General features: G+C 36.8%; 7 protein-coding genes, 1 long non-coding RNA gene and 1 other non-coding gene across 16 annotated transcripts; 5 read left to right on the top strand and 4 right to left on the bottom strand.

Moving 5' to 3' along the window:
* Nucleotides 1-2579: 2579 nt before the first annotated feature.
* LOC140786640 (eukaryotic peptide chain release factor subunit 1-3-like) lies at nucleotides 2580-8064 on the top strand. 6 transcript variants are annotated; one of them, XM_073135224.1, is made up of 4 exons: nucleotides 2668-2808; nucleotides 4305-4606; nucleotides 6195-7652; nucleotides 7753-8064. In XM_073135224.1, exon 3 carries the CDS (start codon nucleotides 6235-6237, stop codon nucleotides 7546-7548), a length of 1314 nt encoding a protein of 437 aa, XP_072991325.1. In that variant the 5' UTR covers nucleotides 2668-2808; nucleotides 4305-4606; nucleotides 6195-6234; the 3' UTR covers nucleotides 7549-7652; nucleotides 7753-8064. The 6 variants fall into 6 exon arrangements, with proteins under 6 accessions (XP_072991323.1, XP_072991327.1, XP_072991328.1 ...); XM_073135222.1 differs by lacking the exon at nucleotides 4305-4606 and having other exon boundaries at nucleotides 2580-2808; XM_073135226.1 differs by lacking the exon at nucleotides 4305-4606 and having other exon boundaries at nucleotides 2652-2808; nucleotides 6195-7611.
* Nucleotides 8065-9779: 1715 nt separating this feature from the next.
* Nucleotides 9780-22303, bottom strand: LOC140786549 (uncharacterized). Of its 2 annotated transcripts, none has more exons than XM_073135050.1 (14): nucleotides 21966-22303; nucleotides 21135-21225; nucleotides 20917-21001; nucleotides 20624-20708; nucleotides 19623-19689; nucleotides 17993-18062; nucleotides 15703-15748; nucleotides 15367-15616; nucleotides 14174-14379; nucleotides 13960-14082; nucleotides 12045-12114; nucleotides 11827-11907; nucleotides 10271-10350; nucleotides 9780-10070 (listed from the first exon to the last, which is right to left on the bottom strand). In XM_073135050.1, exons 1-14 carry the CDS (start codon nucleotides 22097-22099, stop codon nucleotides 9992-9994), a joined length of 1467 nt encoding a protein of 488 aa, XP_072991151.1. In that variant the 5' UTR covers nucleotides 22100-22303; the 3' UTR covers nucleotides 9780-9991. The 2 variants fall into 2 exon arrangements, with proteins under 2 accessions (XP_072991151.1, XP_072991152.1); XM_073135051.1 differs by having other exon boundaries at nucleotides 14008-14082.
* A 5174-nt stretch (nucleotides 22304-27477) lies between these two features.
* On the bottom strand, nucleotides 27478-28435 carry LOC140786890 (phospholipase A2 homolog 3-like). Its single transcript, XM_073135598.1, has 4 exons — nucleotides 28299-28435; nucleotides 28149-28194; nucleotides 27942-28067; nucleotides 27478-27842 (listed from the first exon to the last, which is right to left on the bottom strand). The coding sequence occupies exons 1-4, from the start codon at nucleotides 28416-28418 to the stop codon at nucleotides 27670-27672; spliced, it is 465 nt and encodes a 154-aa protein (XP_072991699.1). The 5' UTR covers nucleotides 28419-28435; the 3' UTR covers nucleotides 27478-27669.
* Nucleotides 27746-28583, top strand: LOC140786891 (uncharacterized). Its single transcript, XR_012108711.1, has 2 exons — nucleotides 27746-27887; nucleotides 27962-28583. It is a non-coding gene; the product is annotated as an uncharacterized lncRNA (long non-coding RNA).
* Nucleotides 28584-42119: 13536 nt separating this feature from the next.
* LOC140786227 (leucoanthocyanidin reductase-like) lies at nucleotides 42120-48079 on the top strand. Its single transcript, XM_073134502.1, has 5 exons — nucleotides 42120-42659; nucleotides 42760-42900; nucleotides 42975-43212; nucleotides 46391-46594; nucleotides 47744-48079. The coding sequence occupies exons 1-5, from the start codon at nucleotides 42450-42452 to the stop codon at nucleotides 47992-47994; spliced, it is 1044 nt and encodes a 347-aa protein (XP_072990603.1). The 5' UTR covers nucleotides 42120-42449; the 3' UTR covers nucleotides 47995-48079.
* A 3230-nt stretch (nucleotides 48080-51309) lies between these two features.
* LOC140786341 (probable serine/threonine protein kinase IREH1) lies at nucleotides 51310-96607 on the bottom strand. Of its 2 annotated transcripts, XR_012108598.1 has the most exons (18): nucleotides 95924-96605; nucleotides 90573-90643; nucleotides 90266-90451; nucleotides 88727-90112; nucleotides 88109-88281; nucleotides 87656-87893; nucleotides 81323-81415; nucleotides 81101-81241; nucleotides 80927-81019; nucleotides 76017-76227; nucleotides 75819-75904; nucleotides 63281-63369; nucleotides 62880-62931; nucleotides 62713-62769; nucleotides 62454-62627; nucleotides 62169-62246; nucleotides 51795-51956; nucleotides 51310-51717 (listed from the first exon to the last, which is right to left on the bottom strand). XR_012108598.1 is itself a non-coding variant. In XM_073134677.1 (17 exons), exons 1-17 carry the CDS (start codon nucleotides 96531-96533, stop codon nucleotides 54099-54101), a joined length of 3759 nt encoding a protein of 1252 aa, XP_072990778.1. In that variant the 5' UTR covers nucleotides 96534-96607; the 3' UTR covers nucleotides 54084-54098. The 2 variants fall into 2 exon arrangements, 1 of the variants encoding a protein (XP_072990778.1); XM_073134677.1 differs by lacking the exons at nucleotides 51310-51717; nucleotides 51795-51956 and adding an exon at nucleotides 54084-54119 and having other exon boundaries at nucleotides 95924-96607.
* LOC140787823 (U6 spliceosomal RNA) lies at nucleotides 82517-82621 on the top strand. Its single transcript, XR_012108896.1, has one exon. It is a non-coding gene; the product is annotated as a U6 spliceosomal RNA (small nuclear RNA).
* Nucleotides 96608-105921: 9314 nt separating the features above from the next.
* Nucleotides 105922-107741, bottom strand: LOC140785767 (transcription factor MYB20-like). The gene is made up of 3 exons (XM_073133753.1): nucleotides 107451-107741; nucleotides 107035-107164; nucleotides 105922-106679 (listed from the first exon to the last, which is right to left on the bottom strand). The coding sequence occupies exons 1-3, from the start codon at nucleotides 107581-107583 to the stop codon at nucleotides 106022-106024; spliced, it is 921 nt and encodes a 306-aa protein (XP_072989854.1). The 5' UTR covers nucleotides 107584-107741; the 3' UTR covers nucleotides 105922-106021.
* An 18367-nt stretch (nucleotides 107742-126108) lies between these two features.
* On the top strand, nucleotides 126109-130454 carry LOC140787453 (glucan endo-1,3-beta-glucosidase 3-like). The gene is made up of 4 exons (XM_073136368.1): nucleotides 126109-126430; nucleotides 127532-128788; nucleotides 129224-129251; nucleotides 130040-130454. Exons 1-4 carry the CDS (start codon nucleotides 126301-126303, stop codon nucleotides 130191-130193), a joined length of 1569 nt encoding a protein of 522 aa, XP_072992469.1. The 5' UTR covers nucleotides 126109-126300; the 3' UTR covers nucleotides 130194-130454.
* Nucleotides 130455-133219: the final 2765 nt, after the last annotated feature.

Genomic DNA, 133219 nt, shown 5'->3' with positions numbered 1-133219 from the left:
GATCAGGGATTAAACCCCAATTAGACTTTCATGCATTAAAAAAAAACGAAAAGACGTACAAAATTAATAATTAATAATGGAATTAAAAGTAACAATGTCAGCTTGCATCTTGATGGATAAATAGCACTCCATATGGCCCATCAATAAGCTTCAGAGTAGGAAGAAGCTCATTGCTTGATTGATAGTAGCAGCTTCCCATTTGAAGACTTCTATTTCTCTCCTTCCCCAATCTGCCAACAAAGCAAAGATACGAGCTATCCCAAAATGTTCTATAACTCGAATTGATATGATTCTTACTCCAATCTTGCCCGTAGTTTTACTGAGATATTGAGAAATAAGATTGATAATTTTTTTAGTAAATATGCATTGCAAAAAATTGTTACAATGATAGGTTCAGGAATAATCAGAGTGCAAAAATCAGCTCAAATTCTTTCTATGGTGGAATTTTTGAGGAGATCTGCAGGAGATCTAACCGTCCAATAGATTTGTAACTTGTTAATAAATTGTTCCTCTCAAAATAAGGTATCTAACTCAACCGAGATCACGTCGATCAGACTTGTAGATCAAAAGTTATGGGAAAAATACTGACCGTGGGTCGGATGGTGGCGTGAGGAACGTGGGTAATGGAATAGGGAAATAATGATTGGGTTTTATGAAATATAGTGGCTATAGTAGTGGGGTAGAGCGTTAAGCTAGACGAAGGGGGAGAGACTGGACTGATCCTTGAGAGGCAAGGGGGCACGGTCATATTGAGGGAGGAAGAAGATGACGTCCAAGATCGGATGTCGTTGGAGGAAAGAGAGAGAGTTGGGAAGGAAACTTCAATATTTCATTAATAATCCTCAATTAGGTTGCCTTCCACATATTTAGAGGTTAACCTATCAACAAATTAATTAAAAGATAACCCTAAGATAATTAAAAGATATCCCTAAGATAATGCAGTTTGCCAATTGCATTCGAATGCCAACCAAACGCGTTCAAACGTGAATTTTGCATTCTCTGTAGTTGCGAACGCATGCAGGTGTTCGAACGGCGCATTCGAAGGCGGTCGAACGCGTTTGAACGCACTAAACACGTTCTCTATTTTTGCGAACGTATGCAGACGTTTGATAGTGGCGTTCGAACGCGACTACAAAAAATCCTCTGGAAATCATATTCTTCCCAAAACAAAAGCTATTTCTAAAATAAAAAATAAACAAAAATCACAACTAGCTGAATCGTAACATATGATCTCCTTTGAATAGGATCAAGTCGATCCGCAATCAATTATGGACATCACTTAAGAGGAATTTGAGAAGATAGTTTTGGACAATCTATCTATTGGATTGTTGTGAGATTCGAATATGTTGTTCCCTTTAAGAGAGGAATCTAATGCATCTAAGATCTTTCTTTATGTTTGAATGGTTAGATTGAGAGTTATGATAAAAAAGTGACCAAATGTTAAAAAACACTAGATGGACGTGGTGTGAATGATTAAGCTATGACTATGGTTAGAGTTGAGATAGATGAAGGGGGAGGAGCGGATTGACTCCTAGGGTCGAGAGAGGGGCGCGGTTGGACGAGGAGGAAGGGTGACGGTGGCGGTGGCTATAGCCGGGGTCGAGCTTGTCTTAAGGAGGGAGGGTGCACAAGAGAGAATGAGAGAGATGGGGTTAGGGTAGAGGTGTAAATGAGTCAAGCCTGAGCAAGCTGACTCCAGCACAGGTTTGACTCGAAATTAATTTGAGCCCTATAATTGTGCTCAGGCTTGCCTCAGCTCAACTTGAGTTGAGCTCGAGCCTAAAATGAGCTTATTATTAAGCCTTATTCAAGTTGAGCCGGATCGTGTTCGAGCCGAGCCACAACCTATTAAGTTGAAGTTTAAAATTTTAACTCGTGTAATTAGAACAAAAGCTAATCAAATTGAGGGTCCCAACGAGAAGGCTTGCTAATGATTAGAGGAGGAGGAGGCCGAGCTTGCCGACGGTGGAGAAGGAGGAGGAGGATGCTTGCCAACAGTTGGAAGAGGAGGAAGAGGAGGCTTGTCGAGCTTGCCAATGGTTGGAGGAGGAGGAGGAGCCGAGCTTGCCGATAGTGGATGAGGAGGATGACGAGGCGGCGATTTGAGGAGAGCGTGACCTCGTGAATTGAGATTTGAGAATTTGGGAGAATTAGGGTTTAGGGATTTACACTTCGAGTTTTATAGCGAGCCTATCGAGTCGAGCCTGAGCGAGCTGGCTCCAGCTCAGGCTCGGCTCGAAATAAATTTGAACCCTAAAATTTAGGCTCAGGCTTGACTCGTCTTAAACATAGTTTTAAGATAATACTACTAAATGATCAAAATAGGCATGGTGCTTTGGTAAGAGACTTTTTGAAATGAATAGATTAAAATAATAAATACTGAATGGTAAAATATATTTAACGTAATAAGATAATTAGGAAAGTTTGGTTCAACTACCACTCTACCAGTCTAACGTAGATTTAGATCTAAAATTTGTCTTCTTTAGGTTCGGATGTCAACTATCCGACCCTAATCAATCGAACCCGATCCGTTTACCGCACCAGCGTTAGGAAATAGCAAGTTGATTCATTGGCAGGCTGGCACGAAAAAGGTATCAGATTCATCTTCCACTTGCTCTACTGTAACTCGAAGAAGCTATTTTCCCTTTTTACCCCCTTGCTCGTCGTCCGTTTCCCGGGGGCATTTTGGGAATTTTAAAGCCCGGTGCGGACTGCGGGAGAAGGGAACGGAAGACTCCTCCTCCAATCCCCTTCCTCTCGGATCACATCCAGAGAAAACGTAGGGCTTCGGCGTCGAGCTTTCTTCTGGTAATCGCTCGCCTTCTGATCTGATAACTTTGGGATCCCACGGTATTATTTGATCTGGAATTTGGTTCGTATGCTATTGTTCTTTGGAGCATTAGGGGTTACGTGGGGTTGTTTCATCGGATTTATAGCTTCCGTGAATTGGGGTTTTCCCGTTAAAGATGCTGGTTTTGTGGCGATTGGTTGTTTAGGGCTTTTGTAAGTGCTTAGTTTGGCTATGGATTTATATTAGTTAGTGCGTCCAGAGTAGGGTTTTTTTTAATCATTTCGGGTGATTACATATGGTTTGATAGGTTGGTTTTGTTTGTGTTCTGGGGATGGGTAGCAGATGTATAGGGAATTTGGATGAGGTTTTTGATGGGTTGCATTCATAGCTTACCTATCTGTTTTTAAGCTATAATTAGTGTTTACTGCGCTTAATGTATGGTGAGTAATTTGATGTTTCTGCTAGATTTTCTTCGTGTTCTTTGTCATTTATAAACAACTAGGTCTAGGTTATCGGAGGCTCTATTATAAATGATTTACATTTTTATATATGCGTTGCGGCATCTGTCAACGGTATCTATATATATTTACAACTTAAGTTCATCATAGTTTTTCCTTTTTCTTTTTGTATACTGTATTGCAGTCTCATTATCTCTCTGTCTAGATTTTCCTCCACTTTGTCATTTGTTTACCTTGTTTTATGTGGTTCTTTGTTTCTGATGTATAGACATTAGCCATATTAGAATTTTGATGTTTCTTGGAAATTTTGTGTTTATCTCTTTGAGCCACTGCTGCTATTTTGCTTCAAACTATTGACTCAGTTTGTTTAGACCTAGCTCGGAAAGAGGCCTATTCAGTTTGGGAATTGCTATGAGTCCCATGGGGCTCTCTACCACAACTAGCCAAATCCAGTGAACTTTTCCTCCAAAATGAGGGCATGGAACCATAAAAAGAAGGGGATCCAAAGTCCAAAAATCTACAGTGGGAATATGCACGCAAAGTTACACTCAATTTGGGAGAGGCTGTCTCTATGACTTGAACTCATGATCTCTTAGTTCTAAAGGGCAAGACATTTTGTCCTCACGTGGAGTCCATGGATTTATCTTTATAAGTATTGTTTAGGCTAGAACATGTTGATGATTATGGAGAGAGAATTATCATGTTGAAGATGTTCATCAATATTGTTTCCTAACTGTATGAGGATTTAAACAAATGAGGGGTGACCAAAACCCTTCATATTTATTCAACGTCAAAGAAGAAAGGGTAAGTGTGGCAAAGATATAGGAAGATCTTGGGTGTCATCCACTCGATAGTAGGGGCATTATGTATAGTTCTTTTCCAAAGTTGTTTCTTGGACAGTACTTTACAAGCATGATATGATGATATCCACTAAAGTAATTGGCTTTAACCAAGTTCAATTTATAATTGTGTACACAAAGAGAACTGTGCTTACAATGGTGAGACATCGGTCAGTAGGGACGATTAATTTTTTATTCTTTTAATGGATTTTGCAGGAAGGAAATGGGGAGGGACCATGAAGAAATAAAACACATTTGATTTGGGAAATTTCTAGAGTGCATGTTGGGTGAAAGTGAAACCGTATTGTGGTGGCAATATTAGTGTGCCCCTGCACCTTGGATCTTAAATTTATTGATGCAACTTTCATATGACTTACAGTACACTGAAATGATGTACTAAGATGAGTTTTGAGATAGCCATTTAACAAATTAACAAAGAATTACTCACAGATAGCAAGGGGGGTTTCCATGTCATCCTATCTAGAATCGACAGTTTAGATTTTCACCTCCCTCATCTTGTAATTCCTCTGTTCTTGCTATATCTTTATCTTTGATGTTGATTCTATTTGGTTTATTGTAGCTTGCTTGTATAAAAACATTTTTTTTCTACATGTCCTCCCTTTTTGGCTTCTAATATTGTCATCATCTTCATAATGTCACAGTTAATTACTAGATTTTGCAATTGTTTACTTCTTAATTACTTGTTTTGACCATGAGCTGCAGCATGAAGTTCCATTAATATCATCTTCGGTTTATTCTTTTGTTGATTATGTTTTATTAATTAGCTAGCATGCTATTAGTAATGACATACAACCAAGGATTTATGTACTGAATAATTCTTCAATCATCTTCATTTCCATTCATTTTATGCTCTGCTCAAGTTGGGTTATTCTTTTTTAAATCGAGATTGGGTTGGGCCGCTGTAGATCTATTCTTTTGTCAATTAACATACACACTAATTAGGAATGCTATACTATCCCTTTTTGTCAATTATTATATATTTGATGATACTGATTAAATGCTCATCAGTAGTGTGCATTATCTTAAACTTGAAATTTCTAAGTTGCTAAAATAGCGGGATCTGTCAGTTGGATGTCTAGTTTTCTTAATCTATATGAGGTCCTTGGTTGAGTGGACATGGCCAGTACGGCAGATGGTTTCATATTAATAGAAGAAACTTAGGAGAAGCTATAAGATTAGAAAGTGCTGCAGACTTGCAGGTACTAGCTGAAGAGATAATGATGTTTTAGATTTGCTGGATGCAGTAGTAGTTTTAATGCACTTTAATCATAAAGGTGTGATATTACAACCTTGGGATTGTGCAGATACTAACATCAAGCGTCTATAGTCTTTACTGATTCTCTTTCAGAATTTTACTTCGCATACTGATACTGACCTGGAACAGAATTATGACCTATAGAGGTTGATTCTGATTGAGATCAAAAGGGTTTGGACAACAATAGATTTCAGGATGCAAGTTAATCAACTGAGGATGATCATGCCCATTTTATTATCAGTGTACATTGTACAGTGTACAGGTTATAAACCTTTCTTCTTGTCTGCTGTATACAATGTAGATTGGTTTTGATAGCTTACTTTAATTATGTATTCATGTCTGGTTCAGAAAATTCATTGCGAGTTTATTATTTTGTTATCATGCTTTTCTATCAAATTGATGATGAAGTTGTGCACTATCTTGAATGTCATAGAAAAGTGCACTTGTGCAGTTGAGGTGTCCAAATATAGTTAGTGCAGTCATCAGTTAATAGTAATACAAAATTGTTGTTTAATTGACTTATTATCATTTTCTACCGTCATGGTACAATAGAAATGGCATTGCTATTCAGCATTCAACAAGTTATTGAAATATGATGCTTCCATCTTCATTTGATTGTGCCTCTCTTAGTATGTCGAAACATAATTCTTGCGTCTTTATTTGCTTGTGCTTTTTTAGTCTATTGAAATATAATGCTTGCCTCCTCTTCATTTGATTGTGCCTCTTGCTTTCACTCATTTTATCCAACTCACTTATTTGTTGGAAATGTTTCACCACATGTTCTTTTTCTGCCCAGTCTCTTAGTTTGTATCTATATTGACCTTTTCCAGGTGAATTAGTGTCTCTCTGCACTATAAAAGTTATTTAGAAATGGCAGATGGTCATGAAACTGACAAGAACATTGAGATATGGAAGATTAAGAAGCTGATAAAGGCTCTGGAATCTGCAAGAGGTAATGGCACTAGCATGATCTCTCTCATAATGCCCCCACGTGATCAAGTTTCTCGAGTCACTAAGATGTTGGGTGATGAATATGGTACTGCTTCAAACATAAAAAGTAGAGTCAATCGACAATCTGTTTTGGCAGCCATAACCTCAGCGCAGCAGAGGTTGAAACTTTATAATAAGGTTCCTCCCAATGGATTGGTTCTGTATACTGGAACTATTGTTACTGACGATGGAAAAGAGAAGAAGGTAACCATCGATTTTGAGCCTTTCAAGCCCATCAATGCGTCACTCTATCTTTGCGACAACAAGTTCCACACAGAGGCTTTGAATGAGCTTTTGGAATCTGATGACAAGTTTGGATTCATAGTTATGGATGGAAATGGAACCCTTTTCGGGACACTGAGTGGCAATACACGTGAGGTGCTTCACAAATTTACTGTTGATCTTCCAAAGAAGCATGGAAGAGGAGGACAATCAGCACTTCGATTTGCTCGGCTTCGTATGGAGAAGCGTCATAACTATGTTCGGAAGACAGCTGAGCTTGCCACCCAGTTCTTCATAAATCCAGCCACAAGCCAGCCTAATGTAGCTGGACTAATTCTTGCTGGTTCTGCTGATTTTAAAACAGAGTTGAGCCAATCAGACATGTTTGATCCTCGCCTTCAGGCCAAAATACTTAATGTAGTTGATGTTTCTTATGGGGGAGAAAATGGTTTCAACCAGGCTATTGAATTGTCAGCTGAGATATTATCAAATGTAAAGTTTATACAAGAAAAGCGATTGATAGGCAAGTATTTTGAGGAAATAAGCCAAGACACAGGGAAATATGTGTTTGGCGTCGATGACACTCTTAAAACTCTTGAAATGGGTGCGGTCGAGACCTTGATTGTATGGGAAAATCTCGATATTAATAGATACGTATTAAAGAACAGTGCCACTGGAGAGATTATAATAAAGCATTTGAACAAGGAACAAGAAGCTGATCAGAGTAACTTCCGTGATCCATCAACCAATGCTGAATTAGAGGTGCAGGATAAAACCTCTCTGCTGGAGTGGTTTGCTAATGAATACAAACGCTTTGGTTGCACTCTTGAGTTTGTTACCAATAAATCCCAAGAAGGATCACAGTTCTGTAGAGGATTTGGTGGCATCGGTGGTATCTTGCGCTATCAGCTTGATATAAGGTCACTTGATGAGCTGTCTGATGATGGAGAAGTGTACGAGGATTCTGATTAGCAATTAGCCAAACAACTGTCAGAGCTGGCCGAAGGAAAGCTTATTACAGCTATGATTGCCCAGGTTCAACCTGTAATGTTAGATTACCTCATAAGCTATTAAGGGTCCGTAGTTATTTTCTTTCTGTGTTACCATCAAGCTCTAGTTACGTGCAACATTTGAGAGAATTGCCTTTTGCCTGACAATGTGGTTTTCTTGTTTCAGGTGCAGAGAATAGTTGGATGAGAGTCAAAACTTTAGCGGCCAGCTTGACGTATGACATGGAAGAGCTTTCATTCATCGTGGCTGAAACAACCTTTGCAGCTTCCGGTATATGCTGCTTAATGTCTTTGCCACCATATCACCGTGATGGGGGGTATCTTGACTTGTCTTTTTTATAAGTCCAAATACTTGCAGTTACTTGAATTTCCTGTGTGCTTTAATATGTTAATCAAGCATGATGCTACTTGAAATTGTGTTGTCTAATTCAGGATGATTTGTTGGCCGATTTGGGAGTTTTATTTATCAGTTTTGGTATGATTTTCTTCTACACTTTTGGGGTTGAGGTCCATGGACCAGTGTTACATGGGACATGACATTCCCATTTCAGTACATCAAGAAAAGCTTACATGTACTGAGGAATTTCTGCGGATACATGAGAGAGTTAATTGTAATGTTTGTGGCATTTTCTGTTTGAAGTTATTTTCTTTTTATTTGAAGAAAAGAGATGAGAGAGTGGGAACATTATGGAAAGGGGCCAAACTCTGACTTTCAAGCTTTGGAATCAGATATCTCGACTACCTGAATATTGAGAGACTTCCACATTTCTCCCAATGTTGTGATTGTGAAATGCGTTATTATTTGGAGGAGGTAGTTTTAACTTCTAAGCATTCAAGTCATCTTTTGAACTAAAAAGATAATACTTGAATTTCTTAGTCACCTTTGGGTTGTAAATTGATCAATTTTTAATAGGTCATGCAGTCCTACTTGTGAACACCAAAAATCTATTCAGAGTATATAGCTGCATATCTTTTCATGGGGAAATTCAATGTCAAACAGGTTTGACTGAGCATTTTTTCTGAGGGAAGTAAGCGTGGCCCAATTTTATGTTCTTATTCAGGTTGACAGAGCAACAACACTTCTTTTTTCTTCTTACACTTGTTTATTGGTGGTTTTCAACTCATTCCTTGGTTTTTCATATGTAATGATTGAGGAGTATTTTAGTCTATAAAAGTTAAAAGAAAGAGTGAGAATCCAACTTGTCAACTATCTTTGAAAATCTCTTCAAAGTAAGACTAGGCAGGAAAAAGAGGGAGTGAACTGCTCCACTATGGAGGGAAAGGTCCTTCCATTGCGCTTCTACCAAAGAAACCACCAAAAGAGTCCTTAGGAGGGAGTTTATTGATGACCTCCTCGAGGAGGATCAATGTTCATCCCCGAAGTGCTTCAGCTTCATGAAGGAGAACACCCAGTAGTAAGAGGTGGTGAAGAGATTCCAACGCATCGTTGCAAAGCAAGCAACACAAGAGCCCTGACGGCCGTATGGATTCTGTTTGAGAGTCTAGCACTAAAGGAAGATTTTAACATTACTAGACTGACTTCTTCCGTAGGGTGTTTCCCCCGCTCCTGGCATCAATCTCTAGCTTTAACTTCTAATGAGCAACTACTGTTGCTTGTATAATTCCTTTTTCTTTTTTTAAATTGTTCAAGAAGTGGAAATCTAGATATAGACCTGTAAAGAACCAACCCTCACAATATAGAGGCACTTAAATTTTATTAAGCTTTAGTTATACTTCATAGTCTAAATTTTAAGCTATATGTATAACTGAACAATTGCTCTGAACTAAATAAAATCTACTCTAAGCCAACCATATCGCCGAACTATTAATCTAGTTAAGCTATTGAGCTAACCCATCAATTCATTAAATAATTTTCTCCACAATAATTGTTTGGAATTAGAATCAATCACATAACCTCCTTGGTATGGGAAAATATACCTACCGAACTCTAATATAATTAGTTGGTGCTTGTATAGCTTTCAAGCAGTAGATTTTACTTTCTTCCGTTCCCTAATTTTAGGAGAAAAAATATTTTACTCCATGTGCAATGGCTTTTGTACCCTTGGGCGGGCGTGAATCTTAGGGAACCCTATGATTCTTTATTCATAAAGGTAGTAGAGGGCATAATCAGATGGACTTCGTCTACCTTAATAACAGAATCGATAAATAAAAAAATACAAAACGTTCAACAAATAAACACAAACTATTCTTCATATTTTTCTCAGAAAAAGGGAGAACAGCTTATACATTTACAGGGAGTGTGTTTGTAATGCTATTACTTCAACTTCCAAATATATTTAATTAAATTTATGTACATGAACAAAACAAAATATTCAAACACAAACACACAAGTTGATGTAAAACCTGTACAATGTTACTATCATTTCTCTGTATGTTAGTGAAGTTTATACATCATAGACAGGCATGCGTTCGTTGATGATGAGACGGCATATGGGGCACTTCTTACACTTCTCAGAGCATGGCCTACATGAAATTGCAAGACAAACTTCAAATAGCAAACCGTAGTCCCACAATGCCAAAAAGGGTAATAAAAGTAAAAGATATCTATCCCTACTCGTGATCATACAGATACAGCAAAAGGAAAGTTATTTGTAACAAATACGCGTGCACACACACACACACATATATATATAGAAGAGGACAGCACAAATATAGAACCATACTTGCAAAGAGTGCGGTGCCGGCAGGGGAGGAGGACCACACTTATCTCTTCCACACAGCAAATCCTACAGAGAACTTTCTCCTGTAATGAAACAATATCATTGAAAGCACCAGAAACTGAGTTCAATATCCAAAGACCTGGATAAATAAGGTTAGCTGCACTAACAAAGACAAGTTGGAGATCTTATGAGATCAAATATGAAAACAAATGCATATACAAAAATATATTTAAAGAGGCAGGACTCAGCTATAATCAGAACTTCAGGACCGGAGAAAGAATGCTTATGGGATGGATTCTACTGTATAGAACAATGAAAAGAGTTATTTAATCCCAGAGTAGCTTATGGGTTTGACTTCCATGGTTCAGGTTCAGGTTCAGATTCATATTGAAGGCTTTTTAAATTTTGCAATTCTAAAACTGAAATCTTAAAAATCCAAAGCACACAACTGGTGGAATTTGACAACTCCAATGAAAACCTATATAAACAAACTCACACTCACTACCTAAAAAGGAAATATTACTATCTAACTCAAGAATAATGCATGGTTTACAAAGAGTAAGAAAAGCAGTGTATGACTCTACTCATTGAATGCTTTGAATGAAGTGCTTCATTATTTTTAAAAAAATGGTTAATGTATGCCACAGCCTATACATAAAAACACAATGCGAGTTTAGAATAGGGATTAATTTACATTTTTGAAATATTTCAAACAATAATACCCAGCCATTTTGAGGTTAATCCCTGAATAGAGATAACCTGAATCTGACTCTGACCTTTTCTAACACTCTACAATTAGACCAAAAGTCAAAGTTAGGTATCAAATGTGTGATGCCCCCATCCTGGGAACTACTATCAAGAAAACTTGGTGTGATATTCTAAATATATAGTCATCAATTTATGACGGATGTTAGAAGGAAATTGACTATGGACCACATTCATAGGATCAGATTATCTCTTACAAAAAGAAAAGCAAACTAATATAAAACTTCAGGTACTGAGCTAAGAAATTCAACAGAGTCCATAAAACTTGGGAAATAAACTTCATATCTCACAGCTGAAATTATAACAGATCTAACTATGGTTTTGAAGTGTTAGCAGAAAGCATTTATTGGCGACTTGCCAGCACGATTAACACCAGCCAGTGTAGTGCCAGAAGCTCAAGACCTGTGTGACCAGCAAACATTGCAACCAGTAAGGGGCATAAAAATGCATGCCCCTGATCTGCAGGTCCTAAACCCTGCTGTCGTGGCTCACAGGTTAGGGGCTTAAGCTGCCAGTAGGATATATGCTTAGACCTGCAGTCTTAAGCACTGCCTAGTGACAGGCACTCGGGCTTAATCCCATGAACTTTTCAAGCTGCATGGGCCATATGCTTCCCTGAAACATAGTTGGCACCATGTGAAACTTACTTCTTCATGCAACAATATAAGTCACGATTAAATATCACACCTTGACCAGGTTTTCCCTGGGGTGTCACATGTCGTGCTGATGACACTTAAACACTATCTTATTTGATTGCTCATTTATATTACTTCAAAGAATAACTTTCACCATACATTTTGAAGCCTCTCGTACTCTTGCTTGGTACACTTTGTAATTTCTGTTTGTTCTCCCAAAGCAGCTTGTAGCCTCCAAACCTGTTGTTACATTATGAAAACTTGAAGATAAAAAGGCAAAAGGTTCTATGTAGATTGTTAATAGCTAAGTCAGATGAAAAACATGCCAAACCTTCTGGCGAACTTAAAGTATAAAGGGAGTAGAAGGTCACATGTACCTCCTCAGCGAGATCTCTCTTAGGCATTTTCTTTACCACCTCAGGTGGATAACCGCAAAAAGTATTATACCTGCCAATTGCATTGAATAATCAATAGACAGTCCCAATCTTCCTATACTTCCATGGCATGAAAAAGAGAGGAAGCTATATAAAAGGACGGAGCATATTAGAAGCAGAAATACAGAAGAAAAGATCAGCTTTTATTGGTCTACAAGGCAAACAGAAACTAGTCAATCCAAAACATCTATAAAAGAGAAAGAAGAGTATAGAAGTGGTTATTAAAAGCAATCCATTTCTAAATGCGAGATGAATAGCTTGGAAGTTCTGGAATATCTAGTCAAAATACAACTTATCTATCAGATATTTACAGAAAAAAGCCCTGAGATTTTAGTAATAATAAAATTGGGCTCTTGAAACTGAATGTGTTCGTTTTTTTTATATTGGATACATACATTTTTAGTATAAAATGCACACAATTTATACAAGAGATGTGCACAAAAGCCCATTTTACTATTTTAAAAATTAATGAATTTTTTTGTGCACAAGGGCCCTTATCTATATCTCACTTCTTAATTTTCTCTCTACGTGCAAGTGTTGGTTCTAAACACTGATTCTGTTGACTGAGCATTGTCTGTGTCGGAACTTGGAACAGAAGTTTGGTAGCTGTGGGACTGCAGTGCAACTTGTGCATTATAATATCTAACTAAACTTTATAGGTTGCTCATGATTTAGAGTTTCAGCTGAAAACCTGAAACTGATCTACTTTGCCACATGCCAACTGGACTAGTCATTCATCATGCTGATTTCCTGAATAATCGGATCCTCCCACGACCAACATGGCAATCCTTGGCTGTCCTAGTTCACAAATTTTAGATCCTAGATGACATGTTTATTATCAAGACTCAAAAGACATTCAAAAGATGGAAAAAAATGAAAAAGTAATTACGATCTTGCTGGAAAACCTAAAATAAAATGAGCAATCAGTCACAAGAATACATCTTCTATAGAGAAGAAAAAGAAAAAAATTTAAATATTCATCATGCTCATGGATGGCAGTGCCGACCGGCACGGGGCGTGCCAGTCGGCACTTGCCATGCCGGCGGCGTACCGACACGTGGCACGAGGGGGTGCCGCACGGCACCCCTCCTAATAAAATTGCCGCTCACCATCGACCTCGTCGCCGATCGCCGTCGCTTCATCGGGTACCCTAGCCCGCCCGAGGGAGAAAAGATATCGAGATCGAGATCGAGCGAGATCGAGATCGAGAGATAGAGAGAGGTTAAAAACTTAAGTTGCGGGTCCGAGTTTGTATCTCTCTTTCTCGATCTCTCTATCTCGATCTCTTTTCTCTCTTGGGCAGGCTAGGGCACTCAATGAAGCGACGGCGAGCAGCGGGCGGCTAGTGATGGCGACTACAAAGACAAAGGTGAGTATCCCTTACCTTTTTTCTCTTATTCTCTTACGGCACGGCCAGCAAGTGCCGCAGCACGTGCCGGCCGGCACAATCCGTGCCTGTGGCATGGCCATTGTTGATCATGCTTACTAGAAACTCAGGAAGGCAAGCTATAAATTGTGAAAGCAATCTTTTGTGAAAGAAATAGTTAACAATCATCGTACATGTTTTGAATTATTAGATACTCTTGTCATAGGCTTCAAGAATCACTAAATCAATTCACTTGGTAATCGCCATTTCTAGAATTACAACATCAAGCAAAGAACCAACTTGTGCAATGTTATTTATTAGAAAACAAAGATTTTTGTTGTTGCCCGTATTTAGTATTATGAATCTCTAGTGGAAGCACAAAACCTGCCCATGTTAGAGAGGTTGGCCTTGAACTTGGAAGATGGAAAATAAGCCAACGTAAATGCAACTCACTGGAAACCATATCCAGATATATAAACCTATTTTTGGTACCCTGGGATATTTATTACTACATGTGGATGTAAATGGAGTGTTGGATACCCAGTGGCTTCAGCATAAAACAGGCGAGCTTGTTCTTCTTTGCTTCCTTCATCAATGGACCACCAACCTAGAAGTCTGCAATACAGAATATGACAGCACAGAAAAGAAACAATCATGATGATTCCACCTGATGAGAACAGATAATTTGGCTTACACGAATTATTACCTTGAACCATGATGTAAGAAGGCAAAGCAATCCTGAGTTTTTGACGAAATCATGAGATATCTACTGCTAATTGGTCCAGTTCGTAGTAAAAGAACAAGCTTCTCCACCAATCTTGAAACAGCAAATAGGATACCAGCACCTTGTAAAAGAAACAACGGCGAAAAAAGGGCCAATATTGGAATAAATTGAGCACTAGGTGGTGTTCCCTGAAAGATAGTATTCAAGAATTAGGTTATATTCCAGTGTGTGAACTACACACATATGCATTAACGATCCGCAGGTTAGCATGTGGGTATAACTTCAAGCAAAATTAGAAATAGAGTAGCAAAGGCAACATGACAAGGTCCATTGAACTTATAGTCACAGAATAATAATTGCGACATCAAATGGGCATCAATATGGCAAAGCATTGTGCAGACTTCTTTATTAATGTATTATTGGTCCTGTAAAGAGTGCACTTAGTTTGAAGATTTAATGCCTTCCTTTGCTAAATGCTGTACTTAAAACTATCATTTTGAGTGCCATGGAATTGGCATTAATTAAAAGTCTACCACTTGGAGATGTCCAAGACAAAAGTTTGCTACATTATACTAAACTGAACTAGGGAATACGTGCAAATAAAGAAACAACTTGGTACTGACTGAAAAATATCCCGTTCATTCCTTCTAAAATAGCAGGAGAACATAAGCATATACTTATTATTGCTAAAATCTTCTAGTAGTGTTAATGTGATATTGATATTAGCATATATTTGAGTCTCAAAGATTATGCAGTTTCATTTATCAAAGTTTTCCATTTTTTTCTCTATCATCTGTAAGCCAGCATTCCTCTTGCCAAAACTTGCTTTGTTAGGAGTCACATATGTTGGCGGCCATAAATTGAGAAATACTGAAATAATCCAATTACAATTGATAATAACTTCAATCTCAAAGATATGCTAAATTTAGTTCAGATATATAATCTTAATATTTCATCAGCTTCTCCGCAAGCCTATCAAATCTCTAGCAAATAATGTTTGATATATGTCATGAACGATGTGCATGGTAAAGAAAGATCATTTCACCACATAAATGAAAAGAAACCCATGTTAACTGATAATCATAATAATGTTCATGTGTCAAAATGCATTTGCCATCTAACATGTTCTGTCTAATACTAAACAAAATAAGACAGCTCTTTACAAGTTTGCATACCTCTAAGCGCATGCAAAGCAAAACCTGGAAAATTATGAACGGAATTTTCATTATATGACCTCCAATGTCCTGCAGGCCACAAACTTTTTCCTGCTCATGATCCTCTAGTGATGAGAGGATCAGACCACTATCCCAGTCACGGTACCTAATTGCAGTAGAGGACGAGCTGGCCTCTCCATGATGAGGCCGCCTATGAATCATTGGATTAAACCACTTCGTACAAACTAGAAAAGCAAAACATTCTGCAATTCTGTATAGTAAATAAAATATGTCAAACAATGTACAATAGATATGATATGCACAAAGTTTATCTATAAGAAAGTAGATGCATGTTACCCAAAATTTAAGAACAAATCCCACCAGCTCAAAGCACTTATATTGCCTGCAGTATGTAGCAATCAGCCATTAGAAAGTTGTTCAAAATTCTAACTTTGTACACTAATATTTTGATATCAGACAGGTAATTATATTATTTCAACAAGCAAATTTCCTTCTTTACTAATAAGTGATAATCATTAATCAAGAATTATAAGCTAACAGCTAATGACATTTCATCAATAGCCACCAATAATATCTTATTGTTATAAACTAATTAATGATGTCATCCAATGTTTGAACCATGGATGGCCGTGCTGACCGGCACGGGGCGTGCCGGTCGGCACTTGCCATGCCGACAGCGTACAGACACATGGCACGAGGGGTACCGCACGGCACCCCTCCTAATAGTTTCGCCCTCACCGTCGACCTCGTTGCCGATCGCCGTCGCCGTCAGGTGCTCTAGCCCGAGGGAGAAGGAGAGACCGAGAGAGAGAGAGAAATTGAGAGAGAGAAAGAGAGATCTAGGGCACCCGACGGCGACGGCGATCAGCAAGCAGCGATGGAGAAAGCGAAGGCAAAGGTGAGTATCTCTTTTTTTTTCTCTACTCTTACGGCACGGCCGGTGGTCGACACGGTCCGTGCCTGTGGCACGACCATCGTTGGTTTGAACTATGAAACAAGAGTGCTTAGTGTGAACATAGATTGCATGGATGTATTTAATAGAATTGTTGTTACCAACATGTGGGATGTGATAGTGCGCCTTTAGCCTCACAATGATTAAATCCCCCAAAGAGGTATCAATTACCCAATTATCAACTAAGGAAATCAATCAGCATCAATCCTTTCAGAATTTCATCTCAGCACTAATGTTTTGATTGCTGAAACTTGGCTTTTCAAACCATATGCTTCTTTCATGATCTCACCTTTCAATTTTTTCTTTAACCAAGGCTGCTCTAGGGATTTCAAACATTAAAAACATTACCTTTCTATCTAAATTTAGATTTATATGCAGAAGAAATTCACAAGAAAATGGCTATAACATTTCAAACAAGAAAAGTTTGAGGATCTGTACAAACGTACCACCATGCTACATCAGTCAACATAGAATACAAGGATATCTTCTTGTACACTGCTGAGCAGATAAATTTCATGACACAAAAGACATGAATTATTGATTACTCAAATAGAGATGGTCATTGACATAAGAACCTAGTGTAGACTGAGTACATCTTAGATAAGTAGATTTAGGTATATATGCCCATTAACAGCTAGATGCAAATCTTCCTACTACATTACATCTTCCATTAATTTGATAGGGAAAATTCTTATTAAAGGTTCCTAAGATCTATCATGGATATAAAATATGATAGACATTCTGTCTAACTCATCTACAGTCTCAAATTAAGATGTAGTGCTCTTTCTATGCAAAATGTTCATTCTTTCCTTCTCGGTCATATTTTCACACATCTAAGAACACTACTTTCTACCAAATTCAGTGTTTGGTGTTGGACACCTTATTGAGTAAATACTATTCTTAGAATCTACCTTTTATTCATATAGATAGAGCTTTTCAATCTTAGTCTTTATAAGCTAGTCAAAGCATCATTAACAAGGAATATAAACATAAAAATGCATTCAAGAACAAGTTCACAAAAGTAAAGGACTATTGCAGAAAAAGGGAGTTAGGTAAGCGTATCAAGAGATAGAATTACTATTCTACCAACACGCTAACATGAGTCTGAACAACCAGTGGTACATGCTGATGTGGGTGCAAGAGCTTACAAACCAATGGTATGTTCTGATTTTCACAATATTAGGTCTATATTAATCTGCTAATGTAACCAGCTAACCACTTAGTTGTTGCACAGAAAGAACACGATTGAGTCTATATTAAGCATCAAATATTTCATCCCAAGTTCATATATGCACCAAAAAGGTTTCAAATATTTAGAATGTCCTAAAATTCTCATCTGTCTCAATACACTCCAAATGGACTTGTGACGAAAAATGCCTGCTTGAAAATAGCTTGTTTTTCTATTTTATTTGAAAATGCAGGACCAAGAAAGTGGTACTGCTAAGAGCATAAGCTCCCGCGAACACCACAGCAGGGGAATCAGTAATTGCATCCCGTTCCATGTTAACTTAATGGAGGATTTGAAAAATGAAAGGCCTTAAGTAAATAACCCTCATTGGAGTAAGATCTTCATAAACATAAGACAAACGGAAAATGATAGTTATGACATCTAAAGAAAAGAAATAATAGCACCTTTGTGTAATATAGCTTCTAAAACTTAGATAGTAAATTTACCGTCCATCTTAAGAACTGTCAATGATGTCGCAGCTATAAGGAACACCATAGAGATCGCAACCCAGAGGTGCTGAGACACAAGTTTTAACAAAGTAGACATAAATTTCAATGATTATAAAAACAGAGAACATAAGCAAGAATTGGATAGCTTTATCATCAAATTCTGTGGTCAGAGAATAAAATTGTCTAGATCCAATAAAACATGCATACTCGTCAAACATATTCATGATTAAACTGATAAAATATTGTTAGCTTGTTTATAATCAGAAAGGCTACCTCACAGAGATATGAAAAGAAGTGTAAATAACTAAATATCACAAGAGGTTTCTGAAATTTAGAATAACAGCAGATAATGAGTAAAACCTTATGATGCACAATTTTGACATGTCAAAGAAGCCTCCAGCAATAAATCTTACATCAATATGACATATTAGCTGGTCATTTGTTTTAGATGCCCTAGAATCTAGATTCAATATCCAGACTATACATATCTTACTTGTATCTGATATCTCGTTGGTTGAGATGAAGAGATGACCCTGAGATTGAAATTATGGAAGAAAACTTAGAGATGACAGCTAACATAAACTAAAAGCATGACTGATGCAAGTAAATGTTACAGATACTATGCATACTTGCACCAGACCAGTTAATAGTTTTTAAATTTATACTTAGATTACTGATATTATCTATAAGTTGCATTGGATAGCTGAACATTTCTCAATTCCATATATACCTTCTAATAATTGGTTAAGTTAGGTTCGGTGAAGCTTATCCAGGACAACAAACCTTCTTCGCCCCATGACTAGCCTTGCTGCTTCATAGATCTTTTTGACTTAATTCTACATAGCTGGGTGATCTATACTTCCTATTCAAACCTATTTCACTGGATGGAAAAGCACACAAATTACCCAAGGAACCTCAGACTCAGCGCAGGTAGCACAGCTGATTCACCACACCTGAATTCTCTATTACAACCCGAAGGTCATCATGTCTTATTATCTTGACATTTTACCATGATACATATAATTTAGTTCTAGAATGATATTCTATTAATTTTTTAAATATTTAGGCTAGAGATATATGGTGGGGTTTTATCCATTAGTTAACAACTTAAATTTGAGAAAAGATGAAAGTATGAAACCTCGTTTCATTTAAAGAAATTGCTGTTTGTTGGAAATCAATACTGCTGATGAGATACTTTTCTGATAAAACCTTGATGAACTTTTAGAGCATTTGCATATCGTGATCATTTACTAGACTAATAAAGGGTGAGCTCATTATTCATATTACATATTGCATGAGGAGAACTATACATGAACCAATAACATGGACCATATATGTTCTTGGATAGAATTACGATGCAGAAAACAAAAAACTGAGCTTTACAAAAGTTTGAAACCAAGGCCATATATACAGTCCAAATTTATTACAAGCAATATTTCATTTTGAATATCACTTCATGAATTATCATTAAAGAACATATATGACCACCCTGATAGAAGTTATTCACAATTATCAAATTTTAGAAAAGATAAAAGTAAATAAGTATAATAGAAACAAACAAATTGAGATTTGAGAGAACATGTGCTCATAGCTAGTAAATCTACAGTAACAACTGAAATAAACTTACAGGAAGTGTTTCCCATATTGCTTCTTCACAACTTTCTTCATCTCCAGGCATCAAAGTCTTACACATTCTGAAAAGTTGAAATAAATTATTTGGAAGTTAGATGGTAACAGTTAAATAGTAAAAACCATGCTAATTGAATTGAAGGGTGTTTTTTCTTCTCTTTCAGTTCAATATTTTGGGGCAGTTGTCCTTTAAAAGGACATTTTCATGGAAAAGAGATGCCATTTAGTACATTATGCCTCTTGAATGATGAAGTAAGAAGATTTATGCCCCAGTTATAGGTTTTACAATTTTATCACCTCCACAATGTAGTGGAAAGTTGAAAACCAAATAGCAAATAGTTGACAATAAAAAGGTGAAAATTATACATATATATAAATATAAATGGTGAATTAACAAGATTTATGCCCTCATTATAGGTTTTCCAATTTTTTCATCTCCACAATGAAGTGGAAAGTTGAAAACCAAATAACAAATATTCATCAATAAAAAGGTGAAAATTATACACACACACACACACAAACACACACATATATATAGTCAACAATAAAAAGGTGAAAATTATACACACACACATATATATATGCTAATTGAAATTCAAATTTAAAGCTTCAGCTGAAAAAGTATTTTGTAAACAGAGTTCTAGCTAAAAATGCAAATATGTAAACCTACCGACTCAGGCCATTTTACTCTTCCTCCTTGAGAAGACTTAAATCAAAATATATGTACAAAAATAATCCATGACATACTAAATATTATTGTTATAAATTAGAAAATAAAGAAACTATAAAACTCATTATTGATCAAACAAAAACCACTTCACCAAGCAAGAATAAGCAAATTGTGTGACATGTTTCAATCTTCTGCTGAGTGATTGAACACAAGTAATAGGCGTAATTTAGCTATTTGTACCACATCTAAGCATGAAAAGAAGAAGAATGTCATAGAATAGTTCTCTGATAAATTAAGAACTAACTTCTTGTGCAGTTAGGATTAAGTACCTGAAATTGTCAACAAGAATGATTATTTCAAAAGCCAACAGCGGAAGGAAAACAATCTTTAAGTTAACTGCAGGGTCATCGCCAACTGCACATGAAAACTTAAAAGAGAATGAGGAATGAGCAAGAAAAACTAAATCCACCCTACTGTGTAGTAAATATATCATTAGATAAACATTGTTTAGTCAAAAGTTCATGTGCAGTACATAAATGATATGGTGGCAAAGAAGTGTAATAAAGAACTAGATGAAATATGAAAATAGTAAACCAACTTGTCCTGCATCTCCATGACTTACCAGTAATACATTGGAGATATATACAAAGAAGCAGCTCAAATGCAACTAGCAACGGTGTCGCAACAACGGCATGACAAGGTGCCCACTGTATGTTGATACAGATGACAAAGGCATAAACAATGAATCCATAATAATTGCAGATGTACAAAATTACAAGAGAAGTAACAATATGGTTCTGAATAATCATGCACTTGGATAGAAGAGTAATCAAATCATACATGACGACCATGAGGTAATGATGGAGCTGGTAGGGAGAATCTTCCTCGCGCAACAACAGCATGAAATAGCCAAAGTGGGACAAAAATTATCCTGCATAGTTAGAAAAGAAGTACATTGGCATTAACAAGTTATTATTTGTTCGCATGTCTACATAGAAAAGAAAAAACAATCAAATAAACTCATGTATTATCAAATCAATTTTTTCTACATTGCCAGTGTGAGAATATAAAAAACTAGATATACTTGTATCAACATTAATTCTGAAGTAACAAATTTATCACATAGATTCATATTCCATTTCAGAAATGCATGACAAGATCTGCACAGCACCACCACCTCCAACGAAATTAACCATGTTACAAAACAAATTCAAAGAAAGCCGTCTGAAATCAGATCAAAAGCATGTCTAACTCACAACCATTGTTGTGCACCAGAGCTAAAAAATTCGGCACATAGGGCCCAACCAGACACTAATGCTCACTGCGCAGTAATTCTACTAAATGATGCTGCTATGTTTCCAACCCAGAATCTCATTCACACCCCCCTAACCGACTGAGCTCAATCCCATTGACAAAGAAACCTTAGCCTCTTGATTATTTAGCAAAGATTTCACCTTTCAGTTCAACAGAACAAAGCATCAAACTGGAAAATTCTCACAATAACAATTCCTAGGTTCACCTCAAGGATCAGTCGAGGTCAATTGCCTTAGAGGTGCTCAATTCATCGAAAAGAAGAGAAAAATCACAGCTTTCCCCAACGAAATTAACCATGTTACAAAACAAATTCAAAGAAAGCCAAGCGAAATCAGATCAAAAGCATGTCTAACTCACCACCAAGAATAAGAAGTGCGGCGGTCGATCTTAAGGGCAAGAAACAAGGTGAAGCAAAACAGCAAGCCGTGCGCCGCCACCGCCTGGGCCGACTTCCCCACCCCCGTCCACGCCATCGCCCGCCGCCGCTGCATTATAATCCCCTTTCCCCACCTTCTATCCCCTTCTATCCCCCCTTTCGCACTTCGGACAACGGCGGATAAGGACGGTAACAAGGGGGCCGGGTCAGGCACCAGAGCACGGAATTTGAAGCGGGGAACGCGACGTTTTATTAGGAGAGCTTTGCTTTCACGCAAAGGGGAGTGCGCTCGAGAGGGGGAGAAATGGTGCGCTCGACCTCGACCTCGACCTCGTAGTGGGGCCCACCAAGAGAGAGGTGGTGTCTGGTCACCGGCGAAGCGCGTTAAAGAGTCGGTGCGTCGCTTCGTGGCGGCGTCGTCGGACGTTCGATGATGGTGTGGCCCCCACGAATGCGCTGATCTTATGCAAAAGAATTAATGCTATGCCTTCAAAACGCTCTTGTTATGCATCATCTTATTACATGGAGATAAACTCTTATTAATAGTTATTAATAAGATGATGCCACATCATCTTGTTTGTAAAATATTTATAAACTACTTGTACGCATAAAACTACTCATGCAAAATATAATTTGATTTTTTTAATAACACAATAACCTAATTAGTACTCAATTATTTGATTATGACTTGAATAATTTATTTATAAACTTGTTTAATAAACGAGTTTTGTTTGTAATTAATATTCGAATACGTTTCATAAATGGCTCATGCTCATGTGGGCTTGAATTTGCAAATCGATGACGAGCATTCACACTATCGTCACTAGGCTTTATAAAGACAATCCTCATCGCTAAGTCTATATCTTCCTATCCTTATACATCCAACTTATTACTGTAATCGGTATGACTCTCATCTAATGACATTATAATTGTTCATCTATGCCGACCGAATAACATGCATAATTATCTAAAATCCTAAGACTATGAACTCAAGAATGTGTTAATGTGATAGAGTCATGATTCCTTTATTAGAGCACAGGAAAATGGAGATCGTTGCATGCCCAAGGATATATATATATATATATATATATAAAGTGTGCATTTAAGCCATGCATAATTGTTGAAGCGGTAATCAATCCAATCCAACCTGCCATGCAAGTAATTAATCAACTAAGCCACAAACGCAATACGTTTCATCTCGCCACCTCGCACCAGTATATACAATTGCACCCTTTATATACAAGAAGAAGAAGAAGAAGAAGAAGAAGATAGAGAGAGAGAGAGAGAGAGAGAGAGAGAGAGAGAGAGAGAGGGGATGAAGGCAGTAGTAGTGGGGTTATTGGTGATGTGCATGGTGGTGGTGAGCAATAGGTGCAGCAAGGGGGTGGAGGCGTGGGAATGGCCGGACTGGCATTGGTGTTTCCCGGAATGCCTCCTCCAGAAGAACTGCTTCTACGTCTCCACCGTCGTCTGTAATCTCAAAGACTCTCACTACGACAACTTCTTTTCCTGCATCAACGTCGCCTTGGACTACTGCAGCTTAGCCAAGGGCTTCTTCCCTGTTAACAAAATCGAGGAAGATGGGTTGAGGTAAGTATATATCTATCTATTGATCCTGCAACTATTCTTTTTATTTATGACTCGGTGTACTTCTCGTAGTGAATTTTGGAAATACGATGTTGCTCATTAAGTCGTAAAGGATGGACTCCTATGGATGGAGAAAGTTGGGGGTGTATGGAGCCTTTCTCGGGAAACATGGAACTACTGGAATAAAAAATATTTCTTTTTAGCATAACGCGAGTCAATTTTAATTTTATAATTTATTACTTTGATCTCAAACAAAATGGTACTTGCTACCGTTAATACTAGCGATTGCAATATCACCATAACTCAGGGATATATATCCACCTTAATTAACCAATCTAGACTTCTTGAGATCAATCTAATTCCAATTCAAACTTATTTGTTAGCAATGTAATTTAATTAATATTCGTCAAATCAAAAATATATACTTAGGATAATTATACTTACATAGCACATAAATCCTTTTATTTATTCTTCATAGAAAATTGAGAAAATTGACTGATATTATTGGACAAAGCTAAGGGATAATTTTATTTTTACCCTTTGAATTATTATTATTTTTCACAATAATTTTCTGAATTTTTTTTTTGCACATAATAACTATCTAAACTATCATAATTACTTTGCTTGACCCTTCTATTAGGGAGTCATTATATACAAAATAAAAGTTCGAAGAGTTATTCTCTATCAAAAAAATTTAGATGATTGTTATATGAAAGATAATAATTTAGGAGATGAAAATAAATTATTCCTAACGCTAACAATAAAGTTGTTCAACTAAAAAGAGAATATCAGAACTCACAGATCGGAATGGGACTTAGATCCTCAACTTGTAATAGCTAACAAAGCCAAGCGTGACTAGGTTTTTGGGTTGAACGATGATGAAAGATTAGCGAATATGATTGTTAAGAGAAAACTCACTCATTAATTTCATTGAGAGTTCTTGTCTTTAAATATAATTTTGCTAACATAATTGCTAACAGTACGAGTAATAGGAGTACAATATCTCTACAGCTATAAGATTTTACAAGTACGGAAAGAAAATAAAGCAAACTAAGGAAACAAACAATGGTGATTTCCTTTGATATATATATATATATATATATATATATATCATGTGATTGATCTGCAGCAATATCTTGTGTCAATAGGTGGAATGTTTGTTGAATTTGGTATGTGACTAATTATTTACAGCATCTCTATTGATTGATATCTCCTGAATCTATCATATCCGCTCTACGCGACCCTAACTCTATTAGTACTTGGCACAAAGATTTTATTCCTCCCCTCGTAAGGAGTTCTCCTCCTTTTATCATAACTAGCGAGGTTTCCCTCTCCCCTCCCCTAGCCACGAGGGAGCATCGCTTCTTTATTATTTTTCACGTTTTCTTCCTCCTTTACATTGTAAGAAGTCTCATTCATGACTACTCTAACCATCATTCCTCCTTCCCCTTGACGTTGTCGCACGCCGTCCGCCATTGCCTCTTCCCTCCTCTCTCACCTCCTCGCCGTTATCACTTAACACCGCGATATGCCCGTTATAACCGATCCTCCTCGCCACGCCCTTGTCCCATAATCCCTCGCTGATGCCACTCCACTTCGCCGCCCCTTATCGCATTTGCCATCCTCCTTTTATGCCTTCCGTCGCTGGATCTGTGCTTAGATGCCGTCCTTCCGCCAAATTTGAGCCTGCAACCTCTCCCCCCGCTTGCTGCTTCTTTCGTCAGTCTCGGCCCGATGTTGCTCCTCTTTGCCGCCCCTCACTGCCTCTGCCATCATCGTTCTACTCACTTCTCTCGCTAGATTTGGGCTTGGATGTCGTCCCTCCACTAGATTCGAACCCACTACCTCCCTCCTTGGCATTGGATTTGCTATCGCTGCTGCTCCCTACCATTACCGCCGCAACAACTATTCTCCTCGTCGGATCCATGTCTATGAAGTTTGGGTGTTGTTTAGTTTTTTTCTTGTTTTATTTGTGTCTTAGGTGGGTGATCTTCCAATTATTCCGCCTCTATAGATTCTCAGGACCGAGTCTTGGATTGCTGGACAGACGGAACTTATAGTTATTAGGCTAACAATGCTGAACGCGAGGCTCTTTGCTCCTAGAAATTCTTAAGTTGTTCTTCACTTTATTATTGTGTTTGTGCCCTTGAGCTTGATCATTTGGATTAAATTATAGTGATGTCTAGCGTAGGCTAAGTGTGAGACTTGTGTCAAAGAACCATCGCTCTATCTCTCCTTCTCTTATCAAGCTTTTGTAATCTTTTAAAGTAAATGAATTATCTCCGCCTATGGACTTTTCCTCAAAAAAAAAAAAAAAAAAAACTCATGAATCTTCTTTCAATTTGTTGAAATCTATTACATGGTAAACAAACTTTTAGCATGGGCCAACTCATGCATATGGGGGCGTGACATATTATTGAATGTGCAATAATTTGTCAATTGAGCATGTGCATCCAATGCCTGTAATTGCGATCGGAATAAAATACAAGCATATGATTTGAGTGGGCGTGATTAGATCGATTATGGTGATGTATACTCTAAATGGGGGCATGCCACCCCTAAATCCTAGTACTTTCTTTAGCCGCCCTAATCAAATTTATGATTCAATTGGATTTTGAACTATAACCTATTTTTATATGGACATTTTATTTAGTTAAAAGAGAACTAATTAAACTAGAGACAAGAAGACCAAAAAATTACAACTTGCTTAGTGTTGATGGCATATTTATGTAAAAATAAAGTGAACTCAGTTAATAATTATCTAATATCTCTCATTCCCTAATAATGTTAATAAAAAATATTTGATAATCATCTTATGTTTAATCTTTCTCTCTTTCTTTCCTTTAGTATAAGGATAAAATATTTTTTAAATATTTAAAATTAATCATTTCATAATGAGAAAATCTAACTGATAACTAGTAACATGAATTAAAGGATAAGTTTCATATGGAAGCAATAAACTATTGTCATAGATTGAAAGCATTGATGGCATATAGGCATGTATCCTATTTAAATACTAGCAAAACAAATTAAAAGATAAGTTTAAAAGTAAACTGCAAGAAATTTGTCATCCAACGATAGAAAAACTTGTTAACCGAAGTCAACTTTTTCGTACAAAATTTTTAATAGTAAAAAACACTATTTGCTTCAGCAAATGCCATCATTAAATCTTAATGGTAAAAATTAATAATTGCTGCTAAATGCTACACATACAGCAGCAAATACAATCACTATTATATATATATATATATATAGCAAATATATCTGCTAATAATAAGTAATCCACCCAATTTGTCATATTAAACAATGCCAAATCTACTCAAAACAATTACCCAAGTAATACTTAATCAACAAACACCAAACTCAATATGTTTCATCCCACCCCCACGAATATCACGCATTATGACATAGACCTTCCCAACTATATAAAGAACCTTGCAAATGCTTATTTAGTTTTGTATTTATTTAATTCCCTTTTATTATAAATTAAATGATTATGTGATTGTTATTTGATCAAATTTGGGCGCTCTAAGAACTATTTATTTTTTATTCTAAAATAAAGATTGATAGAAAAATTAATCACCGGATGGTCATTTAACGGGAGAGACTTTATATAGTTAAAGGAGTCAAAGTATCATAAAAAATAAATAAAAAATATCTGTACAGGAATTGAGAATTAGTTTAATAATTAGCGTGTTTCAGTGGTATTTATGCGGCTTAATATATTAACTAAAACTTAGCCTAAATGTATTTGTGTCGATAGATTAGAAAGTTAATAATCTTTGAGCTCTTGAATGGTAAAAAGAAAACCTTCCTTCAAAGTGTACAATTGGCGATCATTAATTATCAAATTGAAACAGCCAACAACCTGGAAGGATCTACTCGAATAAAAATAGGATCCATTGGTGGAAAGAAACCAACTTGAATATTTTTTATTGCGGTTAAAACCAACTTGAATTTAAGCACCACCCACAACTAGCTCGCATTAAATACAACGAGGAGTCATAAAGATTAACACGTGAAAATGGGGAAAAGATATCAATTTATGATGGAGCCCCCACACCTACTCCTTTCCTTTCCCTCTCCTCCTCTAAAATCCTATGGCTTGTGCAGTACTCTTCCAGCTAACACTGCAGCCTCTATCACCACTGCGATCACATCCACCACCTCCTCCACCATGCATTTGTTCCCTTTGAAGGTTGATCCCCCGTCCCTCACATTGCCCAAGCAGTTGAGCAAGTTTTGGTTGCACTTTGTGTTCAAATAATCATCTGAAACACCCCCTTCCCCACATTAGCAAGCATCAAAAATATTATGTACGTTGGCAAGTAAGTAGAAAGAGATCCACAGAGAAATCTTGAGAGAGTAACCATTGTTGGTTTGGACGCAGGCATCGTGGATCATGCAGCAAGCGTCGAGGGCGTCGCATGGCTCCTCCCCTGGGCATCCAGTGTACATGATGCCGCAGTACTTGCCGTATCTCAACAGCGGCGCCGCTGTACATTAACTTAATCGAATTTGAAAGGAAAAGAAGCTAGAAAAGAAGAAGCGTAAAATTTTCAACTTTGGATACGCACTTGTGCAGTGTTCCGATTCGCACGTCCGGCTGCACTGCTGCTCGATCTGCGAAGGCCAACGAAACTCGAACATTGAATACGAGTAATAAGAAGCAAATTAAAGAAGGCTGGAGAGGAGTTTCTTGCTGCATTTCGTTCCGACGTACGTACCACGGAGTCGTCGCCGGAATATCCAAGGGTGTGAATGCCGACGTTGAGAGCATAGGAAGGAGTAGTAGTGGAGAAGACGACGGCAACAACTGCAAGGAGTAGTAACTTGGCATGGCCCATTTGTTGTTCTTCCCCTGTTTATATGAGTTTTGTTCAACAAGATATAAAAAGAGGAATGAGAACAATGTAGAGTTTGGCAAACTGAAGCCAATGTTCTTCTGTTAAGAAATTGAAGGTTGGTTTTATAGCAGTCTATGGTTGTAGAGGATCTCCACCCGCCACTTATATTATGACCTTTTTCTTTTTCTTTTTCTTCTTCTTTTTCTTCTTGGAGAGGGACTGGATCACCAAACAGTGTAAGAAAAACAACTTTGGTGGGCTTTGAATGGCATTGACAATGACCATGCCAACCGACGAGGCTAATAAAAGGTTATTGAAGCTGGATTAAGGGAAGGCAGTTTGGAGTTCACAGATCATCAGAACTGACATCATAACTGTGCAAGTAAAAATAATAATGAACATTGTATGTATGCACGCAAAGGTTTAAAGGAGTGTTATCTCAACAAAAGAAAAAGAGAGAGAAATAAACAAAAGAAAAGACAAATAGAAAAGAAATGAACTCAAATCGATTCGATTTACAAAACTAGTAAATTCAAAATCTGATTCGGACAAGAATGTTTCTCTCAGTCATTATAAGAGATTTGTCAAGATCTAATCCATCCAAGGATCCATCACCTAAAGGGGATAATGCTTGTCTTATGTTTTGGAGCACATTAGAGGAGCTAAAGGAGAAAAAAGAAGTTTGAACTATCTTCTTCCATTTTTACTTTGATGTCTTGAGGCACTGAGACGTTGGTGATATATATATATATATAACTTATATTAATATTTAAACAACTAAACAATTTACTTACTATCTTCTAATTCTTTTCCTCTCGATTAAGAGCACCTTTTTTCTGATTTATTTGTTGAATAGTTTAGATTTTAATGTGTGGTTATATATGAATTATTGGTCATGATTCTTGTAGAGATAATAACACTTAGTTTCTCTAAGTTATTGCTCATTTTTATATTGATACTCTTTTTATATTTTTATCATCACACATTCACCCCTTTAATTATATACGTAAAACCTACCAAATATCTCCTTCATTAATCATTCGTAAGATTTTTATTTTTGTTAAAAGAATGTCACATGACTATCACTTGACAATTTACATTTACTTTAGAGAAGAAAAAATAATAATTATAAGATGGTTATTTGATGTTCTCACTCACGGAAGCAAGAGATATTAGATACTTGTGGGAGTCAAAATATCACTAAAAATAAATAAAAATGTCTAACATAAGTAGACTTTTTTGGGGGACATATATCCCGTTCAAAATTTCCTTAGTTGCTCTGTCTAATTAGATTCATGTCATAAACGAGTCAATCCTCTAACTTAATTATAAATTAGGCCATATTTGTATATATTACCTCTCAATTTGTTCAACATATTTATGACATGGCAACTCGTTTATAACACAGTTTGCCAACCCATTTATAATATAATAATTCATTTATAATTCGATCAATTCATTTATAACTAAGAAATTATTTATTACTCAAATAACTTATATAAAATTTAAATAACTTATGTCATCTAATAGCTATTACGAACCAGATCTGTATCAATCCGGATGTAAGAAATTATAAAAATTTAGGTGGTAGTAGCCTTAAAAGTTAGGATTCTAATGGCTCTCGTTTTACCTAAATCGGATATTAAAAAGATATAAATAAAATAGTGGAGCAAGGTCAGAACGGGGTAGAATAGTAAATATCCAACGTTGTGGTGGTCGTCGGAGAGTTGTCAAGGCTAGTGGTAGGTAACCATAAGGTAGGGTGGCTGTTAGAGATGATGGTGACTATAAGTTGGAGGTAAAATTAGAGTTCTAAATTAGATCTACTCCTAGGAAAATAAGTGACTATGATTAATTTATTTTTACTCATAAATTATCATACTCTTACTCCTAAAATAGTCTAAGGATAAAATATAATTCTTAATTCTATATATAGATATTAGGTACAATAAGTCCTACTCAGACTTAGTCCTAAAGATTTATACGACTTAAATTAGGGCTTGACTTAGCGGCTTACGTGACTTAATTGAATTTGCTTTAGTGGCTTTATGTGACTTAATTGAACTTGTCTTATTAACTTATATGACTTAACTAGATTTGCCTTGAAGGCTTACATAAGAGATAAAATATGAATCAATTAAAAGATAAATAAACTCGATCCATCAAGCCTAATACCCTTATGATGCGATCCGATCTGACCCAATTCGCATCAATAACTCGTCTATGACCTATGTAATAATTCGCATCGATAAATGATATCTTCATGTTTAAATTTTTTTTTACTCATTTAATAAATAGATTATATTCGTGTTTGTATTATTATGACCCAACCCAAATACGAGCGGACTCAAACCTGGCTAATCCTACCCGATTGATATAGTTGCGTTAATTTTGGATACAATCCACTGTTTATATGATTACAACCTTTAATCTCCACGCTGTTACATAAGCTATTAGTGAATGATATCACTCTTGACTAAATACTTATTAGAATTTTTGCAACTTGGCTAAGCCAAGTCATTATAGTACCAAGCATGTTTAATAAAATGTTATTGAAGCTAGATTAAGGGAAGGCAGTTTAAAGTACTTCACCATATCATCAGAACTGACATCATAACAATGAGAGTCAAAATAATTAATAAGAGTGGAATGTCCTTAATCACTTCTAGATTGCCCTAGAGAAACATATATAATTAATGTAGTCGGATAAGTTCAAGGCCTCAACTACTTTATTTTATTTCTCTCTTAAAATAGGTTCTTAGTCCTTGGGGAAGAAGGCATCAACTTGTTTGAATCTAAAGCGAATTAAAATTACTGGAATCAAATAGAAGATAAGCATCAACATGGATTTAAATGGTTTGATAATTGTCAAAGTCCACAAAGAACTCTTTGATATGCTTAATTTACCAAATAAAATATCACTTATTGCTCTCGAAGATCCATACCACAATTCAATTACTGTCCAAATTGATGAATAGATGAGCTTCTAGATGTGGGTTTTCCTATTGATATTGATGCTTTTGTTTTGCTCTTCAAAATTTCCTGTTGATTTTAGTGTCCTCAATAGCCCAAGCCTTTGAATAATAAAAACACTAATTAGATCATTGTTTTAAATTAAAATGCTAATATGATCATCATTTTTATTGAAAGAAAAAATGCTGAACAATTTAGCGATTTATTAGAAACAGATGATACACATAAAATGCTAAAAATATTAAGTATTTTATTATTAAAAAAGAAAGATACATGTAAAAAATATAAATAAAAAACTTATAACATCATATCTTTGTGCTTAGTTATTCATTACAGTCATAAAATACATTGATGTGAAGATATGAAAATATTTTACACGTTGGAATACATAATTATTTACCACACCAATTGTGCTCGTAATCGCAAAAACGGAGATCGTTTACTTCTTAAGTTTCTTTTTTTTTTCTCTAATAAAACGTTCTAACTCTTCAGTATTTATTAAATCTAAAATCATCGTGTTACCAAGAACTAACCCATTTTGATATTAAAAAGTTCTTTGTTTAGCTAGCTACTATATGAATCTGTGAAGAAGAAAAGACATGGACATGGACATGGACATGGACAAGGACATGGACATAGACAACGCACCAAATTCCCATCTGTCGGTCTGCAGCCTTCACAAAGGCGAGATTCCAAGAAAGATCTCTATTTTGATCAAATTCCCCGAAGCACACACTAAGAAAGAACTTCTCTCTTCCACCAAACCTCTGCGATGTTCAAACGAGCAAGACATGCATGCAAATTTGTTAATCATCTCCCAGTTAGATGGAAAAAGAAAAGAAAAATATATCAACTTTATAATTTCTTTTTTAATATTTTCTGCTAAGTTAATCAGATCTATGATTCACGAGACTTTTTTAAACTGTAGCGGTTTAACTAAATATAATTTTTTTTTTATTTTCTTTCTTAGAAATGATCTCCGTATAGGTTCTAGCCTGGTTCGGTAATTAAACATCATTTTAACACAAATTTTCTAATCGAGTTCGGTCCCAATAAATAAATAATAATATTATTTTAAATTTGCTTATAATCTTATTTTTAATATGACTTAAATCTATCAATTTTATTTTAAAAAAATTATGAAAAAAATATTATAATTTAATTTAATTTACATCACTCCCAACAATTTGCATTTATTAGAAATTTTCATAATCACGTACTCAATTGATTCATAGAAATTTCAAAGTATAAAAACATTTATAATAGGGTAAATTATAAAAACTACCACTATGATTTTAACCCCCTATGATTTAGATTAATAAGTCGTAAAATTTTCTATTGAATAAGTACAAAAAAGAAAAATTATAATTACTAGAGTGAATTTTCCCACCATAATAAATATTAAATTTACATACCGTATCATATTGCTCAGATTCAATATAAAATGCACTTTATATCTTATCTTTTCCTATTTAATATTACAAGACTTAAATTTTAGTATTATCTAACTATCACAATTTACCTTTCTTTAAACATGTGATTATGGAATGACAATTTTTAATATCTTAGAACTATAGCTAGGTAGAAGATTCATATTTATTCAAACAATAGAATTATTAATGTTATAAGTTTATTATGGTAAATAATATATTTTTTAAATAATTATTTTAAATTATAAGGGGACAAAGTGATACAAATAAACTTTAGAAGGTAATTTAATTTTAGACATAACCTCAAAAGTAATTTGAAATTTACCCATTATAATAAGTACCACTTGGGCAAAGAAGATAAACTCCTCGTGACAATACTAACATACTTATTAGTTGTATGAAAGAAGGGTTTGTATCTCTATTTTGTTATGCTTGTCCTTGAGCCAATGAATTAGTTAATGTCAAAATAAGACTGCATAATTAAATATGTTAATGCTTATATAGGATGCATTTAAGAAATTGTACGAAGAAAATAATTAAGTCAAACCATTATATTGCTCAAAGATTTGCCACGTCAAAATGAAATTAAGCTGAGTCAACTCGATTAGGTGAGATTACGGATCAGACCAGTTGTCTTAAGTCAGCTAAATTGAGTTTGAGTTTTATTATTTTATTTTATTTTTTTCGTTTTGAAAAAGAGGAGGTGATAGATAGGTGAGTTATTAAGTCAGCCTAAGAGCACTTCACCCAAAATTGAGTATGAGTTGAGCAACTTGAAGAGTTATTTAATATGATATACTCATTTAGCTACATTTATTTATTTATTTATTTATTTTGCGTATGGAGAATTGCCTTTTGAGTTAATGATAGATGACTTGGATCCACGTTCCTCAAAAAACTACCAAGTGTGCGGCCTTTTTGATGAATCAATTGATCAGCTATCCTTGATTCATTTCGCAATCGAGCACAACTTGAGTCTAGGGGTCGTCGATCTTTGAGGAGGATCTCCGCCCGCTTGCCAGTATATCTTTATTAGCTTGCCATTATATCCATTATACTTCGACATATCTTGGAAAACAAGAATAATATATGTTTTAATGATACTAGAGAACCTATAGGTATTCTATGAGAAAGAATATTGACCCTAGCTTATGAATACTACGAGATTCTCTCTCCGAATCCCATCAATTCTACTACTTCTACTCGCTTCCCTCAAGGTATTTAGAGCTCAACCCTGACGGTTTAACTTTCGTGTCCCAACGAGTCTGGTGGGATGGGCTCTATCCTGTGCACCATGTTAAGCTCCCCATTAGTAGTCGGCAGTCACTTTGACATGTTCCAATCTACTTTATCTACTGAAGCCATTGGTCTTATAAAAGAAATGAAACACCCACTTCCAAAACTCAAAACTCACATGTTCTTCACGTGGGTATGTCCACGTGATTCCCACGTGACCGGTCAGTGAAATATTCTCACCAAGTATTTTAAACGAACCAAGCAATACCATAATAAACCAACAAAAGTCCTGAATTAATAATATCACAGGCCTCAACAAGTCTCTAGGGTTACAAGTTCTTCTCTAATTTGCTAAAACATAAATACCCTCGCAGGGGCTAAGTTTACTGAAATAAATAGAAATAACAAATGCAGGAAAAATAGGGAATTAAATCTTCTACTCCTCAATGTCCGCATCCTCTACAATCATCTCTGAAATAATTCTACCAAAAATGGCGGTGAGCACAAGGCCCAGCAAGTAGAATCTAATAACAATCTAAGAAATATTACGTGATAAGTAAAAATGCAGCTCATACATGTCAGGGTAAAGTACTTGGTGATCATAGCTTATCTTGCATAGAAAAATCCACACAGGAGTCGAGTCACAATAACATATCTCACACAGCATCACAAAAATCGAGGAGGACTAGTCAACTAGCGGTATTATCGCCCATACATGCCTGGCGACGCTGCATATGACTGGTTGTCTGTGGCCATCAGACTAAGGACCCCAGTCGTAGGCCCATCAATACCGTTCTAGTAATCATCGCACAGAGCGAAACCATCACATACGGCCGAGAAGAGCACACGGCTCAATAGACGCCCGACCACCGCGTCCTCGGGTACCGCTAGAACTACAATCCCAATCTCTCAATCATCTTTTCTAATATCATACTAGTCTAGTCTCCAATTAGGGCAGTGTAATCACCTGAATGCTCCACCTGCTACCGACCTCAGGTGTAGGTCGCTAATATAATACCATATAATATACACTCTACCCCTAACCCCGGGTTGAGTAGGTAAAAGGGCACTGCCTAACTGAGACTTGACTAATAGTGATACGTGCACGTGGTGTCATGACTTCTATTATTTATTTAACATAATCATTACAATAGCAGTTATCATGATCAAACATGGGGCCTATCAATACTTGAGCATTAAGTGATAAATAATACAAAAAGAACTGACATGTAATTAAATGCAAATATGAGATGTCATATAAAATTCATATGTAAGAAGCATCATTTAACTACCACGGGTAAGATATGGCATAAGCATGCAATTTAAAGACTATTATAGAATTCTACTACTTTGGTGTATTTCTGGAATTTGTCTTACTCTCCTAATCAGTCGGCTCTTCCCTGAATTTCAAGATCCTTCCCGCACAATGCTGAATCTAATAATTTATAAATAAACATAAAGTTAATGGACTTATAAACTAACCGTGTTGTTGTGTATATTAAGTTTGATTTTCTAGGTCCGAGATATTATTTGTCCTAATTACTATAATAATGGTCATTAGAGCGGTTCGCATTGTAAATGTGAAGATAATAGAGAAGACTTAATATTCAATATTATTTTGATCTTGCGAAAATCACTAATTTTATTAACAACATGATTGAGAAATTATAATAATTACAAATTGTGCAGCTATCAGAATTTAAGAAAATAACAGACTCAAAATTAATTAGACTAGGGTTAAAGAAAAATGTTAAAGGTTGGGTTGAGCCCAAGGCCCAGCAATTTAAGTGAGGGTGAGAGGGAGAGAGTGGGCTGCAGACCCACCTGCAGCCCACTGGACCAGAAGTAAAGGGCTGGGCTCTAGAGCCCAGTCAGGCAGGGGGAGTTGGTGGACTGGCTCTAGAGCCCAGTCCGACAACAAAAAGGAGGTGTGCTGTGGGGCCCTCCGCAGCCCACCAGAAGCTAAGGGAAGGTGGTGGACTGGGCTCCAAAGCCCAGTCCACCGAGACCCTTAGAAAAAAAAAATAAGGGAGGCGTGGACTTGGGCGCAACGCGGCCATGCATGCCACCCAAAGAAAAAGAAAGAGAGCGGTGGGGGACCCAACCCCCACCCTCTCCTCGTCTCCACGGACAGGGAAAGAGAAACGAGAGGAGAGGGGTCTTCTTTGCGGCGTTCCCGTCGCCGGCAGCCCCCCCCCCCCCGGCTCTAGCGACAACACCCCCAGTCGGCGCCAATCGACTTGGGCGCGAAGAGGAAAGAACCTCCCGGCTAGTGCGGCCGGGGTGTGAGTTGAAGGACTCCATGGCCGGCGGCCATGGAGTTCTCAACCTAGTGCAAGATGGGCTCGAAGCCCGATCCTCGGATACCCAACCCTTCCAAGTGAAGAGGTGGGTCAGCCGAAAACGAAGAGCGAGGCCACCACCGCCGGTGGTGGCCGCTAGTGCCAAAGGATTCCGACGGTGGGAGGCGACATGGCATCGCCTCCCACGCGCCCCGTGGGTATCCAATTTGGGTACCTACAGCTAGGGTAAGAGACCGGGAAGCTTCCCGAACCGGTGGTTTGTCGACCCAGGGTCGCCGTGGCGGCGAATTTCCGGCGAAGGTAAACTAAAAATAAAATCCTAAATACGCATGCTTACTAAACTATTTTCGAATTAAACTAGCGAGGGGCTGAAGGCTGACCTGACGATCGAAGAGGGAGGGTTTTGGTCGGCTGCCGGCGTTCCGGTGGCTCGTTGCCCGCGACGAAGACCTCGGCGGCTCGGAAGAGAAAAGGAGAGTAGAGAAACAATGAAGATGGGGAGATTCCGCAAAAGAAAAAAAAACTTAGGGGAGAAGGGGGGGTTAAATAGAGGAGAGGGGAGAGAGAATCGGAGTGGAGTTACTCCACTCCGGCGATCTTCTCTCCCACCTCTCGCAACTAACTGCGAGAGGTGGGGGAAAGGGAAGAAGGGGTCAGCGCACGCGCTTGCGCTATGCACGTGCACCAAATTTTTTTTTGGATCTCAGGAATGATTGTAACTTTTTCACTTTATTGTAGTCCTTTTCTCACTATGAAACATATCTACTTGGAAGTTGACAAAATTACTGGTTAGTTTGTGTAGTTAGTAACCTTGGGTAGAAATGAAGGTTTAGGTTTCTAATATATAGCTTTTCCTGACCCTTTGTTAAGATTTTTGATTGCTAATATCAATGATTCTTCTTCTACTCGTGGATCCTAACTAATCCACTTTATTCTTTAACCAAGAAAAAAAGAAAGAAAATATTACTATAATTTTCAAAATATTTACTAAATATTATAGTTCTTAGGGTGATTTGCACAAAAATAGTTAACCGATTTACTTACGATGTTGGTTCTCATTTTCGTAAGTCAGGATTATTTTGGTTTTCTCTTGTATGATAGGCATTCTTCAGTATTTTCTTTCAACTTGTGCTCAGTCCATTATATAAGTTATTTATTAACCATATTAAATGCATCTTATACTCGATTATATATACTAGTATTCTATAATAATATAAAATTTTCTTCTTTTATTCTTTCTGCCAAAAGGAACGAACAAATTGGATATGCAAGCATTCTATATCAATTAAAATGTTATCTTCTTCTTGGGCAATTTGCACAAAAAATTAATATTATTTTCTCTACCCATTTTAACTTATCCTTGTAAATTTACCCAATTTTTTTTTAATACCAATATTGCTCTTCCACTACAAAAGAGAATATCTCCAAAGAAATGATGAGTCATATCTAAGAAATAAAAAAAAAAAATTATGAGAAGTTAATAAAAAAACACCCATATTCTCCCTTCTTATCCAAATTGCCTCCTCCTTCTATTTTATCCTAGCCTTTTTCTTACTTTAACATTCTTATCTATTTTTACCTTTGTTTTAAACTTTTCTATTCTTCTCTCTTGTTTAAACAATCTCCTCTTATGTTCTAAAAATCTTCATTTTACCCTAATGATCTATTCGTTTCTTTCTCCCTTTTAAACCCGAGATACTAAAGAAATCTCTACTACTCTTTCCTTCTTTTGATAAACTCGGAATTGCTTGATAACCATGTCTAATCTTAGACCGTATCTTTAAATTCTATCATTATCATCCTTGTCTGAATCCTTAAGCTCATTGCGATTTGTGAGTGATGTAATAGATATGATCTCATTTTAAGATATATATTTTTTTGCTAGCTTATCAATGTATTTTATTAGTTTTTCTATTTAATTGTGATATATGAGATTCTGTAGTTTTTGTTTGTTTGGCATAATAATTTTGTTAGTTTATCTATATAAATTTTACTAGTGTTTTACTGACAACTAAGTAAAATGGATCCCTTTAATATTAAGTTTGATGTGCAGTCCATTTTGATAAAAAAAAGAGTTTAAAAAAGGGCTAGTTTGGTCAAGAACTCTAAAAATATATACTCTCTCTCTGTATATAGATCTCTAATTTTAAGGCCACTTCACTCTTCCAGAGATGTTTCTTCTTCATGAAGCTCGTCTATTGTGTTTCTTTTGGAGCTAAGTACTAAAAATGTGCCTTTTCTTCACCAAAAAAAGTACTCAAAATGTTTTGAAAACATTAAACCAAGCACAGATATTACTGCCTGACTAAGCATATAACTAAGCATATAAATGGCCATGGAGTACTTTGATCATGATCATCCCAATAGCAGCCTTTGCATCAAGGACCTTGCCATCAATTGGATCCCGCCACTGACAGATGTGATAAACATCAACTTTTATGGGTCCTTTGACCTAATTAATGACAAGCAGTGGCAATCTGATCTTTGTTAATGCCAGAGCTGTGAGCTCCTCCTCCCCACTTGAGACAGAAGCACTAGCTCTCAAGTTGGCAATCTGATCTTTGGTGGGCTCTCACAACTTTGAGAGGATTATTGTTGATGGAGACTCCACCATTGTTATATCCACAATCAGTGAGCAAATGCCCCTCTGAGCATTCATAGCATCATTTCTGAATGCTCTCAATGTTTATCATCCATAAAGTTTGTTACTTTTACTTACAACTATAGAGAAGGTAATAGAGCAGCAAATTGTACCACATAGAACTTGTAATATTTTGGACTTAGAGGAAGATTCCTCTTCTCTTCCTCGTCAGCTAAATTGTAAGGCTAAAACTGCATGCAGTTTCATAGCTAGTATATTTACTCTCCTTTTCTTTAAAAAAAGTATTTAAAATGTGTTGGTCAGTAGTAGGCAGTTGTCTGAAAATACCAGCAAAACAATTTGCACATATATATTGTTGGCCAATTATTTAACAAGTTTTAGGGTAATCAACTATCTGACTTAGTTTTTCTTATCTCAACCTTTTCTTTTTAGAGCTAACAGGAGTCTCTACTAGGGTTTGTTGGAATTTTCTATTTTTCCACCGACGTATGGTTCTCCCCCCCTCCCGGTCTCCCCTCTTCTAGCAACCTTGTTAAGAAGGGAGAGATATTTCATCTCTCAAGAGGATCTCTTATTTTCCTCTCATCTTATTCTTTTTTAATCTTTTCCCCTTTCTCCTCTTCCACTCTTTTTTTCCATTCTTCATCTCCATCGCCTCCCGCAACCGAGGTTGTCATCATTCCCCTATCGTCAAGGCCCACAACACAGTCGCTCTCCTCCTTCCCCTACTAAGGTTGTTGAGGCCTATGCCTATGCCACCGTCGCTGCTCTCCTTCTCCCATTGAGGTCATCAAGGCCCATGTTATGAACCATATATGGACCGAAAAATTTAGGTAGTGGTAGCCTCGGAAGTTAGGCTGCTAATAGTATTAGTTTAACATTAATCGAAGGTTAGGATGAAAAATATAAATAAAATAGTAGAGGAAGGTTAGAATATGATAGATTAGTAAATATCCGATGTTGCAGCAGTCATCAAAGGGGGGTGGGCGGGGGTGGGGGTGGGGAGGGACAACCAAGAGTTGTGGTGGATGGCCATAAAGTAGGGTAGCTGCTGGAGATGATGGTGGCTATGAGTTAGAGGTAGAATTAGGGTTTCTAAATTATATCTACTCCTAGAAAAATAAACGGTTATAATTAACTTACTTCTATTCTTAGATTATTTTACTCTTACTCCTAAGATAAATTCAAGATTAAAATAATTTCTTAATGCTTGGATGCTTGGATTAATAAACAAAGAAGTTCAGCCCCACTATATATAGAGATCGAGTACAATGAGTCATACTTAGACTTCGTCTTAAGGACTTACACGATTTGAAATAGGACTTATCTTAGAGGCTTATAATTTAATTAAACTTGTCTTATTAGCTTATATGACTCAATTGAACTTGTCTTAGTGGCTTACATGACTTAACTAAACTTATCTTAAGAGTTATATAACAAAATCATACTTGCTTTAAGGACTTACATAAGAGATAAATATGAATTAATTAAAAGATAAGTAGACTTGATTCATAGAGCCCAATGTTTTTATGATGCAATCCGATTTGACTTGGTTCGCATTAGTCCACATTCTCGTTAGCATCGCTCTCTTCCTCCACTACTGAAGTCGCCAAGGCCTACGCATTCATCGACTCCTCTCTCCCCCGCCGAGGTTGTTGAGATTCTCACCACTACTACTCCTCTCCCTCTCTTGCTGAGGTCGCTGAGGCCTCACCATCATCACTCCTACTATTGCTCCTACAAAAATCCTCCCCCTAGCTGCCTTCGCTACAACATCGTGCCTCTGTTAGGAATGTTGTTGCTAGAGGCGGATCTTTGTTACCAATTGTCAATTGGTTTGATTGTGTCATTTTCTTTTTTATTTTCTGCAAGGTCATAGTAGCTACATTACTTCAAGATCTTTGTTGATTGTGATAAAGCTATAGTTAGTTGACTTTGTGTGTGTGTGTGCTGCTGCTTTATTTTGATCTTTTTGCCTAGTAGGCTTGATGCTTGTTTCTTAGTGTTGTGTTGGTAGTGGGGAAGCATCACTATAATGAAAAAAACATGATATCAGACTCTAGGGCACAAATAGATATATAAGGATATATAATCCTGATAGATACGCATGCTTACAAATGGCAGTAGATAAATGATGACAAACCAAGGGTGGGCATCGAGAGAGAATGAAGCGAAAATAGAGGAGGAAAGAAAGCTAGACGATAGTAGGGAACTATAGCAACAAAGAAGAACTCGACGCAGAGAGAACAAAGTAGCAATAGAGGAGGACGACAAGGCGGACTGGAAGACGGCAATGAAGAAGAATCTAGCAGAGAGAGAATGAAACATAGATGAAGGAGAAGGAAGGCGAGACTAGCGACAAGAGGGAGAGGATGAATCCGATAGGGAAGATTGCTAGCGGTGAGAGGAGGAAAAAAAAGGGAAAAAAATAAAAAACAAAGAGAGAAAAAAAAATCTCTCCCCTTCCCTAGCCACTTGGGCTACAAGAAGGGAGAGGAGAGGCTTGATGGCAGTGAGGAAAAAATCTTTTAAGAGAGCTAGGGCTGGTGTGGAGGGAAAGAACTGGCGACAAATCTAAATTCTATGGGAGGGAAAAAAATGATCATTTCCATTTACAAATATACAAATAACTTGATTTTACTTTTCTTTTTTTAATATTTTTTGAAAGAATACAAATAACTTGTTTGTGCAGTAGAAAATTGCACAACATAGTTTCAGCAATTTTCTTTTATCTCCATGGTACGTAGCTCTGATTCTTTTAAGGGAGCATTTCCCCTCCAGTTTACGACTCCTACTTAAAGAACGAGAAATCCAAAACCCATTCACCCCATAAATATTTGAATCCGAAAGTATACCAAAACCCACAACTTAATGAATGACATCATTTGGACATCATTTGCCTACTATACTTTATTCTGTCGGATTATTATAAGCTCAGATCGACTCCCAATTTTGTTGGACCAGCAGATGGTCGATTAATATGCCGCCAACTTTGAATTAGTAAGACGTAAGACGGGAAATTTTTGCTCTTGCATCATTCTCAATAATTGAGGAGAAATTTGTGACTTAATTTTGCCTAATTGTGGTTGTATACAACTCCAGATCTAAGCAACCGTTGATACTAATATATGATTACATGTACTGTACTTGAGTACTCACCTAACTTAATTTATTTGGGGGTCACTGGTGTGCAACTACTCTTCCAAGTTTGCTCAAGCCTGGCCTCTCCTCTGGCTTTGAGCAAAAGTGGGCCAGATTCCATCAAATCTCCAAAGCCCAAGGAATCATTGTCTTGACTGTAAGGTCATTGTGGTTAGCTGACACTGTGTAGTACTCCTCTTGCATCACCATTTTAGCATCCAACCCCTAACCTCTCTCTCATATATATGTGTGTGTATATATATCTCTCTTTTTAACTCCCCTAATTACTTGGAGATCCACACCACACTCCCTACCAAACCAGTTCCAATTCCACGCGGTGCCGACCATGCCCACCTCTGCAGCCGCCTCCCTCCTCGGCTCCGGCTCCGGGTCGGCCCTCGTCGTCGGCGCGACAGGCTACATCGGCCGGTTCGTGGCTGAGGCGTGCCTCGACAGCGGACGGACCACGTATATCCTCGTCCGGGCCGGCGGCACTTGCCCGGTGCGTGTCGCCGCCATCGAAGCCCTACGGGAAAAGGGCGCTATAGTTATTGAGGTCGTTGGTTTTCTTTTTTCCCTTCCTTTCTTTTTGTTTTGTTTTGCGCGATTGATCGGTTGAATATTTGAAATGTTTCGAATTCTTTTGGAGTTTCTAGGGTTCCGTGAAAGGTAAAGATGTGATTGAGAGAAAGCTACGGGAGCACAACATAGAGGTTGTCATCTCAGTGATGGGCGGACCCAACATTCTTGACCAGCTCAGTCTAATCGATGCCATCAAATCCGTCGGCACTGTTAAGGTATATTAGCAAGATTAAACCATGTATTTTTTTCCCGTAAAATATTCACCGGTTTTCCCTTATCCAATTTGTAGAGGTTCTTGCCATCCGAATTTGGGCATGATATTGATAAGGCGAACCCGGTGGAACCCGGCCTTAGTTTCTATTATGAGAAGAGGAAAGTCCGGCGAGCCATCGAGGCGGCGGGTATCCCCTACACCTATATTTGTTGCAACTCGATCGCCGGCTGGCCGTACTTCGACAACACCCACCCATCCGAGATCTCGCCGCCGCTTGACCGGTTTCAGATCTACGGGGATGGCAACGTTAGAGGTAAAATTTTACGTAATTTCATAATTAAGTTTAAAATTTAAAATATTTTTATAATTAGTATTTGAGTGCATAAAAGTAAAACCAAAAGTGAGCATTAGTAGATGCGGATAATAATAAATGACTTGCAGTAGATGTGCATTTAATGAGATATCCAACAACATTAATAAATTCAAGTTAGTGCTCTTGCTTGAGTTTTGACTATGTAGGTTTGTTTGATGTGAGTCTAGGGATCCACGTTGAACTGGTCTTCAGTAATTTAATATATTTTTATTTTTTAATATTTAACTAAGTTTAATTTTCTTTATTAAAGAAATTGACAAGAAATAAGACTAACTAATAGAGTTTGGAGCTTAGGTTCTTAAAGTTTTTTTATCAGGTGCTTAATTTATCTTAAAATTTAAATATAATATTAGATGAGTTAAATTACTGTCTCAGCCAGTGATCTTGATCTTCAAATATGAAAACTACTGACTTAGCAAGTAACTTACGAAATTTAAAATGGGTAAAAAAATTACTAAGCCCCCATTCACTTATGGAATAAGAATAAACTTATTCTTACAATAAACCTTCTTATTTTCGTGCAGTAACTTAATAACATTATACTTTATTCTATTATAGTAATTCATTATTCTTTTACATCTTATTTCATACAACTTTAAAAAAACAATTTAATAATAATTTACCCCTAAATTAGATAATATTTAATTAAACATCACTCAGCTACAATTGAGATTCTCTCTCCACTATCTATTCTATTAAATATTGGTTGAGATTTTTTTTTGAATTAGTAAATTTTACAAAAAAAAATTAAAAAAATAAATTTTTTTTATATAAATCGTCGACTGGATCAGCGATTTATTTTTAAAAGTTTCTAACAGAAAAGCTACTTCTATGGAATATTTTACTTCACACATTAGCAATTATTTGTAATATTTTTTAAATTTTATATAAATCACTTACTTAGAAATCAATGTCCCAGTATAATTTTTTAGCTCATATAGTCTTATATTTAAATTTTAAAATATGCAAGATGTGTAAAAAAAAAAATATTTGAGAGGGCTAATTTGGTGAAAAACTCGCTCTTGTTTAATTGAATCTACTAGGTTGTTCTAACTTCTGACTGACCGTAGATTATTATGGTTCTGTACAAAAAGTACAAGGTTAGATCAATGCAGTCGAAATAATAGCAATTATATACAAGTTCATCACATATATAAACATAACATTATTTATATATGAACGATGATTCATCTCGAGGTACATGAAATTAATGACATTAAAAAGGTTGGCTTCTTGCCATTAAAAGATTCTATTACAAACCTAATCATTAATCATGCTCGTGTCATTCGCAATATAAAATTAGATCGGTTGAGAGTGATAGAGATGGGCCAACTAATCCATGGAATAATGGAGCGTGAAAGGGATTGCATAGTAATGGTTGGGCTGTCAACTAGTATCCTGTCCGGATCCAAATAAATATAAGAAGGGTGGATAATGAAATACGAGATCCAAAAATTTTAAATCACTAATCCAGATTTTGTAATTTCAATAACATTATGTAAAATATATAGAGGGGGGAAAAGATGCAAATGCTTTCCTTTTTGCTAATCATAGTTAGGGTAGTAAAAATAATTGAGCTGTTCAAGCTCGGCTTAGCTCAGACTTGAAATTAAGTAAACCTAACCTGAACAATAAACTTTTGAGCCCAATTGGAGCACAAGCCGACTCGCCCAACCTTGGCTCGATAAGATTAGAATTGATTTTTATATTATATTTAGATATATAATGTATAGTTTGGGACCATTAGGTTTTGATTTAATGGTCCATATCATCTCTTACTCTCTTAGGGTTGACTTAGTTGGTGTTCCAATTCAAATCAAGTTGTACTCGATTCAAGCTTAATTTAAGCTTGAGCCAACGACTTAATTAAGTCTTAAATTTGGCTTGAATTGAGGTTTTAAAGCTCTGAGCTCGAATTAGACTCTTAGTTTGAATTCTATCAAGCCAAGCATAAACATATTTTTAGGGCTTGAAATTAATTTCGAGCCATTAAGCTTGATCAGACCTAGGTTCAATCATCCTAGGCTAGTTTACACCCCTAACATAGTGTATCATCTTTTTTTTTTCTCGAGAATAGAGGTATAAAGAAAAAAAAATAGTAGATTACATAAGGAAGTAAAATAGGAGAAAGAAATAAAATTCTTAGGTTGGTTAAAATTCTTCCCGATAAGGCCAATGCAACTTCATATGATTAAGAAGTCCCTATTTTGGGAGTTCTTTCTTCTAAAATATTATATTATTCCTTTCTTTCTATATCCTCCACCAAATAAGAGATAATAAAATATCACACCCACTACTCAAATCCTTTAGTATTAATATTATATAATCTTCCCAATAATGTTTAATGGAATTTGGCCATCTCAAAATATTTAGTCTCCGAAATATATCTGAAACAATTACCTGAAATAAGAGTAGCTTACAAAAATGTGTATTTGTTTCTGTCTTCCTTTGCACATAACACACATAGGCAATCATTTTCAATTCCTTTCTTAAAGAGTCAATAGTATGTAGTATATTTTCCAAAATCAGCTATAATCAACTTTGATACTGACCCAAAACTAGTTTACTGACTAGTTTCTATCTGGGATCGACCAGTTTTGACCATATCAGCCGATTTGTCTAGGCTGAATCGGCTGAAACTTGGTTGAAACTAATTTCTTTTTTTTCCAATATTCAGGTCAAATTTAAAATGAATTTAACTTGAGACATTAGTAATTGATGTCTCCAATTGTCTTCTTTTTAAATTTTTATTTCTTACTCTCTATTTTTAACACACACTTTTCTTCCACTACTCATACTTCACCGAGCTCATCCAGTGACCGATTTGATAGTCCCCTCTTGCTATGTTGCACTTTAATAAACTTGAGTTATTATTTTTTTCTCATTTTTTTTTTCGCACCCACTCTTCAAACATAACTCATTTAATAATCGGTCAGGCAGATCAACCATCAAATCCAGTTATGCTAAAATCAAACCTGTTTAAAATTTTGGGGTCAATCATGTCGGGTAAAAAATTATTGTGTTACGTGTAACTCCAACTATCCAATTTTTTTCTTCTTCTACTTTTTTTATTTTGAGTTCTATATATATAATCTCTTTCCTTGTGCATGTTCTCCAGCCTTCTTTGTAGCAGGAAGTGACATTGGAATGTTCACAATCAAAGCAGCATATGATTCTCGCACCGTGAACAAGACTGTTCATTTCCGCCCGGATTGCAATCTTCTCAACATGAATGAGATGGCTTCCCTGTGGGAGAGTAAGATTGGACGAACCTTACCTCGAGTCACACTCACTGAGGAAGACTTGCTTGCCATGGCTGGAGGTTTGGAATTTAGATTTCTTTCACTACTTCTCATGCCATCCATATCAATTAATTAAGCACATTATATATATTATTGATTAACTAAACTGTTAGGTAATAGATCAACAATGTATATCATTCTTTTATTACATTGATATTATTATAAGATTCAAAGCTTTTGCATATCCCACCACAATAGATAAGAAACAAGGATTTAATTGGGTTGGACAAAGTTTAAACACCTACTCTCCGGAAAAAAGAAATCAACTTTGATATTATGTTAGATAATCAATTGACTAGAAACTTAAGCCATTAGGTAATAGACCAATAATATATATATTTCTCAACATAAAATGAAATTTAATTGAGAGTTCTCCAATTATGTCAAAGATACCAACTAGCATGATTCTTTGGTTTTATAGAACTTCAACTTTTAAGTCGAAATCATAGAGGTCTTGAGTTTGAGACTCGTCTAGCTCCACAATAGATTATAGGAAAGAGGTTAAGACTACCTAAACAATATTGATATCATGTTAGATAACTAATTAATCAAAAGCGGAGGCTATTAAACAATAGACCAAGGATGTATATCAATTTGTATGATTCTTTTGATTTGGTCAATTAGTATGATTCTTTTGATTTGGACAATTCTATAGTTTCACATCCTCTATCAATAGGGCTGTCAAAATAAACTAGCAGTTCGAGCTTGGCTCAAAAGCAAATAAGCCAAGCTTGATTTAAGCTTGAAATTAACTTCAATCCGAGCCTAAGCACAAGCCGGCTTACTGAGCACTCAAAATTATTAATATATGATATTAATATATATTATGTATAATCTATAACCACTAAATCAGATCTAATGGTTCATTATCTTTTCCTAATTTCAAGCTTGACCAGCTAAGGCCTTGAATTGGACTTATTTAAGGCTTCAAATAGGCTCATTTAAGGCCCAAACTCAAATTAGGCTTGCATTGAGCTTGGCTTGAAATATCCTTGAATCAGACTCGTTTACAACTCCTCAGCTCGAAAGTATTAGTTTTGAAACTTAAAAATTAATTTCCAGACGAACCTGAGCACAAGTTGGCTCTCTCAGATTCTCTCGGTTCATTTACACCCCTACCTATGAAATAGGTCATTTACACTCATTGCTCTCTGTCTGTCTATACGCAGAGAACTGCATCCCAGCAAGCATTGTTGCTGCTCTTACCCATGACATATTCATCAATGGATGCCAAACCAACTTTCCGATCGACGACCACAAGGACATTGAGATCGGCACCCTCTACCCTGATGCATCATTCAGAACCGTGGATGAGTGCTTCGATGACTATGTGGCTGATCTGATCCTCAAGCGAGACATTGAAGAGACTGCTCCAAACCCTAAGGTGGAGAGCTTGACTGTCCCACCAACTTGTGCTTGAAACTAGGACTGGACTTTATTGGATGAACCTTCTCTTCTCTGTTGCTATTTCTATAGAGAATTAATTTTATTTGGAAGTTCTTCTACTGCTCTGCTATCAACATGATTAGAAGGACGTATTATTTGTCTTCTGCAGTACTAAAGTTATCTATATATATATATATATATATATATATATATATCTATATATCTATATATCTATATATCTATGTATGAGAACCTCTAAGTTGGTACCTGTCTACAAGTTGATGTTGCTGTTATGTATTATTAAGCTCACTCCTTTAAAGGGGGATTAGAAATAAATTTCTTTGACTAGCAGGATGACGCCTAATTGTCCAGTTTCTCTTTATTTGGCCATAATACGTAGTTATTCTTTTTTTTTTAAATGATATATCGATGAAACATTCTGATCTGATCTCACTAAACATAAATATATATATATATATATATATATATATGAAAAATTCTATCATAGAAAGAAAACTATGAGAGAATAATTTCTGTAAGATTCATAGTATACGGACTCATATTCTGAATAAATTATCATTGAGATCTCATCGCAATAAAAATGATTTGATCTTGCTGATGCGAAATGCTAGAAGTGTTCATATCATACTTACAGTATTGATTAAATTTTACAATCTGCTTCACTTTCACAAACTGTTTGCCTTAAGCTGAGTATTTGTCTCAAATATGTAGATATTATACAAGGAAAAAAAATATTAAAAGAAAGAAATATCAAACAAAGAAACTTGGGTGTTAACTTGACATACTCCGCAACATATACTTTCTAAAAGAAACTACAAAATATGAAATAATAACAATAATACTATAATATAATAATAATAATAATAATAATAATAATAATAATAATAAAAAAATCATTTATCCATCTTATTGGCACAAGATTAGACTTATTCGAGTCTTAGCCTCTTAGGTGTGGATAGCCATGCATGCCCTTATACTGCCTTCACTGCAATCTTCATCCCTGCGTCACTGTGACCAGGGATGCCACAGATAAAGAAATTGTTTCCTTTAGCCAGAGTGATCTTATCATTCCCAGATGCAAAGACCTTTGAGTTAGGGTTAGGGCTGCACTTGTAGTACCCACTCTCTCAACAACCTCAATCACATTGTGTTCCTCAGCTTGGTAGTAGCAAACTAGACAGCAACACACGTATAAAAGTAGAGTGTTATTGCTCAAGTTTGATTGACACTGAATGATAAGAATTAGGGTTGGAAATGGGTCGAAAACGATAGATTTGTCTATCCGAATCCCTATTATTCTTTTGTTAGAAAAATGTATACAGGTACAGAAATATTTTAGGATTGTACCATACATCTAATTGATATCCGTATCCATGAGTCTCAATATACGGATACACACACGGATTTGCCTATACAATCCGTATTCGATCTATTTTCGCCCATGAAAATATAAAGTTAAATCATCAAATATTGCATTATAAGAAGGAAGTAAAATTAAGATCTTACACCAAGCACATCTCCTGCCTTGAAGCTCTTGCCATCAGGCCAATTCTGTACATTGAAGGCCCAACCTCCATCACCTCCAACCTTGAAAGTTGCAGACTCAGCAAAATGAAGGTGGTGAAGGACACAAAGGCAAAGCAATGCCAAGCCAAGAGGTCATGCCAGAGATGCATTACCTCTTCCCATGACCATCTAATTCTCTAACACAGACTAAGAAACTAATACTCTTACAAGAGGGGGAAAAAAGAAGAAAGATTAAGTGCCTTGAGAATTAATACACATCATAGGAGATGGGGCTCTTTTCATAGTGAATTTTGATGCAGTAAAAATCACCCATCTAAAAATATTTAGTGTAATATCCGATCCATGTAACCTAAGAACGTTTCTCTGAAAAGATTGGAATACAATTAGTTGGGACATTTATTCATAATAGAACTCACAGCTAGGTGTGTGTATCTTTCCTTCCTGAAGGCATGGTGTATTGCATTAATACCCACTAGCAAATAGAATGTGTAACCATGCATACTCGAGGCATTTGCACAAAAAAAAGGGGAAAAAAAAGGAAAAAAAAGGCCCTTCTGTGTAGGGGTTCGTGTAAATGAACCGAGCCTTAACGAACCGGCTCTGACTTAGGCTCGACTCGGCTCAACTTGAGCTGAGCCATATCGAGTTTGGGTTGAGCCTAAGCTGACCACAAGCTTGATTAGAGGAGGGAGTCAGCAAGGACAATGGCTTGCCGAGGCTAGAGGAGGCCGAATGAGAGGAAAAGACGAGACAGCTTGCCGAGGCCGGAGGAAGATGAGAAGGCTAAATGAGGAAGAGACCGATGGAGAGGAGAAGGCAACATCTTGCCTAGGCCGGATGAGGAGGCAAGATGAGAGGAAAAGGCAAGGTCAACCGAGAGGAGACTGCAGTGGCGGCTTGTCGTCGATGGAGAACGAGGAAGCCGAATGAGGTGGAGGAGGAGGAGGTGGCAGAGGAAGAAGAGGAAGAGGAAGGGAAAAGGATATTGGGAGGTTTTGTTGAGATATTTTTATTTAGATTTAGGAATAGAATTAGTATAATCAAAAATCTAATGGTAGCCATTGGATAAAGATCTAATGGTAGCTATTGTACAAAGATCCAATGGTTAATCTCAAAGATCTAATAGTTAATTTATATATAATATATATAGTATTAATAAATATTATACTTAAGCCAAGCATATCAAGCTGGCTCTAGCTCGAGTTCGACTCGAAATACAAATCGAGCCTTAAAATAAGACTCGAGCTCGACTTGAAATTCAAATCGAGCCTTAAAATGAGACTCAAGCTTGACACAGCTCAAGCCAAACTAAGCTGAGCTTAAGCTTCAGCTTGAGCTTCAGCCGAGCCGAGCACGAGCTGCTGCCCGTACTTACTTCTGTGCACTTGTGCACATTTTTGTATAAATTATACACATTTCACTATAAAAAGAAAAATATATTTAATAAAAAATACACATTCAGTTTTAAGAACTCAATCTTGTTATTACTAGAATCTAAGGGATTTTTTTTTCCTGCAAATAGATAGTCAGCATGCTCTTCTAAATGAAGAATTGGACATTACTTGCAAGAACTAAGGTTTAAATTAACCTGAAGCACATAGCAGGGCATAATAGAACTATCAATGTATGCGCACATCTTATTATTTCTGATACGTTTTCCTTTTTATTTTTTTTTAACAATATTCAATGAGGTCACATGAGCTAAGAAGATTAGCTACTAGTAGATACTCGGACTGAGCACTGGAATTGTTCATTCCTCACTGAAAATAGTAGAGCTCACAGAGAATTTACAAGAAGCAAATTTTAAACTGGAACTGATGAATTAAACTGAACCTCATCTATTTCCTTGATAAGCATTTTCTCCATCTAATTCCAAGAGCTAATCTGTCAAAGTATATGTATATATATATATATATATATATGTATATATAGTCTTCCCCTATCGCTCTATCTCACTCTCTCTATCTCTCAATAGGAGTGTTATAAGATATAGAGACCATGATTTCAACTGCCTGCAAGGGCTTGATGATGAAAAAGAACCTGATCAGTCACTAAAAAATTGCATCTTCCAACCTAGGGGATAACAGATCATATGCAATAGAGAAGAAAAGGTAAATGTCTCCACAAAAGCTGTAGGCATCTCCACGTGCTGGCGCAGTAGCCTAAATGAGCAAAGACACATCCTGGATGCAGTTTTGAGCTCCTACCTCTGAAAACGAGAGTCAATCTACAGTTACTACAGTGTGGAAGAATGCTAATCTAAAGTAACAAATGTCGTCAGCTTACATTTACATCCTGTACATGAAACCAGCAATGGTTATAAGCTTCCTGCTCAGATGTGAAAATTCACCCAACGAAAAATGCTCAAGTTTCAGGTTTTGGTGGTAGATCTTCCTTCCAACCCTTACTGAGCAAATCGTAGTTGATTGATGCAAGTTGCGACAGATTCTAACCACCAAAAAAAAGAAAGTCTGAGCAACACTGAGAAAATCCAGTCATTTGTAGTCATACATTGTGATAATCTATACAAATGAATCTAATATATTAATTCAAACTTTTAGGTAAAATAACTAAATGTCAAGGTACATCTCACAATTTCAAACAATGCATTCCTTTTAAACATATGAAAATGATAACTATAAGAAGCTATTTTTCTGTCCTTTCTACCACTATAGAAATGTATATATCCTCATTCTCAAATACAAAATGTTGATGCTGATTAAGGTTACATCTGCTTATATCAATAATCAGTACTTAAGAGAAAATCTTATGTATAGTAATAATTGTTAGCTCCAATTTCATTTGAACTAGGAAACATGACCGAAATTAAACAAATGTTACATAGAGATGCAGTGTGATGTCAAGAATTTGACAAATGATCTGCACCTCATTCATAGCAATGAGAATTGAACAAAAAAGGGAGAAACAAATTGAATTGCGAAAAGTAACTAGATATATTAGAAGCATCATTTTAGTATCCACACGTCATCAAAGATCTAGAGCTGGAGGAAGTATGCAAGAAAAATTAATTTACATTGCTTAAGATGGATTCTGCAGAACAACATGCCTAAGAAAATTATCCATTCTCATAATCATATTATCTTTTAGGCATACAGATGAATGTTTCCTATAACATCCAACATGCTACCAAAGATTAGGAGATTGAGCATGTCAGAAGTACTTCTAAACTATGTTGTTTAAGACAAATTCCGCCAAACGCCAGAACCACATGCCCAATTATATTGTTACCGTCATAAACCTCATGTTTTTATAATGTTCTTCCATGAAGCATGGAACGAATACGGGATACCGATACAAAACAAATACATATATATGACAAATCTCAAAAAATAATGAAATGATACACTAAACATACATAGCTCATATATGCAAACATGTATGTCTACACGTATATATTAGTGAGTTTGTACACTTGCATTTTCTTAATTGAGGAATTACATATTATTGTCATGTATGATAGTTTATATAAGAAAGCCTCCAATTTATCCATTAAAAGAACTACTATTCGTAACAAAGGCCTACTATATTACATCATATATTACTAGCTAAGATGTAAGATAAACAAGTGAATTTAATCTATAAATCAGAAGAAATTGACTAACTGTAACATGCTATCCTAATATAGATCATATACTAAACAAGAGAACTCAATCTTTTCAAAAACAAAACCTTCTAGATTTGATGAGAAATGAAAGGTAATAGCTCCCTTCAATTTGACTCATATTGATAGAAATTTCAGAAGTATCCAAAAAGTATCTAGGAAGTATCCACAAAACCACAACATTTATTTTGAATAGGTTAAATACTTTACGGAAGTTCCCAATATGTATCTGGAAGTATCCGACAAGTATCACATCCGATATGGATGTAGCGAGTGTCTCAGTGTATCCGTATTTCCTAGATTTTTCCTTCAAAAGTGTTCTTTTAATACAAAAGCAAGGAATCAAAGTAAATTTAAGGAAACTAATAAGAGAAAGTAAAGATAACAACCGGAAGGCTCCCTACAAGCAAATAAGTAATTAGAAAAAAATTTATAAGCCTATACCATGGAACTCTAGTAGGCAATGAATCCTACAAGTATCAGCAGCAGGCAAAGCACCTATATAAAATATACTTTACCTCGTTGCAACAATGAAATGCTTGGTGAGAAGATTCTGAATAAAGACTAAGCTATTATGTATCAGTTGCTCACTACATCCCATATAAAAGTTCTAATGGACATACTTAAAAATATGTTGATCAGTGAAAGAGTGAGGTTGCATTAAAATAATAGTTTGATTTAACGATGCACATAGAAATAGTCACACAGCAATAGTGAATACATCACCAAAGAGGACATCAGAATAGGTTACCATTCAATCTCTTAAATCATCATGAATTTTACTACAATATCAAGTTGACACATTGGTTATCACTTATACTATAATCCAACAGGAACTGGGGAATTATAGTCAAGGATTATCGCACGATAGCATGCCTACCTTGAAATGATTAAGATATGTCGTTTGAGTAGAAGTTGTCAATGGTTCAGTGCACGTCGGTTAACTAAGCGAGAAATTGCAGGTGGATCTAGAAACTTGGAGATCTCGACTGCTCAGAGAATTATGAGAGACAATTAAGAATTTAAGACATGAGATCAATAGGAAAAAACATTCGAAGATTTCCAGGACAGTTAAGAAAATGAGATATATTTTGGTGAAAACATAGCTTCAGTATATGAGTGGACTGTTATGTAGGAGAAATTTACTTGTTTAATGTGTAGAGAGAATGGGAAAGCATTCTACAGTTTCATGGTTTGGAACTTTCTCTAGACAGTACCATCCATGAGCTTAGGCTTGCTAAATTCAAATAAGAGTGGTGACACGGGTCCTTTGTAGTACTCTTTTAAATTCTACTGATTTGAAGGATGTCCTATGTGATAAGTGTAAAAACATAATATGTGCATAAGTTGGTGGTTATTAATGAAGCCATTTAGTTAGGCATACCACTGTCACATGGTACATCTTATACGTCAATAGCATTTAAAAGATACAAAGGACCCTAAACATTTTCCATTGAATAAATTTGATCATGTAAAATTAGTTAGAGGAATTTGAAGTACTGGGAAGTGATTGTATTGCAAAAACAACAGGAAACTGAAACTACAATGGGGCATGGATAAGATAGAACTTTGTGGAAACATGAGAGTGGAGAGGCCTTTGAGGTGGTGAAAGGAGGAGTTTATAAGGGCAAGAGAGGTGCACTTAGGTATCTCCAAAATAAAATTTAAAATATTATCGTTAAAGTGAGGAGGGAGATGCGACTAAGGGTTAACCTCGGCCATGGAAGGAAGATCGGGGTGGATACCAAGAAAGAGGAAGGAGAAGGGAGAAGATCAGCTCAAACCTAGATGCAAAACAAATGATCCAATAATCAAAATCTCAAAGTGACTGCTATGTCACATATTTGGAGGCTAGCCAATTGTCCAAAAACCATAAATAAACCCTAACACTAAACAACTTAACCAACGATCATTTGAACGCCCTTGATCACGTTCAAACGACCAAAAACAATACTCTGTATGTGCGAACGCTTTGTAGGCGATAGAACGCCCCGTGATCGTGTTTGAACAGTAAAAAATAGTACTTTGTATGTGCGAACGCTGTCTGGTTGTTCGAACGATCCTTCCTGGCGTTCAAATGCACCAGCCAAATTTTTTTCTTTTTATAAAAAATAATCCAATTCGAGGCAGGCTGGTTATACCCAATCCGTATAATAATCAAGAACAGCAACAATTCACCATGCTTCCCTTACTTTGTCCTCAAGGTGCAAAGTGAGGAAAACAGTCCATCAAGTCGTCCTCCAACTCCCACGTAGCTTAATCTATAGGTCGTCCTAGCCACTCTCCTAGAACCTCCATCTTCATTTGCCCGTCGTATCAACATCGCCGATTGGCTAGGACTCGCACTGGCTCATCCATCTTATGATCTTCAGCTGGCTCTGCCAAGATAGTCCTTATGGTTAAATCTGGTCCAATCCTTCCCTTCAGAACTAACACATCGAGAATCGAATGTACATGTGTCCCTTCAATTAACTCCAAGCAATAAGCTACGGGTTCAATATGCTCCAACACCTTGTATGGACCAAAGTACTGATATGACAACTTCTAGTTTTGCATGGGATGTAAGATCACTTGACGATATGGCCGCGCCCGTACAAATACCAAATCACCTATTGCAAACTCACGCTCGCCATGTCCCCGGTCAGAGACTTGTTTCATTCGACTTTGAGTTGTAGCGATGTGCTTACGGAGTCGGCTCAATGTCTCATTGCGGTCCATAAGCTCCAAGTCCATCTCTTTGCGGCTGCCAACCGATCATATGTATGTAGCACGAGAGCAATCTGTCCATATATCGCTTCAAATTGAATCATCTGAATACTTTGGTTAGGTGGTATTATAGGACCACTTCACCCAAGGTAAATATCGCAACCACTTTCTCGGTTGATACGCCACAAAGTATCTCAAATACTGCTCAATGTCTTGATTGATTACCTTGATTTGGTTGTCTATTTGTAGATGATAGGCCGAACTAAGTGTCAACCGTGTCCCCTGCAATTTGAAGAACTTCGCTCAAAAATCACAGATGAAGATGCGGTCCTTATCGGAGACGATCGTCCTCAGCATCCTGTGAAGCTTTGCTACATCCTTCACAAACAATTCAACAACAGCCCTTGCTGAAAATGAATGTGCTAGAGCTGAAAAATGAGCATACTTGCTCATTCTGTTGACAACCATGAAAACAACTGAATAACCCCGAACCTCGAGTAGCCCTCACTTGTTGACAGATTTGACACTCTTTGACATCTGCCTTCATTCTTATCTAGGTATAGCTTTGGGAAAGCTACTTGTAGGTCATCAACACCGCTTCGTGGCCCACTATTAGAGTGTCGTGGAAGTGCTCCAACAGCCAACGATGCACATCTAAGTCCGCAGGCACGTGATGCACCCACAATCCAAAATCTACCCATCGCACGCCTCAAACTATGGATGTCGTGTCGGGTCAGCCATGATCTCCTAATAGCTCGAAATAACCTTGGTCAACTATACCTGTATGCCTTAAGTCCTCCAAGAAGGGAAATGTAGGAGCGGAGAACGCTGCAAGCTCGGCCGGCGCCGAATTACGTGATAGAGCATCAACAGCCTAATTTTCGATCCCCTTCTTGTACACCATCTCATAGTCATATCTCATTAACTTAGATACCTATCTCTGTTGCGTGGGAGTGTGTATTCGTTGCCCTAAGAAATACGGAAGGCTCTGCTGGTCCATACGGATCAAAGCGTCATCCAATGAGATAAGGATGTCACTTGGTGATCGCGTAAAGTATCGCCAACATCTCCCACTCATAGGTGGACAATTGTCTTGATCTCTTCGACAAAGCTTTGCTTAAATATGCCACTGATCTTCCTTCTTGCATTAGCACCACTCCTATTCCAGCCCCCGATACGTCACTCAATGACAAATTGTTTAGAGAATTCCGACAAGGCAAGAACAAGGGTTATGGTCATGGCTAATTTGAGCTCCTTAAATGCCGTCATTGCCTTTTCTCCCCATAAGAATCCATCATTCCTCAACAGAGTAGCTATCTTCCCATATCCAGCAACAAAGCAATGATAGTACCCCATCAAACCGAGAAAACCCCGCAATTCATGGGCATTCTTTGGTTTCAACCACTCCACCATGTCACATATCTTCTCGGGGTCGACGGCTATGCTATCTGCAAATTCAGCATCTTTCAAGTGCTGCAAATGATCATCCCAAGATTTGCTATAGATAAGAATATCATCGAAAAATGCATACACATACTGATGAAGCAAGGGACGAAAGATATCGTTTATCAAGCCCTGAAATGTTGCCGGTGCATTTGTCAGACCAAAGCATAACCCAAAACTCATAGTGGCCATCATTTGTCCAAAATGCCGTTTTGTGAACATCATTCGAGTGCAGTCGGATTTGGTGGTATCCGGCCCTCAAATCAAGTTTGCTAAAAAAGGAAGCGCCATCAACTCATCTAATAACTCCTCAATTACAGGAATGGAGTATCGATCCTTGACAATGATTGAGTTCAGCATCCGGTAGACTACACAGAATCGTCAACTTTCGCCTTTCTTCCTCACCAACAGTAAGGGTGGAAATATGCAGTCCGACTAGGTTGTATAATTCCCTGGTCCAGCATATCTATCACCAGTCTAGAGATCTCCTGAATATGAGGGTAGCGATAGGGCCTCATATTCACTGGTCCAACGTCCGGCATGATCTATGCGATGGTCCGCCTCATGTGCCCTTTCGGCTCGTCAAATAAGACCAAAAACTCTTGCAAGATATGAGCTAAATCATCAGCTATACTTGGCTCATGTGTCTCACTGGGCTCAGTGGGATCTAGCTGCATCAAATAAGTTGGATTTGCGATGCTCAGCAAGCCAAATAGCAGTCGCATAGTAGCTCCCTAGTGCAGCCGAATGTCATCAAGTCGAACCCTCCTACAATTGTACCTAAAGGTAAGGCACATCTCTCCAAAGTTGAACTTGACTAGTTCCAAGCTCTGTAGCCACTATGTCCCGAAAAGGACATCTGCTCCACGAAGTGCAATGGGATACAAGTCCATAAAAAATGTGTCCCTAGACTCACACCTAAGTAGCACTACAAATTTTATCAACTCTAAGCGTTGTCCCATCGCTAATAGTGACATCAAAGCCTATTGTCTGGTTTAGAAAGGAGCTCATCTTTTGAACAAGCCACTCATCTAGGAAATTGTGCATACTCCTTGTGTCAAGGAGGATATGTGCAGTATGCTTCATAATGATGCCATCCACCCGTAAAGTCTTTGGCGATGTAGCGACTCTAGAGTAGGCATGCAATGAGATGCCCGCTTGTATCTCCTCTGAATCAGTCTCCTCGACCACTAGTTGTTGCTCATCCTTATGCTCGTCATCAAGAGTGACCTCGCCCTCATATATATCCTTCTCAGCCTCACCATCGATAAACATCACCGAACCAATTTGCTGCGCACAACAGTGCCTCGAAGTGAACTTTTCATTGCACCTTAAGCATAACTCTTTGGCCCTTCGCTCCTACACCTGGGTAGGCGTTAGAGTATGCATAGATGGCCTAGAGGCTGTCTTCACATCAATGGAAGTGCGATATGGTGGTCCCTGTCCTACTGCACCTGAAGAAGCCCAAGGCAGGTATCCCGAGCTACCGGGGCATGCGTTGACTTCGGTTGTGGCTTGCTGTTCCATGGTTGTCTTGAGTGCTATCTAAGTGCTCGATATTTGTCTTCCATGAGCATAGCACCCTCTATGGCTTGCCTTATATCCATAGGTCATAGTGCTCGTATGTCGACTTGAATGTCCTCCACAAGCTGGCAATAAATATGGATTTAAGTAGAATATCCAACCATGGTGAAATGCACCGACTGGACACTAGCTCAAATTCCTCTTGATAAGCTCTCGCTATCGCCTTCTGGACCTCTTCACTGCCTCAAATTCCTCTTGTTAGAATAACCGGTGAAATTCCACCCAAGTTTTAATCGGCCTATGAGTGGTAGTCAACCAAAACCACCGTAAAGCCACATCCTTGAGATGGAAGGATGTGAGAACCTTTTGGTCCTCCTCCGTGCCTTGGAAAACAAAAAATTGTTCGGCACAATATAGTCAATCAACTGAATATCCACCACGAAATTTTGGAAACTCCAATCGGATGATGCGCCCACGGATGCCGATCTCGCAGTTGGTTTGAATTTTGCTCTAACCCTAATCGGAGGAAGGTGCTCTTCTAGCCATATATGATTCCTCTGACGTCCTTTATCGACTTCTTGATCATCCTCATCATCTCTCTTAATCCAGGGATCATCATCATCTTCCTCTCTAAACCGCGATCGCCAACGAGGCCTACCTAGCCTCGGCTCGGGCGTGGTCTCTCTTTCTTGTCCTTGGCCGACTGGTGGGATCATCATGGGGGGTTTAGGTGTGAAACATCTGAGTATCTCATGTCCTTGTATCGACCTTTCTCGGATCGCCCATAACAAACTGGCATTTTGTTGTGCGATTGTTTGACACAAATTTCGATGATTTGGGCAAGAATAGTGGAGAAGGTATGTCCCAAATCCCAATGGACCTTGATAGCATCTCCATGCTTGGGTCGATGATGGAGGTTGGAGGTAGCACTGTGTGTGCGTGGTCCTCTTGCTCTTGAGTGTCTATAGGTGGAAGCGTAGAGTTCCTTTCTCTTGCGCATATGAATGTCTCCCATTCTTCTATTTTTTGTGCTGCCATGGATCTTGTGGTTGATGTCATTGCGGAGGCGCACCGAGTCATGGATCTTGTAAAAATAGTGCCCTGTATGTGCGAAAGTTGTGCAGGTATTTAACCGACCCTTTATAGCGTTTGAACGCACCAGCCAGAATTTTTTATTTTTATCAAAATAAAAAATAACTCAATTTGACGCGAGTTGGTCATATCCAATCCGTATCATAATCAAGAACCTTGAGATTTATCTCCCATCATAGTCCTGATAGGTATTACCAAAATCGAACCGAGCCAAGTAATCAGTCTAGTGAATTGGTGAACTAATAGTTAGTCGGATTCAATTTAATTACTAAATCGAGAAGGAAATGAACCAGCTAAGCTGTGCAACCCAACATCTAAACTACCGGACCATGGAATCTAGCTAGTTATTTTGAAAACTAGTATGGTAATTTATCTTTCTTTAATATTAACCTATTTATTCTTACTATAAGAGTATTTTGGCTCCAATATAAATCTAGATAGCCTAATTAAAATATCTATCATATAGAAAATACTATTTAACACTGCATAAAAAAGGACATCACTGCCTCTTGTTCTTCGGGTTGCTCTTCTATCTCTTTGAGAAAATAATAGATATTTGAATATATATTAATGACTTTAATCAGAGATTGTTGTGCCACGACAATACTATCATGTGGCACAATAGTGCCATACAGCACCCCTCTCATGTGGAGAGCGTCATCATCGCGCTCCTCTCTACGGTGGAGAGCGTCGCTGTGAAGCTATTGCCGTTGTCGTTGCCATCACCATTGCTTTTCTCTTTAGCGCACGCATGCCCTAGGCGAGAATGAAGAAGATTATGGCAAATAAAGTTAGAATTAAAAGGATCTGCAAAGCAAATCTAGCTTAAGTAGTGAATCTCACCTAGGGCACACAAGAGATGGAGAGAAATGTGACGGCGAGGACAACGATGAGGGCAAGTGTGAGGCGGCAAAATAAATAATCTCTCTCTCCTTCCCCCTCTGCTTTTTCTTTCCCTCTCTTGCATGGGGTTGGGGGTGGATCATCGATTTGTGCAGCATGGCCGACAACTACCACAGCACGTGCCATGCCGATCACTGACCAGCACTGCAATCCTCAACTTTAATATGATCTTACATAAGTTATACTAAAAGTACGTTTTTACTCATTATTGATTTAGTTATTTGTTTGTTGTGCTTTAATATTGAAGTCACATACAAGTCTAGTCTGCTACTAATAATTACATAGGTAAAGTTCATGTCCTATATATATATATAATTGAAAAATAAGTTCTTATTCCAAAATATGCATATATTGTTTTTATAAAAGACACTTATGTTGTTTTTTAAGATTTTTCTACACATTATTTAATTACTTAATTCAACGATGGCCGTGTCAGCGGCGTACTGACACGTGGCACAAGGGGGGTGCCATACGGCACCCCTCCTAGCGATGATCCGCTCGTCGTCGAAATTCCGTCGCCTGTCGTTCGCGTGCCGAAGAGCTCCGTTGATGAAGGCATCATTGCATTCCACACGGATGCTCTAGCCCTAGCCCAAGGTCTTCTTCCTCCACAAGCTAGGACTAGGGAATCCGCATGGAATGTGATGCAACGGAGCTCTCCAACAGCGAACTACAGGCAACGATGGCTGCGAGCGGCGACGACGAGGTCAAAGAGTGAAGAAGGTGAGTAATCTCACTGCTCTTTTTCTCTCCCTTTCTTGCAACACGTGCTGGCCCGTAGTCAGCACGGCCATCCATGACTTAATTATTCTTCAATAAATTGGTGATAAGAACAGTTGGCCTCTATCTATGAGGTTCTAAATATATTAGCTCAAATAATATCCATCAACAAGAAATCCTATCAATTCAATTGGACAAGAGCAATGACTAGTAAAACGATATTAAATATCTTTAGGATCACTTAGTTTGATCACTTTGATGAATCCATCTAGATGCACCTCATTGGCAACTTTTATGGAAATATACTACAAGCCACTTTCTTACCTCATTGATGACTTTATGGGCATTTACAGTTATGTGGACTATCACATAAGTGCAACAAGCAATCGCTGAGAACCATATAACAGTGACACCCGATACTGACAGAACTCATATTTCTTTTAAAATACATCATTTGTAACATACTAGGAGGGAAGTGCTCTTGTCAAGTATGTCTTAACAGTTAGTGCTTCAAAATCTAACCACATTACATATAATCTTGGAAATATAATGCTTCGTATAATATTTAAGCATAAAAGATAATGGCTCCAATTGAGAATAAAAGAAAAAAATGAAGGAAAAGAGCTAGAATCATTTAGTTGCAATTTTACCTTGAATGAAAAGTTACTGAATGAGTAATTAACAGATGAGTCAGCTTCAAAATCAGCAAGACCATCACACTCGTCCCCCTATTTACCATGAGATGCAATAAAGGAACTTAGCATACTTTTCAACAGAAAAAATTAAAAAAAAAGAGAATGAATGAAATAATGACAAAATTTATCCCTAATGCATTAGAAGTATATGTGTTCAGATTCGATTTAATTTGTCCAGATATTCTCGTAGATCATAGAAGAAATCATTTGGTCAAATAATGATCAAATTATCATACATACCACTTCATCATGGCGATTGCTTAGACAACTACTGCTTCTGCTAATGCTTCCACTTTCACTAGAATCCTCGAATTCACTGGCTTCATATATGTGTTCATCAGATGGATTCCAAGAATATCGGCTAGTAAAGTAGCTGGTATCAAGTACACTATCCGAAGAGGGAACAAAAGCAGCCTGCAAAAGCAGAGGCAAGGACCTTTTCAAGTTACAAGACAGGTAAACAAGAAAATCTCTAGAGAAAAAAAGTCAATGTCAACACCTTCTGCCTGGCAAGAGTATCCCAGTTAATATTTTTAAAAAACATGTGTTGTTTCACCTGAAATATACAGATTTTAGAATATCAATATAATGTGAGTATAACAATGTCCAGCATGTATTTGACAGAAGTATTAATGCAGATCTATCAAGTTTGTAGCAGCAGCATACCTCTGATGCACCTTGTGCTCCAAGCCTTTGATGAGGATCTTCTGTCAACAATCTGGAGGAAGTTGATAGCAACAAATTAATCAACATAAAGCTAATCTAGGACCTCACTTTATGATCAAAGGCTGGAATTAAGTACCAGTTTAAATTTTGTATGATGCTAGATTTATATCAAAAGTTTGATTAATCATCAACAAAAGTAATATTTTATTCTCTACATTTTTGGATCATGGATGTAACTTCAGGAAAATAGGACGTACTCCAGGAAAATATATATTTTGTATTACCCCAAGTGATACTTAAAAGTAAGCAAAAACATGATGACAGCATAGAGAAGTTCAGAGCAATGATGGTAGGTAACAATGTCTTAAAAATGAGATCACATAAGCGGAATGATATCTTACTTGTCAATTAGATCTTGAGCTTCAAAACTCATCTCTTCAGGTACTCGGGGCCAAGGTATTTTACGATTCAGAATGTTGTCAAAAATTGTCTACAAGAACAAGGACCAGTGAAATGAAAATTGCTTTGTCAAAATATATGGTGAGCAAGGAAAAAAATAACATTGCAGAAGAACTGTGCTGATAGCAATGGAGAGGGTTTTATATTTTAATTTTTGTAAATTTTAAATTATTTTATATTTTATTTTAATTTTTGTTTATGTTTTTTAGTTACAAAGTTAAAATATCAATGGCTCCAAAAGAGAAGTCATATGATACCGACATTGGATGGCAACATTGCAGCACTATTGAGCAAGATAAAAAACGTGTTAAATGCAACTAGTGTAGAAAAAAAAAGTGGTGATGTCAACCGTTTGAAATAATATTTAGCTACAACGCAAAGAAATATAGCAGCTTGCACTCAAGTGTCCTTAGAAATTAGAAAGCAAATGTTGGCTCATCTAATTAGCAAAAAGAAGGATAAATAATCTACACAACAGAGAGAGTCAATGGTTCGTGAAGAATTGTTGCATAATCTTATACAGATTTATGATGATAGCAGTGAACAGAGTGGGAGAGGATGAGGAGAGACAGATGAGGAGGGCAATTAAAGAGAGCAGAAATATGTATAGAAGAGAGGAAGAGATAAGCACAGGTGGTAACTTTTAAAGATCTAGATCAATGAATATACAGGGAGAAAGAGAATATGGGGCCAGTAGTTCTACCCCTAATACTCTTGGTGTTACAGCAAAGTCTAAAAATATTGGACTAATGGATATATATCTTTAGAAAAAAAAAAGAGTCGTAGACAGACTTCTATCAAGACAGCTCTCAAAGGAATTAAAAATGCAAATAAACACATTGATAGGGCTATCTCTAAATTTTTCTATTACAACCATATTCCTTTCAATGTAGCTAATAGTCCTTATTATCACACTATGGTGGATGCTATACAATCAGCAGGGCCTAGTATTCCGCCTTCTAGTTCAAACAATATTGCTACTAAATATCTTGACTCAGAGGTAGATGAGCCTGTTGACCCATCTATTCACAGTCTTCTTCTAGGCAGACGGTGATGCTCTGAAAAAGAAAAATGATGGATGGGGATTTGAGCCCAACTCTTCCTTCAACGACCTCTTACACGATGATGACAACTGGGTAGACGGTAATGCTCTGATTGCTCAGTTGTCATTCTTCAAGCAGGCAGGTTTCAGCTGTAAGCAAACAGTCGGCAAGCCGCAGGGCAGCAAGCACCATTATCAAGTCGGTCTCCAAAAGAAAGAGATGCAGCTTTAAAGCCGTGGTCTTTGCTTTTTCAACATTCTTTGATGAAATAAGCTCTATTGAATGAAGCAGGGAATAAAACGAGTATTATTGTCGACATAGCATCAACATCATTATAGAATGAACTTCCACCCCTTTGATGAACTGAAAACTAAAAACTATAAGGATGGTATCGTGTGTAAACCGCTAATGGGAGATAGTTTTTAGCTTTTCGTCTCCTTAATAGCAGGAAGCTCTAAGGAAAAGTCCCACCTCCTCCAAAAGAGAGATTCCCCCTACTATAGACCCCATTGGCTCTTTCATCCTCACTCTATACTCTCAAAATGCAAATATGGATCGGCTCACAGGATTCCTATCTCCAAGACGAAAGTGAAAGGCGCATGTCAACTCTTTGTGATAGCCTAGACGTCCTTTTCAAATAGAACAATCCCCAAGTATCGGATCTTCATACTTACATTAAGACATTTAAATGGTATTGGAATAAATTTGGTTATACACTGATATATGATGGGTGGAGTACATAAAACAGAAGAAATATAATTAATTTCTTAGTGTATTCGAGCATGGGGACAATATTTTTGAAGTCTGTGGATGCTACTACTCATTTCAAAAATGTAGATTATATTTTTCAGTTGATGGATGAGGTGGTACAAAAAATTTGTGAAAGAAGAGTAGTCTAAGTGATTACTGATAATAGGGTCAATTATAAAGCTGTTGGAAATTTACTTATGATAAAAAGACCTCATTTATATTAGACGACATGTGTTGCACATTGTATTAATCTAATATTAGAGGATATTGCAAAATATCCTGAAATTGAAATGGTCATACATGAAGGTCAGAGGTTGATAAATTTTATATATAACCATGGTTGGGTTCTTAATTTACTTAGACAGATAACTGGTGGTAAGAAGATCATCAGACCCAACGTCACTAGATTTGTCACTCATTTTTTAACCTTCGAGAGCATCATGCGCTACAAGGATAATATTATGCGGATGCTTACATAACAAGAGTGGTCTATAAAAATAAAGAATATGAAACCTAAATATAAATCTTTAGGTGAAACTTTAAAAAATATGGCTCTTGAAAATACATTTTGGGATGATATTACAATTGCCACCGCAGTATTTGGGCCTCTTGTTAAAGTATTACGACTTGTAAATAGTGATGACAAATCTAAAATGAGTTTCTTATATGAGGTAATGGACATAGCAAAAATATCAATAAAAAAAGGTGGGCCAAAATTATAAGAAGTGGTAGAAGATGATTGATTCTAGATGGAATATACAACTACATAGAGATATACACGCTGCTGGTACGTATACTTTTAAGTTTTAAGTTTCAATTTACTAATTCACTTTTATTTATGAATATTTAAAAACTTGAATGCTTGTAAATTTTAAATTTATACAGAGTATTTTCTTAATCCAAGATTTCAATTCTCTACAAATGTCAATAATGAGAGTGAAGTCTTGTTGGGAGTTAAGAAGGTAGTCAGCAGGCTTGAGCTGGGTGGACTTTCTGAGGCTGCATTCTGAGTCGGGTGGACTTCCAGGTGCTCGATCAGCATTAGCTATTATGAGATCAGTTACAATAGGTGCACAAGAGTAGACCGGTATGTAACAACCTATCCTTAAAAAAAATAAAAAATAAAAAATAAAAAAAATTTCTGCATGGGCACGACGTGGTCGGCCACAGTGTAGCCGACCTCGTGCCCATGCAGATGGGCTTAGCATGGGGGTGCCATGCACCCCCTAGCGTAGCCGCAGCCGGATAGCTGCGGCCAGTTGGCCGCGGCGGGCCCCAGCGCGACCGCAGCCACCGCCAACCCCCCCCCAACCGCCTCTCTCTCTCTCTCTCTCTCTCTCTCTCTCTCTCTTGCCTAAGCTCGGGCTCGTCAGAGCCGAGCCGCCGACAAGAGGCTGGCCGCTGTCTGGCCAGCAGCGGTTGGTGCCCTCCCCGCCAACTCGAGTCTACAACCTCCTCCCTTTCTTCTCTTCCTTTTCTCCTCTTCATCTTCTTCTTCTTTCTTTCTTTTTCTCCTTCCTCAGCTCCTTCTCTTTCTTTCTGCACAGTGGTGGGCTCGGCCCAGCACTGTAGCAGATTTAATTTATTTATTAATTAATTATTTTCTTTATGTTATTTATTTAGGTATTTTTCTTCTTAATTAATGCAAATAGATTATTTAGATATTAACTATTTTAATAATATTATATATCCTTCAATATAATTTTATTAATGATAATTTTTATAATTAATGATTAATTAGGTATAAATATAGGTAATACTTATATTTATTTACATATCTATTAGATTAATAGATAGATTTGTAAATTATAATTATTAGATTTATATTCTAATACCCTCATCATATATATTTTAAGTATTTCTATTAATTTTATGATTATTCTGCAACAAATAAAATACTAAGTTTATTTAGTTATTTATTTATTATTTTATCGAGTAAAGACTGCATTGTCCCTAATTAATCAAGATAGTGTATGACTTATAAAATTAATTATAATTAGACCTTGTCTATACTTATTTAGCATTTTATTTTATTTATTTTATTTTATAATTATATATTTAGAAATACTCTCGTATAAAAGGAAACAGGCATATTCTCCTTATGTTATAACTAATATTTTATGATAATCAAAAATAAAGAAAAATGATTCTAAACCTAATAAACCTTTATATCTTAATTGAATTAATTCTAATTAGATAAACGGCTAACATTATACTACTTGAATATTTTCAAATCCCGAACCCCTCATTTGAGACCCCGTAGACCTTGCTAGTGATGAGTGTCACTCGGTTAATTGACGGACGTGAGATATGCGTGGTTTGTGTCTTCTGATCAGACGGTGAGTAGTCCTTATCCCCTAGACGCCTTTCTCAAATTAGGATATATTATAACTTATGTATATGCATGTTTTGGCCTCCAGCATGATTATGACTTTATCTAGAGATGATTACAGTCGAGCATATTTTATCATGCATCTGATTAGGTTGATCTGGGATATGAGCACATTGGTGATATATAGAGATCATGAGAGATGATTATACTATTATAATGTTATGTCCAGTTGATCTGTAGCATGAGTATGCATGTAATAGATTAGCATGAGTATACATGTGTTGACTACATGATCGGAGGCTATATTGTATTATTTTTCTCTTAATTCCTACTCCACCTAAATTCCTGTTATGCATTTGACTTGTTATCATACTGGATATATACATATGATCTGTTATTTAGAAGAAAAGCATGAAATGTGATTAATAGGATAGTTGATAGAAAGCGTGAGTATACCCGAGTGGGCGCGAGAATTAGGACGCGCTTAGTGGATGATTGATCGCTCGACATAGTCGCGATCCTATTGGCCTTACGTCCGAGGTCATTAGTCTATGTGCGTAGTAGACATTTGGACACATGTCGTTCGCCAGGGCATATGTGACGAGTTATCCTTACGAGATTTCTATCAGCTAGAAGGGTGCCCAGTCTAGATAAATGTTGATACCCTTAGCGGATGGCAGGGTATGATCATATTTGAGATACTCCTTGTGGATGGCAGAGTATGCTTTGAGTCTCTAGGCATGATGTTGAGACCGGGTACTAGGTGTTGACTGTGCACAGTGGTCTACTACGATGATATTATACCGAGGTATCGGTGATGATTGTGATGTTGAGAAATGCATATGATTTCATTATCATTTGGTTACCTGATTATCGAGTGATCAATATACATCATATATGGTTGTATTTAATATCATAGCATGGTTATGGTCGGCATACATCTTGTGTCATATTTGAGAGAGAGAGTTATGATGATGATATGACATGGAGATTTATTTATACATTATCGAGGATTACATATTTTATCAGTTATGACATGACATGTTATCTACTGTTCATTTATATTATTGATGATACATTCACATATTCATTCATGGCATAATGCTCTTTCTGATTCATATTATCCAGTACATGATTTACTCTCTATTTGAAATCACTGATTCAGGGTAAGGTCTACTCACTAAGCCTTTTGCTCATGACTCTTTTTATTTCTTTTCTAACACTCTCAGATTTGTGGTACGTGATAGCGTATTGAGATATCTTGAGAAGATATTTTAGAACGATGATGAGGTGAGCTATAGATACGAGACGGTATAGATGATAGTTTAACCAGATATTGACTTGTACCAGTACTTGATATTTGTACTCTTTTGTATTAGACGATGACTTGTATCATACAAGTCGAATCATAGTGTACTCTTGTATTAGTCATTTTAGTTATATCTTGATGGTTTGTTGTGACCTGTGTGGGTCCTGCCAGATTATGTAGTGGTCTAGTGTATACTATTATGGACTTGGATATTCATATATTAACGGGTTTATTTGGTTAATAGTATGTTTTATTTAGTGTTAGATTATGAGAGCATAGATATGTTATCAAGTAGTATTTAATGATGTCATGATTGTATGTGTACAGGAGAGCATCTGTGCATGACGGGCCCCGCCCGTCCTGTCGCGTGCGCCACGCGTGCCATGTGGGCGCGTGGGCGTGCCCGTGCCGGGCGAGGGCGTTACACCGTAAGTGCTACAACTGCGGAGAAGTGGGAAACCTGAGCAAGGCATGTCCGAAGCCACTGAGGGAGAGAGAGACAGGTTGGAAAGGGCAGCCTAGAGATCGTGGTCGTGGACGTGGAGTCTGTAGAGGAGGCAGAGGTAGGGGCTACCAGGCACATATGATGGTAGACCCACATGTTGAGGAGGAGACAGGCTTCACCAAGGAGCACGAGCTGCTCGAGATGCTCAAAAGGAAGCAAAGAATGGCAGGAGATGGAGGAACGAAGGAGACATCCACATCTGATCCTAAGGGTAACTTTGCTACCTTTGCTCATTCGACCACAGGTACTGCACATGCTGTTGCCTCTATACCTCCCATGAGATCACTAGATTGGATCATAGATTCTGGTGCATCTAGACATGTGACAGGGGCCTCTAGTGAGTTCACCTCTTACACTCATTTGATCCCTCTAGAGAATATTTAGACCACAGATGGTATAGCCCAGCCGGTGGTTGGTAAGGGTATAGCTAAATGTACCAATTTAGTGACCTTGTCCAATATATTGCATGCTCCCTTGTTTCCAGTAAATCTTTTGTTTATCAGAGCTATTATCCTCCAACTAAATTGTGTTGTTTCCTTTGATATTCCTAAGGTGATCTCCACAAAGAAGGAGACGGGCCGAAGACTTAGGACTGGCACATGGCATAAAGGATTGTGGTACATGGACAGAGGAGGTTTGGATTCAACACTAACATCTGTGACGCGTGTGAATTAGGAAAACATACCAGCAGCTTTATCATAGCTCTGGGAATAGGAGTTCTGAGGTTTTTGATCTTATTCACTCTGATGTATGGGACCCTTGTCCGGCAAATACAATCAATGGTTATAGATATTTTGTGACCTTCATTGATCGTTTTTCTCGGATTACTTGGCTGTATTTGATAAAGAACAAGAGCAATGTACTTGCATGTTTCAAAGATTTTCATAAGGCAATACAGACCCAACACGGTGCAGTAGTTAAGGTACTGAGATCCGATAATGAGACAAAGTACACCAACAAGGCGTTTGAGGAGTACTTATCTGTACAAGGGATACAACATTAGACTACTTGCCTATATATACCGGCACAGAATGGGGTAGCAGAACGGAAGAATAGACACCTGTTAGAGCTCGGTGCATGATGATCTCAATGAATGTTCCAAACTAGTTGTGGGGGCAAGCAGTCTTAACAGCTGCTCAGTTGATCAGCAGGATGCCCTCAAGGATATTAAATTGGAATTCCCCTTGTGAGATGTTGAAGGGTGATAACGGAGGAGTTCTTCCCTTGAAAGTGATTGGTTGTGTGTGCTTTGTGAGAGATGATAGACCAACAGTAGGGAAGCTAGATCCTAGGGCAGTCAAGTGTGTCTTTGTAGGCTACTGTGCAACTCAGAAGAGTATGTGTGTTGGAGCCTAGGAGAGAGGCGATTGTTTGAGTATGGATGTGACTTTTCGTGAGTATGAGCCGTACTATCCCTCGAGAGTAGCCTCACCCTTTGGTGACTCGCTAGATAATGGAGAAATTGGGTGAGATGGGGAGAGAAACAAAGGAGAAAGGCCGATTCAATTAGAGATGATATCAAGTCTTGTTGTCAGAAAAGAAGTGGGTAGGTGAGGATGAGTTGGAAGTAGAGATGATAGGAGAAGAGAATCAGGCTCAGGGGGAGTTGAGAGTGTACCAGAGAAGGAGAAAGGTGAATGTGCCTATGGCTATTGTATCGCTCGTGCCAAGTCCCTCGTCCCGGTCTCCTCCAACTCCTGAGACACCTACACCATCCACCACAGACTTGGGTGATATGATTCCTCCCTCTTCTCTTCCCGTGACATTAAGGAGGACCTCTCGCAGCAATGCGGGAAACCCTCCTTATCGTTTCAAACATTATTCTAACCTCTCATCCACATACGGAGCATTCATTGCATCATTGGACATTGTCTTTATTCCTAAGTGTTAGCAGGTAGCAAAAGGAGAACCAAAGTGTAAGGCAGCCATGCATGAGGAACTAAGGGCTCTTGACAAAAATCGCACATAGGAGTTGATGTCACTACCATCTGGAAAAAGGACGGTTGGATTCACTATAAAGCAGAATCCAGACAGGTAGGTTGAGCGCTACAAGGCATGCTTGGTTGCAAAAGGGTACAGTCAGATCTATGGCATCGACTATGATGAGACATTTGCACCTGTAGCGAAGATGAGCACCGTTCAGATATTGATCTCATTGGCAATGAATAGTGGGTGGCAACTACACCAACTGAATGTAAAGAATGCGTTTCTTCATGGGGACCTAGTGGAAGAGGTGTACATGGATATACCACCAGGATGTGGCACAGACAAGACGGTGGGCAAGGTCTGCAGGTTGAAAAAATCTCTATAGGCTAAAGCAGTCTCCACGAGCTTGGTTTGACAGGTTCAAGAGAGCTATGATTGGTATAGGGTACCAACAGATCAATGCCGACCACACCATATTCTTTCGACGAAACGGGGGTCACCTTACCATACTTGCAATCTATGTAGATGATATGATCGTCCCAGGGGATGATGAGAGAGAGATTGCCTAACTCAAGGTGAGACTAGGCAAAGAGTTCAAGGTAAAGGATCTTGGTATGCTTCGATACTTCCTTGGGATCGAGATAGCTCGAGGAGCGGAAGAGATTGTTCTCTCCCAAAAAAAGTATACTCTTGATCTTCTTACTAAAACAGGAATGTTGAGGTGTAAACCTGTGGTTACATCGATCGATCGAAGGTTCAAACTTAGTGCAGAGGTTGAAGAACCAATTGATCATGAGAGATACCAAAGACTGGTAGACAGTTTGATCTATTTGAGTCACACTCGTCCTGATATCTCATTTGCGGTAAGTGTAGTGAGTCGCTACATGCATGACCCACGGAAAGGTCATATGGACATGGTGTATCAGATCCAGAGGTATCTAAAGAGTGCTCCTGGAAAGGGACTAATTTTCAAGAAGAATGGTCATGTGAGTATTGAAGGCTACTGTGACCTTGATTGGGCTAGCTGTGCCGATGATAGGAGATACACCTCAAGGTACCACATCTTTGTAGGAGGCAACTTAGTCTCTTGGAAGAGCAAGAAGCAGTCCTTGGTGGCAAGATCAACAGCAGAAGCATTGTACAGAGCCATGGCTTTAGGAGTCGCAGAATTGATGTGGCTAAAAGGTATATTGGTGGAATTGAGGTTGGATCAAGAGGGCAGAATGAAGTTGTGGTGCTACAAAAAGTCAGCCATAAACATCGCCAACAACCCAGTGCAGCATGACAGAACCAAGCATATTGAAATTGATCGGTTCTTCATCAAAGAGAAGTTGAACAGTGGACTCCTGGAACTAGACCATGTCTCAACTAAAAATCAAGTAGCAGATTGTCTGACGAAAGGGCTCAATCCTTTGGACCTAACTAGAGGATGTGACAAGATGGGCTTAGTGGATATCTATCGCCCATCTTGAGGGGGAGTGTTGAGATTATTGGTTTTATAAGGGAAAAATAGGCCATCATGTGCTTGTAGGCTATATAAGCTAAGTAATCAAATCAATGAAATTGATATTTGAAGGACTATTGAATCGATAGTAATCATCGAGCAAGCCGGGTTAGATTCGAGCGAGGCTTTTCAGGCTGATCAGATTTAAATATTTGTTCACAACTCAACCCACCAATTACTCGGGCCGAACTAGAATACTATAACCTGTTATTGCTCATTGGTCTATAAGATATCGAGCCTAGCGAACGAGCCAAATTTAAAAAATATTATATTTTATTGGGCCAAGCATAATGGGCATTCATCTCTTATCATGCATATTTGCAGGATCAACAAGTCATTGAGATCGTAAGACTGAAAATGAAATGTTCAACCTTCGAAATGAATACAAAATCAATGGATTGGCAGCCTATAAGATTATGAAATGTGCAGCCAAGATATGTTTAAACATTAATCAGAGGCAGAAGAAATACACACTTTGATTTCTATAAGGTGTAGATTTAGATGCATAGATCATTAAATATATTAATTTGCCATCAGAAAATTGGCCTTATATAATATGCTGTGTTAATGCAGGAGCAGCAACATCACCAGCACCAGCTCCAATTTCATCAAATGGAAGTCTTGGGCATTATCTACCTTGATCTATCAGATTTAGAATCCTTGGTTCTTCATCAGATGTTGTTGCACATATGCCCTTTAAAAATTCCATAATTACTTGTATGCCCATCTCAAGTTCATATTTATATACATATCATTCAAAATACACAACTTTTGCATATATACTCTTTAAAAGCTCTTTTATTGTATGAATACCCCTTGAAGTAAACTACCGTTAAAGTTTAAACAATTTAAATGTAAAAAGATAAAAATATCATTATTTTAGTTTTCAAGTATTTCTCTTAGTTAAGGATATTTTTATCTTTTTCTATTAAATAATTTAATTTGAAAAAAAATCAGGTGGGTATCTATACAAATAATATATGTTTTGATGGGTATGTATACACCTATGCTGCTTTTTATAGATTTTTTTATTTTTAGAATTATTTAGAACTATCTATATATTATTTAAATATTTTTAAAAAAATCAGCAATCTGATCGGGTGAATTGAAGTATTGAACCATTAAGTGACCCAAGCTCTGACTAGGTTAACATCTGATCCAATTCTGATAATTATGATAGTGGGTGAGTTAACAATTTAATTTAAAAATTGGATATATAAAGGAAGTATTAGAGAGGTATCTATAAAATATCCGATGATATTATATTAATATGGTATGTGAAACAAATACAGTAAGTGTATAAAAGCATCAATTGTTTATCGAAGGAATAAAAGATATACCAAACCCTATACATGAATCTTGTTAAAGAATGAATGGCATATATGGTACAAAACATGGTGAGGCATCTAATTGATTTAAATTGGAAAATTCATATAGTATTTATTGATCTATAGTACTAAATCCTACATGAATAATTCAAGAAACAATATTTATTCAGAGGCACATATCTGAAAAAAGCATTGTTTAGGGTCCGTAATATCCATCTTTTTTCTTATTCATTTGATGCATAAGAAGACATTATATTCAAATGCTCTTGATTTGAAGATGTTGGAACTCGGAAATGTATAAATCCATGGTTCGAAATTCTGACTTTGGTTTTGATCACTGAGAAAAACAAAATGTCTTGGATTTCAATAGCTTTTGGTTGTTTCAGGCTCCAATTCCAATACTGGAGAGGATTTAGGGGCAAAAGTAGCCTCCAAGGTGGTGAGGAGCAAAATGAAACAGATTGGAGTCAAGCCAAACCATCACATTTGTTCTTATTCTCTTGATTGGATTCTAGCCAGTGGGTCGCTACTGAGATTGCTGAGTTGGATTGATGCCAAATTCAGCTCAAAATCTGGCCCATAGCTGAATTTTGTTATCAGGCCTTTCTAGGGTGTTTCACCAAAAATAGGCCCGAAACAGCAGAAACACACTGTTTACCCACAGAAGCTAGTTGAATTACCAGTTCAGGAGCGAATTGGATGCAGATGAAACTTTATACTGTTTAAATCAATGAACAGTACTGATCTCTAGTTGAACTATAATTGATTCTAGAAAGTTAATTCCCCCGTAAACATTACCAAGTGCAGTGCATACATCTTTTAAGAGACCCCTACCCATAAAATGTGAAACCTTCCTACATTTTACCTGTACTTGAGTGCTCAAGTATGTGTTTGTATGTGTGCGAGCTTATTAATGAAGTTAAATTCAAATGCCACCCAGAGTGGAGAACAAATTTATAATGCCAATCATATCAGTGCAAATTTTAATGACAGGAAATTCAGATTATCTTATGCTACCAATAGGATATTAAAATGTATTTAAGGCAAATTTCACCCACTATGGAGATTTCTTACATGCTATATTGCTATTATAATCTTGTTACAGAGGAATCAAGTGATACCTGATTGGGTAAATTCATGGTTAATACTAATTGAGTAGAAATAATGATCAACAACATGGTAAAGATATTTAAATCTCCAACTACAATTAGCTCAGCTATGTTCTCCAATCTGTGTTCATGTGACACAAAGGTAGCCAACATCAAAACAAATGAAATATGGTTTTCTTCGTGCAGCCAATATGCTACATCATAAGCATAAGCTTTTAGTCTATTTGGTGAGCTAACATGGTATCAAAGAAGGTCTTAAGATTGAACTTGCTAGGCCTACCTTGTCAATTAAATAAATGAAAACATTCACTCGTTTAAGGCAAGCCCACATCTTGGACCAATCAAAATGTATAAAGCCCAGAATGGATGTATAAAGCCCAGAACGGACACGAGTGTCAGAATATAAAAGATGAAAACAATCATTCTCTAACATATTAAGCTTTTAGACTAATCGGTGAATTAATAAAATCTATCTACAATTTAATGCTATCATCAAATTTCCATTGACTAGATTAGTCCTCCAATCTTATCTATTCTTAATTCTATTAAATATCTAGGTAATCCAAAAAAATTCTTGATATAAATTTTGCACAGTCATTGGGAAAATGGGACAACTTAGTCAAATAGTCATTCATGAATGAGATAGCTCTACAAGCTTGAGGTGTGAAAAGAACCTGAGGATGTTCTGCATTGAAGGGTGGTATCCCAACAATGAGCTCAAAGAGAATGACACCAACAGACCACCAATCTGCACTCGCACCTGCACTTATAAACAGAAAGAATATAAATCTGTAAAGCAACAGGAATAATCAACCACAGCAGGAAAAGAATACTTGTAACCAAATGTTAAAAAGTTTATAATTTATACGAACCATGTCCTGTGCCTAAAAGGATCTCTGGTGCCAAATAATCAGGTGTACCAACAGCAGAGCGTTTCTTCCGCCGTTCTTGCTGATCTAGGTTCTCAGATTCAGGCAGCTGAGGCTCATCATCTCCATACAGTGATGTCCCACTAACAGCAGGACCAGATAAATCATCTGTACTGTTAATAAGACCAACCTTGGACAGTCCAAAATCTGTCAACTGAAAACATACAGAACAAATCCATGAGGGTGATACCAAGGAGGGAAGCAAGATAGAAGAAAAGTGCTTTATTGTTAGAATGCAGCATATTAGGACCAGATATTATCATGAAAGTCCATCAGTCCATCACTACTAGCGTGCGCACACACGCACACACGCACACACAAAGTGTACTCATATCTTGGCGTCATAGATCTAGGAAACTTTTAAGTAGAAAAATTATTAAATATTTACACATGGCTCGCAATTAATACTTCTTATGAATTATTTATAAGTTGGTTAGATAATGATTTCTGAACAAATTGTTCATAAACTGAATGCATCAGCAATGGACAAGCATGTTGTAACAGCTTCAGTTAATCACCTTAATCTCTGGTTTGTATGTAATAACAAGAAAAAAAATTATAAATAATTCATAAGTATTAATTCACAAGCACATGCACTACTATTTTTCTTCCTTCGCCCACTCGAAGCCATTTTGATACCACGACATCCCTGGTGATCGAAATCGTGCTGACCCTAAACTTCTCCATCTATAAAAGCATCCTAATTCTCCTCTCTTCCCTATGTTGTCATCACTCTCTCTCTTTCTTTTCTTCTACTTCTATTTCTTCCCGTTGGAACATGCATGGTCTAATCAGATTACACGTGAATTCATTCCACTCCATGTCTGAGGAATTAAGCCTTGTAAGCCCGCAATCATTTTGATTTCTTTCAAAACAAGAACAAGAAAAAGAAACTATCATTCAAAAAAGAAAAAAAAAACAATAACTACCTTATTTCAAAGTCAAAGGGTCAAAGAGCATTTTGGTCCATTTTTTCTATATATCTAGATTTTTCCTCCAAAACCAACACATTTTTCATTTTTTCATATCATATCAAAAATAAATATTTTATGTGGTGGTAGCTTCGTGAGTAAGGGTTCTAATAGTTCTGGTTCCACCTAAATCAGATGTTTGAATGAAAAGATATAAATAAAATAGTGAAGGAAGGTCGAAATAGGGCAGAACGATAATTATCCGATGTTGCAGAAGTTGTCGGAGAGTGGTGAATAGCCAAAGGTGGTGGTGGATGGCCGTATAGTAGAGTAGCTGCTAGAGCATGATGGTGGTTAGGGCTTGGAAGCTTAGGAGCTTCAACGATTATGATCTACTCCTAAAAAGATAAGGACGATCTAACGGCTATGGTAAAAATAAAGACGAGATACTGAAATAACTTAATATTTATTCTACGATTCCTCTCATCAACACATGACTACTACTACTTATAAGAGTAGAGTCCTAATGGATCGGATCCACATGTGGATTATCCAATTTATTTGAAATTTAAAATAATAAGATAAAGCTAACTAACTAACTAACTTAACTCAACTTGACTCGACTCGACTTAGCCCATGTGGTCGGATCGTAACAATCCACCACGCTTCCAACAACTTGTCCTCAAAGTGACTAGTACGCGAGTTAGATTTTCTGGTTTACGTCATGCTCGTAGGCCCACGGGTTTGCATGCAGCTACGACTCAATCTAATAGCGCGAGGCCACTGGTTCGTTCCACTAGTCGTCCTCGAGCTCCAAGTTGTGCTCATGGCCTCTCATATGGTTCGCAGAAGTTGATCGAACCGGATCACGAAAATTTAGCACGCCTCAAAATACGTGCACTTCATCTCTCCTACTCGTAGGGCAAAAACATAACTCTAGAGCTGAAATTAGATTTTGGCCTAGGGGTGCCAATATGGGCTGCATGGGCACCAGCGACAGCTAGGCAAGGTTGTGGGCCTCTTATCTAGCTTGAAATCGGGTTGAAGCAACGGCATCCATGGCGCCTCTTCGACGGATCCCTCGACCCCCGGTGGCTGCGGCTGGTGCCTATAGTCCCACTGCCATGCAGTCGAGACAACGGCAAGGCTTGTGAAAGCCACCCCGATGTGGCCTCGCTTGGGCAATAATGTCGTGAGCATGGCCGTCAGGATTGGCCATGCAACAGTCTCTGGTGGCTGCGGTGGCCACCATTGGTTGGTAGTCGGCCCGAGGAGGTTGACCGTGGCCGTTGGTGGTCGCTGGAATGTCAGATCAGCGACCACCTGTTGTGGATTTGTTGCAGCAAGGAGGGTCGTCGATGACACTCTTCGGCCTTCTATTGCAGCTACTGCCAACCTAGCTTGGGTGCGGGGGTCCCGTGGAAGGGACCGAACGTGGCAGCAGAGGCCGAGAGCGACTGGATGGCCGCCGGTGGGAAGCTAGGGTTTCGGCCTTAGCTCCCACTACGGGTGGGGAAGACAACTCGGAGCCGTCTCTATCGTCTGCTCCTGCGTCGCTGCGACGGCGGGCTCGACCTGCAGGGATGGAAGACGCTCCTCACGGTTTGAAGTTGATAGCCATGGTTGGGCTATTTTTGTCGTGGCCCACGATGCGGTGGTGCGGGATGGGCTGTAACGAACAGGATAGCTACCGTCAAAGCTTAGAGAGCCTTCTCGATCCTTTTGGAGCTCTCCTTTGATTCGGCTAAAAATCCTTTAAAAAATAACTTTGCCCACGACAGCGGCTCATCGTCGGCAGTCGCTGGTGGAGGTATGCACTAGTACCTTGGCTTGAACCACTCGTGACTAGGATTTGGCCTGAGCCACCCGCGGCTAGGGTATGAAAACCACCGTAGGGCCCCCATCGTGGTAGACAAGACCCATATGGAGGTCGAGAGCATGCAGTTCGAGAGTGATGAAAGGTATGAAAATCACTATAGACACCTTGAGGACAAGATGGTCGGAACCGTGGTGGATTGATACAATTCAAGTCAAATCGAATCGAATCATGAGAACATTAGACTCGATGGATCTAGTATATTTATCTTTTAATTAAGTCATGTTTATCTCTTATGTAAACCCTTAAAGCAAGTCTAGTTAGGTCATGTAAGCCACTAAGGTAAGTTCAATTAAGTTATGTAATCCACTAAGACAAGTTCAATTAAATCATATAAGCCTCTAAAGCAAATTCAATTAAATCATGTAAGCCTCTAATGTAAGTCCTAGTTCGAGTCGTATAAGCCTTTAGGGCTAGTCCGAGTAGAACTCATTATGCTCAACCTCTATATAAAGAGGGGTTGGGCTGCTTTGTTGAGGAATCCAAGTATCCAAACATTAAAAATTAATTGAGTTTAGTTATTTTCTTATTATCGCATTTACCATTTTTATCGTAGTTGTTAGATCATCTTTATCTTTTTAGAAATAGATCATAGCTGCAGAACCTCCCAAGCTTTCAAACCCTATCATCTTCCACCAACAGTCACCCTATTATACAACCGTCCACCACTACTTAATTCTACCCTATTTCAACATTCATCCACTATTTTATTTATATCTTTTCATCTAGATGTCTGATTGACCTGAAACCAGAACCATTAGATACCTAACTCACGAGGCTACCACCACCTAAATTTTTATAATTTTCTTACGGCCAGATCGGTCCAGATCTGGTTCGTGACGTATTCTAAGTCTAGTTTAAGGTACCTAAAATAAGACTAAGAAATGAATCTAGATAGCCACATTCAGGGTTAGACTCAAACCAAATGGAGCCTAGTTAATAGTGTCTTAGAGCAGAAGATCCTGAGTTCAAATCTCCTAAGACTAAATTAAGTAAAAAAAACTCCAAAGTCAAGTCCACTTCTTAAACCTATAAATAAATATCTCAGGCCTAGAATTGAGGAAAAGGTTTGAATATAAAAAATAAAAACCATTATTCTCTAACGATTGAAGCTTTTAAAGTAGCTGATGAGTTAATAATTATTTTGGATCTTTCTTCTCGAACTTCAAATAAGGTAACTCACATAGGTTTTGATGTATTAGGTTCAATAGCATTTGGAGAGCTCAAATCCTAATTTAGGTAATACAAGGAGTTGGGAATTCCTTATAATTGTAATGATTGTTCTTGGAGATTAATAAGTTTAACCCATCATTCAATATAAATTATGGTAGGGTTCATCTTTTTGGCCAGCATATGTACACACACACACACACACACATATCCAGAGAGAGAGAGAGAGAGTGTTCAATGTCAACCTTGGTTATTCTGATCAGTGCATTTGTTATGACCTCATTATCACCTTCTAAAATGTTGTTGATCTCTTCCGTATGGTGATCCTTAATTAAGTATATCACAGTCCACGTATTAATTGTAAGTTTGTGAACTCCACTAGAGTTTGTAAAACTTACCTTCTAAATAAATCTAGAAAGAGACAGGTTATCTGTGAGTTACCAATCCTTAGAAAGTGGCATCACAAAGAAAGGAAAAGGTCAAAGCTTAAAATAGGGTAACTTTCTAAACCCTATTTCGCACATAATCCAAAGGAGCTAAAATACCAGAATTCCCTACTTATTTACTATATTTAATTATTTATATTAATGGACAAGTTAGCTAAACAGCAATGAATAGGCATAATATAGTCCTAGAAATGACAGGAAAAAAGATGATCAAGTATTGCTCCAAAGAGGCAGAATAATACATGTGACTCAACCTACACCTTTATCACCCAACCATACCAAGAAAAGAATAGAAATGGCAAAAAGAATACAAAGTAACATAAAAACTGAATACAAGCTCAATCATTATCTGAAGCTGCACTTAAAGTAAGTGAAGCATATATTCAGGAGAAGAAGACTAGCTACCAAGTATCCCTCCGAATGCATATGTAAAACAGATGTGTTCAATACCTTGACATGACCATCATGAGCAATCAATAAGTTGTCTGGCTTCAAATCTCGGTGCACAACACGCATGGAGTGCAAGTACTCCAAAGCGAGTACCTGCATAATTTGCTTTCCAGTTTAAAAGCCAAATTGGCAGAAGAATAAAAATAAACAGATATCTGAGTAGAATGAGCTTACAACTTCTGCAATATATACACGGGCAACATCTTCATCCAAGCAACCCAAATTTCTCAATAATGAATATAGGTCCCCTCCGTTCAAGTACTCCATCACAAGATATAAGTTCTCTCGAGATGTAAAAGAATAAAAGAATCGTACCTTATACAAATATAAATCACTTAGAACCAAAAGAAACATTTTAAAAAAAAGTTGCAAATTCTGACTATTTGGATTACTCACCACAAAAGGATTCCGCACTGTGATTAGGATGTCTCGTTCAGCTATTATACTCTCGACTGCGTTCTTACGAATCATATCTGCCTTTTTCAGGACCTACTTGGAAAGAAGACCAAAATTCAGTCACAACATAACTGGAGAATTCATAACCTATTCTACATTAGATACTTACAGTATACCACGAGCAAGCATGCCGAGAGAAAGAGAGTTTTACGATCATTACTGTGTTCTACCTAGGTATGAAAATCCAAAGCTAGTAGGAACAGCATAATTGAGAGATGCTACATGAACCCTTTCAAAAGGATAGAAATATATGATGAGGTTGCATATGCTTTCCCAAGTAAAAAAACTACACCTAGCCAAGGACATTTTTGCTTCAATATAAAGACAAAAGGAGGCATCACAATGCATGAAAGCCCTGCCAATGCAAGGTCCATAAAGGATTAAGACCTAAGCATCTTCTGCAACTACACAGGTTCCCTGTGGCTCAATCCCATAACAAACCATAGTCGTTCCAGCCAGCATAAATCATACTATGTTGGTGTTGATCAGCTAAGCATGGGATGTTCCATATCACTACCATATCAAGAGTGTCGGTCAATATGGGCCATTATAGAGCAATTCGGTCAGTATACACATATTTTCGGACTCAAAGTAGACTCTTATGGGGTCGCTTTCAATATCCCACAGTTTCCCTCTGCTGTCCAAATGAGATGAAAGGAGGACCAGCTTGGCAGAAGAAAATGAGGAAAGAGAAGATTTAGTGACATTGAACCTTGATCCAAACTTGGAACTCCAAACTTAACAAGGTATGTTTTCTTACTTGATGTTCTTATTTTCATGGTTTAGAAACCAAAACAGAGAATAATAATCTCTGATCTAGAAAAATAATGCCATATATATATGTTGTGTAAAAGTTCTTCTATATATATCTAGCATTTTGATGATAGATCTATGTAAATTGTAAAATACTTTCAAAATTAGAAATCAAAAGGGAAAATAGGGTTTTCCCCAAAAAAATTCAAAAATTGAATCAATAGTGGAGTAGGGGCATAGTAAATTCACTTCAAGTGAGTTGATGATATTAACTTTCTTCTATTTTTTGGTTTAGATCTTAACCATAAGTATAGTTTTCAAGTTTCCACCAATTTTGGCCCCAAATATGAAAGATAGTGAAAACCAAGTCAACAAGATCTTGTCTCTTCAGGGACTTCCAATAAAATTGGAACGATACTGATGAGAAGATCAACATGGCCCCTACACAAGAATGGCACACAAATTAAAAAATGGCCCAAAAGTTTTAAATATGGACCATTTGGGAAAAATTCTAAATAAGAGTACACTACTGTTGGCATTTTTTCGAGCACTAAAATAACAATAGAAAACTAGCAAGATAGAACATAATGCAAGAGAAGAAAGAAGGCAGAGAAGTGACCTCCTACAAAAAGAACTACATAATATTGGATTCAACAAAAGGACAAATAACCAGAGGAAAGGAGGCAAGAGTTCAAATTATTTTGGTTCAATCGTGTCCATAGGGTGTACAGGATTTGCATTATTTTGGAAATGCATGTGATGCGGACATCACTGACATATTACATAGGCGCATATATCAGTGATGTTCCTCCTTTAGGAAATTAATTTTAAGTCAATTAATTTTATTATACATTTGCTATTTATGGTGTTTAGAGTTATATTTGCATTTTTGCAATTATTTAGAGTGTTATTTGCTTGTTGCCATTTATAAGGTCTATATATAGGCCAACCTTTACTCAATCGGAGTTAACGAAGAAATAAAAATTCTTTCAGATCTCTAATGTGAGTTTTGAGAGTGAAACCTATAGCAATAATTAATTTCTTTTGCTGTATGGAACCATACAACTCCAAAGAGGTCATATTGTCCCTACTTCCATTTCTTATTAATAAGATGGCCTTTCCCCCCCTCTAAACTTGGAAATCATGGCATAAAGCATTTGAAGCTGATAAAAGGAATGGCTCCACTTTTGAGCCTCTCTTTATGAGAGACTCATCAACCCAACTTGTTGCAGTACAACTATATTTATCTAAAATTCATTAAATTGGCACCCTAATGTATAATATTATATGGTGATCAGCATATTAGTAACAAAACTTATCCTTCAAACTTTTTTGTTAATATATTGGGAAGTGTCCATATCTCTTCAAACAAATTTGTATATAGGAGTGAAAACGAGTTGGTTTATGTACGACCTGACCCATTACCCGATTCGGATCGGATTGGATATGGATAAAAAAATCCTATCCGATTCGGATCCAGAAACGAAAGAATAGGCTTTTAGTTAAATATCTGGATTCGGATCCGGATATGGTAGTCATTTTAGTGTATTCAGATTCGAATCCGGATAACGATCCAATAAACCTACCAATCCAATAACCCAAGTTACCCAACCCTCATCTCACCGATTCTAACCTAACTCTCTCCATCTCTTTCCCAAATTGATAGCCGCCTCCACCGAAATCTCTCCTCGTCATCACCCTATCAGCCGATCACTATCTTCAACTCCTCCTTTGTCTCCATCATCGTCTTTAGCTCCTTCTCCATTGCCATCACCATCTTCAACTCCTCCTCCGTCGCCATCACCTCTCTGGCTCTCCACCCATATGATTGTTTCCAAGAGATGCTCAACTGCTATGCAAATCTACATTGAAAGCTGATATAAAGTTGTTAACCGAACACTTATTTGCTTATCGACCAATCTTAGTATGTGGTTGTGGTATTGCTCAACACTCTATAATCTATTCTATAAAGGCATTATTATTGGTCATTTCTTTATGAAAGAGGATGGCATCAGAACTTCAACAGGAGTAGCTTCCCAGGTACTGATGAAGAGGTATTCTTGTGATCATTGTTGTTGTTTTTTTTGGTGGACCATATCTTAGTCTTAGGATTTCATGGAAGGCCCTCCCTACTGCTATATTTTTTGTTATTACTTAGTAGATGTATAATACATTATGGATTCAATAGTCCACCCAAAACCTTGCTGGTACTCTATTATTTTTGTCCAAATAAAATGCATTGAAATTCTTATTAGTGAAGCAAGTATTCTCATGAAAGAAGAATCTCCAAGTATTAAATTACATGTTTCTGATCTGTTATTGGGTTTAGCCGTTCAGCATGGCTCAGGAATATTTCCAATCAGTAGTTTGGTTGCTAGAGCAAAATTTGCTAGTTTGGTTGCTAGTTTGGGTGTTACAATTAGTGTATTGAACCTATGTTTGATCACCTTATTTTGTGCCTAAGAGCTAAGTTTTGCTTTGATGCAAATCTTGTTGTTAAGCACAACTTCCATTTAAAATGGTGGACTCAAAGTTCTTGGAAGTCCAAAATTGGTGGTAGATAATTTGATCTTTGCGATGTACAAGGGTGTTATGTGTTCTTTTGATAATAATAGGGGAGAGTTTCTAGATATGCTAACCATTAGATTGCAAAATTAGTCTTTTAATTTGATAATAGATAGAAAAATGAGCCATGAAGAAATGCAAGTATTAGGAGCAAAGAGGATTAAAAATGGAAGGCCATAATCCGTTTAAGATCTGATACGTATCTATTTAAGATTCGATCCCTATCCAAAAACTACCCAATCCATATTCGATCTATATCCGAAAATTATCAGTATCTGTTTTCTTAAGATATGGTTTTAGTTTTTGCTACCGTCAAATATTCGTATATGAATCCATATTCGGACCAAATCCGGATGTAGGTTAAGCGTTATCCGATCTGTATCCGATCTGTTTTCACCCCTAGTGAAATCCTATTCTTTCTCTCTTTTTTCACCATCATCATTCCTAGAATCCTAACAATCTAATTGTTTCACATCATTTTGGTATCAAAGCCAGTTTTTTAGGATTCAAATTTTCTCTAAACCATATTTTCTACCTCCATCGCCCATTAATTTATCCGTGCTACCCATCTTTCCCAACTTTTATCATCAGTTCCACCATGTATAAACGGCCCACTTTCTAGATTCTATGCCACTCTACACTTGTCCTTCGTTTGACACTTGCATCACGAATGTCGGATCATCATCGCATAAGGAGATCATCGTTGTGGAGGAACGAGAAGAATTAGTCATCATTCCGGAATTGCGAAGCAAGATCCAACCAAACGTGGAGTGTTCGTGCATCATCCAATAGTCCATCATCACCTAAATCAACTTTCTTCTCTGCCATAGGTGAGCAAAAAAAAAATCGCATCTTAAAAAATTTCAAATTTTCAAATTCAAATAATTTCATGTATTTCACATTTTCGAATTTCAAATTTTTGAATTTCGTGAATTTTGAATTTTTGAATTTCAAATTCCAGTTGCTTATCCTTTCCTTGATATTTCAACAAATCTTCTTTTTTTTTAATTCTCTCGGCAAATCCTAACTATCCAAAAACTATCCAAGCTTATCCATAAATCTAATGATATTTGACTTGATCGAAATAACTTAAAAGTGTTAGGAAACTATCAAACCGGAGCAATCTAAATGCTGAAGGGGATACACTCAATAGAGTCGAGTTCTTATTCACTCAGAGAGTATGATGCAGACTAGTGATATATTGCACAGGCACATGTATTAGTGTAGTTCCTCTTTTAAAAAATTAGTCTTAAGCCAATTATTTTTATTATACATTTGCTATTTATAGTGTTTATAGTTATATTTGCTTTTTCGCAATTATTTAGGATGTTATTTGTTTATTGTCATTTGTAAGGTTTATATATAGTCCAGCATTTCACTCAATCAAGATTAATGAAGAAACGAAATTCTTTTGAGATCTCCAATGTGAGTTTTGGGTGTGAAACTCTACTTGAGAATGGAGGTGTGAAACCCCATTCTCTCTCTTTTTTTTACAATCATCTCCTAAAATTCTAACGATCCAAATGTTTCACATCAGCATGTCTGAACAATAACTTGCCTTGGACTGATTTATGGTCATGAGTGTCTGTTTTCTAGTTTTATTTTACTATTTATGAAAGGAAAACAGTGGATCTTCCACCATTTACCTCAAAAAAAAGTTTATAAAATCTTCAAATTGGAGCTGAATTAGTGTAGAAAATTCAAGGTTCCAAGTATCGAAATCGGTCATTCAAAAGAAAGATACGTATCAGCCATCTGTATCGATCTGTATTTTAAAATACAGAAAAATTCTAAATTTTTTAGAGATAATAATAATAAGATATATATAAAGTCTAAAAACTAAAAAATAAGTACGATTTTCTCAATTTCTATCGCTCACACTCTCTTTCCCCCTCTCATATAAATAAGAAAATTATCTTACCTTCTCTCCCACTAATTCTCTTTCTTACCAAACTCTCTCTTCCACTAACTCTATCATTTATCAAACTCTCTCTCTCTCTCCCCCACTAACTCTCACTCTTGTTAACTTTCTCCTATTTTAAAGAAAAAGTCTCCCTCATCCTCTCCCTTCCCCTCACTCTCACCGACTACCACCTCCCTCATTCTCCAGCATAATTTTTTTTCTCCACTTCTGTCTCCCCCTTCTCTTCCCCTCCCTCTTACTGTCACAACCCATAAACTCTCTCCTCCCTCTCTTTCTCTCTTTCCCTCTCTCTCTTGCTCCCTCTCTTTCTCTCTTTCCCTCTCTCTCTTGCTCCCTCTCTTTCTCTCTCTTTCCTTCTCTCTCTTCCCCCCTCATTTTCTCTCTTACCCATACTTGTCTCAAGCGGGATTGACCGATAAGACTAATCCAGACCCAAAACTGATCGGGTTTCAGCTCGGGATCGAGATCAGCCGAAACTAGGATCCATGTCTATAAGGTCAAGTTCATCTAGGTTGACCTCAACTTAGTTACAATTTCAGGCTGAAATTTCTCCCATAATCAGACTGTCACATATTCTAGAAGTTCCTAAACCAAAGTTCAAAATGTGGCATAAAAATATGGTAAGACTAGTAATTTACATGCATAAGGTTTATAATTAGAAATAATTAATAAAAAAATACTCAAAACAAATGATAATCATCAAACTAATTAAATTGACACTATGTTACTAAGTTTTGTGCATTGACACCATGTAATACAAATAACTCAACTGACATAGATTTGGAATGGATTCTTAGAAACTCATTATTAACAACTTTGTCAACTTCAAGTAAGAATATTTTTAATCTCAAGTCTATATTTTTAAACCAATAAAAACATATAATTCAAGAGGACAGATGAAAGGCCATCCAAAAAACGCATTGTTCATAGTTCATACTAGTTAATATCAAAGAGATGTTCTCTACAAAACACCAACAGCTTTCTAAACAAAAATGAGAGGGCAAAACCACAAATCATCAAAAAAATGGTACCTTTATAGCAAAAAGATCCCCTGTTGTTCTTTTCTTTGCTAAGAAAACTCGACCAAATGCCCCACGACTGATGGGTTTTATAATTTCAAAGTCATCAATAGATGTCCGATCCTTAAGGATAGGGTGAACTGGGCTTGCTCGCAAACTACGAACGACATCATCTTCTTCATCCATGACAGTACTAATTGTATCAACTTTGTCAATATCAACTGAATCGCAAAGTTGCAAATACTTCTCCCTGTAGTAAAATTTAAATGTATAAATTAGATAATAACTGCACTTAAAGAATAAAGAGCAGGAAAAATAACCTTTAAAATCCTTTAAAAACAATGAAAAGTGAAAACTATCCATACAAGCAATAGCTTCAATATTAATCTGCATGAAGTTTAGCTTCCATGACAAAGGGAGAGAAGAAGAGTATGAGTGCAAGACAACCTAAGAAGATCAACTTACCGATGAAGCTTCTCTATGCGCGTGCCAAATGTCTGAACGGTAAGTGCCTCATGCTTCCGGCGATTGATGACTTCTTGTAGATCTTCTACACAGGAAACCAAGTATGCTAAGGAGTGTTCTTCATCCAAGGGAGTATTAGCAATGCAACGAGCAATATCAGCTAGTTCAGCAACCTGTCAATTTCACATGGAAAATTAGCATTCAATTGAACACTTCCAATTTATCAAGATGACGGTTCCTTGGAAAGCCCAAAATAGCAGCTTTTGCTATAAAATTTATTTCCACATAGCACCATAAAATTTAGTATGAAAATGGTGTTCTTAGTATGTACAATTTTATTGATCATTTCCAGCAATTAATCAATGAGATGGGCAGTTTTATTGAATAATTAACTTTATTGATATGGCAACCTGTGTAATATACGTATTGGCCTCAGTCAGGAATTCAGTCTAATCAGAGAGGGACCAAAAACAAAATTACCAGCTATTATGCATTTCAAAGTTTACTATACCAGCCGTGCAAATCCAGATGAACTCTCAGATGTAGGAGAATAAACACTAGAAAAATAATTGGAAGCTACAAATGAGTATCTTCATCCATATAGCAACTAGCAACTACCTGTGGAAGATCATCGCTCTCAGAAATTGCATTCTTCCCTGTTAAAAGCATGTCTATATGACTAGATCTTGGTGTCATCAGAGGAGATCGAGGAGTCATGCTACCTGCTGATGAAGTAGCCATTCCCTGATCAGACTTTGGACCAAAACGAGTTTTACAAGTCATTGTCGGCAGATTCTTTAGATCATCCAAGAAAATAGTATTATCACCATCCTGACAACAGTCAAGCATATCCGCTGATCCTCTTCGAGACCAATCACTGAGTTTCGGGGAAGGAACATCAGATTCCTCAGTGACACTGGAATTAGAAACTTTTGCAACATCCGGGCTTCCAAGTGCGTTTGGGATATCCTTTTGTGGACAAGACTCTATCATTTTTTCTAGGTTCTCAGCAATTCTTATGAGGCGCTCATCAACACTTACACCTTTTTGGTCACACCTGTCTGCTATAGCACATATCTTGGAATGATCCTCCACATATGCTGTAGGAACATACTCCTCACAAATGCGACACATTATTGAACCCTCTTCAGAAATATTCGGCTGATCAGACCAGTAACCCCATGAGACTTTGTGCCGATGCTTGGAAGTAACAGATGAAATCACAGAAGAATCTAAAGAACTAGGTATATCCGGAATAGTTGCTGTTGGCACTGCATCAGGACCTTCTCTTTTGGTCGTAGGATGTAAAGAATCCACTTCCCTGTTGGATTCCTCTTTAATGGATATAGTTTCTTTTGAATATTTGCTAACAGGAGAAGGAAAAGGCTTCCAAGAAGCAATACGCTCTCTGCTAGCTGGTGAGATAGTGTCTTTTCCAATGTCCACGTCAAGTGAAAAATAATTAACAGGCTTTATCTCCTGGCTTCTTTTCCATTTTAAGTTGTGCTGCTCTTGACTATATGATTTTCTGGATGAAACAGCTTCAGTTGAGCTCTTTGTAGTTTTGGTGCTTTTCTTATCTCTTCCAACTTCTGCAAAAGTCTGTCTATCAGCAGAATGTATAATCTTAGCTTCTCGAAGATCCATAGCAACTTCATCCTCAGCAAAACCACTTTCTTTGTGGAACTGGAGCAGCCTTGTGCATCTAGTAAGGATAAATAGCATGCGAGTAAATAGTTTTTTAAGAACACCCATAGGGTGCTCCTGGCGACGATCATCCAAATCCTGCACTATTCCTTCACACTGGAGCCAAAACTCCCCAGGTGTCATTACACAACAGCTCCGAGCAAGTATGAGCAAATCTTCCAGAGTTTCTTTCCACTCAGGATGAATTTCAGCATATTTTTCCATTATGCCAACCAAGTCCCCTGCAAAAATTGCCAGATCTGAGTTCACCTCTTCTTTTGCTTTCTCAAATTTCACCTGAATGACTTTCAACACCTCCTGTATATAAGATAGAGTATACAATAAAGAGTACAACAAATGCAAAAGACCAGGCAGATAAGAAAATTACCCTCAAAGCCTTTAGAACATTTAGTAATATGAGAAAGTTAGCACCAATTCCAACCTCTACCATGAACAAGAACATCTGCTTACCTTTGGATTGTAACCAACCCGAGTCTTAAAGAATGGAAATGGTCGCACTCCTCTAGAATCCAGCTCATGAGAGTAGCTTTTAATGTCCGAAGGTACCCTCTTCCTAGGAGCACTAGTAGCCTGCATTATGGCTTTAAAACGGGGAGACTCTGATTCCTTTGGAGTTTCGCAAGAATCATATGGATGCTGAATCAAGCAATCCAGATTATCAGTGGCATGACATTACTAAGAAAAATTAAGATGTCATCAGAAGTAAAGAATCAAATTATTAGCATAAAAAGAACCAAAGAAAATGTTATCTCATCACCTGTGCCTTTGTGGTAAAAGTATCAGGAGTCTTTATATCCTCAGAATAGTTGCATGGCGGATTAAGTTTCCCTGAAAAATAAGATGAGGCCAAATGTCAGACATAATTGTCTTGGAGATTAACTTCTTCTGCTCCAATAGTTATGTCGTAATATGGGGAAAGCAAAACTGACAAAGATAAAAACTGTAATACAACAGACCAATGAAGCATCGTGTCCGACACATGTCCGACACGGACACTCGTCGGACACGTGTCCAGAGTTTCCAAAAAAAAAAAATCGAACACGGGCGGTCTTTTAGATATTGTTTAACGGGTCGGGTCGGGTTCGGTCAAATGTTATTAACCCAGATCCAAACCCGATAATAAAACCTAAAACCCCGTCGTTTTCTTACCTTCACTGTTGAGCGACAAAATCGTTCAATCGAAGCCCTAAAACCCTCGAGCAGCTGCCGACCGACAATCCGAGGCGCTACGGGCTGCTGAGTGAGCACAACGGTCGACGGAGCAAGTGCGGCGAGTTGAGCACGGCGAGGACGCAGGTTCTTCTCTCTCCCTGTCTCTACCTCTCTCTGTCTCTTCCTCCCTCCCTACCCTCCCTGTCTCTGTCTCTCTCTCCTTGTATCTTCCCCCTACCTCCCTCTCTCTCTCTATCACTGTCTCTCTCTGTCTCTTCCTCCCTTTCTCACTTTCTCTCATTCTCTCTCATTTTCTCTCTCTGTGTCTCTTCCTCCCTCCCTCCCTCCCATTATCTCTCTCTCTATCTCTATCTCTTCGTCCCTCTCTTTCTCTCATTCTCTCTCTGTCTCTCTCTCTCGCTCTCACTGTCTCTCTCTCTCTCATTCTCTCTCACTGTCTCACTCTCTCTCTGTTAAATTATTTTCATTTATGTTAGTTATTTTAGTCTCTGTTATTAAATTGTTAAATTATATTAAAGCTTATCTAATCTCTATATGTTAAACTGTTAATCTACTAATACATATCTCTTTACTAATGTAGTTTTATTGCGGTTGAAGAAAAATGAATACTAAAAATAATCCTGATTCTAGTCAAAATACTGCATCTTCTGTGGATGATAATGCTCCTTTGTGGAGATATGTTACTAAAATGGAGTAATTGGGAGAAGGTGGAGGAAATCATAATTTTAGATGCAATTATTGTCAACAAGTCTACAAGGGATCATATTATAGAGAAAAGGTTCATTTGCTGAAAATTAGTGGGCATGAAATTAAAGGTTGTCCAAAAGTGAGTAGTGAACATGTTATGGAAATGAAAAGGGTTGTTGATATGGCCGAGTTGAGAATTAAAAATTCGATGCCTAAACAAATTCCTTTGCCAAAATTTAGACAAGCGGCATCTTCTAGTAGCTCAATTGGAGGTGTAGGTTTTAATATAGGGGACATCAAGAAAAAAAAGAGCAATAGGAATGACACTTATTGAGAAGTCATTTAATTCTAATGCTCGCAATCAATTATATTGTGAGATTGCAAGAATGTTTTATTCAACTGGGTTGCCTTTTCATTTGGCAAGAAACCCTCACTATGTTAGAGCTTTTCAATTTGCAGCAAATAATAATATTTCTGAATTTGTGCCCTTGGCTACAATATGTTGAGAACTACACTACTTCAACAAGAGAGAGCAAATATTGAAATGTTGCTAAACCCTATTAGAAGCACATGGAGGGAGAAAGAGCTGAGTATTGTATGTGATGGTTGGACTGATGCACAGAGGAGACCGCTTATAAATTTTTTATCGGTGATTGAGAGTGGGCCTATGTTCTTGAGAGCTGTGAATTGTGAAGGAAAATATAAAGACAAATTTTTTATCTCTAATTTGATCATTAAAATCATTGAAGAGGTTGGACCTCATAATGTAGTCCAAGTGGTTACGAATAATGCACTTGTTTGCGAATAATGCACTTGTTTGTAAGGCAGCAAGGATGCTTCTTGAAGCAAGGTTTTCTCATATTTTTTGGACTCCATGTATAGTTCACACTCTCAACCTAGCTTTGAAGAACATATGTGCAACAAAAAATACTGAGACAAATGAGATTGTGTTTGATGTGTAGCTGGATTTCAGTAATTGTAGGAGATGTAATGTGCATAAAAAATTTCATCATGCAGCATCCAATGAGATTGGCTATTTTTAATGAATTTGTCAACTTAAAATTGCTTGCTATTGCGGAGACTCGCTTTGCTTCGGTGATTATAATGTTGAAAAGATTTAGAAAGATCAAGAAGGGTCTTCAATCAATGATAATCAGTGATAAATAGAATTCTTATAGGGAAGATGATATTGGCAAAGCACAATTTGTCAAAAATAAAGTCTTTGATGACATTTGGTGGGATAAAATTAAATATATACTTGCCTTCACAGAGCCTATATACAATATGTTACGGGTTGCAGACACAGATAAACTATGCTTACATTTGATATATGAAATGTGGGATACAATGATTGAAAAGGTGAAGACAGTCATATTTATGCATAAAAACAAGAAAGAAGGTGAGGAATCTATTTTTTATTCAGTGGTGCACAAGATCCTAGTAGATAGATGGGATAAAAGCAATACACCATTACATTGCTTAGCACATTCTTTGAATCCAAGGTTAATTTAATTTCTATAGTCCTCTTTCTTATGATTAAAAAATTTATTGTTCTTTCATTGCTATTGTTTACTAATTATATGATTATGTTAATAGGTATTGTAACTCATCATGACTTCAAGAGGATCCAAATCGTGTACCACCGCATAAGGATTTGGAAGTTTCTAATATGAGAAATAAATGCTTAAAAAGATAATTTCCAAATGCAGAAGAACAAAAAATGGCATACCAAGAGTATACTAGTTTCTCCACATCAATCAAAAGTTTTGCTGAGTATGATTCAATAGCACTCATTTGATCCAAACATGTGGTGGGTTGCTCATGGTGCTTATGCTCCTATTCTTCAGAATTTAGCATTTAGGTTACTTGGGCAACCTTGCTCTTCTTCAGGTTGTGAGAGGAACTAGAGCACCTATTCTTTTATCCATTTATTAAAAAGGAACAAGATAACTCCAGAGAGAGCTGAAGATTTAGTATATGTGCATACTAATCTTCGCCTTCTATCAAGGTCTCCAGATTATTTGATAAACTTTCGTCTTTTCATGCAATGACTTGTAGCAATAGACATCATAATGCTAGAACATTCATACTTTGCACTTGCTCTATGACTGTAATATCCATATCACTGAGAATACTCAATGGCCTAAAGTGTGGTAGCAGTGAATGAGAAATGGTATTATGCTTTACACAAAGAAAATTATAAATTTGTACTTTGTCCTTTCTCACTGACTATGAACTTCCGTACCTATGTTGCTTCCTGGCCAAATACATATCAGCACTTGTAACAATGGTCAAAAAACAGTAAATGTGCTTTTACTCCATGCACATTAGTCACTTAAGGAGGCAAGCACTATGAGTTCAATAATCCAGTTTTGATATATATATATAGATGATTTATTGGCAATATACTATAGTGCAACCATCTTTATTTACTGACATCTTGAACAATTATGAACCAATCAAATTTCTCTCACCATAATCTCTAGTATGTATACCGCCTATATCACTTATTTCCTTAAGAGAATTCTATCATTCTTTCACATCATTGCTTGGTGAAACCACAAGCAGTACTCCTAAAGATTTCAACTAAGCTGCCAATTTTACTGCATTGCTGCATATACTGTATATGCAGATATTCAAGAAGCACATATAAAACCTGAAAAGAGCTTCAGATTAAGTTCTTAGTAAATTTGAATATTTGATACATTAAAAATCACATAAACATTTGCTAGAATGAGAAAAACATATCTGCAGTTTTTTCCAAGTAGAACAACTGACTGGCACTTCACCCATTTTTTTTTTCAAAAACAGTAGTGACTTGATGTTGCCCTATGGTTCTTGCCAACTAAAATCGGACTCAATATTGTGGTACCTTCTAACTCTAGGTTACATTGCTCCACTAGTCATATTGAATGCAACAATTTGATTAACAGGAATAGGCTTCATGACTTTTTTTTGGCAGCAATTCACACCTGATTAATTAAATGTTCAAGAAGCTTCCATTACTCCAGACTCAAGACGAAAAGCAGTTCAGGAAGAATGACATAAAACAAGATTATGAGTTATTACGCAAAACACCACCAATAATAACTGATACATATCAGTTGTAGAAAATCAGAAAAGTTAGTAAGAAATCTTAAAATTATTGACACTCATGGAAAGACGAAATAAAATAATCACTCAACATAAAGTTTGCACTCCAAGGAAAACAAATGAATGAATCTTAGAGACAATTTTATTTTACAGTGCCATAATAGATTATTTCTGAAAACTTTATGCATGTTGGAAGTTAGATAAGTAATATTGACCTCCACAACAGCCAAAGAGTAACAAAAGGACAATGCATATTTATGAGGCTATAACTTTAACAAACATCATTTGACAAAAGGAAAGTAATTTGAACCAACTACGAGTCCTCCAACACAAATATTAATCACATGATTCTTGACTATTTGATTTAAAATGTTATTGTTCTTATCATATAAATAGTTTGACTCAATGTTTTCTATCCTCCACCTAGTGTTTACTAAATATGGAAGTACCACATCAACCTAGATGAAGTCTCATGAACTTATTTCAGCGAAGGTAAGTCATGAGCACACCTCAGAAAGGCTTCTTGAAAACATCTTGACCTGAAGTTACACAAGATCTTCTCTTTATGTCTGACTATCCCAGAGATGAAGAATAATCCACAAGCTGGGAGACACATACGAGAAAGGCCCAATGGAACTAAAAAAATAACGACATAAGACATGTAAACTTAAAGGATAATGTGTTTACGACTTACTGGTTTAACCCTTAACAAAAAAAGATTTGACTCCCATCTCTTGATCCAAAAATCGGTGCCAAAGCTATCTTTCCTTGTAACAGTTACAAGTAATTAATAAATTATAAATGGGCTTTGCCCACTCTTCTCAGAAAAAGCAATAATAAAAAATGGTATCAAAGCTCATGTTTGATGTGACCATTCTGGTAGTAGTTTGTGATTTCAGACAAACATTCACCGTAATTGTAAGATAGCACGACAGAGTAGCATCCATTGGTTAATTTGTCATACCGGTTATAATGCTAACAAGACAACAATCACATATTGGTGAGTCTAGCGTAAATGGATCCACAATTTATAAGAATATGGTAACTTTTTTAATTGAATTAGACAGAAACCTGTGCCCCCTACTAGTGATCATGCTTTAGTGATCTTCTTAATACTATAGTGCACTTAATTCTACAAAGCAACGAAATATTTACCAGTCTTCACCCCCGAAGTCCCACCCCGCACCTCCGGCGTCTTCTCTTCCATACACTCCTTCCCCCGGTTCCCCGCATCCTTCCACGAGCTCCGCCCGCCGCTCTTCCCTCCGCCACCGCTACTCTTAGAAGCTGCGGATGACGTCGAGCACCCGGCGCTTCCCTCCGCGTGCCCTCTCGCGAGGTTACTATTACCGAGGCCCGCCATCCGATGCTCCCCTCGGATCCCCTCCTGCGGCAACGGCCCCGATCTCGTCTTGATCCGATTCAACCCCAGCGACGACGCAAGAATCGGAGACAGGGCCACCGCCGGAGGCGGCGCCGCTGCCCCATCCTTGATCTCGGAAACCGCCGCTTTGCGGAGCTTGGCCGGAGCGGACGAGGCCGGGGGAGAGGGCTTAGAAGGCTCCTTGCCTTTGGCTTCCTTCTCGACCCTTTTAAATCTGGCGGCGATGGCGACGGCGGCGGCGGAGGAAGAGGAGGCAGACGGCTCGGATTTGACCTTCTTCTTCTCGGATCTGGAGGAAGGGGTGGAGGGGCTGTTGGATCCATCGGGGCTTGAGGAGTCGGACTTCCGGGAAGAGGAGAAGAAGCGGTTCTTGAACACCATTTGCGTCGGTGGCAGTGCGGAAGGGGGGTGGGAAGTGACTTTTCGGACAGTATAGTAGTGGCGTAGTAGAGATATACTCGGGAGAGGGAATTTACGGACGGTGTTCCGATAAAATAACGAAAAAGAAAAAAATAAACCAAATAAAAATAAAATAAAATAGAAAAAGAGGAAACAAGGTTGAAATTAAGGAAACGAAACGAAACGAAACGAAACAGGATGGTGACTTCGGAGTTTGGACTTGGAGAGGAAGGTGGTTGTTGGACCGATGGAGAGTAATTTATACTAAAAAAATTAAATTGTTTAGCATCTGATCTAAGAAATCTACAATTTATTTTAAATTAAATTACGGATCAATATAGCATTTTATATTAAGACTTAATCTTGTTACTACTGTTGAAAAACAAAAATTAAAAATTTTGATCCACTAATTGAATTAAACTGATTTTTATGACATGAAGTCGTTCTATCGTAGAGTTAGTATTATAGCTATAGTTAATTGTTTTAATATTTAGTAAATCATCTCTAATGTCTTTACTTAATTTTGAGTATTCTCTATCACCTTCTATATACATCCATTATAGTTATTGTAATTCAACTTTTGTGTGAACATTGTCTTATCAAGTGTTCTCTAAATATCTTACTTATTATGTTAGCATTCATTATTTGATTATTTGAGTTAATTTCACTTTTATAATAGTTTTTTCATATTGAAGGATCAATTAAAAGAGATACCGTCTAATTAGTGTGTAAGTCGTTTTGAAAGTGTCCCATTTGATATCGAACATCTTTATATCATTCATAAGTCATTTGTGTTTTTAATTTGCTATATTGCAAAAAAAGAGCTACCTAACTCGGGTGTAAAAGCCGTCACAAAATTATTGATTGACATAAAAAAATTTGGATTAAAATGCATAAATATAAACTAAGTTTGGTTTGACTTTAGTTTAATATCTTTTTTATGTTTAGAATTGTCTTATGTTTTAGTGTTTTACTAAAGCAAATATCAAGACACTATAATTTAACCTTTTCGTAGCAATCTTGGGTAATCAAATCACTTAGTCTATAATATGCTGATATAAATATTTGCGCATCTATTTCTTATTGACTTTATAATAAGTCTGACTTTTTTCATAAGTAAATTTAAATTCTTGTTTGCATCCAAAACTATTTGAATATGATATGCGAACTAAAATGTTAAATATTTTGATTTGTGAACTATTTGGGACTTTGAATACTTGAAAACTATATTTGACACTTAGAATGCTTTTTGAAATTTATTGGCAAAAAAATAATATGAAATAGACTATAATTTTAAGAAGGAGCATAAGTAATTGAATAATTACATTAATCAAATACAACTTTAGATGAAATATATAACATCCTGAAAAAGAAAATTTGGACACGCACATGCCCGGTAGTCATCCTTCCTTCCTCCCTCCTTTTAGCCGAGGTGAGAAAGAAGGGAGAAGGGTGTCTCTAGCTCGAGCTGGGTGCAGCCAGCCTGAGTGCCTGATCATGCTGGGTGCAACCAGCCCGAGTGTCGAGCATTCAGGTCAAGCTAGGTGAGGCCTAGCCCGAGTTCCATGCTATGCTAGGTGCGGCCCAGCCTGTGTGCCAAGTTGCCTAAGTTTATGGTGGGTGAGGCTGCAAGCAACCTAGCCCAAATAGGTGGTGAATTGGGCTTTAGCCTAACCCAAGCGTTTTTCTTGTGTGTGATAATGTGGGCTTTGAGCCCAATTTTTTGTGGTTTTATTTTTGGCTTTGTGCTCGCCAAGTATAGTAATTATCCTCTAATTATTATTTTTTAAATTATTTAAATCATTTTATGTATTTTCATTATTGACAACCGGGAGCCTTAATTAATCATTTTTAGTAAATAGTAGTGTTCGCCATATTAATTGTCTTATAAATTAATTTTAATGAATTAGACCGTGGCCTGAGAGTGTCATTACAAATAACTCATATCAGGAACTAACTTTAATTGAGATTTAGCATGGTTCAGTATATTTTGATTAAAATAATCTTAACAAATGAGTCGATAAGCTCGATGTATCTGTATTAATTGCTCCTACTGGAGAATTAGTACAAATTACTATAGGAAAATTATATTAAACAGATTATCTTATTTAACAAAGCAGATTAATTCAGTGCTGCTCATGTGATTTACTTAAGCAATAATAATTAGTGGAACGAGAATTCGAGGTAAATTATTTTAAACTATTTTTAATAACGTGTTAGGCGCTAGTACAACTATGCTAGCTCAACCTAATTAATAAATAGAAATCCATAGATGGACTTGCCTAAGCCTATAATGAACAGTAGAGTTATTTAATTAATTAATGGGAGGTATTTGTGCTTATGTTGTTTATTACTTTTTTTATCGAGATGGACTCTGTACCGTATGAGGATAATTATGTAGAGCAGTGACAACTAGTATTAAAAAAGTGGTTGAGACAAGTAAAACTTTTATAATCTAGGAGTAGTTTAGAAAATGAAATAACTTACCTTATGACATTATCATATTCATAGCATGCATATACATATGTTTTTCTTACTATTATTTTTGCGCGTCATGCATGTTTATTTTATTTTGTTGTTCAGTAAGATTTCGCATATCATGATTTTTATACATATTTATTGGGCATGAATATATGTGTTAGCACGTAGAATATGATAATGATATGTGTTTCATTATGCTTATTGTGCTGTATGATATCATGTCACTTGTACACGTGTACGATCATAAGAGGAGTGATTGTTGTCTCTCAATGTACCCAACACCTCCCTAGCTAGGGTTAGGAGTGGAAGATACTATTATACTTATATATATTAGGGCCCACGCTTGGGGTCTCAATCTGTTGATCATAGAAAATCAGGTAATCATGTTGTTGGGCAATGAGTGATTTACCATTGATCGATGAGAGTCACACCCTTTAGGGTAATTAAGATAAAGAGATAAGGGTAGGATGACGTAAACCTAGCGGTACTCGATGACATAGGATGAGGGCGGATGAGGGCGTTCATGAATAACGACTCATAATTTTCACACGATGGGGTGATGATATGGAGCCGAGGGCTCAGATGGTAGTTTCGATGTGCAATACTGACCTTTGTGATAGGCTTACAACTGAGGTCTTTCATATACGGTGGCAAATAGTTAGTCATGCTATTCGTCGGGTGATGGGCTGACGATTTTACCTCTAAGGTCTACTCTTCCTTGGGGGTATGTGTGTGGTCAAGTGTGAGTGATGATGTGGCCTATCGATGTAGCTCTATAAAAGTCTAAGTTGGTAATCTAAGATGATGCATATTATATAGTATAACATTGACATGACCTCTAAGCAGAACTTAGTGTGAGCTTGGGATTAAGGATTTGTTAATCCAGATTGGTATATATTATGTTATTGTTTGCTAATAATGCATATGTGCATTGGATGAGCATGATGAGTATGTGGTACTAATGTATTCTATTTGTTCATGATGCACATATTCATACTTATTGTTGCATTATTCATTACACTACTTTTAAACTATAATAGTAGATAGTTGATGGGCTTTGTGTTTACCACCATTTTGTGAAATTATTTTCAAATTAGTAGATGATTGGGCCCGTGGAGGATCTGGCAAAGATTGGTTTATAGTCTCTTCGTTTTCTTATTTTATTATATTCACATAAATTAAGCTAATGACTTGTAGCTCCTACGTGAGTTTTGACTTATTTCTTATATATATGTATTTTGAGATTGTTGTAGCTTTATTGTTTTGTGCTTCTTTTGTCTGTATTATTTGTAGAAATATGAGTTTTTCTCTTGTATATTGTGTTGAAATATTCACCATTAGGTCACATAGTAATCACGTGGGTTCTACCCACGTGAGGAGTACGTGTTTAGTGGTGGGTGTTACAAAATCTTTTCTTCCATACTTTACAATTTTTACTTATATTTATTGTATTATATAACAATATATGATAAAGAAGGTGAGAGGTATATGATTTTGTAGTCCTTTGAGTTTTGTTTGCTATGAATATGCATTTGCATATATTGCTTAACTTATTTTTATAGCCTCACATGCATTTTACTTGGCATGAGTGTTGAGGTTGTATAAAATATTTTGATAGCCAACAAAGTATGCTATACTCTAGAATGTGTATATTAGTAGATACTTTGTATTCTAAGAAAATTTTATTTTGTCATAAAATATCAAAAGGGAAAATTGTAATTTTTTTTATACTAATGTAATTGACAAATTATGTTTCAAAATAGAATTTTATTTATGTAACGTGTCTAGATTTTATATACGAGCATATGCACTAGTTGTATAACAAGTTATCAAATGTTTAATAAAGAATATTGAAGTGAAAGATTGACATAAAAATTAAAAAATTCATATATATATATATATATATATATACAAGTGATTTGAAGATGTAAATTGAAGATTCCAAATTTTTAGAGAATTTTAAGTCAAAGTGTTTAAACGATTTTAAAGTCATTATTAGAATGTTCAAATGATGTCATGACAGTTAGAACAATATGAAAAAATATCTAAGGATATAGATACGATCACTCTGCATTCAACTATTCGCTTTGCTATTTAACGACGCATGTTAGAAAGCTTTCAAAGATATAGGGCTATTAGGTCGTTCGAACAGAGCATCTTTGTGTCGAACTAGATCATAAATCTTCATAAATTTGCTACTCTCTGAGATCTTTTGAAGATTTATTTAGTCTAAGAGGTATTTGTCTTTATCTCTAAGAAAATATATGAAAAATATTTGGACAAATATTGTACTTTATCTCTAAGAGAATCCATGGAGAAATTTTAAAGGAATATTCTACCTTATTAATGAGTGGTATATAAAGCGCTTTTAATTTAATCCTCAGAAAATCGTCTATTATCTCTTAAGAACATCTTTTGAAAGCTATCAGAGATCATCTCCCGACTTTAGATTAAACATGTCGAATCGATTTCTCTTAACTCATCTACATCAAATCTGAAAGAACTATGTCTCGAAGATCACTGCTATAAAATGATCAATCTCGAGGGTGACTGAGATTTGGAAGTTTATATAGGAAACGATATATTGTGAGATCTAGAGCAACGTTGTTACACATTGAGTTGTAGAGATTGATTAATCATCTGTAAGTTTTTTGTAATTGTTACAAGTTTTAGTGATTGCTTTCGGTCTGAGTTTATATTCGTATATGTTCTTTTATCCGGTTTGGAGTTTCTCTACGTAAAAATCTGTGTTTGCTATTGTCTTTTCAAAATTTACTTTTTATATATTATTATTATCATTATTATTATTATTTCATGCTAAACCCCTTCTTTATCATGACTTTCTTATCTCACCTCTGACCTAGGATTAAGAAAATTAAAATCTACATTTCTCACGATTTGTTATCCTAATTGCTTCCCAAGTGCTTGGTTGCATTTTTCTAGAATAAATGGAGGTTTATCCCTTATTTCCACCCTTTATTCCAGCAATCAAAGAAAATTAGAATAGCACCATGCTTTGTCCGTGATAAGCCTCTTACCTTTATTCAATCATTGTTTTTTTTTCATCCCACAATCTAACAGTCAAGAGTCTATGTTTGAATAATACCGATAAATAATAGGATTACTTATACATAATAGTGGACCAATATAATCTAAATTATTCGTTATCTTATAGGTGCTTGCATATATATGTACATATTCATACAAAGATCCTAAGACTAATAGTGACCATATCTTTCTGGTTAAATATTTTTTCGCAAAGATTAGAAATTTTTTGTTTTACTTCTAGTTTTATCTCTTACTTTATTTCCATATAATCTATAAAGTAAAATAATATTTTTTTGATTACTAGGGCATATTCCCTTTGCAAAACAATTATGATAAATATGATACTACTAATTTTGTCCAGTAAATTAAACTGAAAAGAATATGAGGCCAAATGTTTCTAGAATAAAAGTAAGAATACAAGTAAAAAGAAATTGGCAAGTTTCAAAATGAAAACGTTCAAATTTTTTGAAGAAAGAAGAAAATGATTGATGATTCCACATGAGAACTAGGAATTATATGTTGGGCCCCTAAGCCCAACTAAAGATTTGCCATTTAGTGTCATGCAATATTTTTGCAGATCTAGGTTAAAGTTACATATGAGATTCTAGTAAATCTCATAGATTTTGTAATCATGGCCTTCCAATTACTTAGGAAAATCACTTGTAATTTCATGAATGTCATCAAGCAGGGGTATATATAGGTTATTGTAATCATGGACTTAAATCAAATACTTACTGTTAGAATATTGGTGAAAACCACCGTTATTTAACATCTAAGATTTTCGAGTAGTTAGTGCGTTAATATGATATTAAAGCAGGATGTCTTGAGTTTCAAGTCCCACCAGGCCCACCTTGTCAACTAAATTTTAAAAAAAAAGACTTATATATATATATATATATATATATATAAGTCAAATCTACCTTCCGACAATAAATAAATACTTCAATGTTAAGAAGTCAGAGGAACCATTATTTTCTAACACAGAGCTTAAGCTATTAAAAATTTAGAATAATCGGTGAGTTAACACATACGAAATTCACTCGGCTCAAGTTTACTCATCTAGAAAACTTTATTTACAAACCCCTTCCATTTCATCCTACCATATGATTTCATGTCATACTAAACTAAGTATTTGGTATGATGCTATGAAGCTACTTGTAATTCTTTTGCATTTCCAACTGACTAGATAGGTATGAATGTATGATCTACTTGAAACTCTTGACTAAGTCAGCAAGTGTCTTCTTCTTAATTCAAGTAATATTATAGTTTTTGGTCAAGCTAGTTTCAATTATCCATTATATATTTCTAAAGTGAAATGAAGCACCTACCTTGTAAGCTTCTATTATTTTTATGAAGTAAATTTTCCATTGGCACAAGTATGAAGACTGGGCTTTTGTTAGTTTGTCTGATCTTTTATTTGAATTGGCATAATGATACAGCTGAAATGTTAGTCTTAGTTTTAACATAACAATTGCAATCAACTTGCTAGTACTAACCAATCTATTGTAACCAGTATAAAGCCCAATGGTGATAAAGAATCTTTGATATTGATGTGAATTAAATTATATGAGATTCAACTTTTAGTGTGAACTTAATTTGAAATGGATGACCTAGCACTCTAACAAATAAAGATAGAAGTATGTGAAAACTATAAATATAGTACTCTACTTAGTATATTAATTGGAAATAAAACTTTTGTATCTTAGGAAGTTGACTTTTTCTTCCAATTATAATTGAGCATCCATCTCGTCTACAATTAGTTCAAGTTCATAAATTTGACATATCAAAAGAGATAAATTGTAATACATTTTAACTGTGTCATATCCCATGTTCTCTCTCTAGAAAATAAGAACTTGTACTTGAATTAAATTAAAATCTTTACATATTTCATCATAATGTTATACATGATGCTAGCTAGATTTATGGGTGAGGGAGAATCCACTGGAAATTATACAAGTTGAAGGAATCACAACACCCCTCACAATTATTTCCTTTTTTTACTATTATTTCAATCACACTTATCACATATGGAGAATACAAAATAGAGAGAACAAGTGGGCATTCTTGACATAAGGCTTAGTGCAACAAAACCATCAAGTGATTGATATTAAAAAAAGCATTTATATCAGTTCTGACGAATCTCTTGCCTAGGTTTGTAAAAGGAGATTAAAAATTGGGTAATCTTGATTGTTATATTAAACAAGGGATAGTTGGTTGTACTTGGGAGCTAATTAGAGCCACATAATTGTCAAACATATATCTATCAAGTGTTTGGTATGATGATATGGAAATATTTGTAGTTCTTCTGCATTTTTCAATTGAGTAGGTATGACTTAAAACACTTGATTTAAGTCAAATATACTTGGTTTGAGTAATGTCATAGCTTTTTTTTTTTGCCAAGCTAGTTCAAGTGTCTATTATTGTTCTGGATTAGTCATTGCAAACAAGGTTATGATTGATTAGCTATACACAAAAGTGATACGAATTACCACCTACCTTTTCAGCTAAATCCATCGATCAAAGACTACTAATATCCTATGCCATTTGTATTTTTCATCTCAATCACTCTATGATGGTAGCTAGTATGTACTTAACAACAATATTAAATTGAGTAAGGTTGGGAGAAAGTGAAATAACAAGCCACGTTAACTGTTTGCAATTAACTCATCAATATTGTAATGATACAATTAATGCCTATAAATCTGAATAGAGATTTAATGAATAAGACTTATCGCCTATATTTATGCAATGCAATAGCTAGATGTTGATGATGATTGTTCTTCTAAGTCTGATCATTGGGCGTAAGGTTAGAACTATAAATAGCTTACCAACATTGGCAAGCACATGATTTGCAAGGCCTCTACTAAAATCAAGAAACAAATTATTACTTGTTGTGAGCTTCTCTTATTTTTATGAAGTACATTTTCCATTAATTTTTGTGGGCTTTGTGGATGTGAAGACTGAGCTCTAATTTTATATTGCATGATGCGTTGTTTGTGTTGGCATTAGAGAAGGGTGCAACTAATAAAAAGCAGTCAGTCTGTCTTAATATAACAATTGCAATCAACTTGCTAGATCTAGCCAATCTGCTATAACCAGCATAAAGCCCATTTGGTGATGAAGAATATTTCATGTTGATGTAGTATATGAGATTAGATTGAATTGAGTGACGTGGGGCAACACGGGAACAAGTTATGATACAAATATGTTGCTCTCTCTTTTTTTTTTCTTTTTTTCTTTTTTCTTTTTTGTAAGGAAAGAGTGTAGGCACATATTCATTTATTCATTAAAGACGATTAGATATATAAACTGAAAGGAAAAAAAATAAGGCAACAATCTTTTGATACAAGTCTAACACTTAATTACAAATAGTAAAACAATACAACAAATAAAGATAGAATATCAAACCCAAGAGCACAGATTAAATATAACAAGAGGGTGAAACACCTATGGCCACGCTATGTGAGTCCAGGGGAGGGGGAAAGAAAAATGCCTCTCCCCTCCTCTACCCACTTCAACTAGACGAAGGTGCAAAAACTGCCTCCAAACCCTAGCAGAATTAGGACACTGAATAATAATGAATATTGAGCAGGTGTGCTCCTCTCGTTTGCTTTGATTCATTGGTGTATATATATATGTGTGTATATATATATATATATTCCGTACCTTTAGGAAGGTTAGGTAGAATATTGGATTTAATAAAATCAGATTATTACTGTTGACATTTTGTTCCAATTATAATTGATAAGCCACGAATCTTTTCTACGATTAGCTCAAGCCCATGAGTTTGACATATCAAAGGAACATAAGTTGTTCTTCATCATGCTCTCTTTCAAAGACATGAAAAAGAAAAATCCTTTGAACTTGAATCCACTAGCATTGTACAAATGAAATTAACAAATTGAGAGTTGGTTTTACACTTATTATTTATATTGATACAACTAAAAGGAGCCCTGGTTCCATAATTCTTGATCCAGGTCACTTCTTTGACACTGGCTTAGAGTAGTATCTAGGGTTACTTTCCCAGTGTAATCATTGAAGATCCAGTCCAAGTCACAATTATCATTTAGTCCCCAGAAGTACATGGATTCTGGCCATTCCATGCATGGAAATTTGATCCTCTCTTCATGATCATTAACTGAGGAGTTGGAATTAGAAGTCGATGATGATGAGTTAAAGGAAGTTGAATTGGTACTAGAGGAAGTAGTAGAAGAACAAGGGACTATAATCTCATGCGGTTGAATCATGGGCACTTCATTAGTTGAGAAGTTGGGTGATTTCTGAAGGACTTCATCACTATCTATGAGATGATGATCAAGTTGAGTTGTACTACTCTTTGCTTCTTCTTCTTGTGGTAACTTGTGATCATCACAATTATTGGAGTTGGCATTCTCAATTCTCTCATGATCTTCTCCACCTTCTGAGACGCTCCCACTAGGTGTATTTGCTTGGTGGTGCTCATGATCAGCTGAAGCGATTGGCTTGTGAGTGAGGGGGTCAATCCCCATCTTACTTAGCTTCTTCTTGATGTGGGTGTTCCAATGGTTCTTGATCTCATTGTCAGTTCTACCCGGTAGGTGAGATGCTATCTTGGACCATCTATAAGAAAACGAGAGCTTGGTCTAAGTCAATATATTGATACAGATGTCCTACCTACAGCTAGTAGTACTTAATTCCATAATTATAACCAACCAAATTAATGCGACACACACACACGCACGTATATATCTAAAACCTTTTATTCTACGAAATAGATAATATGTAAATCTCCAGTCCAGAAAAATAGATTGGAAACTAGATTATTGAACATAATGATAAGAATTCTAATATGCATCGTCAAACTTGGTTTGTTAAAAAAGAAAAAAACAACCCATAAGGAGAGAGAGAGAGAGAGAGAGAGAGAGAGAGAGAGAGAGAGAGAGAGAGAGAGAGAGAGAGAGAGAGAGAGTACTACCTATTGCCAAGATGACAATGGAGGTCAATGACCAGCTTTTCCTCTTCCTCTGATAGCAAGCCCCTCTTCAAATCTGGCCTGAGATAGTTAGTCCATCTTAGCCTGCAGCTCTTTCCACACCTCAATAGACCTGCACCGATATTATAAACTTCATTGAGAATTAATAGAGGAGTGAACCTAGCTATATCCAAATAAGTTCTAAGAATTCTCTTTGCTCCACCGCAATGCAATACTTAAGGAGCTACAACTGGAGAAGAACACCGAGAGAAATGAAAGGTAGAATTATATCATGCGCTGATTATTATTCAAACCTGGCAGTAGCAAGAATGCATAGAGGGAGTCATAGTTACTATTTTACTTGTATCATATCAGATGTCAACGTAGTATGAACATGCATACGACGAAGATTGAATTACCTGCAAGCTTCGGAACAGCTCTCCAAAGGCAGCGACCATTTGTCAGCATGAAGTTGAGCAACTTCTTGTCCTCCTCGGCTGTCCATGCTCCTCTCTTCAAGCCCACCTTATCACAACATGGCTTCCTTCCCATTTCTGTACCCTTTATCTCTCTCCCTCTCTCTCTCTCTCTCTCTCTCTCTCTCTCTCTCTCTCTCTCTCTCTCTCTCTCTCTCTCTCTCTCTCTAATCCAAACAGAAAGAAGAAAGAAACTTTGAGCGAGGGGGGGAGAAAGAGAGGGAAAGAAGAGAAGAGGAGTCTACTATGTGCTAGCCTAGTCACCAACCTTTATAATAAGCTCTACCCTTCTCTCTATCTCGACCACACGTGATCAAAGGAGAAGCTACAAGACAATGGATTTAAAGATTAGGAAGTTGATAGCACCACCTCACTGTCCTTAAATCTCATACACCCAAATATTAAAATAGACTAGTGTCAAATGCGATTTGTTTTCTTCTTGTAAATATGTTTAATGAGTAAAATATTATATAAGATCAAGGTTAAAATATAATATATACACTTCCCAAACAAACAATGAGTGCTCAGTTGATATGGAGGTTAATTAAATTATTTAAACATTTCACTACCCGAAAGTTAATTAAAAAATGATATATGAAAATAAGTAATATCAGGAGGTTTGATATTTATAAGAAGAAAAAGAAATACTAAATGTTTTTCAAGATTTACACAACTAGCTCCCAAATGGTTTCACATGTTATAAAAATATTTCTATGATTTAATGCATAAAACAAATTCTTATTATTTGCTTTAATTTTAAAAAATACTAATAAATGTAAGAAATAGCTTTATCAGTAAGATACACAAAGAACCACCTATTAAAATGTTTAGAAACTAAGAGGAGAGGTGATATACAACTCTAAACCACCAAATGTATCACATCTATGCAATTAGACTCCGTCTTTAATCTTATATTTTAGAGTGGGAGGCTGGAGCTGCTTCTCCCTACACCATCACAATTAAAATTATGTACACTTACGTAGCAAATGACTTCACCAATATGAGCATATAAATGATTACCAGCTCACCAATACAAGTCAGATGATAGTTGTATACCAATATAGAGTTAAAAAAAAAGGGTACATAGATGATTGGCTTTAATTCCATGTCTTCGCCTCAGTCATTGTCTGGTTGTTAATCATCAGTGGTAGGTAGCAATTAGACTAAGTATCAAAAAATTATTTATATAAACACACTTATTTATACTATTCCTAACTCTTTGAAATTGTTCGTTAATTACGTTTTACCTTATATCTCTTTCTTTAAGAAGGGAATGAGAACTATTTTTTCCTTGAAAAAAAAGGTAGGTTTCAGACTTTTCAATGGAAAAGGAAAGTCTTTACGTATCATCTTGTGGATCGTTAGAGTTAACAAAGAGTATTGGATTAAGCCTCCTCATGAAAAGTCCTAATCCACCATAAATACTAGTTCATATTATCTTTAATATTTTAGATAAAATAGGAGATTGTGATACCTTTTTTTAGTTAAAGGGATAATTACATTTTGCTTCCTTAAACTATCACATTTTCTACACTCTGAACTTTTTATATGCACATAGACAGACTCCCTAGCTAAATTTAAAAAAAAATCCACATAAACTCAAAGGGTCTATGTGGTAAAGAATTTCTTAGTCAAGAGGTTTATATGGTAAAGAGAAATTTCAGCAGGTGTATATAGAAAATAGTGATAATCCAAAGATGTGTAATTAACCCTAAATTAAATTAGGATATTAATGAGGATGATCTTTTAATGAGATTAGAAGTGTATCCTAATTTAACAAGAATAATGACATGAGTTTTAGACGAACATATAAACAAGTCAATATGAGTCAGATGGCACATAACAAAAATTGAGGGGTGAATAAAGATAAAAAGGGGATGAGATAGAAGAGAAGAAAATAAAAGAAGGGTTTCTATCAGGCTTCTAGTTGACATTAAGTTGATCCTCTTAATTAGGTATTATCTTCTGCAATACTTCTTTCTAGATATTTTTCTACACTTAATTGTGATGAAATTCTTATATTATATTGTACAAGTAGTATCGTAGAGAGAGTGAAGATGAAGAATAACATGGCGATTTCATCGATATATAAGAGTGATAAAAAGATGTAGATGATTTTTTATCAACCAAATGTTACCAAAAGTTTTTGATATCTTATGTCATTCAAGATCGACCAAAATGCAAGACTTCAAAAATTATTATTGAGTTGAATTACTTTATACTATATCATCGTCATGCAGCTTCAGGATCTAAATGATCGTTTTACAGAGGTTAAGACAAAGTTACTTCTATGTATTTCATGCTTATATCTTACAATATATTTCATTTTGTAAGTATGATAAGGAAAGATTATTCCAACTAGCTCGGTTTTATCCAGCAAATTCTTTTTTCAGTGGAGTTTATAGTGCTTGAAAATCAGCTTGCAGTATATATTATTGATGTTTTATCTGACACTGATTTTTTTTTTTAAAATTCAAAAGGAATAGTAGTCTGCCAAAGAAAATGATTCAGAAGAAAAGTTGTGATAAATATTCATTAGTTTTCAGACTTGTCAAGTTGGCACAAATGCTTTTTTAGCTCTGAATATTGTGAACAATTAATTAATCAACCAAATGGGAGATCAAATGGACGAATTATTGTCTTATTACATACACAAAAAGCTATTATGATTTGTTATTAATTATTCAGTTATGTAGAATTTGTATGTTTTATATATTTAATTTTAGTTATTAGAGTTTGTGCAGTAGTCATTTTTTGCCCTTGTATTGAAATTTTTTCGTCTTCCACGGACTATGGGTCATATATGACATGAAGATATGCTAATTTCTTGCATCTTTTTTTACATGTATATCATTCTAAAGTCGCCTATTTGAGTGTAACAATACAACAAACCCTAATATAGGAGATAAAGTATTATAGTGGATATTCAAATATATAAAATTAATTAGAAATAAAGAGTAATGCAATCATGCACACACAACAATTTTGACATGGAAAGCACCGACAAACCTATGATAAAAACCATGGATCATTTCCCTAGGATCAGCTCAACCACTAAATAATATAAAAATAATAAAAATCAGTTATAGACTACTTGCTGAATCTTACATCTATATTTGTAGATCACTAGAATTCACGATGAATTATTTATTATGGTTGATCAACTCTTAATGACCCTCAAATTAATTAAATGATATGTCTCAGTAACTCTTAAAATAGTGACTTGGTCCAGAAAAGAATGCAATAAAAATGATCACAAAGAACACTCCATAAAATCTCTTTCAAGGTTTCAAATTTATTTTATAGGTGAAGCAAAAAGACCCAACAGCCAATAAAACTTCGGTATGGAAAAGGTTAATCCTAGCTCGAGCATTTGAACACCCGAAGACTTCTTCTTTTACTGCTTGCTTTGTCATGAAGACATCCCTACGCTTGTATAAGGACATTTCTATTGTTGGAAATGTCACGGGCACTCGACCATAATTTAGATATTTATGAGTGCTTGTGAAGACGACTTTGAAAACGTCATGAAACTGTTTAAATACATTTGAACTATTTTAAGTCTTGTAAATCGTAAAAATAAAAATTCAAGTCTTTTATAATCATGCTCGTGTAATTTATGAACGCGAATTGCCTTGTAGAAAAACTTAAACACCATTCAAAAGTTAATATTTGCATGTATATGTTTGAAATATCATATCTTTGAGATGAATTTTATTAACTTTAAGCTAAGTTTTAAGTAGGGACCACACGTTATTAATGATAAATTAATGGTAAAATTAATTTAGCTCAAAGAGTAATTTATTGTCATATATTTACTTATTTAAACCCATGAAGAGAAATAAATGAAAATTGACTCTAAAGTAGGTATCATGATAATGAAAAATAGACAAAAGAGTTTACTATATTGGATATTTGAGAAATGTTAGTATGATATATAAGTATCAAACTTTTTATAGGCTTGGAGCTCCAAAAGAGATACCTATTTTGTGGGTAAAGGATATTATGTAACTTAATGCATATGCACGCGCCGCCCAACCCAGCTCATTTAGCCTAATATTTGTTTGGATATGGTTTGGTTTGGGTCAATTGGTTGGTTGAACTTGAAGTGGTGTGACCCTTCAGCTATTAGTCTGTATTATTTTTTCAACAAGTCATTTGAATAGCTGTTCTAGAAGTAATTGGTGGAGGGCGAATTGCTGTTTTCTTTTGAGTGCAAGCAATCGTTATATCATGAAAGATTGACATCTACTGTTCTAAAAGCAATCGATGGATGGTGAATTAGTTTTAAGGAGATAATGTCCAAACGAGACTCAACTATACAGAATTTATATTCTGTAATTTATAAGTTTATTTAATTAATTTATTTATTTTGAATTAGATTTTTTATAACTTCTGAAATCAGATTGTTACCGCCAACATTATATTCCTCAAAACGTTTAGTATTTGGATATATACCTAAACTATCATTATTTTCACATATATTCAGTGAGTTTTTCTTTAGTAACAACCCTCTGTACGAAGATAAGCATCAGCATATACCCTCTTGAATTAAGGAAAAAAAAAACTATATGACCTCTAAACTAAAAAACATTTTGGTGGTGTATGAGTTGAAAAAAAAATTCAGAAAATATATGTCCAAGATGGTAATAATTCATGGTGGTCTAAATAAAGTTATCCTTAAAAAATAGTTAATTTAAATCCAAATGTCAAGAGCACCTTGTAAAATTATGAATACCCAATCTTTCTCATCTCAGACTTTTGCTATCAAGATTATTGATATAAAGTTGACAATTAACCTCAACTTCTTTCGAAAGTACAGTCCTTGAGAATTTGACAGTAAAACCATTGTATCCTGGATATAACTTTCACAAGTCTATCTACATCATAGACGAAGAAATTACTATATCAAAAGTAAAGTCCAACCTGAAGTTTTTTATTCCTCTCCACCTCAATATTTCCCCAATATTTTGATCCATAAAAATCTTCCTCTGTATTCTGTAATCAAGTCATTATCAGTAAGGCTATTTTAGTTAATTGCAGAAAAGTCAGTGATGGTGAGGCTTGGAACAACAAGATCAACAAATTTTTTTTTTTAATTTCTTCCGAAACAAAATCAACAATGACATAGTTAATAAAGTACCAAGTACAATATAAGGTACATTAAATAATGTTGTCACCTTATTTTTGTATGATTATTGTTTATAAAAAAAAAAGTTCGTCGTGATGTTTCTTCTATCAGTTGCTAATTGACCCACTAAACTGGGATTAAAATGGGGAATAAATGAAATAATTAATGATGGCAAACCTTGTACTAGTTAATGTAAACAATCATTTATGGTAGGTAGCATTCTATATTAGAGAGAGAAAAAGACTGAATGTACAAATTTTTATTTTTGTGGGATCATATATGGTTGGTAAACATATTATTTTAATTCACTAATGCCGAATTTCAAACATCTTCTCTTTTTATTTTTAATTTTACCTTTTTATAAAGGATTGGGAATTAGACCCCAGTCAAAGAATGGATGGTATAAAGCAATTTAAGTACCACTGGTTACATCGCAGATCTACCTAAGACACTCTAAAATAGTCATCCTAATCGTCCAATTAATTGGTTTGCTATCGTGATTTACTGCTTTTATAACCAACTGCGAATCATTATCAAGGACCTATGCTACCCAGCATAGAGAGTTTCTTTAGCTCTTCAAGAAGTGCTATGTCTTCACCAACTAGTGGACTTGTTGTGCCAAATACCCAAATGTGTGAAGGAAGCGGAAGCAAGATCTTCACCTACAAATAGATCGAATGAGAATAGTAAAAAGAAACCAATACAATGCTAGGAAAACCTCCAAACATATGTTAATGGTGATAGAAAGGTCCAAAACAAGTTTTAATCACGAATTAACACCCTAATACAAGTAATCACCAACAATGGAAACAATGAAGACAAGAGAGAGAAAGAGAGACGAGATTTATATGGTTCGACGATGTGCCTACATCCACAGACGGAGTAATCTTTTTTACTATGCAAGTCCCTCACTTATAAAGAGTTTAACAATTCAAATCACTCTCCTTAAAATGGTGACTTAACCCTCATAAATGTTCTTCTAACTACCAACCCTAAAAAACCTTATTTAGTATTTATAGTCAAGTTTAGATTTAGAGATTTTTCGTGTTGCGTTCGAACGCGCCCAATGCCAATACAATAGAACCAAAGGGGCGTTCGAATGCAGAAGGGGGTCGTTTGAACGCCTGCAGAAAGAGCTGCTCTCAAGTTGGCCCGCGTTCGAACGCGGTTGGGGCCGTTCGAACGCATGTAGAAAGTCTGCTCTTGGGTTGGCTCGCGTTCGAACACGGATGGGGCCGTTCGAACGCCTTCATTACATGCTGCTCTGTCTGGAGCCCGCGTTTGAACGCTCTCAGAGCCCGTTCGAATGCGCGACACAGAAATGCTGATACATGCTGAAAATTTGCTGAAACTGAATTTGAGTCAATTTTTAATAGAATTTTTATAGTGCTCTAAGAACAACGACATCCCCGAGTTGAACTCCGTTGGAAACCTACAGATCACCACTCTGGCGCCACTAGTGTTGCCCCTGTTCCATCTTACGTCCACCCAACAGACCACGTCGCTAGGTTTCGGAGAGTCATTAGCATTGCCATTAGAGCAGCTGGAGTAGAGAGACCTTCATGCCATTACTACTGAGATTGGATAGTCTCTTAGCTTCATGTAGAACTTCTGTCGGATTAATTTCTTCTCCTTTGAATGCCATATTATTCCTTCCCTTCTAGGTGGCCCACATCAGGTAGAAGGCCTAGGAGGGAAGATCGGGTGGGAGATATGTGCTTAAGCTAAGGAGCCAGGTATCCAACCTCAGAGGACAGCAATCAACCTGGCCATGTTGCACCCCAATAGCATATGTTCTACTATTTTCGTTCCAACTTTATAAATAGTGCAATTGGTATCCATAACTAAAATATGTTTGCCTAAAGCCGCCAGCACAGGTACCACCCCTATCAGAAAACACCAAAGGAAAGCTCTAACTCGAGAAATAACATCATTTGTGCCAGACCAAGGTTCAGAGGCTGCTACTCTCTTCGTAGTTTGAGGAGTATGCATCCATATAAGTTTGTCTTGCATGATAAGGCTGGCTCGACCAACTAGACCTAGTGTTAAGGATAGTGGCAATCACCTCCTGTGGAATGTTTGAAAGATCGATAGAGCACACCAACTTTATTTTCAATTGTAAATAATTGAATTTCTATAATTGCCCTACTGTTATTATTAGATCTCTCAAACTCATATGTTAAGTTGAGAATAGTTTGATGGTTTAGGAATGACTGAATCAAATCTCCTTTAGCTGTGGGCTTCTGGGCCCAGCCTAGCTAGATATGGGCCTTAATGACCATCTTAAATGTAGGCCGTATTGTATCATATGATATACAACTATAATATTTTTAATTGCCTCCAATATTCTTTATTAGACATTTTAATAGACATAACAAGTGAATTTAACCTAAGTAGGGGTTTTACATTTTAAATGATAATTCCCATGACAAATTTCAAACTCGCAACTTGTTTGGAAACAATAATTTCACATTTTATATTCCAACAAAAATTAAGCGGTGTTGATATCACATAATATTTCTATTCTTTCCTAGTTGTAGTGGGTTAATTTGCGAGTTCTTATACTTTTCACAACTCTTTATATTTTTTTTAATATTAATCTTTATCGAGTGTTGTATTTTCTTATACATGCCAAAGAATTTATGAGTCAAATATAGAAATTTTACGAAGAAAAATGGGCATTTGTGAAAAAGCCTTTTATTTCTTAAAATAATAAAATAGGCCATTGTTTCTAACTCTTATATAAGGTGGGTATGTTTTATTATACATTCAAAATTTTTTGTTAATTTTCTGATAAGAAAGAACCTAGTTTAATTATGAGTCAAGGGGACCGTAGTGCCCATCTTTTGATAAGAAAGAGACCATTTAAATTAAAAGTCATACTAAAATTCGATTAGGCCCATACTTAACCATATAATATGAAATATTTTTAGAAAAAAATACATTCATCGATTAGTGAAGATAATGTCCATGATGCTGAGATGGCCCCATTGAGAATGTTGACAAACACCTAAGAGTTTGATTCTACATCTAGGTGTGAAATCCTCAAGTTTTGAATAGTATATAGACTCTTTTTGTAAAGATGATAGCTTCAGCAAAGAGTGGCCTTTCCTAGATATCAAAACGACTGCCAACTATAATAAGAGAGCATGACGTGGAACACAAGATGAAGCCCTTGCTAGGCCTTTTGAGACTTGAATATGAGTCGTCAGTGTTGAGCTTGAGATACCCACCTATAGGTGACATCCAATGGGAAGGGCGGGCGAAGTTGTTGATTTTTCCAAAGGGAGGGGCAAAGATATGCGAGGGCTAAGGTTCTTTCCCATATAATATTAGGATGTTCCGTAACATTGTTAAAAGTTATATTATTTCTAATTTTCTAGGTGTGTTAGAGCAACACAACCTTAACCAAAAGCATAGTGGACTTGCTTATGTTGGGGCTTGAGCTATTCCATCAAGTTTAGACATCCCTCAACCTATGACGAGTAGAGCGGCCCAACAGACCAAGTTTTGTTAAATTCATGTCACATATCGCAAGCAAAGGAACATGAAAAGAAAAGATGATCAATTGTTTCATCAGAAAGACCATAGGCTTTGCAAGTCTAGAAGAGCTAAGGTCTAGCTCGATTAGCATGGTTAGGCAAACGGTTCCAAGCTAACTTCCTAAGGAAAATTTTCACTTTCAGCGGGACCCTCAACTATTAGATTGCTTTCCAACCATTTCAAAACTTTTGGGCCTGCCGTCCAATCTCATTTATCTATTATACACCGACTTGGAAGTAGCTCGGCTCATTGGATTCATGCACCAAATTCATTTATCTGGTCCTTCACTAAGTGGGAGGTAGATGGCGAAAACGTTCTCACTCAGCATAGGCCCAAATAGGTCCAACATACTATCCTCAAGCTAGATATTATCCTCAATTAGATTAAATATTTTATGAACTCTATTGACCAGGTTCATATTAATAAGCATAGGCCATTTAGATAAAGGGATCTCATGCAGCCAAGGATCTTTCCAAATAGAAATGGTAGTTCTATTTTTAACAAGCCTAAAATAACCCAAAAAGGTAGGCAGCTTCTTTCAGTAGCCTCTTAAACTTTTTTTTTATCTTCTTAATATGCTAAGGATGAACATTCCCGTATTTGGTCTAAACTAGTTGAGACCAAACGTCGTAAGAATTGTTTAACACATCAAGGGTCATTATGGCCTAATGAACATATCAGATGTTTATGATGGCAAGCCAAACTATTGAGCTCTCTTATCAATCGGGTCCATTATGGTCAGTGACATCCAAGTAGACAAGAGAAAGTGCATCGACATAGAATTAAGCATCAATTTATTAGTGTGAGGTGCCTGTCTTTGGGTAAAAGATGATCTTTTCTAGGTAGCCAACTTAGTTTCAATCTTCTTTAAATAAAAAAGCCTCACGATCTCTAGATTTTAATCTTTCTGAAGAAATAAGGGGCCCTAAGTAAAGAAATGAGTACTTCCCTTTTTCAATTTTGAAGAGATTACAAATATCATTAGCCAAGTTATTTGACACAAGAGATTAAAATAACACCACATATTCACCATAATTTATTTTCAAATCTGTAATGCAATAAAAGTTTTCAAAAACCTTCAGCGAAATAGCCATAGAATACTCATCAACTTTAATGGTAATTAACAGGTCATCATCATACAAGAGAGAATAGTTTGAAAAGCATGGTTGATGCAAAAAGGTTTTATCTCACCATAGTTTATAGACCCATTTAACATGTGCGTAAGAATCTAAGCAACTAGAATAAAAAGATATAGAGATAATGAGTCTTGTTTGCGTAAATCTTTGAAGCCTGAAAACCAATTTGAAGTGAAACCGTTAACTAGACAAAAACTGCAAATCAAATACATGGATTAATCCAACTAATAAATTCAGTGGGAATGTTCATCTTTATCATAGCCATAGTTACTACAGCTTAGGAAATCCTATCTTAAGCTTTCTTAAAGTTTATCTTAATCACATAGTAATGATTAGCAAGTCTTGTGTTGCAAATACTATGAATTCTCCTACATAATGAAAATATTATCATGTATGTACCTCCCAGCCACGAAGGCAGATTGCTCTAATGAGCCCGACTAGTCTAGGCTTGATCTTATTGGCTAGAAGCTTGCCCAAAATGCAATAAACTGCATTTCAAAGCAAAATCGGCTAGTAAATCATAACCTTGGTAGGGCTGGGTTTCTTTGGGATAAAAATTAGAAAGATTTGATTCTAAGGAGGATTGAAACTATTAGATTGAAAGAAAATCAAAGCTTTAATAAAGTCCCTATCTATAATACGCCAATATTTTTTAATAAATTTAGTCTAAGAACCATATGAGATAGGAGATTTGTCCACTGCCATGGACCACACAGCTGACTTCACTTCATCATTAGAAAAAGGTCGGATAAGTTCATCATAGCTAGAGGCATCGATAATAGATAACCCAGGCAGTGAGTCAAGACTAGGATGTGACTGAGCACTCTCTTGACCCCCATAGATTAGCATAAAAACTAGTAAATTCATTTACAATCTCAGTCAAACTATTAAGAGTAGTAGCATTTTTTAAAACTAGAGTTAATAAGATCCTTTTGATATCTAAATTTTGCAGAAATTTGAAAAAATTTGATGTTTAAATCGCCATCCTTAATCTAGTTAATTCTAACCTTCGTTATTTTAAATTTAACTAATGCAATAAAGTGACACTATGACACTACAAAATAGCCAAGGCCCGACTTTCCCCCTATGATAGAGATTGAGTGCTTTCTTAGCTGCAAAGTTAATACGTCAGCTCTTATCTACGCCAGATTAACTCAAGGTGGCCAAGGCTGTGGCTGTTCCAGTGAGAAAGGTCTCTAACAATTTGAGTTAGATTTTGTTGAAAATCCACTTACACATAATGGCTAGATACCTCTCTTTAAGAGACCCAAATTTTTTTAACAATTTTCTCAACTTCAAGGTAATTCCAAAACCATTGAAACTAAAATGATCATTTTTAAATATTATCATGAGCACTAAGAGTTATAACTAGAGGTTAGTGATCAAAACCGAAATGACCATCACCACTATTACATGAGATTAAAGGAGGATCTAAGAAGCCAGCATCAAGTAAACCTATTAAAGAGATGAAATTAAAGGGAGCCCCCCCTCCCTCGCGAGTTTGCTCTCATATGCCAAGGTCAAGTGAAATCACCTAACACCATCCAAGGAATCGAGGGGTCCTTAAAATGGATCAGCTCATGGAACATCTAATTCCTATCAATACTGACTATGCTAGCATAAATTGCGTTAAACAAGAAGGGAGAATTATCTTCGAACATGATCATGGCATGAAGGGCCTAGATTGATGAGTGAACCTATGCGACCTCCACAATCCTAGATCTTCTGCTTATAATGTTCTCATCACTAGCCCCAGTTCCTAGTACACCTAGCGCCCATCCACTCTAGGGATAACCTGCGAAGGAAATTATTATTTTTGTATTTTAGTTAAGATAAAAATATTTGAATTATGAATATTAACAAGAGTGAGAAAGGAAGATCACCAATCTTTTTTAGCGAGCCCACAATAGTTCCAAAGGAAAACTCTAATTGGATAATTATCTTGTTAGGAGAACTAAGGTCCCGACCATCGAGGTGGTCGTCTCCTCTTCCACCATGGCATCGGCCATATGGGTGTCCTTCTTGACATTCCTACTCTTAGATTTGAGAAGCACCGTAACCTTGACGGGCAATAGAGGAGCAATTTTTGTTTGCTTGAAAAAGGCCCCTATGATCACAGGAACCAGATCTAGTCATGTTCCTCTATAGGGATCCATAACCTCCTTGAGGCTCTAACATTAGCATACTTCAGCGCTACAAGTGTTCCATCCACAAGCGCCATCTTGTTTGAGAGATGGAGAGAGGGGTTAGAGGAAGATGTGGAAATGAGCGGAGCAGTAGAAGTGGAATGACGATGGCAGGGCTTGGGCTAGCCTATCCCGGAGTGGTACTAGGATGTAGGGGAACACGGGAAGAGGGCTGAGCCATGGAGCCCCCTTCCCCTCGCAGGTAAAGAGGGTTAGGTTTTGAAGTGGAGGAAGATGGTGATATGAGTTAAGGAGGAGTAGAGTTTTGAGAAGGATTTGAACTAACATGGGAGATGTCCTATTAGTGGACCTCGGGTAAGGCAATGAGTATTGTCTAATTGGAATTCATATCCCTAGGGCTTTGAAGCGACACATGGGTGTCCAAGATATTTTTCCCAGTGTTTGAAGGGGAGGGTTGACAGGTTGAGATCGAAGTGGTAAGAGAATTCCTTTCGTAAGCGACTTGGTGGCTGCACAATTTTTAGGATTGAAATTGAAAGATGTTTCCCAATAATTTTTGAAGTTGGTCGAGAGTTAGACACCTTGGATGAGCAATAGATCGCAACTTGCAAGATCTTGAACAGTTGGTTGGCAGGGTTTCCCTCGTGACCTAGGAGTCAAGCTTTTGCTTGGAAGCCAAAGTGTCATATGCGCGTAAGGGACCCTACATGATGCGATTCATGTCAAGGGTGGGAGGCTCGAAGGAGAGCCAAAAAGACACTTTAGATAACCAAGGAAGTGAGCAGATTTTGGTCCATTAGATCGGTATCCACATTTGTTGGACTTGAGCTCAAATCGTCACCAGAGTAGTATGAATAGGTGGGGGCACCATGGCCATAACTAGCACACCACCAGTAGAACTAGTCGACTGAGAGCCTATATTAGGGCACAACTGTTGGCTTGCACGCGAATCGAGGGACCAAAAGGGTCATCCACTTTTCAACTTCTATTTTGACCATTTCCCTTAGCATTCAGGGGAATTGTCTAGTTGCCAACTCCATCTAAGACCGGGGTCTCCCAGCGTAGTGTTGTTTTCCATGACAAACTTTGGGTTGCCCACAAGATGATGACCAATCCGGCCATATCTAAAGCACAATATTGGAATGTTCTTGTACGCGATTGACTGGAATAAACTATTCATTGGCTATCCAACATCGATGCACTATTTCAATTTTAGGTGTAGGCATCAACTTTCAACGGGCGGCCAAAGTCAGCTATCACCTCCATAAAGATGTCTATCGGTCGATAGTCAATGGGGAGACCCACAAAAGGGACCTAGACTGAGGCAAACTATATCTCTTCTCTTAGAGGTTGAAAATTAGGCTTCCAAGGCACCAAATAAAGGATGAGGTATCTAAAGCTTCATAGACCACCCATCAGGACCTTAATCATTTCTTTTTCATCCGAGAACTTAAAGGCGAAGAACTCGATGGCCATGTTAATAACCTGGAGCACTCCTAAGCACTTATTCTCTTTTAGTTTCTTGCACCATATATGCCAAAGGGGATGGACAACCAAGGAATTTGCCAATCAAGGAGAATTGTCATTCCTCTCTGCTGGCCTACAGCCTTTCTTTATCTATATAGACAGTACCACTCAAGGCTCCTTAAACCCTCTAGAGAAAGGATCCCACAGATAGCAAGGCACTCTTTAGGAGTTGGATTTTCGATCCTTTTTGAACAATTGTACCCAGATGCTTGGGAAGGTTTTACAATATCATAGGTGCTGTGAGAAGGAGAGAACTTGGGAGGGTCAGCTCTATCGGAGTCAGGTGAGTGTGGGGTTGTAACAACCCAAACCCAAAAAAATAAAAATTTCGACATGACGTGGCCGGCCAAGCACTGGTGACATTGTTTTATTATCTACTTTATTTTCTATTTATTTATTTATTTAATTAGATATTACTTCCTTAATTAATGTATATAAATTATTTAGACATTAATTATTTTAATAATAATGTATATTCTTCAACATGATGATTATTAATTATAATTAGTATAATTAATGATCAACTAGGTTATAAACTATTATGCATAAATATAGGTAATACTTATTTTGATGTAACTATGTATTTATATTTCTATTAGATTAATAGATAGTGTTGTAAATTATAATTATTAGATTTATGTACTGATATTCATAATATATGCAATTTAAGTAATCTTAACAATTTATTATATACTATCATGTGTAGAATAAGATACTAGTCTTATTAATTAATTAATTGTTTTACATCATTAAGTAAATACTATATAACTTCTAATTAATCAAAATAGACTAAGAAATATAAATTTATTATAAATAGATCTTATCAATACTTATATCCCATTTATAATTGTTTAGCTTTTACTTTATAATTATATATTTAGAATATTAAATAAAAAGAAACGAACCTTTCTCTGTATATTATAACTAGCATTTTATAATAATAGTATGTCATAATATTTAAATCGTACCTATAATGTGAATCTAGTTATGTACAAAGTAAAAGAAGTGATTTTAAACAAAATAAACATTTATATTCTACTTGAACTAATTCTAATTGGATAAACGACTAACTAATATTACTTGAATATTTTCAGATCCCGAACCCCCTTATTTGAGAACCCGTGGACTTTGCTAGCGATAAGTGTCACTCGGTTAACTGACGGACGTGAGAGATGCGTGGTTTGTGTCTTATGATCAGACGGTGAGTAGTCTTATCCCCTAGACGCCTTTCTGAAATTAAGTTATATTATATATTATGCACATGCATGTTTTGGCCTCCAGCATGATTATATGATTTTATCTAGAGATAATTACAGTCGAATATATTTTATCATGCATTCGATTATGCAGATCTGGAATATGAGTACATTGATGATATATATAGAGATAATTGGAGATGATTCTACTGTTATGATTGTATACCGAGTTGATCTGTAGCATGAGTATGAATGTAATAGATTAGCATGAGTATACATGTGTTGACGATACAGTTGGAGACTATATTGCATCATTTTCTCTTGATTCCTATTCCACCTAAATTTCTATTATGCATTGACTTATTATCGTACTGAATATATGCATATGATCTGTCATTTAAAAAGAAAATATGAAATGTGATTGATAGGATAATTGATAGAAAGCATGAGGATACCCGAGTGGGCGCGAGGGTTAGGGCGTGCTTGGAGATGATTGATCGCTTGACATAGTCGCGATCCTGTTGGTCTTACGTCTGAGGTCGTTAGTCTGTGTGCGCAATAGACATTCGGACACATGACATTCGTTAGGGCATATGTGGCGAGTTATCCTCATGAGGTTTCTATCAACTATGTGGGTACTCGATTTGGATGGATGTTGATAACCTAGCGAGTGGCGGGGTATGATTATATTTGAGATACTCTTGTGAGTGGCGAAGTATGCTCTAAGCCTTCGGACATGATGTTGAGACCGGGTACCGGGTGTTGACTATGTATAGTGGTCTAGTATGATTTCATTATCATCGATTACCCTGATTATCGTGTGGTCAATATACATTATATATTGTTACATTTGATATTATAGCATTGTCATGGTCGGCATACATCATGTGTCATACTTGAGAGAAAGTTACGAAGATAGTATGATATGGAGATTTGTTTACACATTATCGAAGATTATATATTTTTATCAGTCATGACATATTATCTACTGTTTATTTATATTATTGATGATACATTTACGTATTCATTCATGACATGATGCTCTTTCTGACTCATATTATCCAATACATAATTTACTCTCTATTTGACATCACTAATTCGGGGTAAGGTCTATTCACTGAGCCTTTTGCTCATAACTCTCTTTATTTCTTTTCTAACCCTCTCAGATATGTAGTAGGTGATAGCAACTTGAGATATCTTAAGAAGATATTTTAGAACGATGATGAGGTGAGCTATAGATGCGAGATGGTACAGATGATAGTTTAACCAGATATTGACTTGTACCAGTACTTGATATTTGTACTCTTTTGTATTAAACAATGACTTATATAATACATGTCGAATCATAGTGTACTCTTGTATTAGTCATTTTAGTTGTATCTTGATGGTTTATTATGGTCTGTGTAGGTCGTGCCAGATTATGTAGTGGCCTATTGTATACTATTGTGGACTTGAATATTCATATGTTAACAGGTGTATTTGGTTAATAGTATGTTTTATTTGGTATTGGATTATGTGAGCATGGATATATTAGCATGTAGTATTTAATGATGTCATGATTGTCTGTGTACAGAAGAGTATCTGTGTGTGACGGGCCCCGCCCGTCCTGCCGCGCGTGCCACGTGGGCGCGTGGGCATGCACGTGCCCGTGCCGGGCGGGGGCGTTACTGGGGTGGTGGGAGTATAGATGTATTGAAGCTCTATTGGAAGAGCTTTAATGGCCATCTTTTTTAATTCTCACTCGCGATGGTCTAGTAGAGTGTATTTAGCTTCAAGAGCCTAATCTTATTATTACTAAAACCTAATTTTTTTTCCAATAAATAGTCCAAAAATTATTATCTTTAATCTAGTAGTAATGCTTTGTTTTATTTATTTGATTGGATGATATCATGCATCTCTTCCTTCCATAAGATAAAACCACTTTTATCTGAAGCTAAAGCTATTGCTATGTAGAAAGCTTTTTTATTTCTAAAAAAACAAGAATTTTACCAATATCTGCTTAGAGTCCGACACTCTTCTTCTAATCAACATCATCAATGGTACTTCTTCGGCCCTTTAGTCGGTGAAATTCATCACAGATGATATCTTAAGTTTAACTAGCAAATCATACTTTTCATGAGGTTAACTCCTGTGCTGATTTGCTCACCAACATGGATAAATCTTTATGTTATGGTTGTACATGGGATGGTGAAATTCCCATATATGATATTATTTTGGTCTCGGACTCTCATGGAACTTTTTATAACTGCGGCTAATTTATAAAAGGGATAATTCCCTTTTCACCCCCTAAACTATCACACATTTTCACATTGACCCCTTGAACTTTTTTTTGGTACACACTAGCCCCCTAAACTATCAGAAATACCTCACCCCTTGACGTCGTTGACAGAATTAATGAATTGACCAATTACCCCTCTACTTATAATGATGAGATAATTAAGTGGCTTAACTAATATTAAATATTTTAATTTTTTAAACTCCTTCATTACCCTCTCCCTTTGCCTTAATCCCGATCCTGATCCCTCCCTCCTCCTCCTCCTCCTCCTTCTCAATAGCTCTTGCAATCTCTTCGGCGACACCAGGCTCAGAGAAGAGGGCAACGGTGATGCCAGTCTCCGTCTTCCCCCAACGACTCTTGCGACTTCTCCGACGATGCCGGGCTCGGAGAAGAGGGCAATAATGACGCTGGACTCAGAGAAGAGGGATGCCAGGCTTGGAGATGATGGTGTGAGGCATTTGGAGAGAGAGCTCTAAGAAGAGGACGATGACGACGGGGAGGAATTTAGAGAGAGAAAAAGGGCTCAAAGAAGATGGCAATGGCGACGCCGGGCTCAGAGAAGAGGGCGACGGCAACGCCGAGGTGGGGCTCGGAGAAGGGGGTGGATCTGTCTCGCCTTGATTGGCTACAATCACCGGAGGCAGTGGCGTAGCGGCCGAAGCTACGATGATCCAAGATCCAACTCCAACGGGAATGCGAATCTTGCGATGTATTCGAGCTCGAGCATACCGGAGAGGAAGACGATGGTAGGCTGTGGAGGAGGCGACGGTGGTCAACGCCATGGATGTGGTGGCTATGGCAGTGGAGGCTGCGGTGAGCTAGGTTGAGGCTGCAGTAATGGAAGGAGAGAAGGAGGGGTATTTTCATCCACCTAAAAGTTTCTCATAATTTAGAATGTGACTTGCACACATACAAGGGTAAAATTATCATATATTTATTAAGTGATTATCACGTGACATCTTTTGGACGGAAATGGATAACGGAACCATAACGGAAAGAGTCAAGTGAGATATTTCTGATAGTTAAAGGAGTCGGTGTGTATGAAAAAAAAGTTCAGAGGGTCAATATAGAAATGGGTGGTAGTTTATAGGGTGAAAAAGAAATTATTGCTTTATAAAATTATCCTGTTTTTTTGAAAAAAAAAAACCTCTCTTATCAAACAACCAAACATACTGTGGGAGAAATCCTCAACGGCTTCTTTTTGGGTACAATGCAGCACCAAATCAAACTGGCGAGGGTAAAATCTCACAAAAGACGAGCCCTTTTGTTCGAAAATATGACCGTTACTCCCCCACATGTACATGCCACGTCATTTCTGGGCCATAGCCTCCTCGTAATTCGCGTCGGGTGGGACTTGGGCTCCCTCCCCCATCACACTTCCCGAAACCTACTCTCACCGTCTCCAAAAACACACAGAGTGAGAGAAAGAGGGAGAAAGGAAGGCGAACTCATCTAAATCTATCAATAACCTCTTTGAAACCAACCATAGCCGTCCGATTTCCGACAGACGCCATGTGATCGACGTGGCACAGGAAAAACAGGACAAACTCCTGCTCCTCACCCTTGGGCCCCACAACACCCCCTCCAACCTTACTTTATATAAAAGCCCCTTTCTTTTCAATATTCTCCTCGGCATTAATTCGACTAATAACTCATCTCCTCTCCTCTCCTCTCCTCTCCTTGGTTGCTCCCAAGTACTGCAACCAGCTCTCCCGTTCCCATTTAAAGCCCAAATCCCACTCCCCATTTGCTTTCCCCTCTTCAAAGAGCGAGCTTTCCCACTTCAAACTGAAGTGATTACTACGAGATTTCTTCCTCTTTTCTTATTTTTTGCGATGCGTTTGATTGGGAGAAAGGGATCTTCTTCTTCTTCTTCTTCTTCTTCTTCTCTTCCTTGCAAAGGGAGGTCGATGGCCGTGCTTCTTCTCTTCCTACTGGCGATCTCGGTAGTTAATGCTGATGAAGGTGAGGTTTTTCTTCTTCCCATGGTGTAAAAATCTCATCTTTTTTTGTTTCGTTCCACTGGGAATATGGACTTATTCTGGTATCATTTGTTCATAGAATTAGGTATTATTTCTTCTTTACTTTTTAATATTTTTTCCTTGTGATGTTTATTTGACACTGGTCCTTTTATTCCAAAGTGGGAAGCGATAATATATTTATTTCTTTTATCTAGTATCTTTTTTTTTATTTTTATTTCTCATCTCATGGCAGATGTTACTAGTTACGAGGCATTTGCTATTGTACCTTAATGACGAATATGCCCTTCTTGAGCTATTTCCTTCTCCCAAGTGTTAATGGGTTGAATGGGAATTTTCTCATGGTCTTGTTGACTCAATTTTTATAGCTTTGGGGGCCCACCGAGTCCTTCTCCTGGTTACTCTTCTGTGTCTCACTCGCTAGTCTCTACCTTTTGTTTGTTTTTGACATCCTGTTGGATTTTAATTGCATCTTTGTATCTTATGCGAAAGCGACTGTGCGATATCCCTCTTCGGGTCCCACGGCGTCCGCATAGATCTGCTTTCTATACTGTTTGTTCGCATAGATGCCCCCTCCTCCCCTCTTTCGAGGGAACACTCCGTACCAACCTCAAGCGCACCCTTCGTGATGCTCCCCAGCTGGACTTGCTTCTGGTGTTCCGCCGGAACTTCTCTGCGAAACTTTTGAATTCAAAAACTAGTTTCAAACTTAAACCCGCGCAATGCCTTGCTGCTGCTATAGGTGCGCAGCCAGCTAACCCCTCCCCGCGCTATTTAGCAGGAAGGCGTACTCTTTCTTTAGGCATTTTTAAACTCAAATCGTCGTTGCTAATTGTAGGCATTTGGAGCACAATTTAGTGCCGTTGACTAGTGCTTCGCATTGAAGCGGACCCTTCCGGTCTCCCTGTTCGGTACATTGCGCATCGTTCTGTAAGGCGCAATGTAGTAGCATAATGCATCGTTGACTAACTTAAGCGTACTCGTTGGGTTACAATTCCATTCCATTGCATTCGTTATTTATTTCGTTGGCTAAAATGCCCCTCTTCTGTAATGATTTACGTATATTTACATGCATGCATGGATGCAGGTGCATACATCGGCGTCAACATCGGCACATCGCTCTCCGCCATGCCCTCTCCGACCCAGGTGGTGGCTCTCCTTCTCTCCCAGCAGATACGTCACGTCCGCCTCTACGACACCGACCCGGCAATGCTCGCCGCCCTCGCCCGCACCGGCATCCGCGTGACCGTCTCCGTCCCGAACGAGCAGCTCCTCGCCATCGGCCAGTCGAACGCCACCGCTGCCGCCTGGGTCTCCCGCAACGTCGCGGCCCACTTCCCCGCCGTTAACATCTCTGCCATTGCCGTTGGCTCCGAGATCCCCTCCTCCCTTCCCAACGCCGTCTCCCTCCTCGTTCCGGCCCTCCGCTTCGTCCACTCTGCCCTCGTCGCCGCCAACCTTGACAAGTACATCAAGGTCTCTACCCCGCTCTCCTCCTCCATCATCCTTGACTCCTTCCCGCCATCCCAAGCCTTCTTCAACCGCTCCCTCGACAGCGTCATGACTCCCATGCTCAAATTCTTGCAATCAACTGACTCCTACCTCATGCTCAACGTCTACCCTTACTACGACTACATGCAGTCCAATGGGATAATCCCGCTGGATTATGCGCTATTCCGCCCACTCCCGCCAAACAAGGAGGCAGTTGATGCTAACACTCTGCTTCACTACACCAACGTGTTTGATGCCATCGTTGATGCAGCCTACTTTGCCATGGCATATCTTAATGTGACTAATGTGCCGATTGTCGTGCTAGAGTCTGGGTGGCCGCACAAGGGCGATCCCTCTTCTGAGCCCGATGCTACCCCCGACAATGCTGATACTTACAACAGTAATCTTATCCGCCATGTGCTTAATAGCACCGGAACCCCTAAGCACCCGGGTGTTCCAGTGCCGACTTATATCTATGAGCTGTATGATGAGGACCAGCGTCCTGGGGCCTTGTCTGAAAGGAACTGGGGGCTTTTTGATGGAAGTGGATTGCCGGCGTACACGCTGCATTTGACAGGGTCTGGAGTGCTGTTGGCGAATGATACCACAAACCAGACGTATTGTATCGCGAGGGATGGGGCGGATGAGAAGATGCTGCAGGCGGCATTGGATTGGGCATGTGGACCGGGGAAGGTTGACTGCTCGGTGCTGATGCAGGGGCAAGCTTGCTATGATCCGGATTCGGTGGAGGCTCATGCTTCTTATGCGTTCAATGCATATTACCATGGAATGGGGATGGGGTCGGGTACTTGCTACTTCAATGGGGTTGCTGCCATCACCACGACTAACCCGAGTAAGATACATGCACTGCTATATTTTTTTGTCACGGTCTTCTCTGTTTCTGGTTTTATCACCCTTTCCTCATTAAGCATTTGTTATGATTTAATTAGGTTTGCGCATCATAGTATGCCACCAAAATTGGTATCTTCATAATTTGAATATAATAGGAGACTGATTGAACTTAAGAGATTCCAAATTAGATGTTGTCACATGCATTTCTTTTTTCATATTATCAGATAAAGAACAGAATCAAGCTTGTTTCAGTAAGCTTACTAACTGAATATGTGCTAACCTTGTTTGTATAGATAAAAGAACACGTACTAGTTTGAGTTGTCATATGGATAGTTTTACCTATAAATTGGCTAGGTATTATTGAAGTATGTCCAAGATGAAGTGTATAAATTACTAAATGCCAACTGACATATCCGAATGCTTTCTTTCCTCGCAGGCCATGATTCTTGTATATTTGCTGGAAGGTATGTGTCTTTCCTTGCTCACATCAGTACTTCTGCTTCTCATTTAAACAGTCTTCTTTTTAGTTGCATATTATTCTCTAATGACTAGATTCGAAGCAAAGCCATATTCAGTGATTTAAAAGCCTTCATAGCCTATCTAGACATTTTCTACTCTTTTGATTCTATCTTAAGATAAAGGAAGCATAATAGTAAGAAGTCAGTTGTGTGACAGTGCAGCAACCGAATTTGGAAGCACATTGTTCATTTGTAGAGAATGATGGTCAGATTTTTTTAAAGTAAGATGTGATATTCATTTGGTCAGACATGCTCAACTCATATTTGAAACAACTTAAGCTTGACCAATATATATGTATGTATTAATTGAATTTAGTTAAATATTTGATTTGATTTTACAAAGTATAGAGTATAGACTATCCAAGATTCAATTTAAGCTTGATTCAAATATGACTTAGGCTTGAATTTGCTTAATTATAAAGCAGCTTGAGCTCACAATAAGCTCCAATTGAAAATAATCTATCCAAGCTTAATGCTTTGGCTTAGGGTCGAAATTAATTTCAAACCAAGCTTGAACAGAGCTCAGCTAGATCAAACTAGGCTTAATTACACCATTACATCACTGAGAATTTCACAATCAGTTGGCTTGAAGTCAAAGTAATGTTTGTCTTCCAAATGCAAATATTGGTTGAGAATTCAAATTCTATTATGCACATTTCTCTTCGCCATTTATCCTCCATATACTTTATCTTCTTTGAAAGTGGTTAACTAAGAACTTTGTTTTTCTTGTTCAGTGGCGGTAAGAATGGCACCTTGTTCAACAGCACATCATTGGCTCCTTCTGCAAATTCCACGTCAACCGATTCCGGCTCTCCACGCACTATTTTTGACACCATATCGCTTGTCCAAGTCATTGGTGTTCTAGTGTTGAGCATGGTTTTCTTGTAGGGTATTTTGATCTCTCTCTTTTTGTGTTTGAGCAGTCTATTTTGAATCCTGGAACTCTCTTGGGAAATTGGATTAAAAATGGGTTACGCACACCCAATTTTGTTCTCTACTCAGGTTAACTGGCTCTCATTGAAATTGGGTTCTTTTCTTTCCCTTTTCTTTGGTTGTCTTCTACGTTGGGTGTAGCGAAATCTTTGTACAAAGCTAAGCAGTTGGTGCTGCAAGAGCCAGACTTTCATGTTCAAAGGTTCATTCATGTCATCTGACTTGCTATTACTGCTCCTGCATGCTTCCATAGAGTACACTCACTACATTATATGGGATTTTATTTTTATTTTTCGTTTTTTGTTTTTTGCATGTATACTCCAAAAAAATCTCTCATCTCTTTGTTGATACTTGTATGTATAATTTTTTAAACAAAGATATTGCATGTATATCTTTAAATTTCTTCAACTTTTATACATTTATTTACTGGAGTAAAAACACAGTTAATTATTAATTTTGCAAATGAAGCCTTTTTTGATACTATGGGGATGGGTGGTTGGTCAATACTTATTGGTTGTTTTTAAATATAACTTAATAATAACTCGTAATTATTGTTTGCTTTTAAATTAGACAATACTTACATCCCCATAGACGCCATAACACAATGTGTTTCATTCACTCCACTATTAATTATTTATTAATAAAATAATTATCTTAATTTTTAGTACTACAAGAAGATAGTTATAATATTTGATGTCGCACATTCTCATAGTCTACCCACGCCATCTAAGTTTTTTTTTTTTTTTTTTTTAAAATTCTGGTGTATTATTTAAACAATAACTTAACTTATAAAATATATTGTACTATCTAGAAATTTATAAGACAGTCACTTTATTATATTGATGTTGGTTTGAATCAAGCCCTCGCCAGTATGAATCCATGGCAACACGAAGAACAACAAAGAATAATACTATAGAAATTCTTTTTGTGACTTACCTAATATGAACAACAAAGGATCCTCCACAATTATAAAATGACCTTAGAACTCCAGGAGCTTAGAGATAAGGAATTAGTGGGTTCTATGTATATCTCTCACTAAGCAAACTTTTCATTTAGTATAAGGAGAGAGCCATATATATATATATATATGTTCGAGTGCTAATCTATCTCAGTTATCAGTCATCAAGCACCAGAGGAGTTGAATCGAGTTGTGTACTATGACTTCTATTATCAGCCATTGACATGTTTCAAGAACGAGGTATGTATTGTGAATCATATCCCGGGGTAATTTAATTATGAAGTAGTTAACTGAGACAGACTTAAGGTAGATACATGTATTCATATTGTTAGGGATGCGATCCCTAAAGACGATGCCGGTGTTATACTATATCTTGTATTACTTAGTCATTGTCAATTAATATTTACATTCAAATACATTAAATTATATAACTTATATGGAACTATATCTTAATTACACTTTTAATTTTTTAAAAGATATACTTTCTTTTTTAATTTTAGACTAAATTACTCTTAGGATAAATAATAAAACAATTGGGTGTTAAAACAACTAGCTAATTTTGAAAAATTAATCAACTCAGTAAGTTTGCAAAAGATTATTCGAGTTACATGGTTTACCAGTTGAACTACCGTTGTCGAATTAGTCAATTTTTAAAAATTTATTTATATTTTTTCCTATTTTATAATTAAACTGAACCGATTTAGTAGTCAGTTCACTGTTTACCGGTCTAACCAACCGGTAGGGTTTGGTTGTAATAACTGTGATTTATAGTATAATAGAGTTGTAAGTTATAAAACAATAGCAGACCTATCCCTCGAATGATTCTGAGATGTTCTTCTTTTCTATGGGCTTAACAGGAGGTGGACACTGGACAGTGACTCATTGGTGGCTTTAATAAATCTTACATTATTAGGGGAAAATCCTACATATGATATAAAGAAAATAGAAGAAGGTTAGACGTGACATGAAAAATATGCCAGAAAGAAGGGGTTAATGTAATTTACTAGGTAGAATTAGTCCCAAAACATCATTTATCTTTTCAACTTTTCTAAAAGGTAAGCCATATTCTGGCTCCTCATAAATTATACTATAAGTGCGTTGTGATTAGAGTTGCATATTATGACCCCCGGAAAGTTTGTCACACTGTCCAATCTATAGCCTGTATCTTGTTTTAATCTTAGAAGGTTAAGCTGCAGTAAGTTAAAAATTCAAGAATACCTTAGGATTTGTGCCTAATCGAGATTGTAAAAAAGGGAAAAAGTTTATATATGCCGTGTAGGCCAGCAAGTATGGATGGGTTTATTAATAATGCCCACAAGGAGGGGACTAAGAATATGATGCTCTTGTCTGCCAAGAAGACTGTCAACAACTAGTGAGTCTAGAATATATTGATAGAATCACATTCTATAGGCAAATCTTCATTTTGCATTCGGTGTTATTGAGATTTTTATAGTTGTATTGCCCAAATAATACCTCCTACTTGGGATGGGATTCCGTGTTGGCTGACTCGCGGGGGTGCTAGCATGTTTATCGCACTCATCTGAGCCCGCACCGAATCTATGCCTGCTCCATTTGCTTTATATTTTCTATATCTGCCATTGCCATCGACAATAAAAAGATGATACTTTCCAAAATGATTACTCTACCTTTCTGATATGGATGGATAGGAGTGTAAACCAGTCAAGCTTGAGCAAGTCGGCTTTGGCTCAGACATGATTTGAAATTAACTTTGAACTATTTTTTTTTTTTTTTGTGTAGGCTCACCTGGTCAACCGACGAGGATGCTAGTGATGGCGAGTCGGCTGACAATTGGCCATGGACGAATTGGGCGTACGACTTGAAGATGGTGAGTAAGTAGTCAGAGTTGAACCCAAGACTAAGGAGAAAAATCTCGAGCACAGCAAGGGTGCCACAATGGCTTCGAAGGTTGAGAGTGGCTACCTAAGTCAAATCGCTCGATACAGAGACCCCCAATGAGCATCCATAGAGCATGGTGATCCCACCGATGAGGCCATCAACCCCA

The sequence above is a fragment of the Typha latifolia genome, chromosome 4, assembly GCF_019914945.1.
Source record: "Typha latifolia isolate L0001 chromosome 4, TyphaL0001v2, whole genome shotgun sequence".
Classification (NCBI taxonomy): Eukaryota; Viridiplantae; Streptophyta; class Magnoliopsida; order Poales; family Typhaceae; genus Typha; species Typha latifolia.
This window is presented reverse-complemented; position numbering and strand designations above follow the sequence as displayed.

Coding starts and splice junctions, on each gene's coding strand:
- LOC140786227 (XM_073134502.1), top strand. CDS start 42,450: ATGCCCACCTCTGCAGCCGCCTCCCTCCTCGGCTCCGGCTCCGGGTCG. Junction 42,660..42,759: donor AGGGCGCTATAGTTATTGAG/GTCGTTGGTTTT, acceptor TGGAGTTTCTAG/GGTTCCGTGAAAGGTAAAGA. Junction 43,213..46,390: donor CGGGGATGGCAACGTTAGAG/GTAAAATTTTAC, acceptor CATGTTCTCCAG/CCTTCTTTGTAGCAGGAAGT.
- LOC140785767 (XM_073133753.1), bottom strand. CDS start 107,583: ATGGGAAGGAAGCCATGTTGTGATAAGGTGGGCTTGAAGAGAGGAGCA. Junction 107,165..107,450: donor AGCTGTTCCGAAGCTTGCAG/GTAATTCAATCT, acceptor ATATCGGTGCAG/GTCTATTGAGGTGTGGAAAG. Junction 106,680..107,034: donor CATTGTCATCTTGGCAATAG/GTAGTACTCTCT, acceptor GTTTTCTTATAG/ATGGTCCAAGATAGCATCTC.
- LOC140787453 (XM_073136368.1), top strand. CDS start 126,301: ATGCGTTTGATTGGGAGAAAGGGATCTTCTTCTTCTTCTTCTTCTTCT. Junction 128,789..129,223: donor CATCACCACGACTAACCCGA/GTAAGATACATG, acceptor CTTTCCTCGCAG/GCCATGATTCTTGTATATTT. Junction 129,252..130,039: donor TCTTGTATATTTGCTGGAAG/GTATGTGTCTTT, acceptor TTTCTTGTTCAG/TGGCGGTAAGAATGGCACCT.
- LOC140786890 (XM_073135598.1), bottom strand. CDS start 28,418: ATGGGCCATGCCAAGTTACTACTCCTTGCAGTTGTTGCCGTCGTCTTC. Junction 28,195..28,298: donor ATTCCGGCGACGACTCCGTG/GTACGTACGTCG, acceptor TGGCCTTCGCAG/ATCGAGCAGCAGTGCAGCCG. Junction 28,068..28,148: donor CGAATCGGAACACTGCACAA/GTGCGTATCCAA, acceptor GTTAATGTACAG/CGGCGCCGCTGTTGAGATAC.
- LOC140786640 (XM_073135222.1), top strand. CDS start 6,235: ATGGCAGATGGTCATGAAACTGACAAGAACATTGAGATATGGAAGATT.
- LOC140786341 (XM_073134677.1), bottom strand. CDS start 96,533: ATGGTGTTCAAGAACCGCTTCTTCTCCTCTTCCCGGAAGTCCGACTCC. Junction 81,416..87,655: donor GGGATCTTTTTGCTATAAAG/GTACCATTTTTT, acceptor CTTTCCAAGTAG/GTCCTGAAAAAGGCAGATAT. Junction 54,120..62,168: donor TCAGTAACTTTTCATTCAAG/GTAAAATTGCAA, acceptor TTCTCTGAGCAG/TCGAGATCTCCAAGTTTCTA.
- LOC140786549 (XM_073135050.1), bottom strand. CDS start 22,099: ATGCAGCGGCGGCGGGCGATGGCGTGGACGGGGGTGGGGAAGTCGGCC. Junction 19,690..20,623: donor ATTCTTGTTGACAATTTCAG/GTACTTAATCCT, acceptor TCAACTTTTCAG/AATGTGTAAGACTTTGATGC. Junction 10,351..11,826: donor AGTACGAGAGGCTTCAAAAT/GTATGGTGAAAG, acceptor GTTTCATTACAG/GAGAAAGTTCTCTGTAGGAT.